Consider the following 110,267-nt stretch of genomic DNA (forward strand, 5'->3'; position numbering starts at 1 on the left):
TCCCCTTCCTAGGACACATCTCTCCAAACTGGGGAAGGAGAATGTTAGGTCACCGACAGGTTCCCATGTGGTGTGGGGTGGGAGGTGGGGCAGGGACTCAGGTGGGTGCATGTGGCCCTGGCAGTCTCTGGGGGCAGCCTTAGCGTTTGAGGTCCCCCCAGCTGTGGTCTCAGCTTATTCTGAGGGGCTATACCGCCATCTGGTGGCCAGAAGCAAACCCGACAGCAAACAGCCTGGGTGGCCTGTAGATTTCCTTATAACTACATGGAAGAGACTCCTTGGAAGGAATGTTATGATCAACCCGGATAGCATATTTAAAAGCAGAGACATTGCTTTGCCAACAAAGGTCCATCTAGTCAAGGCTATGGTTTTTCCAGTGGTCATGTATGGATGTGAGAGTTGGACAGTGAAGAAGGCTGAATGCCGAAGAATTGATGCTTTTGAATTGTGGTGTTGGAGAAGACTCGTGAGAATCCCTTGGACTGCAAGGAGATCCAACCAGTCCATCCTAAAGGAGATCAGTCCTGAGTGTTCATTGGAGGGACTGATGTTGAAGCTGAAACTCCAATACTTTGGCCACCTCATGCGAAGGGTTGACTCATTGGAAAGGACCCTGATGCCCGGGAGGGATTGGGGGCAGGAGGAGAAGGGGACGACAGAGGATGAGATGGCTGGATGGCATCACTGACTTGATGAACACGGGTCTGGGTAGAATCCGAGAGTTGGTGATGGACAGGGAGGCCTGGCATGCTTCGGTTCATGCAGTCGCAGAGTCAGACACAACTGAGTGACTGAACTGAACTGAATTGAACATGGAAGAGAGAGCTTTTTATGTGGAGCACGGACCTTCTGCCCAGACCCTTCACAAACAGCCTCAAGCCACGGTGGGTATAATATGAGATGGGGACTCAAGAGTGGTGGGGTCAACACATTTTTTGACAAGGAATGATGCTTATGACTCATTGGAAAAGACGCTGGTGCTGGGAAACATTGAAGGCAGAAGGGGACAACGGAGGATGAGATGGTTGGATGGCATCACTGACTTGATGGACATGAGTTTGAGCAAGCTCTGGGAGTTGGTGATGGACAGGGAGGCCTGGCGTGCTGCAGTCCATGGGGTTGCAAAGAGCTGGACACGACTGAGCGACTGAACTGAACTGATGCTTATGAGAGTTTGTTTTGTGACAAGGCAAAAAGAAGAGTGTATAGTACCGACTGATCTTTAAAATGTCAATGTGTCTCAGTTTCACTGTATCTGATTGCGGAGGAAACAAATCCAGGGGTAAACAGTGCTCAACCTCCTTGGGTGTTGAAGGGGCTTAATGAGAAAATGCATGTGAAGTGCAGAGCAGAGCCTGGGGTGTTCAGCAGGTATCAGCTGTCATCAGGACGAGAGTCACATTTGTCACCATCATCAACATCACTGTCACCTCTGGGTGATGGAAATACTTTTCCTTTTCACTTCTTGTATTTTCTGATGTTTCTGTTTCATTCACTTAGAAAAAAGAAGAAATTAAAAAGAAGAGGGTGGAAAAAAAAATAAAAATAAATAAATAAAAAGAAGAGGGTGGGATGAGCCCCTGCAGAGGTGTTTTGTTTCAGGAGCAGGTTGGTCTCTGGAAACCCATCAACCTCCTGGCAGATGAGCCCTGCATTCCGGGCTGGGTCTGATCCTACTTTTGGGGTCAGTAACTCACCCGGAACCTTGGGACCCAACCTCCTGGCTGGGTGGAACCGGGCAAGTTCCTTGACCTCCCAGGGGGTCCCTTTCTTCATCTGTAGATGAGGAGGATCGCAGGATCTCCTCGCAGGGTGTCATGGAGTTTAAGAGTTGATGCTGGTAAAGCGTTTCCATTGTCCCTGGCACAGGACGAACCCGAAGCTGCTGTTGTTCCTGGGCACATCGCCTCCCAGCTCAGGGCGTCTATCCGATGAGGGATGCAGACTAGAGCAGAGCCTCTTCAACTACTGTCCTGACACCACCTGCCTGAGAATCACCTGGGAAACTTGTTAAAATGCAGTTCCTAGGCCTTAGCCCTGACCAAGAATCAGATTTGGTCAATTTGATTTTGATAGCAGCAAAATGACAAAGATCTGCATTGTTAACAAGACTTCCTGTTGACCTCACAGAACGCAGAGACCCGTATGGAAACAGGATATGATTCCTAAGGTCCTGGCCAGCTCTAAGAGGCTGGGGCGCTTCTGAAGACCTGTCCAATCTCTTGGCCTCTGCACTCCAACTTTGTAATGAAAGGCTGTTCTTGGCCCTGGAAGGATCTACTGGAGCCTAGTCATGAGCCATCTAGAGTGTTCACAGAGCAACAGAACCGTGAAGACCTCATCCGGTTGTCAGGATACTGAAGTCCAGAGAAGGGAGGGCATTTGTCACACCTTGGTGATGGAGCTGAGAACACAGTTCAGGTCTCCTGACTCTGGGGCCAGTGATGTGCATGTGTACATGTACACACACACACACACACACACACACACACACATACATTTGTTCGTGCCGTGGATGGCCATGTTATGTGTGCACCACAAAGTCAAGGCCTGGCGCACTGCAACATAATCTCCCATTCAAGGACACGCTAGCACACTTCCAAACATTTCACCACTCCTAAGTTTTTCCTTATTTAGGTTAGGACTTTGGGGCAGAGTAATAAGGGGAGAAAGAGGCAGGAAATATGAATTTTAAAGATTTGGCTTTCATTTTTTCCCTAAACTTTTATTTAGGTCAAATTATTGTCCCAATCATGCAGATTTATTCAAGGATGGTTACCTTGGCCTCAGTCACCTCTGACTCTGAGACCCCATGGACTGTAGCTCGCCAGGTTCCTCAGTCCATGGGATTCTCCAGGCAAGAATACTGGAGTGGGTTGCCATTGCCTTCTGCAGGGGATCTTCCCGACCCAGGGACTGAACCTGGGTCTCCTGCATTTCAGGTGGATTTTATACCTGCTGAGACACCAGGGAAGCCCTACCTTGGCCTAGGCAAATCTTATTCTTTGGGCCTTGAGGATGGGGCAGGGAGGGGCAGAGGCTGGAGAGCACCATGAAGACAGAGGAAAAGTCATCCAGACAGCACAGGGCCTCGATCACCAAGGAAGGAGGTCAAACGGACCCCGACCTCACCAGGAGCGCGTTGTGTTAGAAACCAGAGGGCGGCTGCGTCCCGCCAGCCAGGCTCAGCGCCCCATGTGCAGGGGCAGAGGGCAGGGCTCCGCAGGGAAGCTTGACAAGAGAGGCTGGAGGGCGGATCAGAGCATGTCAGCCCACAGGGTACAGCCTGGGAAGGAGGTGGACAGGGACACCAGGGGTGAGGAGCTGACCGACCGGCTGCAGGTCCTGGTGGGCATGAAGGGCTGCTGGGGCTGGCATACCAGAGGGAAGCTGGAAAGAGGTGGTGAGGATGAGAAAGGGAACAAGCGAGGAGGCCCAGGGAGATGAGCACCCATATGTGACTAGGGCTTCCCCGATGGCTCGGTGATAAAGAATCCGCTTGCCATACAGGAGACGCAGGAGATGGGGGTTCGATCCCTGGGTTGGGAAGATTCCCCTGCAGGAGGGCATGGCAACCCACTCCAGTATTCTTGCCTGGAGAATCCCCATGGACAGAGGAGCCTGGCAGGCTGCAGACCATGGGGTTGCAAAGAGTCAGACACAACTGAGTGTGCTTGCACCATTCGCACCAGGGGTCAAGTTTCAAGTTCACAGCCAGGCACGCCCCCTTCCCTGGGCAGGTGTTTTCAAGTGGATGAGGAGATCATTTGAGCCCTGGAAGACTACCGAAAGCTATTCACCTCGCACTACAGAAAAGTGAACCCACACAAGGTTCTGGGAGGTTGAGGAGCTTGCCCACGACCTGACGGGGATGTGGCAGGCCGGACCCAGACTCTGATCTGCGGGTTGCCGAAGCCACTGTCCAGGATGACAGAACTGAACCTGGTATTCATCCTCAGGGTGAGCCCTCCTGGATGCTTTTTATTATTTTTGGCTGCGCTGGGCCTTTGTTGCTGCACACGGGCGTTCTCCAGTTGCGGCGAGTGGGAGCTACTCTCTAGTTGCGGTGTGTGGGCCTCTCATTGCAGTGGCTTCTCTTGTTGCAGAGCATAGGCTCTAGGTGCACGGGCTTCAGCAGTTGTGGCATGAGGGCTCAGCTGCACGTGGGATCCTCCCAGACCAGGGATCGAGTCCATGTCCCCTGCCTGCCAGGTGGAGTCTTAACCACTGGACCACCAGGGAAGTCCCTTAAAAAAAAAAAAAAAAAAAGCCTTTTTTTTTTTTTTTAAAGAAAAGCTTTCAATTTATTTATTTGTCTCTGTCACGTCTTTGTTACGGCATGCGGAATCGGGGTGCATGGCTTCTCTGTGGTTGCGGCAGGCAAGCTCTCTAGTTGTGGGGCGCAGGCTCAGTAGTTTGGCTAAGTTGCCCTGAGGCATGTGGGACCTTAGTTTACAGACCAGGTATCCAACCTGTGTCCCCCGCATTGCAGGTGAATTCTTAACCACTGGACCACCAGGGAAGTCCTGATGTTTATTTTTATACCACTATGGTCTTTAGGTTAGGGCTTCCCTGGTGGCTCAGTCAGTGAAGAATCCACCGGCAAAGCAGGAGACCTGGGTTCCATCCCTGGGTCAGGAAGATCCCCTGGAGAAGGAAATGGCCACCCACTCCAGTATTCTTGCCTGGTGGCCTACAGTCCATGGGTCCACAAGAGTCAGACACGACTTGGCAGCTAAACCACCACCACCACGTGGTCTTAGGTTAATAAGAATGTTGAAGGAAACACAGTATTATGCAGAAAGGCAACTTCAATTTATTCAAATTAAATTATTGTATGAGTTCCCTATACAAATAAAATCTTTTTTGTAAATAAAAATACAAAATGCTACAAATTTCACCATGTAAAAATGCAAAAATAATATCTGGATTATTATAGATGTGTATTTTCCCTTTACCATGACCAAAATGGGCAGGAGTTCCCCGCAGTCCATACCACCGGGTCCGTGAGCCTTATTCCGTCCACGTGCACCTCCCGGAGGGGGCAGGAGGCTTTCTCCCACAGGCTGAGCCCAAGGTGCTGGGATGCTCAGCCCCACCATGTCAGGGTCGGGCTCTGTCTGGAGCCGGTCAGAAGGTGTCCCGTCCTGAAGCCCGGCCCCCGACAGTGAGGCGGGGGCCTCACTGGTCTAGCTCGCTTTCGTTCTGCAGCGTCTTCATCGCCAGCCCCCAGAGGGTCATGCTGGAGAAGAACTGGCCCTCCGAGTTCCTGTAAGCAGGGGCGGCGGCGCGGCTGCCCAGAGGGTCGGTGCAGGGAGGGTGGTCCAGGGCCGCCAGGGACGAGCGCAGGGCAGCCACGCCATCGGCCTGCAGCGGCTCGGCGCCGGCCGGGGCATCCACGTCCGGGTAGCCGTAGGCCTGGTGCTGCGCCGGCGGCATGTGCGGGGGCTTGGCCAGCTTCACGGGCTCCAGGCTGAGCTTCTCGAGCTCGCTCGGCCTGTGAGGGGGCTGAGCCACCGGCCGGAACTTACAGGGGCTGTCAAACTCCGCCACCGTGTCCTCGTCTGCCGGGTGCGCGGGGATTTTGACGGTCACGGCGGGCATCAGAGGCACGGACAAGTCCTGGGAGAAGGAGTCTGAGCTCTGGGACCGCTCCAGGTCCGGGGCCTCGATGGCCCGCGCGAGCGCCTCCAGGGCATCCGGCCCCTCGTCGCCCGCCCGACAGTGCGTCTTCTTGTGCCGCCGCAGCACGGCCGAGCGGGTGAAGCACTTGTTACACACGTCGCACGTGTACGGCTTCTCCCCGGTGTGTGTGCGCACGTGCCTGCGGAGGTCGCCCGACCCTCCGAAACACTTCCCTGCAGGGACAGACAGGGCGCTCTTAGAGGAGGACGTTCGGGAGGGTGTCCCCGCCGCCCCCAAGTGCCAAACGACCCCGCTTTCCTGTGAACTCAGCTGAGCCCTGCTGTCACCCACTCACGCCGGTTCCAGACCCTTCCATGCCCCTCTGCTGCAGCCCCCCAACCTGCAGCCTCGGTCTCCACAGCCCCATCTCCCTGCCCAGGAGCGTCCCCTGGGGGCCTGGGCACCTGCCAGACAGCCTACGCTGGGAAACCGCATCAGCGCTACTCAGATATCCCCAAATCGAACACAGCCAATCTGTACTTTAGAAGCATCTTTTCTAAAGTTACTTATACACTCAATTTCTAACATAATTTTATGCTCCTTCTCCAGGTCCTATTTCCTTTCTCTAGGTATAAGCTTAGGTGACCTAAGGCCTGCCATGAGGTCAGAACACCAGAAGAGAAAAACCAATACATAACCTTATAGAAGCCATTTACAAAGGACTAAAACAAACTATGCTTTGTTTGAAAAGACACCGCCTGCTCCTTGGAAGAAAAGTTATGACCAACCTAGACAGCTTATTAAAAAGCAAAGACATTACTTTGCCAACAAAGGTCTGTCTAGTCAAAGCTATGATTATTCCAGTAGTCAGGTATGGATGTGAGAGCTGTATCAAGAAAGCTGAACACCAAAGAATTGATGCTTTTGAACTGTGGTGTTGGAGAAGACTCTTGAGAGTCCCTTGGACTGCAAAGAGATCCAACCAGTCTGTCCTAAAGGTGATCAGTCCTGAGTGTTCATTGGAAGGACTGATGCAAAGAACTGATTCACTGGAAAAGACCCTGATGCTAGGAAAGACTGAAGGTAGGAGGAGAAGGGGATGACAGAGAATGAGATGGTTGGATGGCATCACTGACTCAATGGACATGAGTTTGAGTAAACTCCAGGAGTTGGTGATGGACAGGGAGGCCTGGTGTGCTGCAGTCCACGGGGTCGCAAAGAATTGGACACAACTGAGCGACTGAACTGAACTGAAACAAACGACATGATTTAAGTGGACACACGTTTTAGAACTTCTCACTTAATCCTGCGTCCCTGTATTTGAATTCTCAGTTATCCAGCCCTGGTCAAGCAATGGTGGGCTGTTTGGACTGCTTCCAACTGTTTGCTACCATACCTGAGGGTCAGCCCACATCATTCTTTCCCTTGTTTCCTTAAGATAAATTCTCAGTAGTGGATATTATCTGGCAAAAGGTGTCAATGGATATAAATTTCAGCCACAGGAGAGCTCCCTAGAGAGGGGAAATGGGAGGAGGAGTCTCTCCTTTGTACCTCAAGTCAAGACAAGGGCTTGATGCAGGTCCCTGGGAGGTCACAGTGGAGCCATACCTGCCTCCAGCACGGGGAAAATGGAGATAGCTTGCTTACTGTATGGGCGGCCGACAGAGAGAGCAAACGGTCACTCCTGCACCCGTGTGGGCCTGCAGACCCTGGAGCACAGAACGTGAGTGTTTCCACAGATCAGACGAGGGTCATGCTTGCAAGGGAGCCAGCCTTGGAACCTAAGAGGACTGCCCAGAGGGGCAATGGGACCCCGACAGGGAAAGTCTCCTCGGAATGAACAGCTACAAAACCGAGGGCTAAAGAAGAAAGTCCGGCCAGAAGAAAATGCACCTTTCCATCCTGGAAAGTGCAGCTAAGTGCTGGGGAGGGAGAACAGGGTGGAAGGGGAGGCTATCTTAGGAAGAAGGTGAAATGCTGGGGGGGGGGGGGGGGGGGGGGGGGAGGGAAAAAGAGCCAGAGAGGGCCAGGCTTTCAAGTCAGCAAAGCTCAGACTGTGAAGCCACCATTAAATGGAAACTGTCTCTTGAATCCAAGAAAACGAAAACATACACCCACATATACACTTGCATGTGAATGTTCACAGCAGACTTGCTAAGTGAAATGAAGTCAGTTACAGAAGGCCACACATTACAGGATGCTGTTTCTATGATCTGTTTGGAACAGGCAAATCTAGGGACCGAGAGTAGATTAAGCGTTGCCGAGGGAGGGGATGGGGAGTGACTGCTCATGGGCATGGGGTTTCTTTTTGGGGTGATGAAAATGTTCTAAGACTGTGGTGAGGGCAGCACAACACTGAATGCACCCCAACTACTGACTTGCTTGCCCCCAATGCATAGGTTTTATAGACAGGACTTAACTCAGCAAGTGTTAATAAAGATTCGAACCTGCCACACAGAATCATTCTCGCTCCCTTCCTCTCCCTGCTCTCCCCGAAAGCTGACCTCGTCTGGGTCAGAAACCTCAGTTAGTGAGTAGCGGGGAGGGGTGGAAATGAAGGATGGGGGGAGACAGGGGCCCGCTGCACCGCCTCCTCTACAGGGGTCATAGCGGGCAGCAGGTCCTGGCTGGAAGGAAGGGAACAGTGAACCTGAGGTCAAGTTCACAGTCGGAATAGTAATTTAGAACTGACATCCTACACTAGGGATTTGAGACTGCAACTGTGATTGAAAATGATGCAATTTTATCCTCTAAGAGGGAGCGGACAAGTCACGGAGCTGCAGATGCTGGTGTCCGGGGGATCTGACCCAGCTTACGTGGGAGACACGAAGGAAGCTGCCTCTGGCCACATCCCGCACGTCCTGCCCTATTTTAGGGACCAACCACGAGAACAGAGCCGCTCCGAGGATGCCCCAATTCCAGGCTCCCCATGGCCTGACTCTGAGCAGTTTTCCTCTTTGTTCTAACCAGGTAGACATAAAAATGGTTACTCACTCATTCAGTCCACATTGTCAGTGGCACATGTGTACACATGCGCGTGCGCCCAAACACACACACACGCCCTCCCCCAGTTCGTCAGAAGCTCCAACACTCTGTGATCACGGGTACTGAACTCGAAGCCCCAGTTCCCTCGCCTGTGCAGTGACGTGCCTGGAAACGGAGCACCGCGGGCCTCCTCTTTCCCTCCTGATGACTTCACTGATGCACCCAATGCCGCAGAGGTGACTTTGCTTTGTGACATGTGACACGGTCTCCAGAAGCCCCCTCCTGGGCCCACCGTGTGCCCCGGCCCTGCAGCTGCACCGCACGCTCACGCCCGCTTTCCCCACTGCCAACGCCCTGTGGCACCCGGGCCTCTGTCACCAGTCACCTTGGTATCTAGGGCAGTTGCCGAAACCTCGGGTAAATGCCACACGAACACAGATCAATCAGAGAAGACCAAGGTGGTCAAGAAACAGCAATCACTTCCGTGTTATCCATGAGAAGAGGGGTGACCTATCTGAGCCCCGCTAATGACCAGGACGGCGTGTGGGCAGAGCCCGGCACCCTCCCCGTGGGGAGGAGCAGGTGAGCACGGGGTCTGCGGGGGCGGAAACTCACCGCAGGCCGAGCAGCTGTAAGGCCGCTCACCCGTGTGCCGGATTCTGTGCTTTACCAACTTCCTCTGCATGTTGAAAGACTTCCCGCACTCATCGCAGGTGAAGACTTTGTCAGCCGTGTGCGTCTTTTTGTGCTCCTTCAAATTACTGAAGTTACTGAACCCTAGAGAGGAGACCACACACCGGGGTTAGGCTGATGGACGGAGAACATTTTAATCAGAGATCTTCACGGAAGAGAAGGGAGACGCTCGGCCATACCTCGACCACAGATGTCACACAAGTGTGGCTTTTCTCCTGAGTGGATGATAATGTGACGCTGGACATCTCCCGAGGCTGCAAACCTGCAAATGCAATTTGGAAAGTCAATTAAGAGCTTGCCTGCGTCACTGCAGACCTTTCTAACTCAAGTTGCCCGGGGAGGAGACGAGCTGCTCCCTCAGAATGTGACCAGGAGTGGCCTGATTTTGTTTGAGACGTTCATTAGAAAAGAACATCTTTTTTTCCTCCTCTTTTTAAAGGAAGAGTAGAGAATGATCCTAGTGTTTCATTTCAAAAAACACTTTTTCCCTACCTACTTGCGTTAACCTTTCTTCCTCAGAGGTGATCGCTAGGTGGGCTGGCGGGGGGGCGGGGAGGGGGGCAATCCCAGCCCAACCCAAGCCCCGGCGTGGAGCTCAGTGCCTCTCTGTCTCGCCTCACTTGACCGCAGGACCATGCATCTGGGAAGACTATAAATGCACGCTTTACTTCTAAATGAGAGTTCAGAAGGCTCACACTGAAAACACCCTGAGAAACAAGACTTTCAAGGACCACTCCCCCCACCCCGCCCCGCCCCAGCGAAACAGCAGAAGGCCTGTGCTACAAGGCACCCCAGACAGGCAGGACATGGGACGTGGGTGCTAAACCTGGCCTTCAGTGTCTGGGCAGCTGGGGCAGAGACACTATCAGGCCAGGAAGCCTTTACTTCTGTTTTCTAACATCTGTAGAGACAACTGCTTTTTCTGGAGTTGAACCAAGGGTGCTGTCCCATCCCAGCAGGACTGTGACTATAACTGCCCATGTCATCCACCCCCCCACCCCCCCGCCCCTGACTCCTGAATACGAACGTATCAGAGGCAGAGAATGTCAGTGTTCCCATCACAGCACTTAGCACACAGTAGGTGCCTAATAAATGCTGAATGGCTGAATGGTTAAATGAATGAAGAAAACACTAGTGACCAGTAGAGGCCTAGCTGTTGCCTCCTGTCCTAGAACGACCAACCACCAGATAACAGAGGGAGTGGAATCCCCACAAACGCCCCCTGAGGGGCAGGGGGAACAGGCTGCAGGCCGGTGTGCCCACAGGAGGGGCACCTCCACCTCCAGAGGGAGGCTGTGGTCTCCCAAGTCCGCAGCCTCCCTGGCCCTGAGGCTCGCCCGTCCTTCCTGTAGCTGCACTCAGCCTTTTCACGGGTCTGCGAGTGGGGCTGGCGTGCCCCCAGCATCCCCCTTCCTGATTCCAGGCATTCAGGCTGCCGAGTTTCACTTCCCTACCAGATGGTCACCTCCATGGGGCCAGTCCTCTTTTAATAGACATTTCTGGAATGAATGGAAATTTTAGTGTAATTGTTTCCTGTAAAATCCCATTTCCTACAATTGTGTCCTAGATTCTCCTTTGATTAACATTTCCATCTCTTTTCTCTGTTCTCATGTGGGTCACATGAAAGGCCAGCGGGTTCGGCTCTGCTGGTTCCTGGGTGACCTCGGCCCCTGCGAGGCTCGGGGATGCCGAGACGGCTCCTCTCGGGCGGGTGAACGAGCCCTGCACTGACCTCTTCCCGCAGATCTCGCAGATGTACGGCTTCTCCCCAGAATGCCGACGTAAGTGAGTCTGCAAGTTACCCGCCTGCGGAAAAGGAAAAGAAAAAATATGCCAATAATGGAAAAAAAACTTTTTTAAGGGCACATACATTCAAAAGGGACACTGACAGATTTAGCCAGGTTCCAGTCCAACTTCCCAGTGAAGATCCCAGATGCACGACTCAGAAGCAGCAAGGAGATGGAGGCCCAGCCTGGGTTCTGAATTGGGAGAGGCCCTTGACTGGCAACTGAACAGGGGACGACTGATTTCAGCTCAGCTCCATGCCAGCCCCTGGCCCGTCCCTCATCAGGGGTACAGGCCGCCATGTCCCTGTAAAATGGGCCGACATTCTGTGGGGGCTTCTTTTAGGGTTGCTAAGCTTGTATTTTGAACAGCTGTTGATGTATCATATTTCCTATTTTTTTTTAACCTTGACCACCTACATGCAAACATCATTTGAAAAAAGGTACCACTTGTACTTGGTCATTTCAGTATGCACTGTTTTTTCTTAAAAAACATGCTTTTGTTCATAAGGAAGGTAAGACATTTCCAGAAAGTATTTCCTCTGGTGGTACAGTTGCTCTTACTGACAGGTTGGTCATTTTTACTTCTGTGCAAAAAGAGCAAATCAGGAGATTCACGGTGGTCCTTCAGCCGCAGGCCTTCTATGTTTCTAATCTCTGAAACAGCAGGGCTTTACGAAGAATAACTGATTTAAATGGAGATCACAAAATAGATTTCCATGTGCTAATCAACAGGAAATCAACACTAAATTGCCTAAAGTACAGTGAAATTAAACCTGCAAATGCCTGACATTACAAAAGCTACTGGCAAATGTTTCAAATTAGGACTGGAAAACACAATCTTCCATTGCTGTAATTTACATTAACGGTCTCAATCTGTCACTTCCCGACTTAATTTTTTAGTGTTCTGCTATGAAAAACACTGAGGAGGATGAAAATATCCAAGGTAATAATATGCAGGCCTTACGTACAAAATAAGCCAAAAAAAGAGAATGAACAATAATCCCCAACTCCTAAATTTGGCTTGTAATTTTTTTTGGATAGGTAAGAAGTGGATTTATTTAGAGAGAAACACAGACACTGTGGGCCACCTCAGAAGGCACAAGTGGCTGGCTTTGTGAATTTGCAAACTATATTTTAGATGAAACTCAAAGGTTCATGGTTGTAGGATTGAAAGTATAAAGAAAACTGTGGATTTTATGTTATGTAACACGGAAGATTCTTTACATCTATCAGACTCTGAAAACACTGAGTTAGATACTGTATTTCAAAATATGATAAATACAGCATAAGGAAAAAAAGCTGGTTTATTTTAGGTAACCAAAGAGAAAGTATTTGGCAAAACAATGGGAAATACCTAGCTTTTAACTGAATGACTATTAATAACAATAATAAAACAGCAAATGTCAACAGCAATAGACATTTGGTCTACTCACACATAACCAAATTACCCTTAGAAATTGATATTGTTGTTTCTGTTTTCTAGGTGTACAATTGAGATTCAGATAAATAAATTAGTTGCTCCGGTTACACAGTAGGCCAGAAATTAATGTTGGTTGAGCTGAGCTTAAACTCTTGTCCTCCATGAGGGCCTGCAAGCTTCTGTGAATAAGCTAGCTTGTGCTGAATTCTCAGTATGACAGTGACTCTGCTATCCAGGAAACGGCTCACTGGATTTAAGATAACACATATTTTAAATCAGTCACTTCCAAATTTCAGAAAAGCTGGTCATTTAAATAACAACTTGTATGGCACCATCTGTTCCATGGTTTAATTAGATCCTTTGTTCAAGTTCTTATATAAACCATGTATTATGGTTGAAATGCATTGGGATTCAATTCTTAGCAATGGTGCATCTTTCCTTTTTAAATACAGCTTAACAATTACTTGTTTTCAAAGTAAATATAACTGAAATGGTCTTTCACTTAATATTACAGTGGTGGTGGTTTAGTCACTAAGTTGTGTCTGACTCTTGTGACCCCGTGGACTGTAGCCTAACGGGCTCATCTGTCCATAGGATTCTCCAGACAAGAATACTGGAGTGGGTTGCCATTTCCTTCTCCAAGGGATCTTCCCAACCCAGGAATCGAACCTAGGTCTCCTGCATTGCAGGCAGATTCTTTACTAACTGAGCTATGAGGGAAACCTAAATATTACAGTAAACAACAGTAAAACAAACTTTAAGATGTTTTCTTAGCTATTTAATACTGAAAATGTATCATGAAAATAATTATCATTCTCCCAGATAAAGGAGCATATGTTAATCTGATAAATGGCATAAAAGTAGATTAAATAATGGAAAGATTCAGGCAAAAAAATTTAATCATGCATTCAGAAAATGTATACCAAATTACATAGCCAACTGCGGCCCAGATTATCTGCCCTTTAGTCAAGTCTTTATTTTTGGTAAATTTTGCTATGCTCTGCGTGCTTGTATGCTAAGTCACTTCAGTCGTGTCTGATTCTTTGTGATCCTATGAACTGTAGCCTGCTAGGCTCCTCTGTCCATGGGATTCTCCAGGCAAGAATACTGGAGTGGGTTGCCATGCCCGCCTCCAGGGGATCTTCCTGACTCCGGGATCAAACCCTAGGCTCCTGCATTGCAGGATTCTTTACCACTGAGGCACCAGGTTACTAATTATATCTTAAGTACACAGACTATATCTTAGAAATTATCTACATACTGTTGGATCCATGAAAATTCCAGCAAGTGGTAAATACCAGTAGGTCTCCTTTGTTACGGGTTTGCTATGAGTGGAACACTTTGCTCACCAGTTACAAACTGGCTTTCAGAGAGTCCTCACAATGTCCTCACAAAGTGTAATTCACCCGATCCAGGAGGTAAACAGAGGCCCTGGGAGGGGAGCAGCCGTGGCCCCTCCATCTGGGACGGAACACTCCCCAATTCGACTGTCTGTGGACTCAAAAGGCTTGGGCTGCTGTTGGGCTGAAAAATATTAGCAGAAAAGGAAATTCTACCCTTTCTAAGTGGACACCACTTTAGTTTATGATGGAGTTGTCAGAACTGAAAAACTCTGCTGTAGAAGAGAAGTAAATGCCTGGTTTGTTGAGTAATTTAAAAAATAAACTCCTTCTAATAGGTACCTGAACCTCAGTATTTAACCATGATCAAATCAAGCACATGTTCTCTGGCAGAGTACTCTTCTAGTGGTAGGTGACTGTTTCTGTACAAAATAGGGAACTGTGAAACTTTAGACACAAAAGAGAACTCAGATCTTAAAAGTCATCTAGTTGAGAAGTTTTAAGACTTTAAAACAGAAAAAAAAAAAATCTGGAGATTAACATAAAGATATCACCTAAGGAACAATGATTACTCCATTGATAAAAGGATTTTAAACATCAAAAGTATGGAAATACCACCTCAGAGTTGAAGATTTAGTAGCTTAGGTTCATTTGAAAAATTACTCCTGGCATATTCACCACAGATAGGATGCAGCTTGGCCACCTCTGGCACGGGGCTGCATCAGCGCCCTGGGACATGTCTAAGCAGCCTCCTAGGGGATGCGGTGCCCTGCCAATCACACCCTGGACACAGGAGGTGGGGAAGGGTACCGAGCCTCTCAGAACCCATCCTCCTGCAGCAGCTGCTCAGGCTCTCTATTCTGCTTCACTGGAGAGGCGAGGGAACTCCACTCCTCTCCCCCAAGACAGCTGAATACACCGGGTTTCCCTCTGTCTGTTTTTCTTGTGACAGGTAGTCCCGACCTGTCGCGGTCTTAGATTTCTCCTGTTTGCACTGAACGGCCTGGGTTCTCCTGCACATGGGAGACACGTGTCTCCAAACGGGGCCTCACGCATGGTGTCGAGTCCTGCATGACTCTCACTTGCTGTCATCCGGGCAAGGGCCATGTCCGGAATTCCACTAGTACACGCAGAGCCTGCTGTCACAATCCAGGCTTATCACAGCTTTTCCAAAGCTGAGGTCAACTGTTTGCTGACTCATTATTAAGGCTGTGGCTAATTTTTTTTTAAAGACTAACCAGCCCTATTAAATACTACAATGAGTAAAAAGTTAATTCTTATTGGTAGGTCTGCTTTCTGATCGTTGAATCTTCCCGAAGGGAAGGTATTTCCAGTCCACTGTAACCACATGTATTCCAGTTCATATGAGAAATGAAGGACAGGTAAAGTGTAAACACCGCCACTGCTCCCTCCACCTGGAACGCCAGAGCCTCAGGCCCATCAAAGCCTCCCATCTTCAGGGCCCTGCCCCAGGCACCGGACACATCCCATGACCTCACCCACCAAACATCACAACTTTCAGGTTGGAATGACCACTGCCCTCTTCGCCCATACAAGCGCCATGGAACTTCCACTGTTTCGTCGTGCTTTATCACTTTATGCACCTGTTTCTTCCTCTAAACACAAAGCTCCTTGAAGCCTTATTCATCTTTGTGCCCCAGCACAGGCAGAACTCCTCAGACATTGTAGGTTTGTAATAAATACTTGTTGAAAGAGTTCTTATTCACAAAAACTTCATCATTACATTAGGAAGTAAAACAGCAATATACATCTGAAAACCATAAATATAGGGTTATGTTCATTAAAAAAAAAAACTCTTTATAAAAATCTGATAAAAACACAGACACCAATATAGAAAGGGAGGATTTCTGTAGCATCTGTCAGACACGGTTGCCCTTGGTGGGATTCGAGAGCGAACGTGTAGCCAGGGTCTGAAGCAGAGGACAGGGTGCTCAAAAGTACCAACACTGAAGCCCCAGCCCCAACCAGCAGCACCAGAATCTCTGAGGGTGAGCCCTGGCATTAACTCCAGGAGAGAAGACTGAAGACAGACTCAATGCCTGAATGTCTGGTTTCACTTTATTTGGCTAACAGTGAAAACCCATGGGATTCTGAACAAGAAAAGGATAGAACCTAAACTGTTATCACAGTGTAAATGTATAAAGGACTTTCACATCCTTTTTTTTTTTTTTCATTTAATCCTCCTAATATCCCATGAGGTGGTATTATCTCTATTCTAAGAATTAGAAAAATGAGACCCAGAGAAGTTGTGATTGCTCATTATTAATGGTCATTAATCCAGTTTTTACGCTTTCCCATTACACCAAAGCTGGAAAGATTAAAGTGGTGGGGGGTGGAGTAGGGGGTTGCGTGCCTTTGGAAGACTGGTCTATAAGAGCAGAGAGGACAGAGAGATAGGAGGCAATGGCCACACGAGAGGGACTACTGATGTGTCCTGAGGACTCACCATGGGCCAGGTGTGATGCTGAACATCCTCAGTTGCTCAGCTGTGTCTGACTCTTTGCGACCCCAAGGACTATAGCCCACCAGGCTCCTCTGTCCATGGGATTTCCCAGGCAAGAATACTGGAGTGGGTTGCCATGTTCTTCTCCAGGGGATCTTCCCACCCCAGGGATCAGACCTTCTTCTCCTCCATTTGCAGGCAGATTCTTTACTACTGAGCCACCTGGGAAGCTGACCATCTTATAAACTCATTTACTCTTCACATACCACGGGGGTCAGTGGTCCCACACCCTCGCTTTACAGATAAGGAAGCCAAAGTGCCAAACACGTAGCTCGTCCGAGGTCAAAGCAGAAAACCAGAGGCTGTATTCAAATCTAGACTGTCTGGCTCTAGAGGCCAAGCTCTGACCTCCAGGGAAGGCTGGCAGGAAGCAGCACAGGCCTCAGCCAGAGTGCACAGCAGGTAGACCAGCAATCCCTCCACTCAGCTCCGCAGAGGCTTACTGAACATTTAGCGGGGGTGCGAAGCCCCTGCCTGGACTGGTAACGCCAAGGACCCCACAGGGACATGGTGAATCACTGCTCACAGCCAGAGGCAGAGTGAAAAGCAGCCGGATGGCAGGTCTGGGTGTGCGGGAGCTCCAGATCCTCCATCGAGGCCCAGCTCCAAGGTCCTTCCCCAGTCAAGGAGCATCTGGACATGCTCTTACTCCAGGATTATCATGCGTGTGTAGAAACAGTTGTGAGCTGTTTCCTCAGGGCACTGGGCCTTGCGAGCAGCTTCTGGGAATAGCTACCTTCCGCTGCAGAAGGATAAGCGGGTTCCCACAGCCATTCTCCTGTGTCCAGAATTTCCTCTGAAACCTTTGCCATGTCTGGTGCCCAGATCAGTACAGAGCCCACAGGAGGAGACGACACACACCAGCCGAGTGAGAGGACGTGTGCAAGGGCGGGGGACGCAAAGTGTGCGGTGTCTTCTCCAACGCCCTAACATCTACAACCCCAGTGAGAGTGAGAAGGCATCTGTCTTGGGTCCAGCCTGGCATAAACTGACGGGTGTGTTCCGTTGTTCAGACTCTGTGAGCCCATGGATTGTACCTCGCCAGGCTCCTCTGTCCACGGGATTCTCCAGGCAAGAATACTGGAGTGGGTTGCCATTTGCTTCTCCAGGGGATCTTACCCATCCAAGAATCAAACCCATGTCTCCCATACTGCAGGCCGATTCTTTACCACTGAGCCACCTAGGAATCCCCCAGCCCTCAAGTGGTGCTCAATATGGTTTATATCATGCACAGGAAGAGAAGAACTATACTAGAATTAGACCCATCCTTAATGAGGGAAGTTATTGTGAGAGTTCACAGTTATGCTTATAAAAAATGGTACCCCTCACGAGCTAGAAATTTTTTTTCTTGAAAATTATTTTCTCCTGATTTAGTATGAAGTCTTTTAAGTTACAGATATCATCAGAGTCTGCTCTCACAAGTCCCAAAATTATGTCTTAATCTGTAATAAAAATAAACACTGGGTTTCAGGTTTCCAATTATTAACAATAAATAAAAGTATTCCCACCTGAGAGAAATGTTTCCCACAAATGTTACATTCAAAAGGTTTCTCACCTAAAACAAAACAAAAGACAGCGGGTAAAATCATTAGTAATACCTGCACGACAGTTTTCCATTTTCAATGTTTAAACTGCCTCCTGTGTCCCACCATTCAAAACAGAGCATAACATACTTCATCATCAGGGTACGAACATGGGGAGCCTCTGTCCTCACCATCTCTCTCACCCTTAGATGACAGGCAGAGATGATAAAAGTGAGATCTATATCTGTGTGTGTGTGCGCGTGTGTGCGTGCGTGGGCGCGTGCTCAGTCATGTCTGACTCTGTGACCCCAAGGACTGTAGCCCGCCAGGCTGCTCTGTCCATGGGATTCTCCAGCAAGAATACTGCAGGGGTTGCCATTTCCTCCTCCGGGCATCTTCCTGATCAAACCCGGGTCTCCTGCATTGGCAGGTACATTGTTTACCACTGAGCCACCTGGGAAGTCCCAATCTGTATTTACTTCTCTCTCTCTTTTTTTTAAAAATATTTATTTATTTATTTGCATCAAGTCTTTACTTGCGGCATACAAACTCTTTTTTTTTTTTTTTTTAGTTGTGGCATGTGGCATCTAGTTCCCTGACCAGGGATCGAACCCTGGTCCCCTGCACTGGGAGCATGGAGTCTTAGCCACTGGACCACCAGGGAAGTCCCTACTTCTCTCTTAAAAAAAAAAAAAAAAGAAATGGTTCTTCAAATTTAAAGCTGTATTGAAATTAAACGTATTTATCTGCACTCAAAGTATACTTAGGCTTTGGACATAGATTTCTCCTTCAGTCGAAAATCAAATGTGAGTTTTCTTGCTGACCAGCACAAATCCATCCTTCAGCCTGGCTCCTGCACTGACCACAGGTTGAGTCCTAACAGAACCAGGGGGACTCACCCGTATCACACGAGGTATGAACCTGGAACTGCTCCAAACAGAGCAGGGCCCCCTGAGTGTGTGCGGGGAAGAAGCCCCTCCCCACGGCCTTTCAGCCTTGGTTGAAACATGCTAACAGCAGAAAAGAAGATTCCACCATGGGACATGTTCCCTGGCTGACTGCTTGGCCCCTCTGATTCCAGTAACTCTGAATGATCACATTTTGGGACAGAACAGATGTAGAGAATGGAACTCTACTACAAAGAAATCACAACGGTTCTGAAGACAGTCTCCAGAAAATGGTCTGTTTAAAAACATACTTCAGGTACTGCCTTTAACCTACAGAAACCCTAATAAACAAACCCCGTGAAGGCCAAGAATCTTTCACTTCCCCCATTCCCCTCAAATCAAGTGCTTTCATTAAGATCCTTTCTAAAAAATAATGCTTCCCCTCCTGTTGTGTTGCTGGAGTCGGCAAGCTTTCTGGGCCCCTGCTAAGGTCCTTTTGATCTTTTCCTGAAACTGTTTAATGACTTCCCCAGGATGAGGGGGGAGCTCCTGACCACAAGTACAGGTGACCCATGAACCACAAGGTTTTAGCTGTGCAAGTCCACTCGTACGAGGATTTTTTTCAATAGTAACTACATCATGGAGGTTGGCTGAATCTGCAGGCATGCAGGGACAGGTACATGGAGGACCAACTATAAGTTACACCAGGATCTGACTGCTCAGATGGTCAGCACCCCTAAGCCCTGCGTTGTTCAAGGGCCAACTGTAATTATAATCACATGAATGCCGCATTTTGAACTACATTTATGTCTGAAGTTAAAGAGATAATAGATAATGCTACATTAAAGCCCCCACTATGAGATACGAGAGTCTGAAAAAAGAAGTTGTTACTAGTTCCTAAGAGTCTCAGGTGACCAGGGTTAATAACCCTACACCAGTGGTTCTCACACTTGTTACTCTCAGGACCCCTTCACACTCTTTAACAGTTGAGGACCCTAAAGAGCTTTTCCTTATGTGGGCCATATTTGATGGTACAGCCTGTATTAGAAATCAAAACGGAGTGATTTTTGAAAAAAACGACTAGGCATTTTTCATTGGCCACCAGGTGAAGGCCTCATCACACATCCTGCAGCCTTGAGCCGACTCCACTGTACACTTGCCCTGGAGGAGGAAACGGCATCCCGCTCCAGTCTTCTTGCCTGGAAAATTTCAGGGGCAGAGGAGCCTGGAGAGGTACAGTCCACAGGGCCACAAAGAGTCGACTGGACACGACGGTGAGGGACTGAGCACTTACACTTGAGGGGAAAGCAGGAGGGAAGGGCAGGGGGCATCCTACATGAGGGTGCAAACAGCGCTGGCCTCACTGACCCCCTGAAAGGGTCCCCCAAGCCATGCTTTGAGAACTGCTGCCCTTCTCAATCTATTATGTCCCAGGGAGCAACTGTGCCACAGAGCGGTCTGACTGCTATTATTCAAAGACGCTCTTGCAGAATAAAAACAATCCTTGGTTCCTTTAAAGCTAAAACTGGTAAGTTTCTCAAATAAAAATTATACTCCAGAAAATTACAGAATGATCTAAATTAAGCTTTTTCAGGGCAAAATTTAGTCAATGGTACTGTCTTCGTATGGAATAATTTTGAGCAACTAGTAAAAATAATGATAGTATTTTATATTCAAATACAACAAAATTTATAGAAGGCTTTCATAAATATTAATTCAGTCTCAACAATGCAATAAGGGAGTGAACATCTAAGCCAATGGGGAATCAGGAGTGATAACAGGACATCACACCAATAGTCACAGTCACACAAGCACCTTGAAAGCAGTTACTTTAGAAGCCTCCTGAACATACTCCTTCTCATGCCTTGAAGATAATTGACAATAATGTGTAATGTGTACTAGGGTCATCAGGCTTAAGTGCAGGAAAGAAAGTAATACACACGTATTATATTACAGACTGTATAAATATTGCATAACACTTTTTCTAAAGCTTTGGAAAAAATAAATATTTTGGAAAGGGGAAGAGGTATGAGCTAAGGTAATAGAACTTTGAAAATTCAGTGTTCAGATGGAAGAATTTTTCACTTGAAAACACCAAATGGTTAAAGCTGATCCTCATTCACAAGTTTACCTCCTGCCTCCCAAATCACGATTTTTAAAATCTGACATTCAAAGAGGGAGGGAACATGTACACCTGTGGCTAAGTCATGTTGACGTATGGCAGAAATGAAACCAATATTGTAAAGCAATTCTCCTCCAATTAAAAATAAATAAACTTTAAAAAACACCTTAAAAACAAACAAAAAAATCTGACATTCAAATTACTTTCCAAAGCTTTCAGAATTACTCAAACTAAACTACTTTGGTCTGAATTAGCCAACATCATGCTTTAAAAAAAATATATATATATATAATTCTGAAGAAAGAACTAAATATTGCTTATCTGTTTTAGAATTAATTTGAAAATCTGAGTGAATCAAAAGAATCTGCCATACTTCGAGATGGAAAGCTTCTCATAGAAAACCACAATTAAAAGATGAAAATGCACCATCCTTTTTAAAATGGCTGAATGAAAGCATTTACTAACTTAAGATTATTCTTTAAACGACATCGCCAAAAACACAAAGCAGAAGAGAGCGAACACTCTTTCATTTTGGGGGTAAATATCAATGACATCATCAAGCAATAGCAAAACTTCTTACAAAAACGGGAGCAGGCAGTGGTGTCTGATCGTCTGGTATTATTTCCTTTCCTTCTGCCTGCGGGGACCAAATCAGTGTACCTGTATGAGACCGTCTGTGCAGCTCCAAATTGCTGGGGTGTTTAAAAGGTTTCCCACACAATTCACACGCGTACTGTCTCTGTGACTGTGGCATCTGGGTTTGGTCTTCCAGGGCCGAGGGGTCTTCGGGCCTCTCCATCTCACTCACGCCATTCAAGTTCTCAGAACTGCTGAGTTCCTCGCTTTCCTTTTCTTCAGCGCTGGGGCTGTTCACTTTCTCCACAGGGTGTTCCCTGGCAGCTTCCAGCCTCTTGGTTAAACTATCATCGGGTTTCGGTTCAGAGGTTTGCTCTGCAGATTTCTGTGACTTTAGGAAGTTGAGCTTCTTAAGGTGAACGGCCTTCTTGAGCCTCATCTGCCGGGTAGGCTGCTGGCCGGCGTGGTCGGACGTGGGGTCTGGGGCATTTTCACCCAAAGGCTGGGCCAGAAAGTTGGAAGGCAGGTGCTGGGAGGACTCCAGGACACACTCGGTGTGGCTGACCGCACAGGGCTGGCGATCCGCGGCGTGAAGGTCCGCGGAGGCGAAGGTGAAAGGCTGCTCGGTCACGCGCTCGTGACTGGGACAGCCGGAGTGTTTATAGTACTGCTTACTGTACAAGTTTCTGAGCTTGTAGTAACAGTTGGGCTGTTTGAAAGGCAGTTCTGTGCAGCTGCCATCGAACGGGTCGGGGGCTTGTTTGGAGGTTTCGGCCGTGGGGGGATGAAGACCAACTGAGGCTGGCACGTGAGAGTGTGACTCGTCCACGGCCCTGCCCTGCTGGACGCCTGCGGAGCACTCGGGCAGCAAGTGAGGCGGGTAGTTCTCATTGAGGACACAGTTCGTGTCGGGAGTCAGGGTGCCCTGCAGGGAGAAGGTGCCGTGACAGGGCAGGCCTGGAGGCTGGTCGACGGTGGCGGACTTCAAAAAGGTGTGACACAGATTGAGGACGTTCTGAACCTGCAAACACTGGGCTGTGTCCAGCATGACTTGGATGTTGTCCTGGTTAAGATCCAGATGCGACGTGTACATGAAGTCCAGGATCTGCCCGATGCCGCTCACATTCTTAATATCCAAATGAAAAACATCATTCTTCTGGCCTGAAGAGTTCTGAAAGAGGCTCCTGATAAAAAAAAGGATATCTGCTTACAGGGTTAACAACCCATACATTCCAAAAGCTTTTTCTTTTAAGTAATATCCATGCTAATGTTCAAAATGACTATCCTTCAATAAATGCTAAGATTAAAAATTAAGTATGCTTTTGAGAATTCCACAGACAGAGGAGCCTGGCGGGTTAACAGTTCATGGGGTTACAGAGTCAGACATAACTGAGTGACTAACACTTTCACACTTCTATTTACAATAGCTTGGACACGGAAGCGGGGCTTCCCAGGTGGTGCTAGTGGTAAAGAACCTGCCTATAATGCAGGAGACACAGGTTCGATCCCTGGGTTGGGAAGATCCCCTGGAGAAGGAAATGGCAACCCACTCCAGTATTCTTGCCTGGAGAATCCCATGGACAGAGGAGCCTGGCGGGCTACAGTCCACGGGGTTACGCCGAGTCAGACACGACTAAAGCAACTTAGCACTGCACAGGACATGGACGCAACCTAGGTGTCCACAGGCAGATGAATGGACGAAGGAGCTGTGGTACATACACAGTAGAGTAGTACTCAGCTATAAAAAGGAATGCATTTGAGTCAGTTCTAACGAGGTGGATGAACCTAGAGCCTATTACACAGAATGAAGTCAGAAGGAGAAAGACAAATATTCTGTACTAAAGCATATATACAGAATCTAGAAAGACAGTATCATCAATGGTACGTGCAGGGCAGCAAAGGAGACACAGACATAAAGAACAGACTTGGGCACACAGTGGGAGGAGAGGGCGGGACGATTTGAGAGAACAGCACTGAAACATATATACTACCATGTGTAAAAACAGATAGCCAGTGGAGTTTGATGTGTGCTGCAGGGAACACAGAGTCGGTGCTCTGTAACAATCCAGAGGGGTGAGGTGGGGAGGAAGCAGGGAGACGGGGTTCAGGAGGGAGGGGACACACGCCTGCCTATGGACGATTTATGTTGATGTATGGCAGAGGCCATCACAGGTCCTCTGATTAAAATAAATAGAAAAAAATGGTAACAGTTGTTATGCGACAGGAATAAGATCTAGAGATCTGCTACATAACATAGTGCTTATAGTTAACAACACTGTATACTGTACACTTAAAAACCTGTTAGGTGTGCAGATATGTTAGGTGTTCTTACCACAATAAAAAAATGTTAAGTCTGTCAATTCTGAGTCAAGATCCAGGTGTGCCTGTGATATTATTGATTCTCAATGTTTTTCAGTATTTTTCTAATCGCTGAAAATAAAACATGTCCTTTTTAAAAGCAAAAAAAAAAAAAAGTATGCTTCAATCCTTTAAGAACTTTTTGCAAGCTATTCAATAAAGCAATTTGGATGAATTGAATTTGTATGCTGAATATCCAAACTTCCAAGGAAATCTCAAAGTAAGATTTTAAAATATACTCATTGTTCTTTTTTTTCAAAATGTAATTATACATATGCATTATTCATTGCATACAGATAATTACAGAAAACTAAAGAACATACTTTTCAATATTTCATGTTTAGTCTGACAAATTATCTATCTCAAACCATAAGACACATACAAAAATACTTCTGTATCTAAGTGTCTTAAAAACATCTTAAAATGAAAATAGCTATAATAAACCAACTCTCGATACAGACTCTTTAAAAAAATTTTTTTAAATTTGTTAATCATGGCCAAACACACATAATGTCAAACACCTGGCTATATGGTTCATATGGTAAATTCAGTGGCACTTCGTACATTTGCACTGTTGTGTAACCACCACCACTACCCATTTCCAGAACCTTTTCATCATCCCAAACAGCAACTCTATCCATTGAACAATAACCCCTATTATCCCCAACCCCTCAGCCCCTGGCAACCACCCTTCCACTTTCCGTCTCTGTCAGTCTGACTGATCTAGGTACTTGATGCTTCTCAGTAACCCAATGGTCCACAAACCAGCAGTGAGAGAGCCTTGTAAGTTAATGCGGAGAAAAGGCACCATAAAGCCCAGGCACTTTATTCTGGGTATAAGTTAAGTTCACAGGTGAATGAATTTCTCTCAGTATTTGTAAAAATACTGAGTCAGGTAAGTTGCCCTGCAAGTTTGTTAAAGACATTTTATCAAATAAACTAGCCAATGTATCACAACATCTAGACCTAACTGTCCTAGAAAGACAGAAGAAACAGGCAAAGCCCAAGCAGGGGACCATTTTACACATGGGCAGAAAGTCCTGCTGCCTCAGGGAGCCAATCCACTATAATACTACTTGCAGCACATATGACATCTGAGACTTAATTTGATGATTCGGGATTATCAAGGAAAGAGGAAATCCTATTCCATGTATCATTTACTAGAGTAGTAAAATAGTATGCATCTTAGGGGGAAAGGTTCTGAAAAAGTGTGTGTGTGTGTGTGTTAGCTGCTCAGTCGTGTCTGACTTTTTGCGACCCCACAGACTGTAGCCCACCAGGCTTCTTTGTCCTTGGGATTCTCCAGGCAAGAATACTGGAGTGGGTTGCCATTCCCTTCTCCAGAAGATCTTCCCAACCCAGGGATCAAATCCTGGTCTCCTGCATCACAGGGAGATTCCTTACCTTTTGAGCTATAGGGAAGTCCTGAAAAAGTGCTACAGGACAGATAAATCCAGTTAACCAGAAAATGTGTGTAGAATACTTCAATGAAATACTATTGCTATTATTGTTTATAAGTAAATTTTCATTGAAGCAAAAACAACTATAGAAATAAGTAAATTGGTTCAAACCTGTTTTCCTAGAATAGCAAAATGTAAAAAAAAAAATGAAAATGTTTTAATTTAAAAAAATGGCATATAGGATGTTTTCCCCTCTCAGATTTCTTATCACAGAAACATTCTTACCAGAAACTCTATTCCTCAATCTTTTTCCCTGGAAAGGATAAGAAATGTATACAGAAGCCTGATATTAATTACAACTCAAAAATCAAAGACAAAGTGCCAAATTACTTTCATGGCCCTAAATATATTTTAGTTAAAAAGACTCTTTCCCACCCGTGTGTGCATGTGCTCAGTCACTCAGTCGTGTCCGACTCTGTGTGACCCCACAGACTGCAGCCCACCAGGCTCCTCTGTCCACGGGAGTCTCCAGGCAAGAATACTCCAGTGGGTTGCCACTTCCTCCTCAGGGGGATCTTCCCGCTCAGGTTACTCTAAACACAAAAGCAAAAAGAGCCCACAGTGTGCTACAAAAGATAAGGGGAATGAAATCCGAGAAGAAACTAAAATTTAGACGAAAGATCTCCATTCCAGAAAAGCCTTCTCTCTGTACAATTAGAACAGTCTAAAACACGTACCTAAAGTACTGGCTGAAAGCTGCCAGAACGTTCTTATGGGCTTTAAAGCAGACTCCTTTCACCACCAACATACAGTCGCAGAGCAGGCCTTGAATCCGCTGCTCGTGCAGCTGCTGGAGAAGGTGGCAGCTGTGGGCAGCAACTGGGTCCATGCTCCACCATCCAGGAGACCTAGGACAAAGGGCGCCGATAAGCAGTGATCCTTGATGCCGCGACTGGACGCTAAAGGGCACCCAAACCGACCGACTGATCTGTGCGTCACTGTCATGACGTCCTGTGCAACACGGACGCAGAAAGGCGAGCACTATGTCAGATGGCGCGGCGCGGTCCCCAGTGCCGAATCCTCAGGGCGCTGAACACCCAAAAGACCGAGTGATCGGTTACCTACCCTGTCCCACTGGTTGCCTGAAAAGAAAAGCCTTCTTGATTTATCATTATAATTAGCCATCATTTACTGACTACTTACTACAGACCGGGCACTGTGCTAGGAATATTTCAGCCATTAACTTGAAATAATGCTATAAGAACGCTTTGATCACCATTTTACAAGTGAGGAAATTAAGGAGTGAGGCATTAAAGTAACATGGCCATGATCAGAAAACTGTTATATTCCAAAGCCAGGACTTAAACCCTGGTTCCTAAACTCCGAAGTCCATGCTCCTATGCCCATGAGAAAAGGGACAGGAAAAACGTAACACAGAAGCTTCCTCCAAAGACTTAAGTGTTAAAATACAGCAAATATCCTGAATCTATATCACACATTCTCTGATTATACAGAAGTGACATGCAAAGTTATTCCACAATTTGACTATAAAAACTGTAACTATTGTATGTTACTTAGCATAGTTCTCTAACCGCTTCATGATATCCATCCTGTACCTTCCCAAGTATGATTATAAAAAGCTCCAGAAAGAAAATTTCCATCTTACATTTTTTATGTGTCTTACAAATAACCACTATGAATCATAATATATCATATACCTCATAAGGATAATCATGATATTTATCCAATGTTTCCTTTATGTCAGGCACTATTCTATCTAAGCCCTCTAGAGTTCTACACATATGAACTCATTCAGTTCTCAGAATAGCTGTGAGATAGACACCAGGTACCATTAGCTTCACTGTACAGACAGATGAGGACAATGAAGCACACGGCAGATTAAAGATGGCCACAACATCTGTGACCCAAGGGGAGGTGGGATCTAGGCCTCCTCTCCTTGACTCAGAGCAGCCTCCATCTCAATCAACAGAACAGGTGAAAGGAAGGGTGTAAAGCTGTGCTCTTTTCCGGGCAGAGGCCTGTGAGCTGACAGTTCCCACCTTCCGTCTTCTGGACGACGCCTCTGGGAGGCCTGCGTTGCCAATAGGCCTATAAGATGCCCAGCTGGAGCCAGTATATGGGGCAGGAGAAGGGCTCTGTTGAACCCAGCCTTCCTGTCATCCCTTCCCAGGGATCAGACATGGGAGCAAAGTCATGCTGAAGGCTCCAGACTGGCCCCACCACCAGCTGAACCCCATTCCCCACCCATACCACGGTAGGGCTGAAGAACCACCCAGCAGAGCCCCGCCTGAATTTCTGACTCACACAACTGTGAGATAAAACAAAACAGTTTTTAAGGTACCAAGTTTTAGGGTAGTTTGCCACATAGCAAATAGATAACCTGACCAGAGTTAGAGAGGACCGACATGGCTAATAATAATAGGTTACCAACAAGGGACAGAGTTGGGATTTAAACCAGGGAATCTGACTCCAAAGCCCACATGCTTAACTGCTACTCCAAGTTACATGCAATAGCTCAGAGGGCTTCCTTGGAATCCAATCAGCACCCTCTTCAGTCTATTACCAACGCCTGACTGTCCAGGTGACCCCACAGACAAGCACCAGCGTAAAGCACAGCACAGAGGAGGACGAACACGTGCAACACAGGCTTTGCGCTACGATACAAGGAGCACGGTACGCTCTCTGTCTTTGCAGCTAACTCACTTTCTGACAAGTAACAAAAACCTACTGTCTTATCAATTAGCCTATCTTTGGTACCCAGAAGAGTGCCTTGGACATAGTAGGTGCTCAATACATGGTTTTGAGCTGGATGGAGACTCTGGGCCTCAGTGTTTTAATCTGTAAAGACAGAGGGTCCCCTATTGGGTTAGATAATCTCTAAGGTATCTTCCTGTTCTAAATGCCACAAATCTACATCAAGAATGTGATGGTGGACTGGATGGCATCAAAAGGAAAGGAAATATGGGAAAAGAGAAAAAGGGAAACAAGAAAAAGCTTAGATACATGCGAATGAAGAGGTGCTTCTACTGAGAATAAAAACCAGAATGGAATTTTATCCTGTAGCGACAGCTCCTAGGGCAAAGGCCTTTCGGTTCCATGAGGTGATTGATCAATTGGCCAAACACCATAGGAAAGAATTTGGGAAGTCTGTTCAGTGGCGCCATTGACAGATTACTTCTCCAAGCGTCTGAGGTTCACACACACTTCCCTTAGTGTGGTTCTATCTTCCTCTCTGGCTGTCATACTTTCAAGTGGCTTGGTCCCCAGCCCCCTAACCCAACCCTAATGACAAAATCACTGGCTATGTGCACACAAGCCCAGATTCCTGTCTTAGCTCTACAATGACTCTATGACGCTATGTAGACCAACTGAGTTAAGCTGATGTTGTGTGCCTAATACGTGACAAGATATTTCGGTGAGGATGTAAAGCTAATAAACTCAGAATGGAAGGTTCCCTGTCCTCCACAGGCTGTGTCTCAGTTTGAGTCACTCACATAACTTCAGAGTGCCCACTATACACAAGGCACTGAGGTGAGATGGTCAACAACTCAGATATAGTCATCCTATGCTTTCACGAAGAGTCAGTTCAGTGGAAGTAACAAAAATAGGGCTTACTGGAGATATTAAATGGGGAAGGTACAAATTAATTTGGAGGACAGGGTCAGAAGAAAACCTTCTGGAGGAAAGACATCTATGCTGAAATCTGAAGGTTAAGTTTGCCAGAGAAAGAGCAAAGAGAATTCACCCTGAATTTTCAGGGGGAGCAAACAAACAAACAAAATGCAGAAGAGCACAAACAAGACTCACACATGTGCTCTGCACACAAACCCACCTCGAGTACCCAGCTTTTAAACCTGGGCAACCTGTCACTTCGGTTGGAGAATATTTCCCTCTCTGTCCACCCAGCAGAGTCCTTCTTTTGTGGGCTGAACTATGTTTCCCTCCAAATCCATATGTTGAAGACTGTATTTGGAGATTGGGCCTTAAGGGGGTAATTAAGTTAAAATGGGAAAGTTAGGGTAGATCCTAATCCAATCTGACTTCTGTTCTTATAGAAAGAGAGGAAACCTGGACATTAAACACCAGGGATGCCACGCACAGAGGCAAGATCACCAGAAGGCATGGCCAGAAGGTGTGCGGCTGGAGCCAAGAAGAGCAGCCTTGGGAGCAACCAAACCTGCTGACACCTTGATCTTGAACTTCTAGCTCCCAGGACTGTGAGGAAAATATATGTCTGTTGTTCAGGCCCTCCAGGCTATGGTATTTTGCTACCAGAGCCCTTGCATACACCCTCTATTCCATTTCCGACACTGCTCACCTCCAGAGGGAAACCCTCCTTATTACCCCCACATCCGCACCCTAGTCCTAATTTAGCTTCTCACAGTTCTCTGTTCACACCCCGTTCAACCTACATTTGCTCACGGAAGCCCCACAGTGACCACCATTACTATGTGCAGGACCTGTCTTAAGGGTTAAATGAAAGTTGCTCAGTCGAGTCCAACTCTTTGCGATCCCATGGACTATACAGTCCACGGAATTCTCCAGGCCAGAACACTGGAGTAGGTAGCCTATCCCTTCTCCAGCGGATCTTCCCCACCCAGGGATCGAACCCAGGTCTCTGGTATTGCAGGCGGATTCTTTACCAGCTGAGCCACCAGGGAAACCCAAGAACATTGGAGTGGGTAGCCTATCTCTTCTCCAGCGGATCTTCCCAAGCGGGGTCTCCTGCGCTGCAGGTGGATTCTTTACCAACTGAGCTATAGAAGCTGAAGTCAGGGCTTCCACATTTCAGGCAGACTCCTTAGCATTGTGGGCAGACTCTTTATCATCTGAGCCACCAGGGAAGCCCCAAAGTGAAAGTGAAAGTTGCTCAGTCGCCTCTGACTCTTGGCGACCCCATGGACTGTATAGTCCATGGGATTTCCCAGGCCAGAATACTGCAGTGGACAGCCTTTCCCTTCTCCAGGGGATCTTCCAACCCAGGGATCGAAACCAGGTCTACCCTCATTGCAGGCGGATTCTTCACCAGCTGAGTCACCAGGGAAGCCCGAGAATATTGGAGTGGGGTAGCCTATCCCTTTCTCCAGCGGATCTTCCCGATCCCAGGAATTGAACCGGGGTCTCCTGCATTGCAGGCGGATTCTCGACCAACTGAGCTACCAGGGAAGCCCCTTAAGGGTTGAGAAGAGCAGGTAAGCACTCAGTAGAGTGCTTTGCAGGAAATCCTACAATAATCTTATCGAGTTAAGCACGGCAGTGTAACACGCGTTTACAGACGCGGATCCCAGACACGAAGAGGTCGCACGGCCACGGGACTGGGCTGGGCTATAGGAGCTCTGGGGTCTTCAGCGCTAACTCTCTCAACTTCACACGGCGATGGAGAGAGCCGGGCCGAGGAGAGGGCACCCGCGGCTTACCGCGGGCGGTGCCCTGGGAGGCGGGAGGGGAAAGCGGGTGCGACGTCCAGGCCGAGGGAGCTGCACACGCCGTGAAGGACGCGCTCCAGAGCCCGGCCTGGTCGTCGCGTCTCCGAGCCGGAGAACCTCACGGCCGCGGGCGGACACGCCCGACCCAGCAGCAGCTCCACGGCCCCTCACGGCGCCAGAGGGATGCGCGGGGCGGCGGCTGGTCCATGCCCTGCCCTGCCCGGCCCGGCCCTTCGGGCGCCCAGCCCGGGGTTCCGGGCCGTTTCCATCGCCCTCAGACCCGCACGCTCTCGCGAGGCCGGCCTCCCAGTCCGGCAACCCCCACCTTACCCTCAGAGACCGCTCCCCGCCCCGTCGCCTCTTTTTCACCTGCAGCCGCCACAGCCGCCCTCAGCGCTCCTGGTCGGGCTCAGCCGGCAGCGGAACCATCGGGACAACACCGCCCCTCCCACAGCATTGGGCCCGGCGGACTCCGCCCTCTGACTTCCAGTTGCGTCACTTCCGCCGGGAGGTGTGGCCGCGGTGCGCAAGCGAACGGGGCGCCTCCGAAGCGAATTCTGCGCGCGGAAGCCCTGGAGGGAGGTGCAGGTTATAGAGCCTTGAGGGAACCAGCGGTGCCACGTGCTCCTCTCGCGGCGGGTTGAAACCGTTGGCGGGCGCTGGCTGAGAGGTGAGGGGCGGTGGCCCAGAGGTCCGACCTGGGAGGCTGGAGTTCAGGCTGTGGGGCGGGGGGTGGGGTGGGCGTACTGTGGCAGTTGCCTGCGTTTCCACCGTTAGAGAGTCTTTCCTTTGGCTTAAACGCATGGAAGAAAGAAATGCATTCAAGTTTCATTCGTGCTCTGGGGGAAATGGAAGGAGTCCTGAAGTTAGAATGATGGAATAGTCCTGGAGTTAGTTCCTCCGGATTTGAAAATGGAAAAGTCGGTGCTGGGAACCCACAGAGGGGGTTCCAGCCGGGATGGTTGTCTGGTCCCCTCACCGGACTGGGTTGTGCAGGCTTGCTGTATGTTGGGGACGAGGCGCTTGCCTTCTTTGAGTCTTGGGGAGCTCGGTCTCCAAGGAGGAGGCCCTTAGGGCATAGTGGTTGAGAGCGCGGGGCTTTAGGGCCGGGAATAGCCACGTTGTGAATCCAGGTTTGCCACCAACTGCACGTGTAGCTTGCTGCCAGTTACTGAACCCCTTTGTGCCTGGTCTGTCAAAAGGGAATAATAATGGAACCTAACTCAGAGGACTCTTGTGTATTACAGGAGCCAGGGCTTCGCACATAGTAGATGATCCATCAATGTCCGGATTTTCTGCAGCCCCTGCCTTTGTGGAGAGTTTAGAGGCATAAGGTGGGGTTTGAGTGCTTGCAAGCCTACCATTCTTGCAGAGTGCCTACCTGGGACTTATTCACACAGCACCCCCAGTGCCCCCAGTGCCTAACGTAGTGCCTGACGCATTGGCTTCCACAGGTAGTTATTACACCAGTGAATAGATGCTGTTTAAACCACTGCTGTTGATGTACTATGTGGGGAGGGTGTGAGACTGGAACTTGGGGTTTGAGAGACACTGCTCAGCTTCTGCGGGCCTCGGCTCATCTGTCAAGTGGAGATGGATGTACATTCCTTGAGAGTCTTTGCAGAGCAAGGGAGAGATCCTGCCTGACTATACACCCTACAGTCAGGAGCTTCGGCGTGAGGCTGTGCAGTGTGTGCTGGTCTGTCTTTCCCTTTCACCATGCCCTTGGTTTCTCGGAGTTTTCCTCTCTGGAGGGGCTTGCCTAGTTGGCCTAATGCATTGTTTCACAGCCTGGAGAACTTAAGTCCCTAGGGGACAGTGACTTGCTTCAGGTCTCAGGGCTCACTGGAGGCTGTTGACAGCTTAGCCCTTCAGGTGGGCAGTTTTGGTGGTGATGGTGTCAGTGGGGTTTAGGTCTGTGTGTGTATATGTATCACTCCAAATACAAGCTTCCCTGGTGACTCAGGTGGTAAAGAATCTGCCCACAATGCAGGAGACCTGGGTTGGATCCCTGGGTCAGGAAGATCCCCTGGAGAAGGGAATGGCAACCCACGCCAGTATTCTTGCCTGGAGAATTCCACGGACAGAGGAACTTGGCAGGCTACCATCCATGGGATCCAGAGAGTCAGACATGACTGATCAACTTACACATTCACTTCACAATCCTAGAACCAATTTGAGTTTGTGTTATCAGGGAATAGGGTGGTAGTGTAGGGACCCAGGGGATGGGGAGCCAGCAGAGACTGGGGTGAGTTTATGAAGATGGATAGATTTAGGGTCATATTTAAAAAAGCAGTGTTTGGAGGGGACTGGGAGCAATATCATTGATGTGCAAATAAATAGACTGCAAGACATTCTACCATTGAGTAAGGATTTATTTTTCAAATCTGGTATCTTTTAACTTTCCCCACAATACTGTAAGGTACCTATTAGACCCATTTTATAGATAGGCAGATTCTGAGAAGCTTAGGTACTTCCAGGTCATTTAGGTTTTAATTGGCAGATGCAGACTCCAGCTCAGATCCTCTGGCCCTGAGTCCAGGCCCCGGTCAACAGAAGGTGGCCACCAGCTTGATAAAAAGAGACTGAGGTGCCTGAATTGCTTCACAAGTTCCCAGCTCCTAGAGATGCTATCTGCTACCCATCAGCTCAGCACTGCTGTTCAATACCCAACATCCTCTGCTGTGACATGGGTGGTCTCCTTGTTCAGTGTGGCCTAGCTTAAGAGACTTAGGATCATAATATTTTTAAATGAACCGTCATGACTTACACGGCACTTAGCTGGGTATATAGGTGTCATGAAAGTCTTAATGCAACAAACATGGTTTTAGCTTTTCTAACTTGTGAAGTCCAAATGTTACCAGTTTACCAAAACATCATTTGAAAATGTGACTGTTTAAATTTCTTTCACATTTATTGAGTCTTGTGAAGTTTGAATGAGTTGTCTTTTATGTGTAGGAAGTGCTTGCTGTTTTCATTTGGAGGGGCTGCATTTTCACAGGGGTGTCTTTTTGTAAGTTTGTAGCATGTCCACTTCTGAAATTGTCAAGCCTGCCCTAATATTTGCCACACTGGAGTCTGCTGTACAGTTTGGATGGTTTTGAGCTTGCGGGTGTTTGCAGCCCCTTTGTTCCACCGCAGACACACATACCAGTGTTTACGGCACAAAAGAAAGGTACTTCCCTGGAGGGCTGGGTGAAGAGGGACGGGTAAGTTCCTTACAGAGCTTATCTCCTTAGCAAGCAGGCGGCCACACTGCCCGCGGTGCAGATCCAGCGTCAGTACGCAGCCGTGGCTCTAAAATCCAGGGGAAGGCCCTGGGAGACTGAGTTCCAGCTTACTATGCAAGCTACCATTCTGTCTTTGAAAAAAATCCCAATAGATTTCTGAATGTGAGCATATGCCACAAAAGACCAAATGAAAACGATTGGAGAGGTATCTTTCTGATGTACATGCAACCAAATTCTAATTCTCTCCTGAATTGATGTTTACTCTGTGTGTGGCTAATCACCAGAGAGAAGACATGTTTTGCACAGATATGCCGAGCATCTTTTTTTGCCAACATCACTGGCTTCATTCAGTCGAGAAATTTCATTCAGTCTGAGAAATCCAGCCGTCCTTCTCAGACCTTTTAATTTCTGACCTTCCATGGCGGGCTGCATGTCTCAACTGGATCTCAAAGCTTGCCGAAACCTTCCTCCCCTCCCCTCTCTGCCTCAAACAAGATACAGGATAGACATCAAAAATGAAGGCTGGAAAGCTCTAGGCCACTGCAGCAGTTTTTTGAGGGGCTATTTTTTCATGGTTGACTCTCATTGTGAAAGTACTCTCAACATTGTCAGCAGGTAATTTAGTTTGCCCCAGCTTTTTCCACCTTGTGTGAGGTGGCAGTCCATCTCTCGGTGACTCTGGTTTACTCTCGTTTTGAAACCAAAGTGCCCTTTGTATGCATGTGCGTTCAGTTGTCTCCAACTCTTTTGCAACTCCATGGACTATAGCCCGACAGGCTCCTCTGTCTATGGAATTCTCCAGGCAAGAATACTGGAGTGGGTTAGCCATTTCCTTCTTCAGGGCATCTTCTTGACCCAGGGACCAAAGCTGCTTTGCAGGTGGATTCTTTACCACTGAGCCACCAGGGAAGCCCGGCTGCTCTCGTTGGCTGCCAGCAACCTGGTCATCCTTCTGCTGAGAGCAGAATGCTGGCTTCGGAGGAGTGGGTCACAGTCCACGGGAGACCAACTCCCCCGTACCTGTGACTGTTTCATACGTTTTTTCACCGTAACCAGGTGAGAAGTTGCTCTTGGTTGGTGTGCATCCCAGAACAGTCAGGCTTTCTTTCCTTTGGATTTGCTGCTCAGCTGTTACTGACCCCATGTAATCCTGATGGAGAGCTGAAGAAGGGGTCCCTGGGTCAGGGGCCCACGTTTTATAAGTAGCACATTAAGCAAACTGCAGGGCAAGAGACCTCCGAGAGAGACCAGCTGAGCCTCTACAAACCCTGGAGTTGCAGCCAGGATGTACATTTTCATTCGAGGCTGAATGGATGGGAATAGCCCTGCTCCTTTCTTAGGTTTGTCCTGTCTAGCACTGACTCAGAAGGTGGGAGTGCGGGAGAGATGGTGATCTCGTGCGTGAGAATTTTCCGCGAACCAGGAGTAGTCTCTCATTTGTGCCAGAGGAGTCTCAGATGAAGTCGTAACCCTGAACAAACTGTATTGGTGTACTTGACCCTTACCTTCAAGATGAGGAAGAACATGCTGGGTTAAACATTTCTTCTCAGTATTTTTGCTGTGAAACTTATTTATAATGTAAAATGACAATCTAGTGATTAAAAAAATCAAGATCTTAATAACCCAGATAGCCACGATGGTGTGATCACTCACCTAGAGCCAGACATCCTGGAATGCAAAGTCAAGTGGGCCTTAGGAAGCATCACTACGAACAAAGCTAGTGGAGGTGATGGAATTCCAGCTGAGCTATTTCAAATGCTAAAAGATGATGCTGTTAAAGCGCTATACTCAGTATGCCAGCAAATTTGGAAAACTCAGCAGTGGCCACAGGACTGGAAAAGCTCAGTTTTCATTCCAATCCCAAAGAAAGGCAATGCCAAAGAATGCTCAAACCACCGCACCATTGCACTCATCTCACACGCTGGTAAAGTAATGCTCAAAATTCTCCAAACACGTCTTCAACAGTACGTGAACTGAAACTTCCGAATGTTCAAGCTGGATTTAGAAAAGGCAGAGGAACCAGCAATCAAATTGCCAACATCCATTGGATCATAGAAAAAGCAAGAGAATTCCAGAAAAACATCTACTTCTGCATTATTGATTTTACCAAAGCCTTTGACTGTGTGAATTACAACAAACTGGAAAATTCTTCAAGAAATGGGAATATCAGACCACCTTACCTGCCTCCTGAGAAATCCGTATGCAGGTCAGGAAGCAACACGGGACCTAAAACAACAGACTGGTTCCAAATTGGGAAAGGGGTAGGTCAAGGTTGTATATTGTCACCCTGAGTATTTAACTTATATGCAGAGTACATCATGTGAAATGCTGGGCTGGATGAAGCACAAGCTGGAATCAAGATTGCCAGGAGAAATATCAATAACCTCAGATATGCAGATGACAGACACCACCCTTTTGGCAGAAAGAAAAGAGGAACTGAAGAGCCTTTTGATGAAGGTGAAAGAGAAGAGTGAAAAAGCTGGCTTAAAACTCAACTTTCAGAAAAAAGAAAAAAACCAAAAAACTCAATATTCAGAAAACTAAGACCATGGCATTGGGTCCCATCACTTCATGGCAAATAGATGGGAAAACTATGGAAACAGTGACAGACTTTATTTTCTTGGGCTCCAAAATCTCTGCAGATGATGACTGCAGCCATGAAATTAAAAGACGCTTGCTCCTTGAAAGAAAAGCTATGACCAACCTAAATAGCATATTAAAAAGCAGAGACATCCCTTTGCTGACAAAGGTCCATCTAGTCAAAGCTATGGTTTTTCCAGTAGTCGGGTATGGATGTGAGAGTTGGACCTTAAAGAAAGCTGAGTGCCAAAGAACTGATGATTTTGAACTGTGGTGTTGGAGAAGACTCTTGTGAGTCCCTTGGACCGCAAGGAGATCAAACCAGTCAATCCTAAAGGAAATCAGTCCTGAATATTCATTGGAAGGACTGATGCTGAAGGTCCAATGCTTTAGCCACCTGATGTGAAGAACTGACTCATGGGAAAAGACCCTGATGCTGGAAAAGATTGAAGTCAGGAGGAGAAGGGGACAACAGAGGATGAGATGGTTGGATGGCATCACCAACTCGATGAACATGAGTTTGAGCAAGTACCGGGAGTTGGTGATGGACAGGGAAGTGTGGTGTGCTGCAGTTCTTGGGGTTGCAAAAAGTCGGACATGACTGAGCAACTGAACTGAATCTTGGAAAGTTACAGTGATTTCCGGCACCCTTTTAAATGAATTTGTGTTTTGTTGAGGGCAGTAGCACCCCCATGAACTTTTTAAACGGTAGTTATGTGTAGGTGTGGACCCACTGAATCATGGGGCAGTGCTCCGGACGCCTGGGTTTGGGAGCCCACTCCAGTAGTTCAGCACCCAGCACTGGGATACCTGGGAGGGTTCTGTGGTTTCTGATTGATCCAACAGGGGGCCACTCCTGCTCCCGTCCACTGAAACTGAGGCGCACATCCGCATTTTTAACACCTGTGGATACATGGTTATGCCTGTATGGCTGCTGTTTGTGCTTATAGGAATGATTTTTAGGCCTCTTCTCCACTTTCTAAACCTTCCTTGATTCCCCTTTGGCTGTGTCCTTATTGTGTTTGGGGACTCGGCGCACTTTTCAATGCTCACCTAGAGGCAGTAGAGAGAAGGAGACTGCCTGTGTGCCCTTAAAGTTATTGGAAACATCCCCAAACTTCATCTCTAGAGGCAGCCTGCCAGGTTTAAATCCTGGTTCTGCTACTGCATGACTTTGGACAGTTTCTTTAGTCTGAGTCCTAATACCACGTGTAAATTGTGGACGACGATAGTCCTTCCCTCATAGGGTTGCTGTGAGGGTTAAAGAAATCCACACACATAAAGCTCTTAGAATAAAGCCTAGCGTGTGGTGAGCACACATTCAACCAGTTTTAGCCGTGGTATTGTTGTTAAATACGGTTTTACTTATGTGATGGTAAAGGTTTATGTAGATTGCGAATCAGCTTTGATTCTATTGTGTTATTTTCATGTGAAGAGTTAGCTGTCTGAGTCATATATTTGGAAAAGAAGTTTCACATTACAATGATAATTATCTTTTTTCCTTTTTAATTTTTTTTTTTTAGGACAGGGCTTAAAACCCATCTGGGGTAAAAAAAAAAAATTTAATCATTTAGCTAAAAATGGTATTTTTTACATGCAATGCATGTGGTGAATCAGTGAAGAAGGTACAAGTGGAAAAGCACGTGGCTGTTTGCCGAAACTGCGAATGTCTTTCCTGCATCGACTGCGGCAAAGACTTCTGGTAAGTCCATGTGGATCTGTACTAAATGTCCAGACCAATTATGTGATCGTTGGTTCCACAAAGCATTTTTAGAGAGAGAGAGCAAGAGCAAATTTGGGGAAAGAAAATTAAGAAAAAAATGTAGTGCCTGCCATGACCGTTTGCTCTTTAGAGGTGATACAAAGAAAAGACTCAGAATAAAAGGGAGTTGCCGGTTTGGTCTTAATCTGATGAGTCCATGGCACTTGCTCTCCTGTCCTTGTCACCATTACTGGACCCAGGGAGGTGACCATGCAGAGCAGGGTTTCCGGTGTGGTGAGCTGATAACAGGGAAGCGGTGGATTTACAGACCAGAAAATGAAGTTATTCATTCACAGTGGAGATACCTCGGAGAAGAGACTCGGTCCTGCCCCAGAAAATCAGAGGTGATGGAGGGGGTGAAGCTCCTGATCCTGAGTGTGTCAGGTGCTTCCAGGGAAGGGGTCTCTGGAGAGGTGAGGGCTGAGGGGAGGGGCGGGATGGATCCTGCCCACCCACTGTTTCTCAGGGAGCGTCGTCTGCAGTTGGCTAGCCTCATTCTTGCGCTGATTGCCTTCAGCTTCAGAGGGTTCAGCTTTTGGCACGTGGGCCCTACTGGCCTCTGTGGCACTTGAGGGATATTTGCAAACAGTCTCTTTTAATTTCATTCTAAAGCAGTGATTAAAAAAAAAAAAATGTTTGGAAACTGCTAAGTCTTTGTTCTTACCTAATCCTAGGAGGAAAGATATACGGAAACAGGTGAAAACTGGGCTGTTTCTCCTTAAGGGACTTTGCCCCTGACCTTGTCCCAGCTTTTCCCTGAGGACCCTGTAGAGCTTCAAAACAATCATATAAGACAGAATCAAGTGTCCTTTTTTTCCAAGACTCCCAAGATCCAGAACTTTCTCATGACCTGATACTACTGTTTTATACCACCTTTTAACTTAGTCTACAGCTAATTATTGATTGCCCGCTGTATATTACCAGGAAACCCTACAGGCATTGTAATTTAAGATAAAGCCACCCTGTTGCAGAGAATTCTTTTTTATTTAGAGACTATTTGCTTGTGACTTTAAAAAAATACTGCCTATCAATATGATTTTAAGACATTTGGGTGAATGGGTGGAAAGTTTGGTGGTGGGATTTGAACAGTTGGGAAGAAGGAAAATGTGATGTGACCAGGAGGTTATCAACGTAGTAAGTGAAAGGGGTGGGGTGGCCGTGCAGAGCACAGATGGGAAGGTAAGTGTGGACTGTGTGCTAGCTTTACACAGAGACTTCGATTTGGGAATCACTCTAATGGTGGAACTTTCTCACTTTAAGGGGCGATGACTATAAAAACCACGTGAAATGCATAAGTGAAGATCAGAAGTATGGTGGCAAAGGGTATGAAGGTAAAACCCACAAAGGCGATGTTAAACAGCAGGCATGGATTCAGGTAAGGTCTTCCTAATTCATCAAGGAGCTTCATCTGTCACCTGCTTTCTTGAGAAGCCTAGGAAGCCAAGAATTAATGCATCTTATGCAACCAAGTACATTCACAGTGTTGTACATGCATCACCATCATCCATCTCCAGAAATGTTTCATCTTTTGATAGAGGTTACATCTGAACCTTACATCTGAACATCTCTTTAAGTGGTATTGACATCTTACAGTTCTTGGACATGAGATGTCTTTCTATTTGCTTGTATCTTCTTTAATTTCTCCCAGCAGTGTTTTTTAGTTTTCAGTATATATGTCTTTTGCCTCGTTGCTTGGTTAAGTTTATCCCTAAGTATTTTATTCTTTTTGATAGATTATAAGTGGAATTGTTTATTAATTTCCTCTCCAGTTTGTTCTTAAGTGTAGGGAAATGCAGCTTGATTTTTGAGTGTTGATTTTTGTATCCTGCAAACCCCTGAACTTTATTAGTCTTAAAGATTCCTTCTGTGAAATCTTTTGGGTTTTGGACATGTAAGACCATGTTGTTGGGAACAGAGATCATTTTACTTCTTTCTTTCCAATGTGGATGCCTTTTATTTCTTGCCTTAGTCTCGGGGAGGTATTGAAGGAAAGGGAAGCCTGGCGGGCTGCAGTCCATGGGGTCGCAAGAAGTCAGACATGACTTAGCGACTGAACAACAACAATAAATTGCTCTGGACTTTACTCTGTTGAATCTGTAAACATAGACATTAACATAGAATCTGGACTTGAGGTGTAAACCCAGTAGTTTGACTTTCATGAAACTCATCTGTTGATTGTTTATTGCTTTTATCTTTTCTGTAGAAAATTCATGAATTAATAAAAAGACCCAATGTCAGCCCCAAAGTGAGGGAACTATTAGAGCAAATTAGTGGTTTTGACAACGTTCCCAGGAAAAGGGCAAAATTTCAGGTATGTATTTGCCTGGACTTCCCTGAATGGAGGGGATGTGGGCACTTCAGTGACAGCTTATGTGTACCTGTCAGCATATGGGATAAGTGGGGTTTTTTTCTTTTTTCTTTTTCCGCATACAGAATTGGATGAAGAACAGTTTAAAAGTTCATAATGAATCTATCCTGGAGCAGGTGTGGAATATCTTTTCTGAAGCTTCCAGCAGTGTAAGTCTGATCTCACTCTAGACTTGCAGTGTGGCAAAAGTGCTTAGTAAAAATCAAACAGGAATGTCTTATTTTTGGAGGTCAAGACAGCCTTCTTTTTCAGAGAGCCTCTTTGTGCCTTCATTAATGGGAAGGGATACACTGAGTGCAATGCAGAAAAGGTTTCCTTATTGTGCAAAGGAAGGTGTTTAATCCTGATGTTTGAAAACTACCAGCTGACATGACTTGATCGGCTTAGACATGAGGTAGTGGGATGTTTGGAAAAGAACAGGTGCTTTGGGTTTCTGACAGACCCCATTTGAATCCCTGCTTTGCTGTTCGCCAAGCGTTTGCTCTCGGGCATCTTATTTAACCTCTGAGCCTTCGTCTCCTTGTCTTCAATAGAGGTGGATCGTTAGACTCGGTAGGGGCTTCCCAGGTGGCTCAGTGGAAAGAATCTGCCTGTGGAGTGGGGGACCTGGGTTTGATCCCTGGGTCTGGAAGATCCCCTGGAGGAGGGCATGGCAACCCACTCCAGTATTCTTGCCTGGGAAATCCCATGGACAGAGGAGCCTGGTGGTCTACAGTCCACGGGGTCACAAAGGAGTCAGAGGTGACTTAGCAACTAAGCAACAACACCAAAGACTTAGTACTTACTGTGCCCAATACGTGTCAGACCCTGAACAAATAACAGAAAAGCAACTCAGGTGGGTGATAGTGGCAGGAAGAAAAAATGAACAGGGTGAGGACAAGAGAGGGCAACCAGGTATTCTGGTAGGTGTGGGGTGAGGGGTCGTGTCCCAGTATTAAAGCAGATGAGGGTGTACAAGCCTCCCAGCTCGTGCCCAGCAGGGCGTGGGCGCTTAGTCAGTGCTGATCTCCTTCCTTCCGGGGGCCGGAGGGATTGCTTGGAGCACATCAGTAGACCGCCTTTCGAGAAGATGCTTTGATCCGAGAGGGCCCAGATGTGGAATACACCTGCAGAAAGTTGTAGCGTGACATTTTGTAGGCACATCCTTGCTTCCGTTGTTCAACATTTTTTCTCATTAATCCAGTTGCACTTTGCCCCTACTTGGAGCTTATAGCCCGTCTGAAGACATATCATTAGTGTTTCAGAACAACAGTGGGGTCTGACTGGTCTTTTATTCTCCTCACAGTTGTCAGCAGTTGATGTGCTTTATGTAGAGAGAATAGTTTTGACCACAAATTGGGATAAAAAATGAAACTTTCTCTTGGCAGTGTATCTACCATTTGTCTCTAAACACACAAATTGGCCCTGTGAAACCTTATAACCAATCATTCAGTTGGCACTTATGTGGCACCTATTTTTTTAAAGGTTATTTCCATTATTTTGGGCTTCCCTTGTGGCTCAGCTGGTAAAGAATCCGCCTGCAATGCAGGAGACCTGGGTTTGATCCCTGGGTTGGGAAGATCACCTGGAGAAGGGAAAGGCTACCCACTCCAGTATTTTTGCCTGGAGAATTCCACAGACTGTATAGTCCATGGGGTTGCAAAGGGTCGGACACGACTGAGTGACTTTAACTTTCACTTCCATTATTTTAACTAATAGTCATAAAAGTTTGTGGTTATTTAGCTTAACTCCGGAGTTCAAAAAATAGAGTTTTTCAATTTCATTTTGAAGCTGTGAATATATTAAGAATTAAATAAGATAACCATTAAGCAGCTCGTGGTAAACTCTGAGCTCTGCAAAATGCAGATTGTCATTGCTTTTGGGCAGTGAACGTCCCGGCCCGTGCCTGGAGTTGGAGATGGGGATGGTGCCAAGGCCCTGGGGGCTTTGGGCTGGAGGCTTTGTATCCTTCTCAAGTGAAAGACTCACCACCCTGCTCCACGGCGCACCTGGTCACTATGGACCCAGCCATCCTTGGACCTGGGTCCTTCCCAGCGGGGGAGCTGTATTCTGGCAGGAGAGACCGACAGCTGCTCTAAGGACTGATGCTATGATATCACGTGGTGACAAGGGCCAGAAAGAAATGGGAGGCAGAGGTCAGGGCAGAGAGTGAAGAGGGGGAGAGTCTCGCTGTCAGGACAGAGGCAGTGAAATCGTATCTGAAGAGACCACGTTGGAGTAGAGCCTGGAACGAAGTAGGAAGCTGATGGGGAGTGAATCTGTCTACTCATTGATTGAGTGACTGCTTGGCGGGTCAGTGTGTGTCTCCCTCCCTCCTTCCTTCCCTCCTGTTTCCCCTCTCTCCCAGAATATGGGGCGCCGAGGGCGGGCTTGGTTAGGAATTGGAGGCAGGGCAGCAGCTGGAGACTTGGCTAAAGGGGGAGGCCTGGGGTTGCAGTGCTCAGACCCTGGGGGGTTGAAGCTCACGATACACTGTCCCATAAGACGGAACTTGTAGGACAGGGCGAGGTGTCCTGGTCTCCCTTCCTCCTGAGTCCTTTCTGAGCTCATCGCCTGCCTCCCCCGCATGTGCCTCGATGATTTGATCTCTGAATTCCTCCTGAGAAAACTCCAGTTGTTTAGTTTAGTCTCAGAACCCTAAATACTACTCTTTGAGCCTGTGACTGGGTCTTATGAGCTTCATGAGCTCAGCAGAGTGCTTGTAGGAGTGAAAGCCAGTCCTCCTCCATTTGGTCCCCTGGTGACCTCACCTCTGAAAGGAGGAGGACTCGATGTCGGTGTCAGTCACCTGGCCGGTTACTGAACAGAGATGGAACCTGACCGTGAGTCCAGGGGTTTGCAGAGCACCGGCAGCTGCCCCGGAGCTGCCGACGCTGACCGTGGCCCTGCCCCTGCAGACACATCAGGGCTTACGGAGCAGTTCGTGACGTGCCTCACGTCCTCTCTTGGGAAGGGCCAGGCATGGAGGCCGCAGCATCTCTATAGTCAGAGTGCAGCTGAAGTCACTTGGTTTGAGTCAGGTGGTGCAGTAAATGGGCAGTCTGTCTTATTCCAGCACATGTTTCCATGGTTCCTTACTTACCATTCTTGACGTTCCACCCAGGTGTCCCTGCCTGACGTCCCTCTCGGGGTAGCCATCCACCTGAACAGTGATGGCGATAAGGGCACCTCTGTCTAGTACTCGAGTTTACAAAACTCTCCCTGTACATCCAGCTGCTTTCTCAAGCTTAGCTTTTCTCCTTTCTCATTTTATTCATACATAAACTGTATCAGGTACGTGTCACCACCTTTTCTTTTTATAGATGAGGAAATAGGTTTGGAGCAGATAAATAACTTGCCCTGAATCACCTGGCTAGTAGTGAACAGAGCTGGAAATTGAACCCAGGCCTGCAGATGCATCAATCTGGTGGTTTCTGCCACACCCACATGCTCGTCTTCTATCTAACAGGCGGCTAGTGAGCCAGAATTAAAGGTCTGGCTTTTCCATGACATAGAGATCCTTCATTTTTCCAGTGGAATGAAAATATCTATTAAATGCAGAGAGGAATGTGGGCTGGGGGTAGTTTTTTCTCACTTTGTATATATATTGCTACGTGTAAGCTATGGGGTTGGAGGGGTCGCAGTTATAAAATGGTGAAGTAATAACAGTTTCCTTAGAGAAATTTATGCAGTAGATAAAATGATGTGTGTCTGGAATGAGTATTTATGTGTTTCTTGGTTTTGCTTAATAATAAGGAACCCGTCGGTAAGGGGCCAGATCAGCAGCCGGCAGAGCCAGTGAGCAAGCCGTGTGCAGAGAACAACGCTGAGGTCCCGTCCTCCAAAGCAAACAGCAGCACGGAAGAGCCCGCAGAGGCCAAGAAGAATAAGAGAGAAAGGAAGGCAGAACGGCAGAAGAACAGGAAAAAAGAAAAGAAAGAACTAAGACTAGAAAACCACCAGGAGAACGCAAAGGGTCAGAAGCCTAAAAAGTGCAAAGTGGCGCAGGAGGCTGAGCAGGAGGTGGCTGATGGCTCCTCGGGGACGAAGAGCCAGAGGAAGAAGAGCAAGGCCGAGCGCGCCCAGGACGGGGCGGTGGATGGAGGCGCCGAGGCGGGGGAGCAGGCAGACGCCGGTCCGGGCAAGAGAAAGCGCAAGCACTTGGAAGGTTTGTGGCTCACTTACGCTCCAAGGGTTTGTTAAAGAGTGTTTAAGCTGTGAGTTGGGGATGGATAAAAATCTGTCAGACCTTGCCATTTGAAACCACTAGCAGCAAAGAGCATACGGTTTGGTGGCAGGCCAACCTGGGCTTAGTCCAGGGCAGGCAACACCACCTCTCAACTGTCCTTGGAGGAGAAGACCCCCGCCTCAAGGCTGGGGTGCTTGGGGACATGAGCAAGGTGATGGGGTTTTTTTTAATAGGAGCCTGGCCCTGTAGGCCTCTCATTAAATGGTAGGTGCTGTTATAAATGTGAAATCTTTTTTTTTTTTTTTTATCTTCCTAATGACTTAGTTGAATCAGATTCTAAGAAGAAAAAGATTAAGCTCCCAGAAAATTCTGAGGATGGAGAACCGGAAAACCATGAGGCTCCTGCAAAAGGTATGGCTGCTATGCTTTGCAGTTCTGCCCTCTCCAGGTTGGGGGAGAAGGGGGAGGGTTGGGCCCATCGGGTGGGTCGTGCCCTCCGGATGCATGGGAAGGAGTCTGGAGCAAAACCCGTGCTCCAGGGTGTGACTGCAGAGTAATAGCGAGCACTCTGTCAGTCGGTCTCACAAGGGTCTCTCCAGCTTCAAGGATAGAATGTAGAGCCGTCTGGATTGGAGACGTCTGTTGTCTTTGGAGCTTAAAGTAAGCCCCAGTTCTGAGACCCTGCTTCTCTCATCCCTGCCTCTTATCACGCCCATAGATGTGCCCTGAGGTCCAGGGTGCAGGAACAGGCCTGACTGTCCCTCCTCCCGTCTCTGGGTCTGTCCCTGGTGTCCCCTTGCTTGGAGCCCCACGGCCACCCTCTTTCAGCCAGAATGTGTGCTTGTCAGACTCCAAAGTGGAGGCATAAGTCACTCAGTCATGTCCGACTCTTTGTGACCCCATGGACTATACAGTCCATGGAATTCTCCAGGCCAGAATACTGGAGTGGGTAGCCATTCCCTTCTCCTGGGGATCTTCCCAAGCCAGGGATCGAGCGCAGGTCTCCCACACGGCAGGCAGATTCTTGACCAGCTGAGCCACGTGGGAAGTCCAGGGCTCCTCTTAAATGCTCTCTCCTCTGCAGAGCTGTTCCCACTGCCCAGACCGGGAACACTCCCCAGGCCTGCCACTAAGAACAGTCCTGAGGGCTCAAGTGGGATTTGAGACTTTATTCATGGAAGTTCAGTAACTGCCCAAGTGTAGTTAGATTTCTTAGCTTGTAACTTTGTATATGTGAATTTTTTTTTTTTTAACTTAAAACTTTTAGTTCTGAGGTAATTATAGATTCACATGCAATTTTAAGAAATAATTAGACTTCAGGGAACCTTCTGTGGCCTTACCCAGTTTCTTCTGAGGCCAAGACCTCCCACAGCTGTAGGACAAAACTCCCCTGGGTTCAACACCTTGACTGTTCAACACCTTGACTCTTCAACACCTTGAACAGTCAAAAGACAAACATTCCTGTCCCCAAAGGGAATGCTCCCACCGCCCCGTTACAGCCACGCCCACTCCTCTCGCCCCACCCACCTCTACCCCAGAGGTCAGCCTGTCCCTTACTTCCATGTACCTCTCTGCTTTAAAATTGTGTCGTTTCAGAATGTGACATCAATGGCATCATTTACTGTGTAGTGGGCTTCCCTGATATGATAGCTCAGTTGGTAAAGAATCCACCTGCAGTGCAGGAGACCCCGGTTCAATTCCTGGGTCAGGAAGATCCCCTAGAGAAGGGAAAGGCTACCCACTCCAGTATTCTGGCCTGGAGAACTCCATGGACTGTCTAGTCCATGCAGTCACAAAGAGCTGGACACGACTGAGTGACTTTGACTTCACACTGTGTAACCTTTTGAGATTGGTCCTCTTCACTCAGCCTTATTCTAGGGAGATTCATCCAGGTTGCCGCACATCTCAGTAGCCCATTCCTCTGCACCGTGAGCAGTGGTCTGTGGTGTGAGTGTCCCGCAGCTTGGTTATCCATTCATCTGTTGACGGACATCTGGGTTATCTTCGGTCCGTGGTCCTGATGAATAAAGCTGCTGTAAGCACTCGCGTAGAGGCTTTCCTGTGTCATCTTTTCTGGAAGAAGTGTTCAGGAGGCGCAGCGGCCGTGTGGTGCATCACTTGCATGTTTAGTTTTTAAGAACCAGCCAGGTTTTTCACGAGTAGCTGTGCCGTGTTGTATTCCCACCAGCAGTGTGTGAGAGAGCCTGTCTTCCCACACCCTGCTCAGCGTTTGGTGGTGGCACTGCGTCTGTAGAGCAAGTTTCTGGTCTTGATGAAGCCTCATTTGTCAGTTTTTCCTTTAAGAGATGATACTTCTGAAGTCGTCTAAGAACTCCGCTGGCCCTAAATCCCCAAAGGTTTTTTTGTCTTTTTTCTGTTTTTTTTCCTTAAATGTCTTGCAGTTGCAGATTTTACAGTCAAGTCCATGATCCATTTTGAGTGAATTTTTATGAGATATGAAACTTGGTTGAAGGTTTGTTTCTTTGCTCATCAATGTCTGGTTGGTCCACACCATTTAAAAAGGCCGTCTTTTCTCTCAGTGAAGTGCCTTTGTCAAGCATCGGTGTGGGTCTGTTCTGGGTTCTCTTGCATGGTGTGTGTCCGTCCGTCCCTCCACCACACATCTCGACTAGAGCAGGCATATCCAAAGTCTGGAAAACGGGTAGCCTTATCCTCACTTTGTCCTTTTGCAAAATTAGAAGATTTATAATAATCTTGCCTATATCTATAAAAAGTCTTGCCATGATGATAGAGGAATTGGACCAGTTTGGGGAGAATCGATCACTTTATTTACTCTGTTGTCTTCCAAGCCATGAATATGACCTGTCTGTTGATTTAAATCTTTTGATTTCTTTCATCAGAATTATGTATCTTCTGCATACTCGTCTTCATCTTCCCAGAAGCAGAGGTTCCCTAGATGAGTCCTAGCCTACTGACAGTAGTCATTGGTGGCCGTCTTCTCTGCTTCAAGGTTCAGCTCCTTTTGCTCAGTCTTTGCTTTGCTTACTGTGTTTAGACAGCCCCTTGATCTTAGCGGATCCTTAGTAAATCTTGAGTTCATTAGATATAACTCATGTCTTTCTACCGGAATTTGTAGGATGGTGGTACTTAATGATCCTTAGTTTTTCCGGTCACGCTGAGAATGAGTATTGCAGACAATCGTCAGTGCCTCTCGGCCACTGTGATGGGACAGGTCGGGTGCCTCCTACACAGTGCTGTGGCGTCCAGTTCATTCTGGTCTTGTTCGTTTCCTGTTTAGCAAATAGGTGGTGCAGAAATGAGGCAAGACCAGAAACTAGCTTTACAAAAGTAGTGCCACCTCCAAATGTTGGCCGGGGTATAGGGAGACCGGATCTCTCACACACAGCTGTTTCTTAACCCTTTGGGACTGCCACAAAACACAGTGGTTTACAAATGATTTTCTACATTGTAGGCAAATTCAACTGGAAGGGAACTATTAAAGCAGTTCTGAAACAGGCCCCAGACAATGAAATAACAATCAAGAAGCTAAGGAAAAAGGTATGAAGGGTGTGAGTCAGGTATATAAACTGGGGAGAATCCGTTCTTTATTTTAAAATGTATGGTTTTGTTCTGTTTTCTCTACCTCTGAAATACTGTAAACTTGTAGGTGTGCGTATGTCTCAGTGACTTTCAAGCTGCTGCTTTTTGGTCCTTCAGGGTGCGGGTGGGGCTAGAGTCTTACCCCATCCACACCTCCTCAGCCAGAGCAGCACCAGTGTTAAGTCTGAAAATCACTGCTCTAGCTATGTTACTGTCTTTTGATTATTCCAGAACAGTGTTTTTCCCCCCTTTGTAATTTTTTTTCACTGGTGTCTGATGCAGGCAGCCGAGTGTCACACGTGTGCAGCTGTGTGAATCGCCACGAGCAGGACCCCCTGAGTAACCAGCACCTGGGTTCTTTGATTTGTTGCTGTCTGCTATGCTGGGGCTCAGAGAACTAACACTGGGTAAATTTTCAGGACAAATACCTATTTGACCGCTGTTTTTTCTTTGTGAAGGTTTTAGCTCAGTATTATGTGGTGACAAATGAACATCACAAATCGGAAGAGGAGCTCCTAGTCATCTTCAACAAGAAAATCAGCAAGAACCCCACCCTGAAGTTATTAAAGGACAAGGTCAAGCTTTTAAAATGAACATTTTTTTATTTAATAATTGAATCCATCCTGTTGATCTCTTTCCTTTCACGATTGTTTGTAAAACATGTAGTGAATTGTAACAACTCGAGTTTCGCTTTCCAAAGGTGTATTTTTAAGTTAAGAAAAAAGTATATTTTTGGTAGAACTTCTATGAGAAAAATAAAATATATTCTTATCCCACGTTCTAATTCTGTAGCAGTGAAAATTATTGTACTTAAAATATTCTTGTATGGGAAATAGTACCAAATGTGACAAGTCAAAAAGTAACTTGGTCAGACTAGAAAGCATTTGTTTTTATCACGTCATTTTTTAGACATTTAGAGGGTTTACAGGGGTTAATTTTTTGTGTGGTTTAAATGTATGTGTGAGTTGCGGTGTTTCCCCCAGGAGCAGTCCAAACAGTCCTTTGTGTGTAATAACCCTTGCCCAGCCAGGACTTCTGCTCTTCACGGGGGGTTCCTATGTAAGTCTGGCCTGTCCAGTCTGACCCAGTTCATCTTCAGCCAAAGACAGATTGGTCGGTGACTAGATTTGGGGGTTGGGGGGTGGCCTGTGACCAGCTATAGGGAACCAGCTCGTTTGAAACTGATCCATTGTTTAGCTATATTACCGTTTCAGTGCCCTGGTCAGATTGGTCTCAGTCCTGGTTCACTGTGCAGGAGGAGAGCCGGGCCACTTTCTGATACCTGAGTAGGTTCTGCCCACGAGTCCCTCAGCAGCTGGTGTGTAGGGTAAGAGTCACTCCTTTGGGACTTCCCTGGTAGTCCAGTGGCTAAGACCCTGCTCTCCCAGTGCAGGTGAGCTGGGCTCCATCCATGGTCAGGGAACTGGATCCCCCATGCCACAGCTAAATTTCCCACACGCTGCAACGAAGATCAAAGATCCTGCACGCCGCAACTAAAACTCGGCACAGCCAAGTGAATTTTTAAAAAATACTTTAAAAAATAATAGAATAAAATTTAAAAGAGAAGAATCACCCCTTTAACCAGTGTTAACTATCTCTTTAATACCTTTTGCTACAGGGGAAGCAGAAATGGGACCTGGAACAAGTGTTGGAAGGATTAGGCCAGGGGGATTAACAGGAGGATGGAGCAGCGGGGTAGATGGAGATACGCTGTGGGCCTCTTGAGTCTCAGATAGGCTGGCTTTCCCCGGACCGTCCCCATGTTCTGGTCTGACGGGACGAGCTGCTGTGTCGTGGCTGGATGCAGGGGCACTGTGTCCAGAGGAAGGAAGACTCTTGGGAATCAGGCCTGGAGTCAGGCCCTGGCTTGGTCCCTTCATTGTTAACCACTTTGAACCTCACTCTTTTCATCCAGACAGTGAGATAGTAAAGGGTGTTCTCGGGTTGCGATCGATGGAACTAATTTGTGAAAAGCTGACAGCACCGTACCTGGAGCCCAGAGGCATCCGTTCAGTGGTTGCCATCACTGCTGTTAGCGAGAACAACTTCTGAGCCATGAGCAGCTTTAGACATTTTGGAAGTAAAGGGGAAAAAGTGGGAATGTGAAGCTTGACCCAGAACACATGCAGGCGTGCTAAGTCACTTTAGTCGTGTCCCATTCTTTGCAACCCTTTGGACTGTATCCCACCAGGCTCCTCTGTCCATGGGATCCTCCAGGCAAGAATACTGGAGTGGGTTGCCATTCCCTTCTCCAGGGGATCTTCCGACCCAGGGACTGAACCTGCATTTCTTACATCTTCTGCATTGGCAGGCAGGTTCTTTACCACTAGCACCACCTGAGAAGATGCAGAACACAGTTAGGGGCACAGCAGAGCCCTGCATCCAGCCCAGGCCGTCTTCCTGTTCCAGGGCTGCAAGGAGCAGCAGCAAGCGCCACTGTCCTCCCCGGGGCAGGGTGGGTATGTAGCACTATTTCCTGTATGTACGAGCACTACATATTTCAGGATTTGTGTGGATTTTTATTCTTTTGTCAGTTTTGCTGTCATGCCTCTAAGGCAGAGTTTGGCAAACATGACAGAAAACACATACTTGAACTGGGGCGGGTCCTCACTTCTGCCATCCGTGTCAACCGTCACCCAAGATTCTCCTGCGTTGGAACTTGGTTGGCTGTATCGGGATGCTAGCAGAGCTCGGGGCTGGAGGAGGTAGTAGCAGCCTCTCAGCTCCCTGGTGGAGCAAGGCCAGCAGATGGTCATTCTGAGGGTCAGAGTTATGGTCACGTGTCTCTTTGTTGGAAACTGCAGTTGGAGAGAATGGCTCCTGGGTCTGCTGTTGCCCCATGTCACTAACTGCAAAGCACAACCCACAGATCCTTCCCGTGGTGTTAGCTCAGAGACCACCCTTTGGTCAGTTGCTGGCTTAACTTGAACTCAAACACACACGATATTGGAGCCCCGGGAACTTCTGAACCAATCTAATGATGTTTGTTTTGGGCTTTACAGCTTCATTTTGTCTTAAGTTGAGAGTAAGATTGAATTCTATGTTCTGTCCCCTTGCTGGTCTGATGGGTCTGGTACTTGGGTTTCCCCAAACTTGCCAGGGATGCATTTTGACACGTCATTAAAATTTTTTTGATTCATTTCTTTCTAGCATTCCTGGTTTTGTCAGCTGGCCATTTTCTGTGATGCTGTTTACAAGCAGGATTTGAGAGAAGATGGGCTGTATTCTGCCCAACAAAAGATTAAGATGTGTTGCAGGCTGGGTCCCCCTCAATGTCAGACACGCCAGGCGTCTTGCAGTCTGATGAGGAAACTGAGGCTCAGAACAGTGAAGGGAGGCCACGCAGGAGTGAACCCAGGGCTGCTGTTGCTTCTGATTGGTTGTAGGAGCCAGACTCAAGTAATACAGAAGACTAAAAATTCAAATAGCTGATGACAGGGGGCATTGAGGTGGAGAACGTTTAAAAATTGGAAAAGCACTGGAGACTCCCCAGGTTCATTTTGCTTCAGGCAGGTATAAGTGACTTGTTAACTTGGTGTGAAGTAAGACGACCCCTCTGAGGAAAGAGGCTTTCAAGGACCCTGTGCCTGGTTCTCTGTTTAAACCCACCCTAACGGGGTGATTACAAGAATAAGGTAATAAAAGTCAAGATTAATAACATAGTTACAGATCTGCAGATTTTTTGAATATCCTTAAAAAATTCCTATTATCCTTCAAAATGTGTCATTTTTCTTTTGAAGTTAAAACTTGAACTGACCAATTCCTATTAAAACAATATACTTTGATAGTATCAAAGCAGCCTGAAATTACATCTCTTTCCCAAAATAGATTTCTAGGAGTTTGAAAAAAAGATTAGCAGTCTTTGGTATAGACTATTTTCTTTTAGAGAGCACTTTTGCAGTTGAATAAGGAAAGTTATAAGAAATCAGTGGTTTTATTCAAATTCATCTCCGTTAGTGAAAGCACATTGATAGTGTATCTTAGTTCTTTATTCCACCACTGAAAACCTACCTTCCTAGCTGTGTTTTGTTTTGTTTTGTTTGTGTGCTTTGTTGTTTTTTGTTTTGGTTTTGTTTGGATTTTTTTTTTTTTTTTGGTCTCAGTGATGAACTTGGGACTCAGCATAAATAATTGTGTATTATTGACTTTTACTTGAATACAGAACCATGATGCCGTAGCACTCTAAAGATTATAACTCCTTCCCTGTGGAAGGAAATTAGAATTATTATGCTTATCTCACATGAAAGAAACAGCATTTTTATATATTTACCAGTACTTTATGGTTACCGGACGGGCTTCCCTGGTGGCTCAGTGCCAGGAATGCAGGAGACCCGGGTTTGATTCCTGGGTCAGGAAGATCTCCTGGAGAAGGAAATGGCAACCCACTCCAGTATTCTTGCTGGGAGAATTCCATGGACAGAGGAGCTTGGCAGGCTACTGTCCATGGGGTCACAAAGATTTGGACACAACTGACCAACTAACACACACATGGTTACTGGAACAGTGTGTATTCAGCCTTTATCCCTTCTAATTAAGCGTTTAATATGGCTAGAATAGGCCTTCTAAGATTCTGTTCTCCTTAGTGAGCCAAGAAGAGCACATTGTATTTCTCCTTTACACAGGAACAGAAGTGTTACTTTATAGGGATTCCTAAACTGCACCTGGGCAGGAGGCTGGTTATGTAGTTCATCCTTGTTCTCTCTCCAGTAAGCTGGATTTTGGCAGAAAAGTTGGTCCATGTGAGAACCTTGCCCCTTTCAGCTTCAGACAAGGAATCATTGATCATAAGCGTGTAGTGGGATTTTCCTTGAAGAGATGCTGTTGGGAAGTTGTCTTGTGTACACTGATTTTTGCTTTTCCTCACAAACATGTTTGGACCTGAATCCTCCAGTATGTAGGTCCTGTGGTTCTGCTCTAAACTCTCTTGTTGTTAAAGTCATTCTAAGTCACAGGAACTAATGAGACAATTCCAGAGTGTCCACCCTGGACTGGGCTGTGTGCTGTCTTTAGGGAAAAGGAGACAGAAGACCCTGAGGCAATCTCAGAAGTCCTGGGGGGTGAACTGGTTGTTGGGTGTGCCCAGGGAGGAAGGGAGTCATTCTGCCTAGCATGGGGCTGGAGTGGTTGGGTTATTACCAGCCCCCTGGATTAAGTGACATGTATTTATTAACTACTTGCTGAATGGGGTCATCTTTCTCCTATCTCGGCCCCCTCACTGTAACCGAGCAGGACCCTTGAGGCCTTCCCTGAATAGACCCCCACCACCACCCATGTCCTCCACAAAGGTGGCAAAGAATAAATTTTAATCAGAGGAGCAAGAAAATGTCAAATAAGACAAAATCATCATTAGCCATTAAAGTCAAGAACCTTTAGTTCTTCCTCAAGGACTATGGACAATATTCTGAGCCATGTCTTTTGAGCTGTTTTGCAGATACTAAGACCCCCACCAGGTGGAAAAGGTTGACTGTATGTTGACCACAAGCACGTAGACCCCAGTCCAGTTGGAACCTAGAGGTTGATGATACTGACTCGTAGTGACCTCACCACCAACCAATCAGAATGTCCATGAGTTGACCACGCCCTGTTCCCTGAGCACTGTAACACTCTTCACTAACCCCTCCAATTGAGGACATGCAGTTTTGAGGACATTAGCCCACTGTGGGCCTCTTTGCCTGGCAAAGCAATAAAACTGTTCTTTTCTGAAAGTGAAAGTCGCTCAGTCGTGTCCGACTCTTTGCGACCCCATGGACTATACAGTCCATGGAACTCTCCAGGCCAGAATAGTGGAGTGGGTAGCCTTTCCTTTCTCCAGGGGATCTTCCCAATCCAGGGATCAGCAAAGCAAAAAAAACATTCTTTTCTACTTCACCCAAAACTCTGTCTCCGAGTTCCTATTTGGTACCTGTAAACAGAGGCAGAATTTTAGCAACATCACTTACCTTTTACGCAACACCCATTCCTACGTACATGGGAGACAGCAGGAGGTGATAAACTCTATAAACTGTTTACTTTGCCCCAAATGCACTGAAACTGAATATTTCTTAAATTTCCGTCTCTGTATCTTCACGTATGCATGCTGTCGTGTCCGACTCTTTGCAACCCCATGGACTGTAGCCCGCCAGGCTCTTCTGTCCATGGGATTCTCCAGGCAAGAATAATGGAGTGGGTTGCCATTTCCTTCTCCAGAAGATCTTCCTGACCCACGGATTGAACTCGAATCTCCTGCATTGACAGGTGGATTCTTTACCACTGCGCCACCTAGAAAGCCTATCTCTGTATCTAGCTCCTCAAAATAGCTGTAAAATTCAACGCTGTCAAGTATAATCTCTGGGGGTTACCACTAGGTTATAAAACTGGAAAACATCCTCTCCAAGTTTTCACAGATTTCAGCCTTGAATGATGTTAAAGATAAATCAGAATAACAGTTTCCCTCAGTTAAAGAAAAAATACATCTACTTATTAACAGATACTCTGTGACTGTCCTTTTAGATTTTTAATTTCTGTAATTTGGGGCTGAACCTTCCTTCTAACTCTCCGTCTTGCTTTCAAACAGTGAGGATTTCTGAGAAAAGCTGTGTGCACCAGTGAAAAAAGAAGTTTCTTTGACCACAAAGGCTAGTTGAGTTCTTTTTGTTCTGGGATCCAGGGAAGCTTTAATTTATTCCCTTTGATAAAAGTGATTAAACTGCCCCTTTAGTAGCTTAAATTGTAATTGCTGAGAAAATACATACGTTTGTCAGAGTTGAAAGGTCAGACATTGACGGGAAGGTCAGGCCATTGTTTGTCCACAGAGAAGGTATTGTGAGCTGCTGAAATATGACCTTTGCTGCTGTGCCTTCCTGGTGACCTGTTGGAGGCCTATGGTCATCCATATATTAGATTTCTCCACTGTAGATCAAAGGTGGGTAAAGCCTCAGTTTTGTTGGAAAGTTTGAACAACACTGCCCTTGGGACCTGGCATCACATTGACATCGGATACTAATGGTAACATTATAGGATTGCCCTGCTCCATCCAATTTTATCCTGAACAGAGAGAGACTTTATAGTTAAAATTGGAATGATAATCGCTCTTCTCAGTTTTAGAGAAAGGTTAAGGTAATAGAATTTTCTCATTGTTAAGCTGTCCCTGCCTAAAATTTCTTCAGCCTCCTGGCCCTTATCACCCTCAATTCTAGTTTAGATGCTGTGAGAAGTGACATAAATTTTTATAAGGTGTGGCTATTTTTATTTTTTGCTTTCTAATGAGAACCAATTCATTAGAAAAGACCCTGATGTTGGGAAAGATTGAAGGCAAAAGGAGAAGGGGATAACAGGATGAGATGGTTGGATGGCATCACTGACTCAACGGACATAAATTTGAGTAGACTCCAAGAGATAGCGAAGGACAGGGAAGCTTGGCATGCTGTAGTCTATGGGGTTGCAAAGAGTGGTACATGACTTAGCTACTGAACAACAAAATTTTTTGCCTCATTTATCCATATTTCATGAGGTCCCCCCGCAAGTGCTTGGTACTCTACTAATTGAGGATGTTTGAGAATACTGGGTCTAGAAAGAGAGGGAGTGGTTCCAAAGCACTGTCGTGGTAGCAGGCGAGGGTGTTGTGCTAAGCCTTCTGTGTATATGTATATGCATGCATATACATATAATTAAATCTTTCAACAACTCTGGAAGGGTGATATTACCGTATCCACTTCATTGATGATGAGTTGCAGGGAGCTTAAGTGACTTGCCCCAGGTCACACTGTAAGCAGCAGAATCAAGATTCAAACTCAGGTGTTTCCCTGATAACTTAGATTTTTTCCCCCTTAGGTCAGGATCCCCATCTTTGCTTGCATTTGCCTTTTCCTAGCACTGATGATTTAGATCATCATTATAAATTCCAGGGAGAGCTTTTTTTAAAAAAAATGTCCAGGCCAAGGATTTCCAAGTGGTTTCCATAATGGGTCATGAGATCAGAAAGCCCTTTAATGGTTTTATCTAATTCAAGATACTTTGTGGTGACTGGATCTCAGAATGTATTGTCTTTATCCCTTCTACCAATTAAAGCTTTCAAGAAATGGCTAAAATAGGCCTTCTAAATTTGTATATTTAGTGGAAATGGATGACAGTGTGAGATAGTGAGGGAGGAAAGGGACAGTCTGAGCTGACTCCATCTGGAAAAAGAAGGAAACTCCATCTCGCACTTTCAGTGAGCTTTGGACTATATGCCTGGTAGCCATGGGGATAACATACCTATGGCCGAAGTGGCCTCCGGGACTGATAAGCACCAGATTCCATACCAAGATTTCCTGTCGCCAAAAAGAATGCAATAATCCCCTATGTAGTCAATCACCTTTGTAATCTTTACAGCACCCATCGGTGTAGGCTACAATGTATACCCAGCTGACCCTCCTGATTATGAATCATGGCTGTAACCTGATTGTATCTCCCTTTAACACTTTCCAGGCGAGGTTTAAGGAATTTGGGGATGTGGGCTTAGGCAGTACACTTAAGATATATAAGGTTTTCACTAAAGTCATTCGGGGTCCCTGGCTAAGAGGAGACTCTGCCCTGGATGGGCCCGCCGGTGTAATAAACGGCACTCCACTATCTGCATTGTCCTTTTGAGTGAGTTTGTTTCCCAAAACGTGTGGCTACAACAGTAGAATATATTATTAAAAATACAGGAGTTGTATGAAAGGAAAAAAAAATTGTTTTATTTGATGACATTAGTAACAGGCCAAGTTCTAGGCTCTGAATAATTTAGATCGTGTCACTGGTATGACCGGCATTAACAGCCTGGAAGATTCTGGGCACCTGGGCAGGAGAGGCAGCCAGGACACACCTTCATCCTTCTCTGGGTTTGTAAGCCTGATAGCAGGTTTCAACAGCAATTTAATACAAGGGACTGTCCTCCCACAGCACCCAGTGGACCCAAATGTAGTTCCCAAACTGGCCACACAGCCAGAAATTTTAGGAGTGTTTGGGGACACGCACCGGCTAGTATTCCTGCCTACCTAGCCTCTGTGTTAGGCCAGTTCCTGCCTACCAACCTCCTCTTCTTTCTTGTTTTAGGAATGATCCTTTTCTCTGTCCTGATCTTTTGGTTGAGACCAGCACCTGCCTCTCTTCTGCCTGATGAGCTAGCAGCCACAGTTTCTCCACTCTTCTCCCCAACACCCTGTCCAAGAAATAGCACGCTGCATGGCCTTAAAGGGTGCCTGAGGGCTGCCTTTGCTAGTTCAGTAGACATCAGTTTGGTTCATATTGATTTCCCTTCTGCAAGAATTCCCTCTCTCTCACTACTTAAAAAGGATGGGCCAGAGAGAACCCCAGGCAGAGTGACATCTGGGCTGAGTCAGCAGCAGGCTGGCGTGCACAGAAATGCTAAGGGCCAGAGGAATGGGGGCAGGCTCACTGCCATCTGCTACAGGCTTATTCTTGCTTGCTTTCCCAGAACCATCCTGGGTGTCACCCTCACTCAGACTTGGTTGAAATCCTCTTTGTCTTTCAGTCTTGTGAAATACTTCAGAGGCATTCCACTAAGTTTCTTTCTTTTCTTTTTTTTTTTGCCATGCAGGATCTGTGTTCCCCGGCCAGGGATCGAACCCATACCCCCTGCCTTGGGAGCACAGTCTTAAACATTGGACCACCAGGGAAGTCCCAAGGTTCTTTTCCTTCTGCTTTATTTTTTTTTTAATTGTACATGTATTTTGTAAGGATTATTATTATGGCCGTCACTATTGTTGCTTAGTTATTTTCAGTTGTGGTTAACTAAAATAACTTTTCCCAGTAGTTAGTTGAGTAACAAATGGACAGGGAATAACTAGGTCCACTTGAAGAGGGTTTGAGTTGTAATCACTATGGAGTGAATATATACGAGCACTGCCTGGGCACTTTCCACCTGCCTGGATCATCCATTTAGACCCCCACAGGGCAAATTCATCCAAACTCTCCATCACAGACTCTGGAGAGTGAAGAAAAACAAAGCAAAACAGAGGTATGAGTATGATCACCCTCAAAAGGTAAATAATAAACTGGAAAAATATATACTACCCACAAATCTGATATTCAGTGATATCCTTGATCTATAAACAAAAAAATAAGGGATGAAAATCCCCAAAGAAAAATGATGTACACATGGCCAATTAGTGTGTGAAAAGAATTGCTAATAAAAAGTTGAAATGATAGATTTTCCCTCCAACTATCAATTGGGAAAATTTTTACCAGAATGATAAAGCCAGTGGTTGGTGTAAATGATGAAGATGGCTGCTCCTGCCCACTGCTGCTACAAGTTAAGTAGTACAGTCTGCACTTTCTGAAAGAAGCTAGTTTTAAAATGTAGATCTTTCTTTCAACTGAGTGATTCCAGTTCTATTGCTTTTATCAGAGAAATAGACATGCAGAGAGACATATTTCATTGCATTATTTATATAATAAAAGGGAGACTTTAAAAAAGCTGCCTTTGTCTTTGGAATAAAGGGTTGCATTCCAAATGATAGATATTAGCATTTACTGAGCATTGTCCATATGTCAGGTGCTTTTCTAAGAGCTTTACATATATGAACTCACTCCTGGAGGTATTTGCAGTCCAGTGAAAGACCAAGGGGGCAGGTACATGGTACAAAGAGAGAACATTGTGCATGAGAGGGTGGTATTGGTACGGCCTCACGATTGCAAGTATCAGAAAACCACTCAAATTAGGGTTAGTTTGAAAAAAATCTTTTATTTTTGGCTCAGAAATCTGTGAAATGTCAAGAATGGATAGTAACAACAGCTAAGACTTACTGAATTGTAGTTAATATCCTGTGTGTGTGTTAGTCAGTTGTGTCTGACTCTTTGTGATCTCATGGATTATAGCCCGCCAGGCCCCTCTGTCCATGGAATTCTCCAGGCAAGAATACTGGAGTGGGTTGCCATTTCCTTCTCCAGGGGATCTTCCTGACCCAGGGATCAAACCTGGGTCTCCTTCATTGTGGGCAGATTCTTTAATGTCTGAGCCACCAGGGAAGCCCAAATATCCTGTAATAAACCACAATGGAAAAGAACATGAAAAAGAATGCATTATATATATATGTATAACTGAATCACTATGCTATACGGCAGAAACTAACACAGCATTGTAAATCAACTATATTTCAACTAAAAAAAAGAGAAAGGCATATCTAGAGCTTTCTATAGGCTAGGCGCTATGCTAAGCAGTTTGCATATGCTAATACTTTTAATCTTTACCCAATCTTGTAGGCAATGGACAGGATCCACGGCTTGCTTAAGGCTGAAACAGCTAGTAATGACAAACCAGTTATGACAGCTGGCCAGGCAGCTGGTTCCAGAGTTCTTATTCCTATGTCAGCTAGGTCTTGACTGGATTTGGAAGTTGAAACAGTGCTATGAGGCTTCTTAGCTTGGCTTGCATCTGAGCTTCCTTCCTGGGTGGGCTCCTCTGTGTGTCTCCACGGTGGGTGGCATCCCCAAGCCCACACCGACCTCAGAACCATCTTCCCAACAGCCCCAAACTGAGTCCTGGGGGCTACAGGTCTGGTCTGTGTTCTGAGCCCTCCCCAAGGACAGAATCAGTCTACTAAGAATATTACAGGGCTATTACAGAAGGGAGAAAAGGTGTTTTCTCAGAGGAAGACACATAGGCAGACACATAGATGTCTATATCAAAGGCCAGAGTTAATTGTGACAAGGATCAAACTGAAAACCAGGTAATGGAAATGGAATCCTTGCTACACGCCAGGTGTTTGCAAGGCACTGCTAAGATGTGACTGTAGCTCCCAGTCAACTGGGAGAGCCCAAGCAAAAGGAAACTGCAACAAAGAGAAACTGGAGCCCAAGCAGAAAGGAAGAACTGATAAGGAGGTAAGCAGGAAGCAGATCCAGAAGACCTGGCAAGCCCAATTAAGCAGCGAACAATGACTTAACCTGAACATAACCCTGCTTGACCATGGGAAGCATTAGGCGAAACAGTCAGCATGCATTTATCTTCACTTTGGTACCCCTGGTGTCACTGATGAGGAAACTGATACCTAGGACAATGAAACAACTTGCCCAAGACTCCAGAACGACGGAGCCAGGATTCAATAGTCTATAAACACCTTGGACCTAACCGCATTGCTAAGGCGAGACCAGCAAAGGTCATGGTCAAATTTATTTTTCCCCCACAAGTAATCCACATTGAAAATAGAATTTCTTGGTTGGTAGCAATCTGATATCATATATCTACCATTATGGTGCACAGTACACACACTGAAGAACTTATTTAATGGGCCCCAGCAATGAAGATGTGCTCATTAACACGGGGGATTTTTTCCAACCTGCTTTTAGGTATCATCAACGTGGTCTGCAAGCTGTGCATTTAAAATATTAGGGGGGAAAAAGGCTGAAAGGAGTTCAGATCCAAATACAAAGACTCTGAAACCACCAAAGGGGAAACGGATCTGACCTGAACATACTACATATGGAAACCCTGGAATGCCTGAGATGCTCTTGGGAATATTCAATTACAAGGGAGACCCAGCGCTGACCTTTTCGCAAGGAGACAATCAACAGAAGACTGTATTTGATGAGGAATTTGCTTCCTATTAACAAGGCTTCTAACCTCGTACCAGAGAGAAGGGAGGGCGAAGACCCCAGGTGGCTTTGAAGAGGTGAACTCTGGTTCTTTATGAGTCTGAAAAGAAAAAGGGGGGAAAAAAAGCAAGACAGGAAAAAGAAGGTATTGTGTAGAAAGGCCATATGATCCACCCAGCTGTTAAATCCTATGCGCAGAAGTGTTTGCTAGAAAGGCTGAGGAAATGATATTAATAAACCTGTAGAAACTTGACATTCTTTTCTTGAATATTTATTACATTTCTTCTGCAAATACTCAGGACATATAGAAGGTATTAAAAAGTGACTACTAATTCAAATTTTACTTCTGGGGTTACTTTTTAGACTATCCATCCCTGTATACAACCCACCTCAAGCCACTCTGTGATCTCCACACAGCCCAGCAGAATGAAGGGTTGCCCTTTATTCATCGAGTCACTTAGTCCTGTCTGACTCTTTGTGACCCCATGAGCTGTAGCCCACCAGGCTCCTCTGTCCATGGGATTCTTCAAGCAAGAATAGGGGAGTGGGTTGCCAGTTCTCCAGGGAATCTTCCCAACCCAGGAATCGAACCCAGGTCTCCCACATTGCAGGCAGATTCATCACTACCTGAGTCACCAGGGAAGCCCTTTATTCAGCCCATATAAAGTATCTCTGTCATGGCCTTGGATGGAAATTGTCTCTTCCACTAGATCTAACTTATCTCTGTCCTCAGCATTTTAGCAGAAACGTTTGTTAACTGAATGAATGAAATGCTTTCACACATTTATAAATACTGCTCTCTACTGTAGTAAGTCTCTGTGGTCACTTTTAGCCCAGGAGCTCCTCAAGTGCAACCTGATGTCTTATCCATCTTATCTCCATTGTCTAGCAAGGTGCCTAAGAGTTCCTAACAGATAGTAGGTGCTCAGCAAAGGTTGGAAGGGTTAAGAACAAAATTTCTCAACAAATGACATGGTAGGAAGGAGGCAGGAGAATAGTAAACAGGATTATTAATTCTTTCGCTTGTTTTTTTACAACTACATAACTATAACTTCATGTATTTGCCTTTGAAATCTTTTTTTTTTAAATTTATTTATTGGCCATACTGCTGGGGCATGTCAGATCTCAGTTCCCTGACCAGGAATGGAACCCCGTGTCCCTGGCATTGGAAGGCAGAGTCTTAACCACTGGACTGCCAGGGAAGTCCTGTAAACAGGATTATTGATGGAGGAAAACTTCTGAATTAGTGACAAGAGCCTCTTTCAGTTTATGAGCATGACTGATGGGAAATCTTAGTTTTCTGAATGTAACTAAGATAAAAACTAAGATTTCCCATCAGTCATGCTCCATCACTTCATGGCAAGTAGATGGGGAAACAGTGGAAACAGTGTCTGACTTTATTTTTCTGGGCTCCAAAATCACTGCAGATGGTGACTGCAGCCATGAAATTAAAAGACACTTACTCCTTGGAAGGAAAGTTATGACCCACCTAGACAGCATATTAAACAGCAGAGACATTACTTTGCCAACAAAGGTCCATCTAGTCAAGGCTATGGTTTTTCCAGTGGTCATGTATGGATGTGAGAGCTGGACTATAAAGAAAGTTGAGCACAGAAGAATTGATACTTTTTAACTGTGGTGTTGGAGAAGACTCTTGAGAGTCCCTCAGACTGCAAGGAGATCCAACCAGTCCATCCTAAAGGAGATCAGTCCTGGGTGTTCATTGGAAGGACTGACATTGAAGCTGAAACTCCAATACTTTGGCCACCTGATGCGAAAAGCTGACTCATTTGAAAAGACCCTGATGCTGGGAAAGATTGAGGGCAGGAGGAGAAGGGGACAACAGCGAATGAGATGGTTGGATGGCATTACCGACTGGATGGACATGGGTTTGGGTGGACTCCGGGAGCTGGTGATGGACAGGGAGGCCTGGCGTGCTGCGGCTCATGGGGTCGCAGAGTCGGACACAACTGAGCGACTGAAATGAACTGATGGGAAATGGCGGGTTCCTGGCCAAATACCATGTACATGAGTTTAAGCAAACTCCGGGAGATAGTGAAGGACAGTGGAGCCTGACATACTGCAATCCGTGGGGTCGCAAGGAGTCAGACACGACTTAGCGACTGAACAACAACCACCCGTTTAGCTCCCGCGATTCTGGCTTTGGGCAATTTCTCACGAAAGTCGTAAGAAGGGAGCTAACACAAACCACACACAGGTGCTTCACATTTAAACCCCCAAACATATCCAGAAAGCAGGTATAACCCCCATGGTACAGAAGAGCAAACAGGCTCAGAAAGGTTTTTATTTCTTGCCCAGAGTCCGTCCGAGCGGTCAGTACCAGGCCCAGGCTCCACCGCAGGTTCCCGAACCCGGCCCAGCGGTCCTTTCCTCCTCCTGGGCGTCCTCCAACCCTTTCGAGTCTAGCTGGGCGATTCCTGAGGAGGAGGAAAGAAGCTGACGGGCTGAGACGATATGCGCACTGCGGAGACACGGAGGGTTCCGGATGCAGAGAGCGGGAAGCAGCCAAGTACCAAGGCAGGGACCTACAGCCCCGCCCGCGCGCATCCGCGGGCACCGGTAAGTTTGATCCTTCTGGCTTTCCGTAGCTCGGAATAAACAGACCTTTCCTTTGGGAAAGGTCAAGATTTCGAAATTCAAATCCTGTTTGCAATTTTGAGCACGGAGACAGCGAAGCCAACGCTACCCTACGTTCTTACCAACTAAAACCTCGAAGACAACATAGTCTCTACTTTTCATAGACAGGAACCCTCCTTCCGCCAGGATGTCGCTACAGGAAGTTCCGGTGAGGTTAACGTCACTTCCGTCCCGTTTTTGGGTGGTACCAAGATGGATGCTCTACGGGCTCGGGAGCAGCTCCGGCGGCGGTACCTGTTCCCGCCGGACGCGGAGGTATCACTGGAACGCGAGGGCTACTCCAGTCCGGGTGAGGCGCTCCCCCCGGGCACGCTCCGAGCCGCCTCGAGGTTCCCGCAGGCGAGGCGCCCGGAAACGGCCGGCCCCGCCGACCTCCCGCAGGCTCACCCATTCCCGAGGGACTGGGATTTGTTTTTTTTATCAAGGCTTACCAAGTAGTTCTGCAAGTTAGGTATTTTAAGTATCGTAAAAGGGCGTTAGAGATCAGGTAGCCTTCCGCATCTTCATCTCAGCTGCGCTTCAGGATTCCCCGGAGAGCTGGTTTAAGACGTATTTGGCAGTATACATTAAAAAAAAAAAAAAAATCCACTGGTTGTGTCTCCAAGAAAAGAAGCATATTTGTAGCAGTACACAAGGACGTATGTGCATGTGCAAAATGTTTAATCTCAGCAGTGCTATTGCTAGTAACAGAGAACTACTGGAAGCATCTAATTGTTCGTCAGCAGGGAGCTGGTTAAATACGGGTGTACGTCACACAGCAGGCCGACTTTATGTACCAGTGTGGGTAATTTTCAAAGGGAGGCGGAGAACAAAGTATGATATACCACCATTTGGATTCAACCAGATAACATGCAGTGTATGCTCACCTGTAGATGCATAGAGTATGCAGGAACTCAGTAGACGTTGATACTGATAGCTGCTTTGGGCTGGGGAACTGGGGTTAAGGATCGAAAGAGATTTCATCTTAGAAGTTTTTGTCCTGTATGATGTTAAAACGTTGTGTATGTATTACCTTTAAAAAAATAAACACAGAAGACTTCGTGATCAGGCTTTCTTGTTTATAAATTTTGAGGGTGTCTCCCAGAATTTGTATTATGAGTAAGGTGCCCGGGAATTCTGATGGTCAACTAAAGTCAGGAACCTCGGATGCATACCAGTGGTTCTCATGAACTGGTGTGTGAGAGGGTGTGTCAGTCACCTGGGGAACTTGTTAGACCCCATTTGACCCAAAGCCAGCCAGTTGTTCTTTCAGATCGTTCCCAGATGGAAGAAATTTGACTTGTCCATCACTAGTCTAGACAGTATGGTGTTGGAACTGTACCTCCAGTGTGACCTTTCCACTTTTGAGCTGCCTGAAAACGTTGTGTTTGTTTAAAACAAGAAAAATATGTAGTGTTTGTAAGTAGTGGTTTTGGAAAATCACAAGTCCATTTTGTGTTCTAATGTTTGTCACTTGCATTTTTCTGAATTAACAGAAATAATCACTTTCCTAGGCGATACATGAAGCACAACATTAAAATTCCTACACTACCAGATGGCATTATTGTTTCCCTAAAAGACTGTACAAGTAAATTTAGTTTCAAAATTCATTTGGTGGAAAAAAGTTGACAATACTGAACAAGTTTTATAGCAGCTCCTGTTATATCTAAAAATGTAAACCTATTTTGGTGGTTTTACAGAAGAAATTGGTCCTCTAATAGAGAATCTGGCTGTTAGAAAGCTCTAGGAAATTATTTTATTTGACTTGAAATAGGTGTAATTTTTCCTGTGAAGCCAATGGTTACTTGATCAGTTGAAATCTCTCTTATTTTCAGAAACCTCTACAGGTGTTGAGAAAAAGGAGAAACCTCTTCCAAGACTTAATATCCATTCTGGGTTCTGGATTTTGGCATCCATTGTTGTTACCTATTATGTTGACTTCTTTCAAACTGTTAAAGAAAACTTTCACACCAGTAGGTAAGAAAGCTTGATGACTCTTATTTTTTCACATTATGTTTTGTTCGACTCTTAGTAAGCACCTGCTTTCTGCCAGCCAGGGTGTCAGAGGTGCTGGTGATACAAAGTTGAAAGAGAGTGGACGTCCTGAGCACGTGCAACAGAGTGGACATTATTTCAGTGGGCCTTTTCAGCCTAGATGTTTTGTAGGATGAGGAAGGCAGTGAATTTAAGAAGGACCTAATGATTTGTAAAACATGGAGAGAGAATAACTAAAGGTCTTTAGGAGATCAGATCCACAAGCCCTGGGAGGAAGGAATGAGAACTATGGTGGATGAGAATCAGGTCTCAGAGCTCATTTTTAGAGTAGTTAGTGGCCAGTGAGGTACACATACAGGCTGTGATTGAACTAGAGTGAACCAGAGTTCACTGGTGCGAGGTCAGGAGCTTTGCAGCAGGATGTCAGATAGTCCATCTTTCATGTGGATTGAGATCTCTTTCAGGAGCTGACGGTGGGGATGGTGGGGGGGTTGTTGATCACCCTCCTGAGTCCTCACTGAACATTAGAGAGTGTTCTGTAGGCCCCTAGATAATAGAAAAAGCAGGGGAGGTGTTGGTGAGCGTTAGAGCTGGCACTGGGAGGGGTGGTTCTCTTAGAGAGCAAGTGTAATTTGTCTGGACATGTCAGTCAGAGTTCCCTGGTGGCTCAGATGGTAAAGAGTCTGCCTGCAATGCGGGAGACGTGGGTTCAGTTCCTGGGTTGGGAAGATCCCCTGGAGGAGGGCATGGCAACCCACTCCAGTATTCTTGTCTGGAGTATTCCATGGACAGAGGAGCCTGGCGGGCTACAGTCTGTGGGGTCCCAAAGAGTCAGACACGGCTAAACCACTAGCGCACACACACACACACACACACACATCAGTGAGGCCAGAAAGGTGCAGACAGGCCTGCTGATGGGGTGTTTTCACTGGGGATGGGGGCACACAGTTTTCCTCTGCCAAGGCCTTCAGGAGGGGCGGTGACTGCAGGAGGGGCGCCTGAGGAGAGTGAGGGAGCAGGCAGCCAGGGGACAGCAGGCGTGGGGGGTTGATGTAAACTGTGGAGCGAGAGAGCGTGTTCACTTCCCTTGTCTCTGCAAGCAGGAGCTTTCCCCAAACACTCCCCATCACTGCTTCCCCGTCGTTCCTCATCACTGCTCCTTCCCTGGGAGGTGCTGGACCTCCTGACGAGGTTTGGGATGCAGAACCAGACTTGTAACTCAGCACCTTCTTTCTCTTCGGAGCCAGCTGCTCACAGGAAGCATGGATTCTGGGGTGCTTGTCTGTGCCATAGTTTTTGTTGTTGTTTGTTTTTCTATTTTTGGAGCTCTTTTTAAAAAAAATTTTTTTTTAAAATTTCAGTTTTAATTGTTTTTTGCTTTGGCTGCCCTGAGGCTTTTTTGGTGTGGTGCACGGCTTTCTCCAGCTTCAGTGCGTGGGGGCGTCCCTCTGGTTGTGGCACAGGGGCTTCTTGTTGGCGAGCACAGGCTCTAGAGCACGTGAGCTGAGCGGTTGTGGTGCCCTGGCTCAGTTGCCCTGAGGCACGTTTGATCTCAGTCCCTGGACCCGGGATCGAACCTGTGTCTCCTGCATTGGAATTGGAAGGTGGATTCTTAACCACTGGACCACCAGGGAAGTCCCCACACCATCATTCCATGGGGCAACCCTAAGATGAGAAGGTCTCTGTTTTCATTGTGTCTTGAAGCCCAGTGACTAAGTCTTGTCTATCCCTGGATTTCAGTGTGAGGAAGCACTCTGTGACCATTCACCAAAGCCGTCTTCTTTCCAGAGCTCGATTAGTTAAAAAAAAAAAAAAAGCTGACACTTGATCTTCATCAGCCTGGCTGCTTTGTCTCTCTCAGTTGGCTGGGGAAACAGGGACCATTCACTTCAAACACCACCCGTGTCAGCCGCGCCTCCGTTCACTGGATATTTAATGAGAACCTGACGCGAGTCCGATTTCGGTGCCAGTGATGAACAAGGCACGATTCTCAGCCCCCACCAGTTCACTTTAGGCTGTGATAGGTGAACAGGTCACGTGGTGTGTACTGTGTTAGCGCATGAGCGTGTGGGACGCCATAGGAGCGCCTTGAAGGGGCTCCTCGTCTTGCCCAGCCTCGGGTTGTTGTTGAGTTACCCAGTCATGTCCGACTCTTTGCGACCCCATGGACTGCAGCACACCAGGCCTCTCTGTCCCTCACCGTCTCCCGAAGTTTGTCCTAGTTCATGTCCATTGCATCTATGATGCCATCCAGCCATCTCGTCCTCTGACACCCTCTTCTCCTTCTGCCCTCAATCTTTCCCAGCATCAGGGACTTTTCCAGTGAGTCAGCTGTTTGCATGAGATGACCAAAATCCTGGAGTTTCAGCATCAGTGCTTCCAAGGAGTATTTAGGGTTGATTTTCCTTAAGATAAACTGGTTTGAGCTCCTTGCTGTCCAAGGGCCTCTCAGGAGTCTTCTCCAGCACCACAGTTCAAAGGCATCAGTTCTTCGATGCTCTACTTTCTTTACCATCCAGCTCTCACAACCATACGCCAACCTTGGGAGGTGGGCGGCTTTGAGGTTTTAGAAGAGATGAGAGGATTTATCCATTTGTGTCCTTCTCTATCCTTACATAAGAGAATACTAAGTATTAGCGGTTAAGGGAGATGGGAGGTGAGGAATAGCTCCTTCCACTGTGAGATGTTTGGGGGCGCCTGCAGGAGTAAGAGGCATGCCCAGGTGTGTGGCAGAGCCTGACTCAGCCGCCAGACCAGGGCAGTGGGGCACGAAAAGGAAGTGGCAGTCATAGGTCTGTCCTCGAAAAAGTGTCATCTTAGAGGAAAAGAGACAGAAACACCCACCCAGAGGCTGAGAATTTTGAACAGCGTTGTGTTCTTGCCGAGGTCTCAGTTCGTGGGGAGTTGGAGCAGCCACAGTGTGAGAGCGCTGCCCAGAGGTGGTCTGCGCAGGCTGCCTCGGTTTCCTCGAAAAGAGTTCTTTCCTCTGATTTTCCAGATCTGGCCGTGTCCCTGTGCCCGGCCAGGGCTGATGAGGCTTCCTCACATACACTGAGCCAGGTCTTGGATGGAGTTGGAAGGAGAAGAAAGCCATTGCCCCTTGGGGGAGTACTGGGAGATAGTCTAGGAACGTGAGCGTTTCATTTAGAAATCTTTTATGACAGGCAGTTTAACTCCTTCCAAACTGATTTTCATTATTTCAAGAAACCCTGCCTAGTTTGGAGAAGTTGATGGTATCTGTTGAAATCTTTATTAATCTCACACTCAAAGCTTCAGAAACAACCAGAAAGCTGCTATTTTTCCTGTATTTTTAAAGAAAATGCAGTACTGTAACGAGGGTTCTTTTTTGGTTGGTTAGTTTATGAAAGAGAGAGAGAGAATGTGTGTTTAAAGTCTTCCTTTTTCATCCTTTCGTGTGTCTCACTCTCATCTTTCTCACCCATTTCCTGCTAGATCTAGACTTTCTGAAAGCTGGGATTGAGTAACTAGGTCCCTCTGTGCCCCTTCCCCAGTTGACACTCTTAGAAATAGGTATCTTGTCTATTAATGAAAACTTTTAAGATCCCTGATTTGCTAAGTGCTGTCATTCAGCACTTTTAAAAACAAATCATTGCAATTTTATGTCCATATTTGCTAAACAGTCACAGAACTTCTAGGCCAGCTTCCGGGAACTGAAGAGCCTTTGTAAGTAGTTTATATTGTCTACACCCAAGTTATGCGCACACAGTCGGAGCAAAATTGCAGAACACAGGCTTGGAAGTTCTAATCCGAAGAATCGTAAAGACACTTCCTTGCTTTAGTAGCAGGGCTGAGTCACACCTGGCTGGTGGGACAGCAGACACAGGTACAGCCAAGAAAACAGGGCAGACCCCCAAAAACCAAGCTGTCCACCCTGTGTGTGGTTCAGGTCTCACCATTCAGCCCACCTGTGTTCAAAGATAAGCTTGTAAAACCTTTGTCAGGCACGTACACTGTTACGAATGGGATTGCTGCCATTGGTGTGGTTAGCCAGCAGCTGTCCTGTGTCACATTTGGGATGTGTCAGAAAAGACTGTCTGCCCTTGGGCCTCAGAGACGACGTGTGAGAGGATAACGGAAGGGTGTTATCTTGTCTCTGCAGTTGGTTTCTCGTCGGCAGTGCCTTGTTGCTCGTTAGCGTGTCGATTGCGTTTTACTGCATCGTCTACCTGGAGTGGTATCATGGAATTGAAGATTATGATATCAAGTATCCAGCGTTGATACCTATTACAACTGCTACTTTTATCATAGCAGGAATTTGGTGAGTTACCTGTGGAATGACTAATAGGAATAAAGATTGTTTGATCGGGTAGTGATACACACGGTACAGAATTCCACAGGGGAAGAAAAGGGATAACGAGAAAGTCTCTGACTCTCTTTTCAGTACTGTCTTTCTTTACTTATGTAGTAATTTAAAATAAAAATGGTAACTTACTATATATATTTTGCATTTTGCTTTTTAAATAATTTTAATTGTGAAGTTTAACACAGAAAAGTGGAAGAATCTCAGTTGTACGGCTGGAAGAACTATCATGCAGTGAGCCTTTGTGTAAACCCTAACGAGGGCAGGAGGAGAACGGTGCCGCCCCCGGTAACCCCTCCCCTGCCCCCCGCCCGGGTCATCCCCTCTTCCTTCCTGCCCACAGGAAGACACTGTCCCCACCTTCCTGGTAGTTCCTTTCTTTTGTGTCTCTTAAACACGTATTTTTTTTGTTGTGTCTATTTTTTTTGAACTCTATATAGATGGGTTGCTGTAGTGTTTGTTCTTTTACGTTTGGCTGTTTACATGCAACGCGACGGATGAGCCTCCGTATTGTTGCACGTAACAGTTGCTTATTTTCATTGCTGTTCAACATTCCATCCTTTAACTGAATTCCAGTTTATCCATTCTGCTCTTGATAGAATTTGGATTGTTTCCAGTTTGAGGTTGTCACGTGTGATGCTGTTAAGTAAGACGTTCGAGACATAAACAAGACATTCTTGTATGCATACCTCTGCATAATTCTGTTGCATGTCTGTGTACACTCATACATATGTATATATAGGTCTCTCTAGAAGGGAAATCGTTGGCCTATTGGGTATGCATGCCTCCAACTTCAGTAAATAGTGCCAAACTGTTTTCCAAAGTGATCTTTTTTTTACACTGAGTTTGTATTTCTTCCGTATTGGTGTGTGTAGATGTGCCTCATTTTTAATGGTTACATAGTTATCACTGCATGGATATATCATGATTTATTTAACCAGCTTGATTTCTTTAAAAAATTCTTTTGCCATTATAAAAAATGCCACAGTTAATATCCCTTTTCATAAACTAGTAGGTTGTCAATGAAAAAAGTGTTTTTTTTTTATGTTTATAAAAGTATTTTATAACTTGCTCACTAAAGAAAAACACAAAGGAAGTAAATCCCATGGTTCCTGCCAGCCAGTGAAGAAACTATATTGAACATGGTGTTTGGCCTTTTAAGGTTTTTTCCTCTCTTTATATTAATGGAATTTTAGTTTGGGGAGAACCACACACCATTGTACATTTGTTGTTCAATCACTAAGTGGAGTCCAGCTCTTTGTGACCCCATGGACTGCAGTACTCCAGGCTTCCCTGTCCTTCACTGTCTCCCAGAGTTTGCTCAAACTCATGTCCATTGAGTCTGATGCTATCTAACCATCTCATCCTGTGCTGCCCCCATCTCCTTTTGCCTTCAGTCTTTCTCAGCTTCAGGGTCTTTTCCGATATTCAGTGTAAATGTGTTTTTTCTGTGATTTTTTTTTTCTGTAGTTGAAGTTTATGGGTTTTTGACATGTTACACTGTGATGTGGTTATTATTAACTTTTCAGGAACAAGTTAGACAGCTGTGTTATTCAACAATTTCTTAGAAGACTAACATCACTCCCAAGAATGTTATTTATTTTTAGCACAGTAGGATTGTAGCTATTTAAATTTCTACTTGTCAAAGTATTATATATTAATCATCAACTCTCTGAAACACTTAATTGACTATAATTTTCCTTTATTAGCTTCAGCTCTTAAAAAATGTGGTCCATAAAAATCATTTGCACTTTAGAAAGTGTTTTATTCTTAACCTTGGTGACAGGAATAGTGTTCTTCTCAATGGAGAATTTAATAGCAGCTTATAAATGATGTTTTTCATTCTGTTTTCTAATCGGAAAATACTTTAACCTTTTTTACTGTGATATTTTGGTGGTGTGTGAGATCGTAAAAGCAGGCTGTGGCCATTTTATTTCATGTTCCTTCACAGACACTTCACTTTAGGAGACTGACGTCTCTGTTCAGCCAGCTCAGCGCTTGTTAGAGGAGCTCTAGTGATTCCAGGTCTAAGTACTTTGTGAAGAGGTTGTGATATTTCCAATATTGGCTAAATCACATGTCTGAGAAACTGTATACATGTAAGTAAAGTTCTTGGCTGAATGAACTTTACCAGCCTGGGTAGAAAGTGAGTCTTCTAAATCTAGAGTCTGCAGTACAGTATGTTTGTAGAGAGTACAGCTACAGTTGTCAATGGTGTGGGTTTTCTGTCCTTTTCAGCTTCAACGTTGCTTTATGGCACGTGTGGTCATTTTTCACTCCACTGCTGCTGTTTACCCAGTTTATGGGGGTTGTAATGTTGACCTCACTCCTTGGATGACTTCTAAAGGTAAGATTTCTGGAATTGTAATTCTAATAAGGAAGTAGTCTCTCATGACAGTGTTCAGTGAAAGTGAAAGTTGCTCAGTCATGTCCGACTCTTCTCGTTCCCATGGACTATACACTCCATGGAATTCTCCAGACCAGAATACTGAAGTGGGTAGCCTTTCCCTTCTCCAGGGGACCTTCCTACCCCAGGGTTCAAACCCAGGTCTCCAGCATTGCAGGCAGATTCTTTACCAGATGAGCCACAAGTGGACATAGCAATAACAGACTAGTAAATTATTTCAGCCTTGTTTATACCAAGCTGTTTGTCCATGGAACTCTGCAACGAAAGGGACTGTGATCCCTTCCCTTTTGTATTATTTAGTTCTAAGGGGCTGCTTCTTAGAGAAGTCACCCTGCCGGTCCAGGATCTCATGAGGAGGGTATCTTCCACTACAGATACGTTCACACAGTAGTCCATTTTCTATTGCAGTTGACTTCCATCAGCTTCTGTACAGATGACTATTGGCTAGATGGTTCTTGTGTGCATCTTCAGTGGCTCAGTCGTGTCTGACTGTTTGTGACCCCGTGGACTATAACCCACCACGCTCCTTCATCCATGGAATTTTCCAGGCAAGAATCCTGGAGTGGATTGCCATTTCCTACTCTAGGGGACCTTCTCAACCCAGGGATCAAACTTGCATCTCCTGCCTTAGCAGGTGGATTCTTTACCACTGCACCATCTGGGATGTCTGGATCATTCTTAGTTAATGGAAATACAGGATTAATGGGAGGTTTTACCCAATGGAGAAAAAAAGGCTGTTTTCTAATTGTCACGACTGTCCTGTAAAAGTGTGATGGATGGCACATCAGCCTTTTTCTTCCAAGTTATAGAATTTCTGCCTCCCCACAGACCACTGCATCCCTGGGCCTGCCACCTCTCAGTGGGGTCTATTTGCTGATTGTCAGGTAACTCATTTACTAAATAAGAATGTCCTGAGAGCACTCAGGCTTCATGCTTAGGGGCTTGGTAAAAAAGACCTCTCTTCATGTTGCTGATGTCAGAACATGGAGGAAATCTACTCCATGTGTCAGTTTGCAAGTATGAAAACGGGGCCCAGAGAAGTAAAAGGTAATACGCTCAGTTATTGGGGTGCAAATGAAGACTGACATTTCAGCTCACAGACAGCATGTTCTCCCTTTGGAGTTTTAAAGGAAAGTCCCTATAACCAGGTTTAGAAGGAATGGATGTCCTCTCACTGACTGTCTGTCTGAAAATAGTTGCTCACACACACATGCTGCTGTGTCTGGGACCATTTGGACTCTCACAGTCCGTCTTCTGTCCTTGGTGACCTTTCGCCACAAAAACGTTCCCTCATCTGAGCCTCTTTGCTTTTGACTCTTTGGCTGTTCAGTATTGACTTTTTCCACGTTTTCGGGAATTATAAATATAGTTTAGAAAAAACACTAGATTGTGAATCTAGTAACAAAAGACTGTACCTTCTTATTTACTGAAAAAGTATGCAAGAACTGCTAATACTATGCTTTTGATTTACTGCTGACATCAAATTATACTTGGTAACAGAGCCACAGAGTGTTGTAGATGGGGAGATTGAAGTGAGCTTTGAAATATGAAATCCAACAGTCTAAGATAGATTGTCTCACTTGGATTTTCTTTCAGGTGGAAGGTCGTGTCAGTGATTAACATCCTGCTAGCTGAAAGCACTGCAGACACAATGGTAAAGCTACGGTGTGTTTTTGCATCTACAAAGTGAATGGTTTCCTTGGAAGAATTTTAACTTTATAACTCTAGCTGAAATCAGAATAAATTATATTTCATTTGCATATTTCTAAATTTAAGTGATTAGCGAATTTTTCAGACTCTAGAAGTCTTCTATTCAAGACAGGAATAACTTAATTTGCAGTGTTAATCTGTTTGGATCATTGGAAAAACTGTTGGTGTAAAAATTTAAACAAATTTTCATTAGAGATGCATAATGTACTCCAGTATTCTAGAGCATTTAAGGGGTAACAATTCATTGTATGAAGTGACTGGCTGTGTATTTAAAGGTGTGATAGTGTCATGTGCCTTTAACCCAACTTCAGCAATTCCTATAGAATTTCATTTTGATAATAGTTTTGTTAGGGGGAGGACCAATTGAAAGGATTTGTGTTTTCCCAAATTGGGATTTTATCACTGTGTAAATTATTGGGTTTTCAGTGTTTGTTTAACATAGGAACTTTTAATCATTTCAAGTATGTGTAATTTTTCTCTTAATATTTTAATAAAATATTTTTACAGCTTTCTTGTGGGTTTGTTCCTGTAAACTTTGGAGTAGTTTCTGTTTTCAGCTGTTAGCACTTTGAGTTGACGATAGAAATCAGGCTTCTTTTCAGAGAAGGCTCCTTGGCCTTTCCAAGACCAGTGGAAGACAGGATCAGCACTTGCCAATGGAAGCATGTTTACGTTAAACCTGAAATGTCATAAGCATTGTGACATCTTCAGTACCCTGCATTGATTTCTGCCTCCCTGTCCCAAGCCTGGGGGCTTTCAGGGCCGAGGTCTCCCTCACCACTTGTGTCTGGCTGGGCTCACACCCTGTACCTGCCTGCAGCAGTGGTTAATCTTGGCCTTGAGTAGCAGTGAATCTCTCCAGCTGGAGGCAGGAACAAAATTTGTGTTGTTGGGTGATGTGAATAATGTTTATGAAACACCTGTTACAGTGGCCAGCACACAGTAGGCACTCACCCAATAAATGGTAACGGAGAGGGATTGGAAGACAAAATCGACCTAAGGTCAGGAATGGGAATGGGCAGGCATGATCGGTAAACAGAATCAAGCCCAGTTTGTGTACACATGTATGGGAGGCTGAGTCAGTCAGCGATGGGCGGCTCCAGTGCAAAGCTGAGGTGCAGACCCAGAAAGTGGGATTAGAGAACATGGGTTCAGACTCTCCAGAGAGAACTTGGGTGGAGCCAAGGGACAGCACCCCAGTGACAACTCCCACAGATTCTTGGGGCAGGTTCTGCAAGTAGAAGGAAGGGAAGTCCATTCCTTCCTTCCCTCTTTTCTTGTGAAGTTTAACTACTTGGATAGAAACCTAAGGCTGAGAGTTTCTGTTTAATCCAGTTTATTACAACCCAGCTAGCCAGTGCTGATACTGTGGCCAACTAGGGTGGTAAGGAGATGGCTCTGTTGCTTATAAAGAGACATTTGAATAAATTTGCTTAAAAGAGATCATGCCCTGTCCCTGTTTCTGTAAAAGAAATGGTATGCAGATTGATTATGGGTCTTTTCCTATTGTTTTAGTCGCTAAGTTGTGTCCGACTCTTCGCAACCCCATGGACTGTAGCCCACCAGGCTCCTCTGACCATGGGATTCTCCAGGCAAGAATACTGGAGTGGGTTGCCATTTCCTTCTCCAGGGGATCTTCCCTACTCAGGGTTCCAAACTGCGCCTCCTGCATTGGCAGGCGAGTTGTTTTAAATAAATAAAAATTGTGTCAAGCAGTGTTGTTACTGCTTCTAAACAAGCCTGTGGGGGGAGCTTCCACTCAGAATAGTAGTGAATAATAGAATTAACAGTTGTGAATGTTTATCGTGAAAGGCAAGGATATGATAGAAGCAAGGATGTGCTCTTAAAAATGTCCCTGACAGTCCCAAGTGTCAAGACCAAGTCTTCAACCTGGGTTACACACTGTTCATCCAGGCATGCCACTCCCATGCAGCTGATGACAAGGCTGTCTTATGAAGAGTTCTCTGGGTGATTCTACCCTGCAGTCTCAGCCCAAAACAGTCATCACTTTGGGCAGAGATGTCTCTGCAGAAGCCAGAATGTTCAAAGTGTCTGGGAACACAAGAGGTAGTGGAATCGAACTTAGCTCACTAGGGTAAAACTCAGATTGAAGCTCTCCCCAGATCTATGTCTGGGACCTAGCTTGGGAGGCTATGGTCTTTCTTGGAGACTTAACAGGATTTAGTACTGGCTGTATCAGGGTTCCTTGGTTTTATGCAACAACAACAAAAAGGTCTCTGACTATCCTTAAGCAAAAGAGAGATGCATTAGAAAGGAAAAGCTAAGAGCCACATCTTTATAGGTAGGGTTGTTTGGGGAAGGGGAATGGGGCTGGGGAGTAGTGGTTTTTAGATTGCCCTCTTTTGTGGCCACAGGTAAGAGAACTACCCTTCGCTTAAACATGTGCCACAACTCCAGAGCTGGGCGAACCGCAACTATGGAAGCCGGTGTGCCCTGGAGCCTGTGCTCGGCAACAGGAGAAGCCACTGCGATAGGAAGCCTGTGCACCACAGCTGGAGAGTGGCCCCCACCTGCCATAACTAGAGAAGAGCCCATGCAGCAAGGGAGGCCCAGCACAGCCAAAAATAGATAATTAAAAATGTCACAAAGTCTTTGATTCAGCTCAGTGAGTCTTGAGGTGGGAAAGCGTGTGGCAGATTTTAGGAAATGTTTACGTGGAACTTGTAAAAAACATAGCAATCAGGAATAGTTTGTATACGCTAAGGACTAATTTTTAAAAAGATGTACTTCTTTATTTTTGGCTGCACTGGGCCTTTGTTGCCGCACATGGGCTCTCTCTAGTTGCGGTGAGTGGGGGCTACTCTGCCACAGTGCAAGGGCTCAGCAGTTCGCAGCTCACAGGCTCTAGAGCGCAGGCTTCGTAGTTGTGGCCCATGTGGGCTCAGCTGCCTCACGGCATACAGGATCTTCCCGGAGCATGGATCGAATTCGTGTTCCCTGCATGGGAAGGTGGATTCTTAACCACTGGGTCACTACCAAGGAGACCCAAGGACTAACTGTAAAGAGTAACATGGAAACTCACATTACTGTATATAAAATAGACGGCCAGCGGGAATTTGGTGTGTGGCTCAGGAAACTCAGACAGGGGCGCTGTATCAGCCCAGAGGGGTGGGGTGGGAGGGAGACGGGAGGGAGGGTCACAAGGGAGGGGATGTGTGTATACCTATGGCTGATGCATGTTGAGGTTTGACAGAAAACAACAGAATTCTATAAAGCAATTATCCGTCAATTTAAAAGATTTTTTTAAAAACGTAAAGTAGCATTAGAACAAAACACAATGCTGAACTGCAGGCTCTGGGTCAAGGGAAGATGGGGACTTAACAGAAGAGAAAATTATTCCCCAAAGGGCCACAAAGATGTCATCTAAGCGATGGATTCAGTTCCTGAGGTTGAGGAACAGGACTTTGCCAACTTGGCAGAAATGTCATGAGTAGCTGTTTTGTTTCGAAAGCAATGTGAGCGACTAGCTTTTAGCAGAGCTGCAGCTTCTCCAAGCCTTTCCATGCCTCACTTTGGGTGTATTCAGGATGTCTTGAGATGCATCGCTCATATCTGCATACCAGTGTGTTGTACTGTTTCCCATCTTCAAACACACCCCACATAGGGCTCCCTCATGCTTCGCCAGTTATTAACCACTTTTGGGTCTCCTTTCCAGCAAAACTCCACCAAATAATTCTTTTAATATATATATATATATTTATTTGGCTGCACAGGTCTTAGTTTCAATGTGTAATTGCAGGATCGTTAGTCGTGGCATGTGGGATCTAGCAACAGTTCCCTGACCAGGGATGGAACCTGGGCCCCCTACATTGGGAGCGTGGAGTCTTATCCACTGGACCACCAGGGAAGTCCCACAAATCCCTCTGATACTTTGAAGGTCTCCTGCCTCTTCTTCCATTGTCATTGGCTCTGACCACCACCCCCCTTCCACCTGCCTCCTTCATTCCTAAGGGCCTGTGTGGATACATTGGGCCCACCCACCTGGGTTACCCAGGATCATCTCCCCGTTTTAAAATCCTTACTTCATTTCAGTGTTCCTTTTGCCATGTAACACAACGTTTTCATAGGTTCCAGGGACGAGGGTGTGGACATCTTTGGGGCCATGACTCTGCCTATCATGGTGTTCCCAAAGACAGGAAATGGAAGCTACTGTTTAAAGCGTAGACTCAGAAGCTGAGCGTGTCACTTCCATCTGTTGCTATTGGTCAAGCACTCACAGATCCCAGACTCAAGGGGAGGGGATGTGGCTTCCACACAGCCTAAAGGAATGCCAAAGAATTTGAAGGTCGTGGTTTAAAATGGCCACAGTCTAGCATACACTATGGAGAGCAGTATGGAATTTCCTTAAAAAAACTAAAGATAGAGTTGCCGTGTGATCCAGCAATCCCACTCCCTCCTGGGCATATATCCAGAGAAAACTAAAATTCTAAAACATACATGCACTCCAGTGTTTACAGGACTGTTCACAAAAGCCAGGTCATGGAAGCAACATAAATGTCCATAACAAATGAATGGATAAAAAGGATGTGACACATATGTACGATGGAATACTACTCAGCCATAAAAGAGAATGAAATAATGTCATTTGCCGCAACATGGATGAACCCTAGAGATTATCATACTACAGTCAGACAGAGACAAATGTATGATATCACTTATGTGTGGAATTTAAAGTGTGATACAAATGAACTTACTTGATGATTCCTAGACATAGAAAACTTATGATGACCAAATGGGGAAAGAGGGTTGGGGAGGGATAAATGAGGATCTTGGGGTTAACAGATACTACTACATATAAAATAGATAACAAGGTCCTACTGAATATATGCATATTCTTTTTTATATATACATATACCAGAAACTAACACAACATTGTAAATCAACTATACTTCAATTTAAAAAAGGGAAATTGCTGCAGTGTAATCTCTGTTCACAATTTATCTAGTTTCCTTCCACTTGCAAGAGTCACTTACCTTCCAGGGATCCCACTTACAGCATCAGGTTTAGGCTTTAGCTCCCCGATCTCATCGTCTAAATAAAGGGTGTGTCATCGGGGCAGGGTCCTCTTGATGTGCTCACCTTTAAAGGTAAAAGTTAAAGTGTTAGATGCTCAGTAGTGTCTGACTCTATGTGACCCATGGACTGTAGCCTGCCAGGCTCCTCTGTCCTTTGGATTCTCCAGACCAGAACACTGGAGTGCGTTGTCGTTCCCTTCTCCAGGGGATCTTCCCAACCCAGGGATCAAAGCAGCATCTTCTGTGTCTCCTGCATTGACGGGCAGTTTCTTTACCGTTTGAACCACCAGGGAAGCCCCTTTGAAGATAAGTTGCCTGCCAATTATACACCAAACATAAAGGGATGAGGTGGCCATAGGGTGCTCACAATAACATTCCCATTCAGAAATAGGTAAACAAGGCATATGGCCTCTGGTCCCTAAAAGTCCTGAACGCCACCTGGGCACAAGTCCCCCTCTATTGACTAGGGACCAGGGCTGCCTGTTAGGATGTGCAAAGCTTTAGGCTCTGCCCTCTGGGCTCTATTCCACCCTCTGTGTCATCTTTTAGTGGAGGCCAGCAGTGCTGTCCACTAAGATAATTCTCAAAGAGTGAGAAATAGAATAGCTTCTTTGTAGCATTTAAAGAAATCTTTACTTTCTGGAGCTGAAGGGTCGACACAGCTAAGGGTCAGCACAGAACTGAACTGTGAGGGGTAGAAGGGCAGAAAAGGCTGAATTCTCAGTCTAGGAAACTATGTTCCACCAAGGTCAGAGCCCTGATAGGGAAGGAGCAGGACTTTGAGAACTGAGATGGGGATCCTGGTGAAATGCACGTGAGAACCTTGCACTCCTAGATTCCTCAGAACCTTCTGGATCAACAGAAGAGCCACCTCTCCTTCTGGGTGACAGAGCTGTTCCTTGCTTGAAGACCATGTGGAGGCCCCAGAGGAGGTATGTGTGTGCTTAGTCATGCCCGACTCTTGCGACCCCACAGACTGTAGCCTGCCAGGCTTCTCTGTCCATGGGATTCTCTAGGCAAGGATACTGGTGTGGGTTGCCATTTCCTGCTCTAAGGGATCTTCCTGACCCAGGAATTGAACCTGGGTCTCCTGCATTGCAGGCAGACTCTTTACCAACTGAGCTACGAGGGAAGCCCAAGGGCCTATGAGGGTTCCAGAGGAGGTAGGAACCTCACAAAGCAATGCTTGCTCTCTTCAGGATTTGTCCCATGTCCCTCCTGGCCACTCAACCATTATCCTGGATCAAATACTAAACTAGCCTTACTGGGGATGCGCTGGCCCACTAAGTAAGAGAGAGGGATCCATACATGGCAAAGTTACTTCAGGACCTGAATAACATAATGATAAATGTCAGGAGTGTGTGATCCTGGTGGTGCTGGATTAAAAGTGGATAAGTGAGCTATTTCAAATCCTAAAAGATGCTGTTAAAGTGCTGCACTCAATATGCCAGCAAATTTGGAAAACTCAACAGTGGCCACAGGACTGGAAAACGTCAGTTTTCATCCCAATCCCAAAGGAGGGCAATGCCAAAGAATGTTTAAACTACTGCACAGTTGCACTCATTTCACATGCTAGCAAGGTAATGCTTAAAATCTTTCAAGCTAGACTTCAACAGTACATGAACCAAGAACTTCCAGATATACAAGCTGGATTTAGAAAAGGCAGGGGAACCAGAGATCAAATTGCCAATATCCATTGGATCACAGAAAAAGCAAGAGAATTCCAGAAAAACATCTGCTTTATTGATTATGCCAAAGCCTTTGACTGTGTGGGTCACAACAAACTATGGAAAATTCTTAAAGAGATGGGACTATCAGGCCATCTTACCTGCCTCCTGAGAAACCTGTATGCAAGTCGAGAAGCAACAGTTAGAACCAGACATGAAACAACTGACTGGTTCCAATTTGGAAAAGGAGTACATCACCCTGCCTATTTAACTTATCTGTAGAATACATCATGAGAAATGCCAGGCTGGATGAAACATAAGCTGGAATCAAGATTGCCAGGAGAAATATCAATAACCTCAGATATGCAGATGACACCACTCTAATGGCTAAAAGTGAAGAGGAACTAAAGTGCCTCTTGAAGGTGAAAGAGGAGAGTGAAAAAGCTGGCTTAAAGCTCAACATTCAGAAAACTAAGATCATGGCATTGGATCCCATCACTTTATGGCAAATAGATAGGGAAATAATGGAAACAGTGACAGACTTTATTTTCTTGGGCTCCAAAGTCATTGCAGATAGTGACTGTACCCATGAAATTAAAAGATGTTTGCTTTTTGGAAGAAAAGCTATGACAAACCTAGACAGCATATTAAAAAGGAGAGATATCACTTTGCCAACAAAGGTCTATATAGTCAGAGCTATGGCTTTTCCAGTAGTCATGTTGTTATAGTCACGCTTTCTGGGAAACAAACTCACTCAGAAGGACAATGCAGATAGTGGAGTGCAGTTTATTACACTGGCAGGCCCAAGGCAGAGTCTCCTCTTAGCCAAGGACCCCGACCAGCATTTGTGAAAATCTTTTATACCCCACGTGTACGTGTCCAAACCCACCACCCCAAATTCCTTGAGTCTTACGTAAACAAAGGAAGGGTAAATAGAACTACAATAACCTCATCATTTATGTGTTATGTGTTCAAACAGTTAATAATCAATAAGCCTGCAGTCACATCCCAACCAGTTAATAATCGATAAGCCTGTGGTTACATTCCGATATGGAGAAAAGTTATGACCTGTCTGGAGGCAGGGATGATTAGGGTATGTTTCCTCTTAGGCTATGAGTAACCTGGATATGATCTTCAAGATTCCCCTGCCCAGAGGGGGGTCTTACCCTTCCATTGTCATTCCCATAGGCGCTAAGCACAGAGCTCAGAGTCCACTGGAGAGGTGGCCGAGTACGATCAGCATGGACAGGCCTGAGATGGAGTCCAGGCCCTATGAATTCCTTCCTCATTCCCCCCTCTTGATGCTCTTAGTTTCCATAACGAGCATCATTCATTGAGATATATTGTACCTTAGCTCTCCGGCCGCCCACATGAGAGAATGCTATCAACCTCTGGGTTACAAAATTCACAAGGCATTGTAGGAAGCAGGGCCCACAGAGCAGTATGATTAAGATTACTATAACAACAGTTACAATGGTTTTCCACCAGTCTCCCTCTACCCAGGACAGGACCGAAGTCCAAAAGGGAATATTGTCATTAGACATGGCTTTCACTTGATTTTGCATATCCTCCAAGGCAGTAGATACATTTTCGGACAGATCAGGCATGTATACACAACATTCAACTTTAATTATGGTGCAAGTCCCCCCTTGGACTGCTGTGAGTATGTCTAATGCCATCCTATTTTGAATTACTGCCTTCCTCATTTGGATTTGCTCTTCATTTAAGGCTTGGATGGCTTTTGTTCTATCTAGGAGGGCCTGTTTTGTGAAATTAGTCAAGGCCTCTACTTTAATCATAATATCTGTTGTCCCTATAGAGGGTACAAATAAGGCAGCAATATACTCATACCATTGAAACACAGATCTTGTCCACCTAGCATGTAAATAAGGTAGATTTACTGGGGCTTGTTGTAGGTTAGGCTTTTGTTACACTGGCATTTATATCAAATGTAGCCCCATGACCCGAGTCTATTGACTGTAGGTCTTATACCAAGAGAGCAACGAGAGGTTATGATTGACAAGAGAGAGGAAAGTCTCTTTTTGTCATCCCAGAAAAGAGCAGAGTGGTTTAAAATCTCGTTGGTGGAGTGGTGACGCCCACCAAGGAAGCCCATCCATCACAGACAGAGGCATAGTCCCACATACCCAGCAGTTGTAGGTGTTGTGGAAGTCCGCGTAGGAATGTGCCCATGAGATGAAAACATTGTCCTGAGTTGAGACAGAAGTTAAATTCAAAATCACGTTGATGAGGCCAAGCAGCAGGAGTGGATTGTGCGGCTTCATCCTGAAGGGGCTCGTCCGGGATTTTCTTTTCCTTCTTCTTAAGGATGGTCTTAGTCTCTCAAGGGTCAGTGGGGTCCCTCTGTGCAGTCCACTCAGCATTTCCTGGGTCTGCATGGTATGTTCTCTTCACCCTCGTATGATGGATCCAAGGGACAATACCTGCAACTTTAACTGCAGCAGGGGTAGTTAGAATAACATAAGGGCCCTTTCACCAAGGGGCTAGCAAATCATGTTTCCAATCTTTGACCCAAACTTGGTCACCAAGCATAAACCATGAATCTGTTCCCCAAGGGGGAAACGGCACCCTTTCTTGTACAAACTTAGTTACCCAATTTATTACCTTACCCAGTTCCATCTGCTGTGAAATCCTATCCCCCCTTACCTGAGGCAAATTTGTTGACACCTGTTTTATTATGGGAGGGGGCCCCCCATACACAATTTCGTATGGAGAATAGCCTTGGGACTGTGGGGTCATCCTGAGTCTGAGCAGAGCCCTCGGAAGCAAGTCCACCCAGGAGCAGTCAGTCTTTCTGCTGCTCTGATCCACGTGGAGAGTCTTTTTCAGTGTCCAGTTGGTTCATTCCACCATCTCAGAACTCTGTGCCTATATGCAGTGTGCAGTTACCATTTGATGTTTAAAGTTTTGCTTACTTGTTGTACTAAATCAGCTACAAAAGCCGGGCCATTGCCTGATCCAATGCTGGTAGGAAATCCAAATCTGGGAACTATTTCCCTAAGCAGGCACCAGGCTACTTCTGATGCTCTTTCAGTCCAGGTAGAGAAGTTTCTACTCATCCTGAGAACATACATACCATGATCAGCAGGTAACGGTAGTGTTGGTGAGGTTTCATTTCAGTGAAGTCCACTCCCAGGTGTTCAAAGGGCAGCGTGCCTTTCAGCTGAATACCCGGAGGTTTTTGTCTGAATGCCTGAGAGGCAGCATTCACCTGTGAGCAGGCAGCATGGCCTAGGTGGGTCGCTTGGTGTGTCTGGCTTACCAGAGTGTGTGCCAGCTCTTCCAGTACCAATAATTTGCCACTTGGCAATTCCCACCATTCCTTTTCAGTCTTGATGGCCCCTTCTGCTTTGACTAACCTGACAGCCGTTGTCCTTGTTTTATCAGGCTAGTGCCATCAGTATATAGGACCCAATTAGGGTCTGGAACCTTGAGCCCTTTTTAAAAACAAACCCCAGATACCTTACCTCCTCCTTGCAGATCTGTGCCTTCTTCTTCGACACCGGGTAACCTGCTTCCATCAGCAGCTGGAGCAGTGCATTTGTGCCTTTCCAGCATTTTTCCTTGGTCTTGGCAGCCAGCAGCAGGTCATCCCCGTATTGTAGGAGCCGACATCCATACTCTTCCGGATGGAATGAGTCCAGGTCAGAAGCCAAGGCTTCCCCAGAGATGGCTGGGGAGTTCTTAAACCCTGTCGGGGGGTCCAGGTGAGCTGTTGTTTGGTGCTCCCGACTGGATCTTCCCATTCAAAGGCAAAGATGGGCTGTGACGCTGAGGTGAGGCGTATGCAGAAGGTATCCTTGAGATCTAGGCAAGTGTAAACTTTAGTCCTCGGTGGGAGGAGGCTAAGTACGGTGTAGGGGTTTGGAACAGTGGGGTGTAAAGTCACAGTAGCCTGGTTGACTAGCCTGAGATCTTGTACAGGCCTATAGTCCTGTCCTCCTTCCCTTTTGACTGGCAGGATTGGCATATTCCAAGCCGACTGGCACTCTGTTAGAATGCCTGCTTGTTTCAATCTATTGATGTGGGGCAGTATGCCGACCCAGGCCTCTATCAGTAGCGGGTACTGGCACTTTCTAACTGGGATGGTGCCTGGTTTGAGTTCTATTATCACTGGGGCTTGATGTTCAGCCAGCCTGGGGGGAGGGGGGGTGGTCTTCCGCCCAGACCTCAGGGAATAATTGAGTTAGCTCCCTCATGCTCTTCTGGCCCACCCGGTTCTGCCTTCAGAGGCTCATGCAACTTCCACTCATCTTGGGGTGGTATTGAGAGAGAGAGAGCAAATAAGTCATAGTGCCCATCTGGAAGGTGGGTCTCTCCTCAGGGGAGAAAGTCACTTGTGCTCCTAGTTTGGAGAGCAAGTCTCTTCCCAACAGGGGTACTGGGCACTCAGGAACGTAGAGGAATTCATGAATCACTTGGTGCCGCCCTCCCCACCCCCCCCCCCCATCTGACATTTTCTGGGCTGGCAAAACGATTTAATCATCTCTTCTTCCGATACCCCAGTAACAGTGGTAGTCTTTTTGGACAGAGGTGCCACAGGTTTTGTTACTACCGACAGTTCTGCTCCTGTATCCACCGTGAAGTCAATGTTTTGGTCCCCACTTTTAAGGTTACCATGGGCTCTCGGGGACCTGATATCTCTGAGCCCCGGCAGCCCTAGTTAATTTCCAAGTCAGCAAGCCCCACAACTGCGGGAGCTTCCTCTTCCTTCCTTGCCTTAGGGCATTCATTCTTCCAGTGGCCAAAACCTCGCACCAGGCACACTGGTTTCACCGGGAGAGGCAGGTATAGCTTGGGCAGTTCAGCTGGAGCCAGATCCTGGAAGTGTTGGCCAGAGGTTTCTGTCACCAGGATCGGAGCCTGCCAAAACGGCGGCTCTAGGACCTCCAGGAGAGCTGGTGGAAGAGCAGCGGCTGCTGCAGGAACGTCACCTGGCCCTGGATCGGGCATTAAGGTGGCCTCCGGTCCTGGTGGAGCACTGGGAGGCAGGCGTGTCATCATCCAGTATGGGGGAGGGGCCAGGTCATCCCCATCCAAATCCTGTAGAACTTCCTTTTTTATCATCAGTCAGTTTTTGTGTCATTAATATTTTTCCATTTCCCTTCTGAATACAGAACCTTGTCCAAGTAGGAGGGTCTTTAGCTAACCCTAGCTATGAGTCAGTATATGGATATTGATCCAGGTGTCCTGGCTCTCCTGTGACTACTGGATAGACTGCTTCTACTATTTTTGAGTTCATGGTGTTCTCTGGTGGCCATCCTACTCCCATAGGGGGCCATTCAACCTCACAGTTAGGCTTCATCTTCACCCCATAGTCTCCTCCTAATCCCTTTAAATTTTTAATCATGCACTACAATACAGTTGCCTTAGATTCACTTCCCCCCATCTTGCTTACCTCCTCGGACTTTCTTCTACTTTTCCTTTTCGTTTTATCTACCAAGTTCTCAGTACCCTGTGTACTTCTGATATTTCCACTCAATGACACTTAAATTGCCATTCTGCCTCCTTCCTAATTGGGGTGAGAAGAGCCTCACCTGCCAGATCCCAGGGGGATCGGCGTGTCTTCACCTGCTGGTCAGCACAGCTGAACCAGAACATCACATGGTCCAAGACTGTTTCTCCCTTAAAGTCCATTCTGCCTTGGTGGGCTTGATCAGGTGCGGATGAAAACACAGGTGGGTTATATATCCCATGTCTCAGCCATCTCCGGAAAAGCCAATTCATACCCACTTATGTATCCCCCTCCTTCTAGCCTAACAATTCCGAGGGGGTCAAGAATTTCACAGCAGATGGGACACCTCCTGGGGGAGGGCAGAATATGAGCATACAAGGACCAGTTTCGTATCCTAAAAATCCCCTGGCGATCGCTTGGTAGTAATTTTTCCCGAGACACGGCGTGGACACACCTCCTAAATGATCTTCATAAATTTCCTTCCTAAACCCTAGCACGCTCGTCAACCTGTGTACCAAGCAATCGCCGCCTGCCTATTCCAGGCTCCTGTGGGTCCCCGCCCCTTCTAGTCCCTTCCAGGGGGGTGATCAGGCCCCCTCTTCCACCCAACCGGGTGGGTTCCTCCTCACCTGAGAGCTCAGTTCCCCTGCTCCCGTCCACTACCTGCGAAAGCAAAGAAACCGGGCGATGAAAGGCCGAATTCTTCCAGAGGGGCGAGGCGCCTTCCGCCCTCTAGGAGATTCAAGCTACAAATCCTCGGGGTGGCCTCAAATGAGACCTGTCTCCTCCAAGTGAGGAGTTTCCCAGCCAATGCACCAAATGTTACAGTCACGCTTTCTGGGAAACGAACTCGCTCAGAAGGACAATGCAGATAGTGGAGTGCAGTTTATTACACCGGCGGGCCCAAGGCAGAGTCTCCTCTTAGCCAAGGACCCTGACCAGCATTTGTGAAGATCTTTTATACTCCATGTGTACATGTCCAAACCCACCACTCCAAATTCCTTGAGTCTTACATAAACAAAGGAAGGGTAAATACAACTACAATAACCTCATCATTCATGTGTTATGTGTTCAAACAGTTAATAATCAATAAGCCCGTGGTCACATCCCAACCAGTTAATAATTGATAAGCCTATGGTTACATTCCGATAGATACGGAAAAATTTTATGACCTGTCTGGAGGCAGGGGTGATTAGGGTATGTTTTCTCTTAGGTGATGAGCAACTTGGATATGATCTTCAAGATTCTGCTGCCCAGAGGGGTGTCTTATCCTTCCATTGTCGTTCCCATAGGCGCTAAGCACAGAGCTCAGAGTCCATTGGAGAGGTGGCCGAGTACGATCAGCACGGACAGGCCTGAGATGGAGTCCAGGCCCTATGAATTCCTTCTTCAATGTATGGATGTGAGAGTGGGACTATAAAGAAAGCTGAATGAACCAAATGTAGATCTTGCTTTTGTGTGTGTGTGTGTGTGTGTGTGTGTGTGTGTGTTGTGTTTAGTTACTCGGTCATGTCTGACTCTGCAACCCTTCAGACTGTTGTCTGCCGGCTCCTCTGTCCATGGGATTTCCCAGGCAAGAATACTGGAGTGGGTTGCCATTTCCTCCTCCAGGGGATCTTCCCAACCCAGGGACTGAACTTGCCTCTCCTGTTATCTCCTGCATTGCAGGCTGATTCTTTACCCAGGAGGCCATCAGGGAAGTCCAGTTCTTGCCTTTAGGGAGTTCAGAATAGGAAAGACAGTTAAAAGATAGATTATACCACGTGGGAAAGAGAGGAATGGAGAGGAAGATAGGTCCCCAGGGGACCACAGAAGGAATACGCTGGATGTCTTATTTTCCCACGACTGTTCTAACAAAGACCACACTGGATGACATAAACAACAGAAATTTATAGTCCACAATTCTCAAGACTAGAAGTCCAAGATCAAGGTGTCGACAGAGTTGGTTCCCTCTGAGGGCTGAGAGGGAAAAATCTGTTCCAGGCCCCTCCTAGTTTATGGTAGCCTCAGATAACCCTTGACTTGTAGATGGTATTCTTCCTGTATCTTCACATTCTCCTCCCTCCATAGGTGTCTATCTTCAAAGTTTGCTTTTTAAAATAAAGATGCAGTCCTACTGAATGGGACCCACCCTATTACCTTAACTTGATCTTTTGCAAAGTCTTTATTTCCAAACAAGTTTCCATTCACAGGTACTTCAGGGCTCCTCTGGGGGCTCAAAAGGTAAAGAATCTGCCTGCAATGCAGGTTCGATCCTGGGGTTGGGAAGATCCACTGGAGAAGGGAATGGCTACCCACTCCAGTATTCTTGCCTGGAGAATTTCATGGACAGAGGAGTTGGGTGGGCTACCGTCCATGGTACTTCAACATCTTTTGTGGGGAGAGAGAATTCAATAGGTATCGATTGAGCCCCTACCATGTGCTGGGTACCACTGTTCAATGTGATGGAGATACAGCAGTGGATCAGACAGGCCATGCCTTCGCATAGAGCTTTTATTACAATGGGAGAGACAGGCCCCAGAAATACACACATTCCAGGTAACTCGATACAAAGAAGGAAAACAAAGCAAGGTCAGGGGCTGGAGCACAGTGGGGAGGACTCATTGGATCGCACTCCCCCCATCAGTCTGATGAGAAGATGACGCCTGGCTTACTTATTCAGTCATACAGCCTCCATCCACCTGTGCATTCACTAACTCCTTGGTTTATTTACTGACAGCCACTTGGCTTAGCTCTGGGGACACCCAGGTGAAGGGCACACTCTAAGCTTCGGACGGGTGGACACGGTGCCTGATGGTCAGTCCCTGCCTTTTTGCACTCATTTCTGTGCATGTGCTCCAGCCTCTCTCTGTAACCCCCTCTCCTGCCCTCCTATGTCACCTGGCCAACTGCTACTTCTCCCAAGACTGTTCAGGTGCTGCCTCCTCTGGGAACCTCTCACCTGGCTTGGCAGACTCAGGGCTCCTCCAGCCCTCCCCATCCAGACAGCCCTGGGTCATGGGCTCCTGCAAGACAGGGCTGAGTCTCACGTGAGATTCTCTCCCCCTTTCCAGACAGTTAAGTACTTGTCCCACGAGGGTGTCTCCACTAGAAGGTGAGTTCCATTACGATACTCTTTCAGAGCTGAATCCCCTACACTTAGAGCAGAGTCAGGCAACTAATTCAATGAAGGATAAATGAGTATCCACCACATAAGTGAATGAACAAAGTGAAAACATGAATGATCGCGGAGTCCTCAGATTGACTCCCAGCCCGGGGCTCCCTGCAGCCAGGACCCTCTGGCAGTCGGAACCAGCCATGCAATTTGCTGGATCCACTGGAAAATGAAAATGTGGGTCCTCTGGTTCAAAATTAAGAATTTTAAAACGGCAAACAACAGGATGTTAAACCAAGGGCAAGAGGGTGTCTCCGGGGCGCCGAGCCCTCTGTTACTGCACTTTGGCTTGCTGTGAGCCCTGCCCGCCCTTCCTAGGTTCCATCCCCGCCGCCAGCGGTCCTTCCCAGCTCCCTGCTCTAGCCCGGATCTCAGACACGCCTGAAGACCTCCGGAGAGGGGCACCTGTCGGACAAAGTCTCCTTCGGGCGGTGGAGTAGGGGGTGGGGAGGGAACTGAGGGAGGGGTCTTGGGCCTCGCGTTCCAGGGAGGACCCCGGGGCAGCCCCCAGCCTCAGCTCGGCTCAGTCCAGAAGCAGCTCCCCATGCTTTTGGAGGAGGGAGAGAGATGATCTTTTCCTGGGAAGTGGCTCCCGTCTTTATCCGCTTCTGGGCGTCTCCTGGCAGACACACAGGGACACCAGGCAGACGGACGAACAGAGACACGAGCAAAAAAGACACGTCATCCCCATAGTAATAGACGTAGGGACGGGCACTGCCACCCCCTCATCCTCCCCGCCCCAACCAGGCACACCCAAAGACAGACAGAGAGACCCCGCACAGAGAACACAGACAGAGACACGCAGGGACGAGGACAGGCAGACTCACGCACACGGACACCTGCCGGCTCACCTAGACTTCCGCGGGCCGCCACGCAGACGCAGCGGCACCGGAGCCGCGCACTCATCCTCGGGGCTCGCGGTTCCAGGGCTGCCACGCCCCCGTGCCCACCCTCTCCGGCCGGCTCTGGACGACCCCTCGCTCCCCCGCACCCCAGCTCCGGGAGCCGCCTGTCGCCCGAGCAGGGCTGGGTCAGCCGGCGTCGGCTGAGGGGACGACAGAGCAGCGCACAGCGGGCGGGTTCCGACGCGCTGGGCTGGGGAGCTGGAGGACGGACGCGCGGCCGTCGGGGCAGGGCAGGAGCCCCGCCGAGGCATCGGGGGCGGGTGGGGGGCCCGCGTGGGTCCAGGGTGCTGGGAAGGGTTGCCCCGGACCTTGCGGAGGGAGGGGAAGTGGGCAGTGTGCACTTAGAGCATAGCGGATCTGGAAGAAGCCGGGGTCAGCGGGGTGGGGACGTGGTAAGTGGATTGGGTGAGCGCCTTGACCGAGGGCAGGGAGGCAGAAGGCGGGAGACCAGGTGTCCGCGGGTGATCAGGACAGGGGGGCTGATCGGCCGAGGCCCCTCGGGGCTAGGGCAGGGGAGGACGGGGGCAGCGGGTGGGGCGCAGGTCGCAGCCGTCCCCGAGGAGAGACTAGGTGAGGGTCACTCAGTGATGCCGGAGGGCCAAGGGGCGCCTGCCGCTCTCCTGGCGGCTCCGAGCGACTCGGAAAGGGGCTTGTCCTGGCCCGCGGCCCCCCCGCCGTCACCGTTCCTGGCCCCGGGGTCCCCGGGGTCCCCGGCCCCTCGGCGGGGCGCCGTCCGCGCCAGCTTCCCGCAGAAGCTGGCCGAGGCCCTGAGCAGCCAGTACGCGCTGAACGTGTTCGTGGCGGGGCTGCTGTTCCTGCTGGCCTGGGCCGTGCACGCCTCGGGCGTGGGGAAGAGGGACCTGCTCTGCTTCCTCACGGCGCTCATGCTGCTGCAGCTGCTGTGGATGGCGTGGTACGTGCGCCGCAGCGCCGCGCACCGCCGCCTCATCCGCCCCAAGGACGCGTACGCCGGCGCGCGCTGGCTCCGCGGTGAGTCCCCGACGCCGCCAACAGGCGGCGGGCGCGCGAGCGCACCGCGAAACCAGCCTGCTCGCCCGCTAGCTGCAGACACGCAGTATCTCCGCACCATCGACCCCTTCCGCCTCCCTCCTTTAGTCTTTTCTGCCTCCGTCTTCCTGTCCATCTTTCTGCGCCCCCCACCCGCAACCTTCACTTCTTTTCTCTCTCCCTCCGCCTTCAGGCTCTTGCCTTATATTCCGACGTTGGAACTACGGTTACACAAACCTATTCACATCTTTCTTTCCTTGTTTAAAGCCCTACCATGGTTCCACTGACCCCGTGACGGAGGCCACACTCCCTATCCTGGCGTTGAAGGCTCTCTCTGATCTGGTCCCAGGTGATTCCGTTGTCCTCATTCTGTGCTCCAGTCTCAAAGGCTTTAAGTTCCCATCATGGTGTGTCGTTCCTTCAAAGATCTGGCTCCAACGCCACCTTCTCCACACACCTGGCAGGAATTACTCCTCACTCCCATGGGTCACCATGGCTCTACGTAGAGCTCTTTTGGCCTTTGTGAATTTCTGCCTTGTCTTATGACTAGTTGGATATGAGCCTGGTCATCCAGATGAGATTTGAGGTTTCTTAGGCTCAGGGACTGTGTCTAGTTCATCTTGCCTTTGGAAAAACTACAGACAACTCCAAGGTGGCCCAAATTCCTGCTCTGAATGTGGTTGTTTCAGGGAAGTTCATGGTTTTGTGACCCTATAAACGGCAGTGAATCCAGCGCCATAGCAAACAAACAGGCAAAAAGAATGGAATGTTGCTTTGAGGCTGTTGACTTAGGCTCAAAAATATCACTCACAGGCTTTTGAAATATGCTTCTCTGTAGTGGCAGAATCTTCCCTTGGTCTTTCCCTCACTTCCTTCCTCCTCCATCCTTCTGTCCTTCTTTCTTCCCTTCTTTTTCTTCTCCCCTAATCCAACCCTTCCCTTCCCCTCCCTTTCCCATCCACCCTCCTCCCTTCTTTCCTTTCTCTCTTCCTCCCCCACTCTCCCTCCTTCTGTCTTTTCTTTCTCCCACCCTCCCCTCCTCCTTCCTTCTTCTCTCCCTCCCCTGCCCTGCTCTTCCTCTCTCTTCCCTCCTCTTTCTTTCCCTCCTTCCAGGAAGACTCTGAGCATTGGGGTCCCAGTCAATGGGTGGGTGGTACTGCCATGTCCCAAGACTAGGAAGACAGAAGGAGGAATAGCGGTGGGAATGCAGAATCAGGACTCCTCCTGTGGATGTGTTACATCTGAGATGTCCATTAGACATCAGGCAGAGATGGAATAAAAGAGGCAATGTCGAGAGAGCACGTAGTAGGTGCTCAATAAATGGTGTGGCTGTTTAGACACTCAGCAAGTTGCTCCATGATAACAGAACTTTTCAGGTGAGGCATGTGGATGATGGAAGTGGCGCTGACTCTGAGGGCATGGCTTGATAACTCAGCTCTGTTACCCTTGCCTTTCTGAGTCCCAGTTTCCTCATCAGTAAAATAAGAATCCTGTCTGCCTCTCAGGGAAGGAGCTGGGAGATGTTGCCTGAAAGCGGTTTGCAAAGCACTGTCTACCCCTGTAAATGAGCTGTGGTTTATCAAAGAAACAAGAGCTTAATCATCTCAAAAGTACACTAGGAAGCCACAGTGCCAAGGGAAGTGCCTTTAGCTGAAGCAGAGACTGAGGTTTTCCTTGGAATCCCAGCTGGAAAGACAGGTTTGACTTAGCTCTGCCCTGGGTCCTGTGTTGGTCTTGGAAGTCTGCAGCTCTGACGAAGAGCCAGCCTGTGGAATTCTGGACACTGAGGTTTTCCAGAGAAAGTTTTTGGGTCTTGGTATGGGCTGTGAAACATTTCTTTGAGCAGAAGACATTCTGTCTCACCTACTGTGTATGAGAAAGGGAAGACTTTTTTGGGAACAAAAATCATTGACTATCATAAAAAATCAGCAGGAAGGATGAATTATTCATCCAGATCCTCTATATGCTGCGTAAAGAGACTGATTTCTTCTGGAAGAAGTGGCAGCAGCAGGACATCTCATGCCAACCCTGGTGCTCAGTGACAGGAAAACCCCATGAGTAGCTGTTTCATCCTGTTAATTACCAAGGTCCTGTTTCTCTTCTGTTTCTGGTCTCTCGAAAGACTGCAGTGGTGATGGGAAGTTTTTTTCCTGATTTCCGGCCTGTGTCAAGCCCAGAGAAGTGTTTTTTAACACAAAATCATGACACTGTTATTAACACAAAATCATGTCAATGACGACAGTAGGACTAATAGCCACGTTTATTGAGTGCGTTCAGAATGCTGGTTAGAGGTATTGTCCCAGTTGTTTGTCACGGTGATGCTTTCTTTGTGTGTGTGAATGGTCACTCCCAAATCTACTCCTTTTATGAGATCAGATTTTTACCAAGTGCCCCCCCGCTTTGCTTTCTTTCGTTTCTGTTTTTTTTTTTTTTTAAAGCAAAGAGAGCTTAGGAGAAGAGTCGTTGGTTACTTCTCTGCCCTCTCCTGAACAATAATTGATTAGCTATAATCTTTACTTCTTTTTTTCTTCCTTTTTAAAAATTGAATTATAGTTGGTTTGCAGTGTTGCACCAATCTCTGCAGTACAGCAAAGTGACCCAGTTATACACATATAGACATTCTTACAAAGTGCTTTTATACTTAAAACGAGGTGCATCCGTGTACCCGGCACATTGCCTCTCCATCTGCTCTGAGCACCGTGGTCCTTATCTGTTGGGGCTGCAAGTAAAGCGAGCTGCATCTGTAAGACGTGCCCAGGACAGGTGGCTGTAGAGATAAAGGTGGGGACGCAGCGATGGATCTCAGAAAGAGGCCGTCTCCATGTGTGAGAAATTGAAGGTTGCAGAAAGAGTTGCTTCCAAGCACCTGTGTGCAGAGAGGCGTGCCCGTCAGGTGGTGGCAGGGAACAGAGGAGGAGGGAGAGGCAAGGTATGAAGGCTCCAGGACCCAAGGATGCAACTGCCTCTGAACGCTGGGAGCCCACAGTCTGGAGTACAGCCCGGACTCACAGAAACTCCTGGAGGATGCTTGGCAGGGTTGCGAAACCCAGCGTGCAGCCCTGCGGCAGTGTCTGTTGCGGCTAAGGAGGGGGCGGTCAGGGTGGGTCCCCGTGGGATTCCAGTCCACCCTGCTGACTTCCGGGTGGATGCGGCAAGTTCATGAACATGACGCTGGGCTTCAGGTTGTCTCCCTCCTCGGGATGCGTGCTCATCTCAATCTGATCACCTCACGCCTCTGCAGACACCCCTTGTTTCCCTGGGCTTCTGTTCCTGCCGCGGGTATAGTGAGCACGTGTCAGTGTGCCCAGCAATTCTTCTCCTGTTTCTTAAACAGTAGCCCACTTGAGACATAGTCCACATAATCTACAATTCACCCGTTTAAAGAATCTGCCTGCAGTGCAGGAGACGTGGGTTTGATTCCTGGGCTGGGAAGATCCCCTGGAAAAGGGAATGGCAACCCACTCCAGTATTATTATTATTGTCTGGAGAATTCCATAGACAGAGGAGCCTGGCAGACTATAGTCCATGGGGTCGCAAAGAGACACAACTGAGTGACTGACACATAGACACACACAAAGCGCGCAAGCTGCTGCTACTGCTGAGTCACTTCAGTCGTGTCCGACTCTGTGCGACCCCATAGACGGCAGCCCACCAGGCTCCACCGTCCCTGGGATTCTCCAGGCAAGAACACTGGAGTGGGTTGCCATTTCTTTCTCCAATGCAGGAAAGTGAAAAATGAAAGTGAAGTTGCTCAGTCGTGTCCGACTCTGTGCGACCCCATAGAAGGCAGCCCACCAAGCTCCCATCCCTGGGATTCTCCAGGCAAGAACACTGGAGTGGGTTGCCTTTTCCTTCTCCAATGCATGAAAGTGAAAAGTGAAAGTGAAGTCGCTCAGTCATGTCCGACTCTTGGAGACCCCATGGACTGCAGCCCACCAGGCTCCTCCGTCCGTGGGATTTTCCAGGCAAGAGTGCTGGAGTGGGTTGCCAGTGCCTCCTCCGGCACAAGCTGATGGGTTGTGGGCTATTCACGGATATATGCAACTATCACCACAGTCAGTTTTTAGAACATTTTATCATCTCAAATAGAAGCATGTGTGCTTTAGCTCTTACCCCTTGATACCTCTTACCCCCTGAGAGCCTTTACCCGCTACCTACCCCAGGAATAGATAACCATGAATCTACTTTCTATCTCTAGATTTGCCTGGCTTGGACGTTTTAGACATTTTAGTGAATGGAATCACCTAGTAGGTCATGTTGGTGATCAGCTTCTTGCACTTACTGTAATATTTCCAGTCTCACAGTAGTTCTTGAGGTGGATATTATCACCTTCATCGTCTGGACCAAGAAGCTGAAAGGGCATCATCCGGGGGAGAGTTGAGCCCCTGTCACTGGAAACATTCAGACAGAGCAAGAAAGAGAAGAGGGCTGCTCCTTGTGATATTAGAGGGTGACACTTCATGTGACTTCTGTCCTCTCCACCCAGCGGAGGGATCTTTGGAACATGCAGAGAATAGCAGAGCCCACAGCATGGGGACACCTTTTGTAGTGGCTGGGCAGAAACTTTGATCTGGTTTGGTTCAACAGCCTGGACCGAGCTCTGGGGCACTGGTGGACTCTGGGGACAGCAGGATGCTCAGCTGTGGCCCCTGTATGAAGAGCTGCAAGAGGGGGCAAGGATGGTGCAGACAGTGAGGGGCCTCAGAGCACAAGGGCTAAGAGCTCCCCGCCCACCCCCCTGCATGTAGCCTCACTTTTCTGCCTCAGTTTCCTCATTTGTTAAATGGGGAGGATGATGCCCCAACGGGGGGGCTTCCCTGGAGGCACTCAGCAGTAAAGAATCTGCTGCAATGCAGGAGATTCGGGTTCGACCCCCTGGAAGAGAGCAGGGCAACCCACTCCAGTATTCTTGCCTGGAGAATCCCATCCCCTGGACAGAGCAGCCTGGAGGGCTACAGTCCATGGAGTTGCAAAGAATCAGACATGACTGAACATCTGAGCATGCATGCATATATAGGGAGAATATGTAGGGTCTCAGGAAGCTACCTTGAATTTAAAAAAGGATAAAAGAATACACAGAATATAGAGAACTGATCATGACAGTGACACCAGCAAAATTCTGGAGCCAGTGAAGATGCAGGGGTTTTGAGAAATTTCCCCAGGAAAGGGAACAGCGATCCCCTAGGCTCAGCCTGGGCTCACTGTGGGAGAGTTTTGCCTAACTGCATGCATTCTCTCACATTTGTTTTTTGGATGGGGTTTCTGCTCCAGTAGAAAACACAAACCTCATGTCAGGATTTCAGCCTTATGATGCAGCTGCCTAAAAAGCTGATGGTGGTTGGGCACTGATTGGAAAGGAAGTCAGGCTGCAAGTGGAGTGTCCCCCTTGGAGCATCACATGGGTGCCGCTAGGGGGTGGCGCCAGGAGGAGTGAAAGGGGTGTACAGACGGTCCAGGAGAGAGAGGATGTGGAGCTGGCAGGAAATGAGAGTCATTTTTTCAGGGAAGCCTTTCATGTTGCCTTCAGACCAGGTGGGTCTTCTGGGTTGTGTGTTCTTATAACACCTTGTTCACTTTCTTCCTAGCATTTCTCAAGCAGGAGATTGTGTCATTCAGTTTGTTGATCTAACCAGATGGTGAGCTCTTCAAAGCAGAGACCCTGTTTGAATGTGCTTCCCTTTATAACCTGAGCTCCTGGCACATGGCCTAACATGCGATGAGTGCCAGCTGATATTTACTGAATCATCAAGTGGATGAATGGATAGTTGAATGGATGGATGAAGGAATGAGTGAATGATGGCAGAATTGCCAGGAAAGAGGATGGTGGTTCTGGGGTGCTGGCTGAAGTTCCGTGTGGGGAAGAGCATTCTAATCTAAGCAGCAGCTGGTGATGCAAAGGGTGAGCCTCCCAGCCCTGGGCACGTTCAGGTGGAGACCAGACAGGTGCTGGTCATGATGCAATGGGAAGCATCCTTGCATGAGATGGGGGATGTAGACTAACTCTGCAGTACCTTCAAACCTCTAAGAGTCTATAGTTTAAGGTTCTAGACTCCTAGGAGGGATCTGGGCATCTAACATAGAGGAGGGGGTCTCCCTTATGCCAACACTAAACATTTTAGGATTATTCTCAAGTAATGTGACTGGGGAACCTTCTAATTCAATTGTGGATTCAGTTCCTCTATGTCCTGTCTTATGTCTGCTAGATTTGTCTAGTTCTGAAATCTTTCACTGTTTTTTTAAAGTAGCAGTTAAATACACAAAAATGGTTTTATTTGGGTTATTTGATTATTATGTCTTCCTCATTCATGATGGTTTTTTCCCACATGTAATGATAAAGATGGAGGAATTCTTCATCCTAAGTATTACAGTGACTCTTAAATCCCGTGTGTTCTGACATCAACATTGCTCTACCTCCCTTCTTTGAGTTTGCATTGCCTACTTCCTTTCTGTCCACCTCCCTATTTTCCACTGTTGTCATTCAGTTAAAAGTGTGTTTTATGTAAAGATCGTATAGTTAGGTTTTGGTTTTAATTCAGAATTCCCATCTTTGTTTACTAACTCATGGGAGACTTAGATCATTCTAATTATAATGATTTATATTCTGGATTTTGTTGTTTCTGTTTTTCTTTAGGATGATTATAATGATTTATTTTACAAATTGTTGACTCATTTGCCTTTTACAGTGTTTGCTCTTTGGAGAACTTGAACGTTCTACTGTGTTTTTCCACTCTATTGACAACTAACTTCCCTTTCCTCGTTCTCATAACCAGACACATATCACTCCATTCTCACACATTGCTTCCCACTCCAAGACCCTCACATTCCTCTCGATTCCAAAGAGATGAGACCTTTAGAATGCATTTGTTTCCCTCTTTTCCCCTAGTACCCGTCTCTTTACCATGAGAACTTTGAAAGGTTGTTCTGCTCCTCACTCAGTCCATCCCCAGCTTTAGTCTGTATCACAAGTCTATAAAGAGCATGTAAATTACACATTTCCAGACAGTTTATCTTCATCCATTTGGATATAACTTCTATCATCTTGTTCTTATTTCAATTAATCTGGACTATTCATCCATTCACTCAGGCATCCATCCATAATCCATCCATCCCTCCTTCCATCATCCATCATCCACCATCTATCCATCCATCCATCTATCATCCATGCATTTACCCCCTCCCTCCCTTCCTTCTCTCTTTCCTTCCATTATACATCCATTTACCCCTTCAATCTGTTGCAAAGCTTATTGCTCATTGCTTCTCCCTTTCCTCTTTGTCTTCCCTCTCTAAGAGGGTTCCTGATTGTTTGGTTAAAGCTCTTTGTCAGGTGAGTTCTGTGGATAGTTTTCTCCCATCATTTTTTTTTGTCAGTTCAGCTCTCACCTTCTCAGAGAATCCTTTTCTGACCACCATCGTCAACCTCATGCACTTGGCACTTCCTGACATTTCTTCTGTGTTTATCATTTATTTGCCTACTTTCCTGTCTTCCCCACTACAAGGTTAAGCTCACCAAGGACATCTTCTTTGTTTTATTGATGTTTTTAAACCCTGAGTACCTGGATCTTATTTGAACAACAAAGAGGTGTCAAACAATTATATTCGGCTTATCTTCACATATCTTTCTGTCTTTTGCCTTGACCCATGGGCACCATCTTGCCTGGGAATAGGGTTTCTCAACTGCAGTCCTTTCTTTGCAGTGGACTCTAGCTACTCTTCCACTGGTTTCTGATTTCACACAATGCAGATGAGACGTCTGGTGCCAGCTCTTTCCTCTATATCTTCTGCACATCCCAATTTATGCAATGTTATATGCATGTATTTTGTTTCTCCAGCGATCTTATTTGCTTACCTTTGAGCGCCTGGCAAAACGCCTCATGCCTAGTGTGTGTGTGCTCTGTTGCACAGTCCTGTCCGATTCTTTTTGATCTCCTGGACCCCCTGACCCCGCCAGGCTTCTCTGTCCATGGAATTGCCTAGGCAAGAATACTGGAGTGGAGTGCCACTTCCTCTTCCAGGGGATCTTCCCCACCCAGGGCTTGAACCCATGTCTACCTGTGTCTCCTGCATTGGCAGGCAGATTCTTTACCACTGTACTGGGAAGCTCCTCATGTATAGTAGGAGTCCCTAAAACGTTTGTTGTAGAAAGAAATGGTTGGGAGGATGGATGAAAGAAGGAAGGGCTGCAGGAGGTGAGAAGGCATGTGGTGTTCTTATCACAACTCTTGAAATGTCAGTGACAGAGATGTTCCAAGTCAATGGTTCTCCAGGTGGGTTCCCAGGCCAACAGCATTCAGTCTACCTCAGAACTTGTTAGAGATGCAAATTTGGGCCCCCCGCCCCAGACCTATCGAATTAGAAACTCTGGGGGTGGAACCCAATACTCTGCTTTAACAAGTCCTCCGGGTGATTCCAACCCAGGCTCAAGTTTGAGAACCACGGCTGTGGACCAGTCTCGGTTTATAGATGGGAAAACCAAGACCAGGAGCTTGGGAATGACCTGTCTGAACTCACACATTCTGTCCGTGACACAGCCGGGTCCCCAGAGTTACAGCCTCTGCCCTTGCCACCCAACCAGCCTGCCTCACTTCATCTGGTCATTTCTCTTTGTAATCAAAAGGAACCATGCATTTGTCAAACCGTTTCAAAGCCCTGGTATTGAATCTCCACTCCTGTGAAGTTTCTGATTTCACTGGGGGTTTTCCAGAATTTGGAAAAAAAAAAAAAGTGACTTAGAGTTGTTTCTCCAAGGCTTTGAGCAGTGGAAAGGAGCCAGGCGATCGCATTACTCCTCACTGGAGGCCTCTTGGGCCGGAGTTGTAATGTTATAGCTCCCTGTGATGGCCCAGGCCCTCCTCTCTCTCTCGCCATGATGCATGTCACACACGATCTGGTTTCCTGCTTTCGTGGGAGAGAATGTATGAATGGTGATTGATGTTGGCCCATAAGAGGGACTAGGGACTTTGGCCTTGATCAAATCCCTATGGTTATGATGCTTTTCTTGCTAATTTCTTCATTTGGTTACAAGTTCCTTTTTTAATGTATTTTGCATACTCCTTTCCAATCTTATTCATATGCCTGTTTTTGTTAGTTTTCATTTGTTGTCAGCCATGCCGGATATACCATCAAAGAGTGTTTCCTTTCTCCATGTCACTAGCACAGCACTTTACATGCCGCAACTATAGACACGTCCCTGTCATTCTTAAAAAGTAAACTTTCTATTTTAAAGAAGACTTGCAAAGATAGTACAGCAAGTTCCTGTATACCTTATTCCCCTTACTTTTATTCTTTAGCGAACAGGCTTTTAGGATCAAAGAACTGAGATATTTTGAGAACAATGACGCTCTTAGTTTGATCATTTTGCGTGGGAAAAGCTTCTAGAGGACTTCTTTTGTTTTGCCCAAATTCTGTTGAATGTACATCATTTGTCAGACCCCAGAATATGCCTGAGGCCCGTACAATGGTAAACAAGGCATAATGTTTTCTTCTAGTTTTAGCTCCTGAGGCCAATAGTAGAATTTGCTTCATATATATTAAAATTTTTTTAAATTGTGATCAAATAAACAGAGCATACAATTTACCAGCTTAATCATTTAAAGGTACAGTTCAGTGGTGTTAAGTACATTCATTTTTGTGAATTAATTGCAGTTAATGTTCAATATTCTTTCATCTTGTAAAACGAGAAGTCTGTATCATTAAATAACTCCTGATTTTCTCCTCCACCCTGCCCCTAGCAGGAACCGTTTTACTTTTTGTTCCTGTGAATGCAACTACTCTGAGGAGTAAGTGGAATCATGCAGCATTTGTCTTTTTGTGACTAGCTTATTTCACTTATAGACCCTGAGCTCCATGATGTTCTCATGGTTTGTCCAGGTGTTATCACGTGTCACAACGGCCTTCCTTTTCAAAGCTGAATCACGTTCCACTGAATGGACATGCCACATTTTGTTTATCCATTCATCCAAGGATAGACGCTCAGGTTGCTTCCTGCTTTAGGCTCTTGTGAATGATGCAGCCGTGAACGTGGGTGACCATGTATCCCTTTGTGTCCCTGCTTTTGATCCTTTGGTATAAACCCAGAAGTGGAATTGCTAGACCATGTGGAGTTATTGTTTTTAATTTTCTGAGCAACTGCCATACTGTTTTCCACAGGGGCTGCACCATTTTACCTTCCCATCACCAGTGTATAAGGATTCTGGTTTCTCCACATCTTTGTTATTATTTCCCGTCTTTCCTCCCTCGCTCCCTCCTTTCCTGTCTTTCTTCCTTCCCTCCTCCCCTTCTCTCCCCTCCCCCTTCCCTGCTCCTTCCCCCCTGCCATCCTTTTTCTCTCTCTTCTTTTTTGGGTAGTGGCCATCCTAATGCACGTGAGATGGTCTTTCACAGTGATTTTCATTTTCCTTTCCCTAATGGCTAGTGCTGTTCAGTGTTTTTTCATGTGTTAAATATCCATTTACATATGTTCTTTGGAGAAATGTCTATTCTAGTCCTGTGCTTATTTTTTTAATTGTTTTTTTAAATAAAATGTTTATATTGTAGTTCTTCATAGAATTTGGATACTCTCACCTTATCAGATATGTGGTCTGTGAATATTTTCTTTCATTCTGTGGGTTGATAGAGTCCTCTGATGCCTAATTTTTTTTTTTTCATTTTAATGTGGGCTTCCCCTGTGACTCAGCTGGTAAAGAATCCACCTGCAATGTGGGAGACCCGGGTTCAATCCCTGGGTTGGGAAGATCCCCTGGAGAAAGGAAAGGCTACCCACTCCAGTATTCTGGCCTGGAGAATTCCATGGACTCTATAGTGGTGGCAAAGAGTCAGACATAACTGAGTGACTAATGTAACTATTTTTTACTTTTGGACTTGTGCTTTTGGTGTCATATCCAATAAATCATTGCCAAACCCAATATTATAAGGATTTTTTCCTATGTTTTCTTCTAAGATTTTATAGTTTTAGGTTTTAGAATAAGTCTTTGATTCATTCCCTGGTGGCTCAGATGGTAAAGACTCTGCTTACAATGTAGGAAACCTGGGTTTGATCCCTGGGTTGGGGAGATCCCCTGGAGAAGGAAATGGCAACCCACTCCAGTATTCTTGCCTGGAAAATCCCATGGACAGAGCAGCCTGGCAGGCTATAGTCCATGGGGTCGCAAAGAGTGGGACATGACTGAAAAACTAACATTTTTCATTTTGAGTTAATTTTTATATATGCTGTAAGGTGAGCATCGAGCTTCATTAAAAAAATTTTTTTTATTCATTTGGACTTCCCTGGTGGCTCAGATAGTAAAGAATCTGCCTGCAATGTGGGAGACCCAGGTTCAATCCCTGGGTTGGGAAGATCCCCTGGAGAAGGGAATGGCTTCCCACTTCAGTATTCTTGCCTGGAGAATTCCATGGACAGAGGAGCCTGGTGGGTTAAGTACATGGAGTTGCAGAGTCGGACTGAACAATTGAACAACTGACACACACACACACACATTTATTTGGCTGCCCTGGGTCTTATTAGATGTGGTATGTGGGATCTTGTTCCCTGGTCAGGGATCAAACCCGGGCCCCCTGCTTTGGGAACACAGAGTCTTAGCCACTGGATCACCAGGGAAGTCCCCAGCTTCATTCTTTTGCATGTGGATACCCAGTTTCCCAGCATCAGTTTTTGAAACAAATGTCATTTTCCAGTTGAGCCATCTTGGCACCCTTGTTCAAATACAGTCACTTGAATGTATATATGAGGGCTTAATATAATGTATTTTGAAATGATGTCAGTGCATGTTAACACACGTGTGTGTTTCTGCCACCTCCCCACCCCATTCAGGTAGCGTCACATTGTTTGCAATCATCACCATCATCCTGGGATGCCTTAAAATTGGGTACTTCATTGGATTTTCTGAATGTTTATCAGCCACTGAAGGAGTTTTCCCTGTCACCCATGCGGTGCATACTCTGTTGCAGGTAAACCACACGATGTTTGCTTATGTTGCTTTGATGTCTGTCAAGTGTATCCCAGGGTGTCTAAGACGGTCTTCTGGCCACCTCCTCTGTACAGTGGGACTGTGTCCCTGTGGCCACTTTTGTGGGAATCTTAAGGGGCAGAACTTACACTGATAAAGAGTCAGGAAATTCATCCAGGCTGGAGCCCATGGGAAAAGGCTTGGGGAATTTTAATTAACAGTTTTATTGAGATATAATTCACATCCCACACTGATTTAAATTGTACAGTTCAGTGGCTTGGTATATTCATAGGGCTGTGCAACCATACCCATAATCTTTAGAACATTTTCATCATCCCCCCCAAAAACTTCAGGCCATTACAGTCTCTGCTCTGAGTCACTGAGACACTTTTTTTTTTTTGGTGTGTTTGCTTACTTGTGGATTAAAATCTTTAGAAAAGTACGAGAATTTCTTTCTCTACCTTGGTCAACTTGGTGTGGCTAAGAAAGGAAGGACTTGATATGTAATTTAAATCTGTAGCTTAGAATCAGAAAAACCTCATGTTTGAAGAAGACCCAAGATGAGTCTCCAGCATCACTTCCATTCTTGGCTGAAATCCCTGGTGATGGCTATCAGAGTTGACATAACCGCAAAAGTAACAAGGAGTGTTTTTATTGGACTTTTGCATTTCACTTCGTGTAGTGCTTTCAACATCTCCACAAGCACAGCTATTGGATCGTCACACTAAGGAGGGGACAAATGACTGGCCCAAAGTCACAACCAAGATGCCGTGATTCTTTTTTTTTTAATTGCAGTGTAGTTGACTTACAATGTTGTGTTCATTTCTGCTGTGCAGCAAAATGATTCAGTTATATATATATACACACACACATTCTCTACACACACACACACACACACATTCTTATGTTGTTGTTCAGTTGCTAAGTCAGGTCTAACTCTGTGTGACCCCCTGCATTGCAGCATGCCAGGCTTCCCTGTCCTTCAGTCTCTCCCAGAGTTGCTCAAACCCATGTCCATCGAGTCAGTGATGCCATCCAACCATCTCATCCTCTGTCGCCCCCTTCTCCTCCTGCCCTCCATCTTTCCCAGCATTAGGATCTTTTCAAATGAGTTGGCTCTTTGCATCAGGTGGCCAAAGTATTGGAGCTTCAGCTTCACATTCTTATATATGTATACATTCTTTATACATACACAAACATTCTCAAATGGTTTGTCTCCATGGAAGTCACCCTGAAAAACCATGAGCTTGATCCAGGGATACTGTTATTGCTCAAAATGTTTCTGCATTCCCCATTGAGGAACGTCCTTTAGGACAAATGTCTCACTTCTGAGGGCCAATGATGCCATTTTTTAAATCTCCATCTTTTATTAAAAGTGGCCTCCACCTGCATCCAGGTGACTGACAGTCAGCTCTCGGTGACCTTATGATCTTGAGATCAAACACATCCTCACAAGTGAAGCTCTTTGAGAGGATGTGCCAGGCGAGCTTGGCAGAAGTTTGTCTTCATGGGAGCATCTCTGGAACGGGGCAGGCGCTCCCAGGGCAATTTGTTTGAAGGAGTCACCTTGAGTTTTGAGAATTATTATGGGGTGAATCATGTCCCTCACATTCACATGTTGAAGCCCTAAAGTCCAGGACCTCAGCCAGTGATTGTTTGGAGACAGAATCTTGACAGAGGTAATTAAGGCTAAATGAGGCCACTTTGTTATTGTCGTTTAGTCGCCAAGTTGTGTCCAGCTCTTTGTGACCCCATGGACTGCAGCACAACAGGCTTCCCTGTCCCTCACCATCTCCTGGACTTTGCCCAAGTTCATGTCCAGTGAATGGGTGATGCCATCCAACCATCTCATCCTCTGTCACCCCCTTCTCCTCCTGTCTTCAATCTTTCCCAGTATCAGGGTCTTTTCCAATGAGTCAGCTCTTTGCATTAGGTGGCCAAAGTATTGGAGCTTCAGCTTCAGCTTCAGTCCTTCCAGTGAATGTTCAGAGTTTATTTCCTTTAGGATGGACTGGTTTGATCTTGTTGCAGTCCAAGGGACTCTCAAGAGTTTTCTCCAGCACCACAGTTTGGAAACATCAATTCTTCAGCACTCTCTCTTCCTTATGGTCCTTCCTGGATGTCACTAGGGTGGGCCCTGATCTTACGGGACCGGTGTCCTTGTGAGAAGAGGAGGGGAGGACACAGACTCACAGTGTGAGGGTACTGAAGGGAGGTGGCTGTCTGTAGGGAAGGAGAGAGGCCTCAGCAGGAACCAACAGGCCAGTACCTTCATCTCGGACTGCTGGGTTCTAGACTTGGGGGAAACTTAATTTCGGCTATTTAAGCCACCTAATCTGTGGTATTTTGTTCTGGAAGTGCCAGCAAATGAATGCAATTCATTCCAGGGGTGTGCAATTCATCCCATCCCACGAGGACAGTCTTCTAGAGATTCCAGTGACAATGTGGAAAGCCTTAGGGGACCAGAAAGAACTTCCTTCTGCCCTCCCACCTTCCCTTCCTCCCCCCTCTTTTCCTTCCTTCTTTCCTCCCTTCGTCCCCCACACAACAAGCCCTGCGTTCAGTACTCTGAGTCTAGGGGTGAAAAGCCATGGTCTGTTCTCTGTGGAGGAGTCAGTCAAAGGGGAGACAATCAACAAAACAGACACTGCCAGCACCAGGGCTCGATGCTTCGACAAAGTCACCCAGTAACGAGGGAGCGCCAGGGAGGCCTCTCACTAGTTTTGGGATGAGGGGTGTTTGTCAAGGAAAGAGGGGTGTGGTGTGTCAGACACCATAGCAGAGGACATTTGGGGGTATGCAGCCTCTCCACACGATGGGGAGGAGATGTGTGGGCTGTAGGGGGAGGTGAGCTAGGGCGATGGCCCTGGACTGGAGCTGTGGTTTAGTGTAGGGCTTACAAGCATGGACTCTGGCTTTGGTTCACACCAGCAGTGTGACCCTGAGCAAATGTCTTAACTTCTCTGGGCCTCACGGTCTCATCTGTGAAACACCTCCTTCATGGGGTTGTTGTGAGAATTAAAGGTGCAGTGTGTGTACCTAGCATGTTGCAGTGAGTGCTTGGTCAAGGCTGATGCCCACTTTGGAGCTTTGACTTTCCCACAAGGGCAGTGGGAAGCCATCGAAGGTTCTGGTCAGAGGAAAGACCTGGGCAGATTCTCCCACAAGGGCAGTGGGGAGCCATTGAAGGTTCTGGGCAGAGGAAAGACCTGGCCAGATGTGTGTTTTCAAAATATCACTCTGTTACTTGGTGGCTTGGGGATCTCTTCCTTCCTAATTTAAGACATTTTGTCAATCAGTCAATTAATCAATTTTTCTATCCTTACCAGATTTTGACTGTGTGCATTTGCTACATTAGATGATGGAAGAATGAAAATCATTACTTTTTATTGTTACCATCTTTTTAAATTCCATATATATGCATTAGTATACTGTATTGGTCTTTATCTTTCTGGCTTACTTCACTCTGCATAATGGGCTCCAGTTTCATCCATCTCATTAGAACTGATTCAAATGAATTCTTTTTAATAGCTGGGTAATATTCCATAGTGTATATGTACCACAGCTTCCTTATCCATTCGTCTGCTGATGGGCATCTAGGTTGCTTCCATGTCCTGGCAATTATAAACAGTGCTGCGATGAACCTTGGGGTACACATGTCTCTTTCAGATCTGGTTTCCTCAGTGTGTATGCCCAGGAGTGGGATTGCTGGGTCATATGGCAGTTCTAATCCCAGTTTTTTAAGGAATCTCCACACTGTTCTCCATAGTGGCTGTATTAGTTTGCATTCCCACCAACAGTGTAAGAGGGTTCCCTTTTCTCCACACCCTCTCCAGCATTTATTGCTTGTAGACTTTTGGATAGCAGCCATCCTGACTGGCGTGTAATGGTACCTCATTGAGGTTTTGATTTGCATTTCTATGATAATGAGTGATGTTGAGCATCTTTTCATGTGTTTGTTAGCCATCTGTACGTCTTCCTTGGAGAAATGTCTCTTTAGATCTTTGGCCCATTTTTTGATTGGGTCATTTATTTTTCTGGAATTGAGCTGCAGGAGTTGCTTGTATATTTTTGAGATTAATCCTTTGTCTGTTTCTTCATCTGCTATTGTTTTCTCCCATTCTGAAGGCTGTCTTTTCACCTTGCTTATAGTTTCCTTTGCTGTGCAGAAGCTTTTAAGTTTCATTAGGTCCCATTTGTTTATTTTTGCTTTTATTTCCAATATTCTGGGAGGTGGGTCATAGAGGATCTTGCTGTGATTTATGTCGGAGAGTGTTTTGCCTATGCTCTCCTCTAGAAGTTTTATAGTTTCTGGTCTTACATTTAGATCTTTAATCCATTTTGAGTTTATTTTGTGTATGGTGTTAGAAAGTGTTCTAGTTTCATTCTTTTACAAGTGGTTGACCAGTTTTCCCAGCACCACTTGTTAAAGAGGTTGTCTTTTTTCCATTGTATATCCTTGCCTCCTTTGTCAAAGATAAGGTGTCCATAGGTTCGTGGATTTATCTCTGGGCTTTCTATTCTGTTCCATTGATCTATATTTCTGTCTTTGTGCCAGTACCATACTGTCTTGATGACTGTGGCTTTGTAGTAGAGTCTGAAGTCAGGCAGGTTGATTCCTCCAGTTCCATTCTTCTTTCTCAAGATTACTTTGGCTATTCGAGGTTTTTTGTATTTCCATACAAATTGCGAAATTCTTTGGTCTAGTTCTGTGAAAAATACCGTTGGTAGCTTGATAGGGATTGCATTGAATCTATAGACTGCTTTGGGTAGAATAGCCATTTTGACAATATTGATTCTTCCAACCCATGAACACGGTATGTTTCTCCATCTGTTTGTGTCCTCTTTGATTTCTTTCATCAGTGTTTTATAGTTTTCTATGTATAGGTCTTTTGTTTCTTTAGGTAGATATACTCCTAAGTATTTTTTTTTTTTTTTTTCAATGGTGAATGGTATTGTTTCCTTAATTTCTCTTTCTGTTTTTTCATTGTTAGTATATAGGAATGCAAGGGATTTCTGTGTGTTAATTTTATATCCTGCAACTTTACTATATTCATTGATCAGCTCTAGTAATTTTCTGGTAGAGTCTTTAGGGTTTTCTATGTAGAGGATCATGTCATCTGCAAACAGTGAGAGTTTCACTTCTTCTTTTCCTATCTTGATTCCTTTTACTTCTTTTTCTGCTCTGATTGCTGTGGCCAAAACTTCCAAAACTATGTTGAATAGTAGTGGTGAGAGTGGGCACCCTTGTCTTGTTCCTGATTTTAGGGGAAATGCTTTCAATTTTTCACCATTGAGGGTAATGTTTGCTGTGGGTTTGTCATATATAGCTTTTATTATGTTGAGGTATGTACCTTCTATTCCTGCTTTCTGGAGAGTTTTAATCATAAATGGATGTTGAATTTTGTCAAAGGCTTTTTCTGCATCTATTGAGATAATCATATGGTTTTTATCTTTCAATTTGTTAATGTGGTGTATTACATTGATTGATTTGCAAATATCAAAGAATCCTTGCATTCTTGGGAAAAAGCCCACTTAGTTATGATATATGATCTTTTTAAATATGTTGTTGGATTCTGTTTGCTAGAATTTTGTTAAGGATTTTTGCATCTGTGTTCATCAGTGATATTGGCCTGTAGTTTTCTTTTTTGTGGCATCTTTATCTGGTTTTGGAATTAGGGTGATGGTGGCCTCATAGAATGAGTTTGGAAGTTTACCTTCTTCTGCAATTTTCTGGAAGAATTTGAGTAAGATAGGTGTTAGCTCTTCTCTAAATTTTTGGTAGAATTCAGCTGTGAAGCCATCTGGTCCTGGGCTTTTGTTTGCTGGAAGATTTCTGATTACAGTTTCAATTTCCATTCTTGTGATGGGTCTGTTAAGATCTTCTATTTCTTCTTGGTTCAGTTTTGGAAAGTTATACTTTTCTAGTAATTTGTCCATTTCTTCCAAGTTGTCCATTTTATTGGCACAGAGCTGCTGGTAGTAATCTCTTATGATCCTTTGTATTTCAGTGTTGTCTGTTGTGATCTCTCCATTTTCATTTCTAATTTTGTTGATTTGGTTCTTCTCCCTTTGTTTCTTAGTGAGTCTTGGTAACAGTTTGTCAATTTTGTTTATCTTTTCAAAAAACCAGCTTTTAGCTTTGTTGATTTTTGCTATGGTCTCTTTTGTTTCTTTTGCATTTATTTCTGCCCTAATTTTTAAGATTTCTTTCCTTCTCCTAGCCCTGGGGTTCTTCATTTCTTCCTTCTCTAGTTGTTTTAGGTGTAGAGCTAGGTTATTTATTTGACTTTTTTCTGGTTTCTTGAGGTAAGCCTGTAATGCTATGAACCTTCCCCTTAGCACTGCTTTTACAGTGTCCCATAGGTTTCGGGTTGTTGTGTTTTCATTTTCATTCATTTCTATGCATATTTTGATTTCTTCTATGATTTGTTGGTTATTCAGAAGCATGTTATTTAGCCTCCATATTTTTGAAATTTTTTTTTTTTTCATATTTTTGAATTTTTAATAGTTTTTTTTCCTGCAGTTGAGATCTAGTCTTATGCATTGTGGTCAGAAAAGATGACTGGAATGATTTCAATTTTTTTGAATTTACCAAGGCTAGATTTATGGCCCAGGATGTGATCTATTCTGGAGAAGGTTCCATGTGCACTTGAGAAAAAGGTGAAATTGATTGTTTTGGGGTGAAATGTCCTATAGATATCAATTAGGTCTAACTGGTCCATTGTGTCATTTAAGGTTTGTGTTTCCTTGTTAATTTTCTGTTTAGTTGATCTATCCATAGTTGTGAGTGGGGTATTAAAGTCCCCCACTATTATTGTGTTATTGTTAATTTCCCCTTTCATTCTTCTTAGCATTTGCCTTACATATTGCAGTGCTCCTATGTTGGGTGCATATATACTTATAATTGTTTTATCTTCTTCTTGGATTGATCCTTTGATCATTATGTAGTGTCCTTCTTTGTCTCTTTTCACAGCCTTTATTTTAAAGTCTATTTTATCTGATATGAGTATTGCGACTCCTGCTTTCTTTTGGTCTCCGTTAGAATAAAATATTTTTTTTGAGCCCTTCACTTTCAGTCTGTATGTGTCCCTTTTT

At 46.4% G+C, this 110,267-nt stretch overlaps 5 protein-coding genes across 9 annotated transcripts in view; 3 read left to right on the forward strand and 2 right to left on the reverse strand.

Annotated features, from left to right (window-relative positions):
* Positions 1–4,796: 4,796 nt before the first annotated feature.
* On the reverse strand, positions 4,797–31,160 carry ZBTB49 (zinc finger and BTB domain containing 49). 4 transcript variants are annotated; one of them, XM_043447945.1, is made up of 8 exons: positions 31,057–31,160; positions 25,978–26,148; positions 21,567–22,666; positions 17,883–17,929; positions 11,036–11,109; positions 9,483–9,565; positions 9,226–9,387; positions 4,797–5,858 (listed from the first exon to the last, which is right to left on the reverse strand). In XM_043447945.1, the coding sequence occupies exons 2-8, from the start codon at positions 26,127–26,129 to the stop codon at positions 5,182–5,184; spliced, it is 2,295 nt and encodes a 764-aa protein (XP_043303880.1). In that variant the 5' UTR covers positions 26,130–26,148; positions 31,057–31,160; the 3' UTR covers positions 4,797–5,181. The 4 variants fall into 4 exon arrangements, with proteins under 4 accessions (XP_043303880.1, XP_043303879.1, XP_043303881.1 ...); XM_043447944.1 differs by lacking the exon at positions 17,883–17,929 and having other exon boundaries at positions 21,487–22,666; positions 31,018–31,129; XM_043447946.1 differs by lacking the exons at positions 17,883–17,929; positions 25,978–26,148 and having other exon boundaries at positions 21,487–22,666; positions 31,018–31,117.
* Positions 31,161–31,212: 52 nt separating this feature from the next.
* On the forward strand, positions 31,213–49,140 carry LYAR (Ly1 antibody reactive). 2 transcript variants are annotated; one of them, XM_043447949.1, is made up of 10 exons: positions 31,214–31,357; positions 31,935–32,141; positions 38,021–38,199; positions 39,520–39,634; positions 40,463–40,570; positions 40,693–40,776; positions 44,363–44,774; positions 45,120–45,206; positions 48,229–48,314; positions 48,815–49,140. In XM_043447949.1, the coding sequence occupies exons 3-10, from the start codon at positions 38,078–38,080 to the stop codon at positions 48,947–48,949; spliced, it is 1,149 nt and encodes a 382-aa protein (XP_043303884.1). In that variant the 5' UTR covers positions 31,214–31,357; positions 31,935–32,141; positions 38,021–38,077; the 3' UTR covers positions 48,950–49,140. The 2 variants fall into 2 exon arrangements, with proteins under 2 accessions (XP_043303883.1, XP_043303884.1); XM_043447948.1 differs by lacking the exon at positions 31,935–32,141 and having other exon boundaries at positions 31,213–31,357.
* Positions 49,141–63,703: 14,563 nt separating this feature from the next.
* Positions 63,704–74,492, forward strand: TMEM128 (transmembrane protein 128). The gene is made up of 5 exons (XM_043448264.1): positions 63,704–63,858; positions 65,384–65,525; positions 69,664–69,822; positions 72,103–72,211; positions 73,868–74,492. The coding sequence occupies exons 1-4, from the start codon at positions 63,762–63,764 to the stop codon at positions 72,200–72,202; spliced, it is 498 nt and encodes a 165-aa protein (XP_043304199.1). The 5' UTR covers positions 63,704–63,761; the 3' UTR covers positions 72,203–72,211; positions 73,868–74,492.
* A 15,268-nt stretch (positions 74,493–89,760) lies between these two features.
* Positions 89,761–90,470, reverse strand: LOC122428199 (skin secretory protein xP2-like). Its single transcript, XM_043448031.1, has 2 exons — positions 90,166–90,470; positions 89,761–89,933 (listed from the first exon to the last, which is right to left on the reverse strand). Exons 1-2 carry the CDS (start codon positions 90,468–90,470, stop codon positions 89,828–89,830), a joined length of 411 nt encoding a protein of 136 aa, XP_043303966.1. The 3' UTR covers positions 89,761–89,827.
* Positions 90,471–90,806: 336 nt separating this feature from the next.
* Positions 90,807–110,267, forward strand: part of OTOP1 (otopetrin 1) — a 48,300-nt gene continuing 28,839 nt past the window's right edge. Inside the window, exons 1-2 of the mRNA XM_043448030.1 lie at positions 90,807–91,209; positions 103,034–103,170. Of these exons, the coding sequence (XP_043303965.1) occupies positions 90,807–91,209; positions 103,034–103,170 (540 nt within the window). The remainder of the gene's footprint in view (positions 91,210–103,033; positions 103,171–110,267) is intronic.

Source organism: Cervus canadensis, chromosome 26 (genome assembly GCF_019320065.1).
Source record: "Cervus canadensis isolate Bull #8, Minnesota chromosome 26, ASM1932006v1, whole genome shotgun sequence".
NCBI classification, from domain to species: domain Eukaryota; kingdom Metazoa; phylum Chordata; class Mammalia; order Artiodactyla; family Cervidae; genus Cervus; species Cervus canadensis.

What these genes read in the sequence shown, in the direction of transcription:
- LYAR (XM_043447948.1), top strand. Translation starts at nt 38,078, where the DNA reads ATGGTATTTTTTACATGCAATGCATGTGGTGAATCAGTGAAGAAGGTA. An exon ending in AACAGCAGGCATGGATTCAG is followed by an intron (nt 39,635 to 40,462) that starts GTAAGGTCTTCC and finishes TCTTTTCTGTAG; the next exon opens with AAAATTCATGAATTAATAAA. An exon ending in CCATGAGGCTCCTGCAAAAG is followed by an intron (nt 45,207 to 48,228) that starts GTATGGCTGCTA and finishes TCTACATTGTAG; the next exon opens with GCAAATTCAACTGGAAGGGA.
- LOC122428199 (XM_043448031.1), bottom strand. Translation starts at nt 90,470, where the DNA reads ATGCCTCGGCGGGGCTCCTGCCCTGCCCCGACGGCCGCGCGTCCGTCC. An exon ending in GGCGGCCCGCGGAAGTCTAG is followed by an intron (nt 89,934 to 90,165) that starts GTGAGCCGGCAG and finishes TGTGTCTGCCAG; the next exon opens with GAGACGCCCAGAAGCGGATA.
- ZBTB49 (XM_043447944.1), bottom strand. Translation starts at nt 26,129, where the DNA reads ATGGACCCAGTTGCTGCCCACAGCTGCCACCTTCTCCAGCAGCTGCAC. An exon ending in GTGTGACATCTGTGGTCGAG is followed by an intron (nt 9,388 to 9,482) that starts GTATGGCCGAGC and finishes TCTCCTCTCTAG; the next exon opens with GGTTCAGTAACTTCAGTAAT. An exon ending in TTACAGCTGCTCGGCCTGCG is followed by an intron (nt 5,859 to 9,225) that starts GTGAGTTTCCGC and finishes CTGTCCCTGCAG; the next exon opens with GGAAGTGTTTCGGAGGGTCG.
- TMEM128 (XM_043448264.1), top strand. Translation starts at nt 63,762, where the DNA reads ATGGATGCTCTACGGGCTCGGGAGCAGCTCCGGCGGCGGTACCTGTTC. An exon ending in CGAGGGCTACTCCAGTCCGG is followed by an intron (nt 63,859 to 65,383) that starts GTGAGGCGCTCC and finishes TCTTATTTTCAG; the next exon opens with AAACCTCTACAGGTGTTGAG. An exon ending in TTTATCATAGCAGGAATTTG is followed by an intron (nt 69,823 to 72,102) that starts GTGAGTTACCTG and finishes TGTCCTTTTCAG; the next exon opens with CTTCAACGTTGCTTTATGGC.